Source organism: Argopecten irradians, chromosome 5, assembly GCF_041381155.1.
Source record: "Argopecten irradians isolate NY chromosome 5, Ai_NY, whole genome shotgun sequence".
NCBI lineage: Eukaryota > Metazoa > Mollusca > Bivalvia > Pectinida > Pectinidae > Argopecten > Argopecten irradians.
This window is the reverse complement of record NC_091138.1, coordinates 10,861,302-11,005,480: the sequence shown is the minus strand read 5'-3', so window position 1 is coordinate 11,005,480 and position 144,179 is coordinate 10,861,302. Positions and strand designations below refer to the sequence as shown.

Below are 144,179 nucleotides of genomic sequence, written 5' to 3'. Positions count from 1 at the left end.
TAGAGGACAGTGCACGAGTTGAGATATGATAAGGATATGTCTTCGGCCAATAGAGGACAGTGCACGAGTTGAGATATGATAAGGATATGTCTCCGGCCACTAGAGGACAGTACACGAGTTGAGATATGATAAGGATATGTCTCCGGCCACTAGAGGACAGTACACGAGTTGAGATATGATAAGGATATGTCTTCGGCCAATAGAGGACAGTGCACGAGTTGAGATATGATAAGGATATGTCTTCGGCCAATAGAGGACAGTGCACGAGTTGAGATATGATAAGGATATGTCTTCGGCCTATAGAGGACAGTGCACGAGTTGAGATATGATAAGGATATGTCTTCGGCCAATAGAGGACAGTGCACGAGTTGAGATATGATAAGGATGTGTCTCCGGCCAATAGAGGACAGTACACCAGTTGAGATATGATAACGATATGTCTTCGGACAATAGAGGACAGTGCACGAGTTGAGATATGATATGGATATGTCTTCGGCCTATAGAGGACAGTGCACGAGGTGAGATATGATAAGGATATGTCTCCGGTCACAAGAGGACAGTACACGAGTTGAGATATGATAAGGATATGTCTTCGGGCTATAGAGGACAGTACACGAGATGAGATATGCTAAGGATGTGTCTCCGGCCACAAAAGGACAGTGCACGAGTTGAGATATGATAAGGATATGTGTCCGGCCTACAAAGGACAGTGCGTGGATTGAGATATGATAACAATATGTCTTCGGCCTATAGAGGACAGTTCACGAGATGAGATATGGATAAGGATATGTCTTCGGCCAATAGAGGACAGTTCACGAGATGAGATATGATAAAATTGTGTCTTCGGCCACTAGAGGACAGTACGCGAGATGAGATATGATAAGGATATGTCTCCGGCCACAAGAGGACAGTTCACGAAATGAGATATCATAAGGATATGTCTCTGGCCAATAGAGAATAGTTAACGAGATGAAATATGTTAAGGATATGTCTCCGGCCACTAGAGGACAGCACACGAGATGAGATATGATAAGGATATGTTTCCGGCCACTAGAGGACAGTGCACGAGTTGAGATATGATAAGGATATGTCTTCGGCCAATAGAGGACAGTACACGAGTTGAGATATGATAAGGATATGTCTTCGGCCAATAGAGGACAGTGCACGAGTTGAGATATGATAAGGATATGTCTTCGGCCAATAGAGGACAGTGCACGAGTTGAGATATGATAAGGATATGTCTCCGGCCAATAGAGGACAGTACACGAGTTGAGATATGATAAGGATATGTCTTCGGCCAATAGAGGACAGTGCACGAGTTGAGATATGATAAGGATATGTCTTCGGCCTATATAGGACAGTACACGAGTTGAGATATGATAAGGATATGTCTTCGGCCAATAGAGGACAGTACACGAGTTGAGATATGATAAGGATATGTCTTCGGCCAATAGAGGACAGTGCACGAGTTGAGATATGATAAGGATGTGTCTCCGGCCAATAGAGGACAGTACACGAGTTGAGATATGATAAGGATATGTCTTCGGCCAATAGAGGACAGTACACGAGTTGAGATATGATAAGGATGTGCCTCCGGCCACTAGAGGACAGTGTACGAGTTGAGATATGATAAGGATATGTGTCCGGCCTACAAAGGACAGTGCGTGGATTGAGATATGATAACAATATGTCTTCGGCCTATAGAGGACAGTTCACGAGATGAGATATGATAAAATTGTGTCTTCGGCCACTAGAGGACAGTACGCGAGATGAGATATGATAAGGATATGTCTTCGGCCATGTCTTTATGATAAGGATATGTCTCCGGCCACAAGAGGACAGTTCACGAAATGAGATATCATAAGGATATGTCTCTGGCCAATAGAGAATAGTTAACGAGATGAAATATGTTAAGGATATGTCTCCGGCCACTAGAGGACAGCACAAGAGTTGAAATATAAGGTTATGTCTCCGGCCACTAGAGGACAGTACACGAGATGAGATATGATAAGGATATGTCTCCGGCCACTAGAGGACAGTTCACGAGTTGAGATATGATAAGGATATGTCTTCGGCCAATAGAGGACAGTGCACGAGTTGAGATATGATAAGGATATGTCTTCGGCCAATAGAGGACAGTACACGAGTTGAGATATGATAAGGATATGTCTTCGGCCTTTAGAGGACAGTGCACGAGTTGAGATATGATAAGGATATGTCTTCGGCCAATAGAGGACAGTGCACGAGTTGAGATATGATAAGGATATGTCTCCGGCCACTAGAGGACAGTACACGAGTTGAGATATGATAAGGATATGTCTTCGGCCTATAGAGGACAGTGCACGAGTTGAGATATGATAAGGATATGTCTTCGGCCAATAGAGGACAGTGCACGAGTTGAGATATGATAAGGATATGTCTTCGGCCAATAGAGGACAGTGCACGAGTTGAGATATGATAAGGATATGTCTTCGGCCAATAGAGGACAGTGCACGAGTTGAGATATGATAAGGATATGTCTTCGGCCAATAGAGGACAGTACACGAGTTGAGATATGATAAGGATATGTCTCCGGCCAATAGAGGACAGTACACGAGTTGAGATATGATAAGGATATGTCTTCGGCCAATAGAGGACAGTGCACGAGTTGAGATATGATAAGGATATGTCTTCGGCCAATAGAGGACAGTGCACGAGTTGAGATATGATAAGGATATGTCTCCGGCCACTAGAGGACAGTTCACGAGTTGAGATATTATAAGGATATGTCTTCGGCCACTATAGGACAGTGCACGAGTTGAGATATGATAAGGATATGTCTTCGGCCTATAGAGGATAGTACACGAGTTGAGATATGATAAGGATATGTCTCCGGCCACTAGAGGACAGTACACGAGTTGAGATATGATAAGGATATGTCTTCGGCCAATAGAGGACAGTACACGAGTTGAGATATGAAAAGGATATTCTCTGGCCACTATAGGACAGTGTACGAGTTGAGATATGATAAGGATATGTCTTCGGCCTATATAGGACAGTACAAGAGTAGAGATATGATAAGGATATGTCTTCGGCCAATGGAAGACAGTACACGAGTTGAGATATGATAAGGATATGTCTTCGGGCTATAGAGGACAGTACACGAGATGAGATATGCTAAGGATGTGTCTCCGGCCACTAAAGGACAGTGCACGAGTTGAGATATGATAAGGATGTGCCTCCGGCCACTAGAGGACAGTGTACGAGTTGAGATATGATAAGGATATGTGTCCGGCCTACAAAGGACAGTGCGTGGATTGAGATATGATAACAATATGTCTTCGGCCTATAGAGGACAGTTCACGAGATGAGATATGATAAAATTGTGTCTTCGGCCACTAGAGGACAGTACGCGAGATGAGATATGATAAGGATATGTCTTCGGCCACAAGAGGACAGTTCACGAAATGAGATATCATAAGGATATGTCTCTGGCCAATAGAGAATAGTTAACGAGATGAAATATGTTAAGGATATGTCTTCGGCCACTAGAGGACAGTGCACGAGTTGAGATATGATAAGGATATGTCTCCGGCCACTAGAGGACAGTACACGAGTTGAGATATGATAAGGATATGTCTTCGGCCAATAGAGGACAGTGCACGAGTTGAGATATGATAAGGATATGTCTTCGGCCAATAGAGGACAGTTCACGAGTTGAGATATGATAAGGATATGTCTCTGGCCAATAGAGAATAGTTAACGAGATGAAATATGATAAGGATATGTCTCCGGACACTAGAGGACAGCACAAGAGTTGAAATATAAGGTTATGTCTCCGGCCACTAGAGGACAGTACACGAGATGAGATGTGATAAGTATATGTCTGCGGTCACTAGAGGACAGTACACGAGTTGAGATATGATAAGGATATGTCTTCGGCCTTTAGAGGACAGTGCACGCGTTGAGATATGGTAAGGACATGTCTTCGGCCAATAGAGGACAGTGCACGAGTTGAGATATGATAAGGTTGTGTCTCCGGCCACTAGAGGACAGTACACGAGTTGAGATATGATAAGGATATGTCTTCGGCCTAAAGAGGACAGTGCACGAGGTGAGATATGATAAGGATATGTCTCCGGCCTATATAGGACAGTACAACAGTAGAGATATGATAAGGATATGTCTTTGGCCAATGGAGGACAGTACACGAATTGAGATATGATAAGGATATGTCTTTGGCCTATAGAGGACAGTGCACGAGGTGAGATATGATAAGGATTAAATTAAGTCTATAAAAGTGGTAGTTTCTGCTCCTGCTTAGCGTTCAGCATACAGGGAGTGGGACGACTGGTTGGCCCGTTGTCAGTATAATGTGACCGGGTGGGGTGTGTTGCTTGGTGTCTTCGGCGGCATGCTTCAGTGATATAGCACTATAAAAAGGGCAACAGTTCCACTATACAAGAAGACATATGATAAGGATGTGTCTCCGGTCACAAGAGGACAGTACACGAGTTGAGATATGATAAGGATATGTCTTCGGGCTATAGAGGACAGTACACGAGATGAGATATGCTAAGGATGTGTCTCCGGCCACTAGAGGACAGTGCACGAGTTGAGATATGATAAGGATATGTGTCCGGCCTACAAAGGACAGTGCGTGGATTGAGATATGATAACAATATGTCTTCGGCCAATAGAGGACAGTTCACGAGATGAGATATGATAAAATTGTGTCTTCGGCCACTAGAGGACAGTACGCGAGATGAGATATGATAAGGATATGTCTCCGGCCACAAGAGGACAGTTCACGAAATGAGATATCATAAGGATATGTCTCTGGCCAATAGAGAATAGTTAACGAGATGAAATATGTTAAGGATATGTCTCCGGCCACTAGAGGACAGCACAAGAGTTGAAATATAAGGTTATGTCTCCGGCCACTAGAGGACAGTACACGAGATGAGATATGATAAGGATATGTTTCCGGCCACTAGAGGACAGTACACGAGATGAGATATGATAAGGATATGTTTCCGGCCACTAGAGGACAGTTCACGAGATGAGATATAAGGAAATGTTCGGCCTATAGAGGACAGTGCACGAGTTGAGATATGATAAGGATATGTCTCCGGCCACTAGAGGACAGTACACGAGTGCACGAGTTGAGATATGATAAGGATATGTCTCCGGCCACTAGAGGACAGTACACGAGTAGAGATATGATAAGGATGTGTCTTCGGCCAATAGAGGACAGTACACGAGTTGAGATATGATAAGGATGTGTCTCCGGCCAATAGAGGACAGTACACGAGTTGAGATATGATAAGGATATGTCTTCGGCCAATAGAGGACAGTGCACGAGTTGAGATATGATAAGGATATGTCTTCGGCCAATAGAGGACAGTGCACGAGTTGAGATATGATAAGGATATGTCTCCGGCCAATAGAGGACAGTACACGAGTTGAGATATGATAAGGATATGTCTTCGGCCTAAAGAGGACAGTGCACGAGGTGAGATATGATAAGGACATGTCTCCGGCCACTAGAGGACAGTGCACGAGTAGAGATATCATAAGAATATGTATTCGGCCTATAGAGATAGTACACGATTAGGATATGTCTCCAGGTTTTTTGACATTTTATTTTTCTGACATATTTAATCCCTTTTTAAGCATTAAAATTTTTGTTATGGCCAATGTAGATGCCATACCTTTGCAGACATTTGTTAACGCATTGTTGATTAGTAATCTGCTGTTGCCCACAATGGATCGTGAAAGGCGACTAAATATGGGCAATTTTACGAGAATTTTATAGGTAACGTCTCTCTTGATATCATTGTTTGTTGGATTAATTAACGTCCTAATAATAGCCAAGGTCATTTAAGGAGCATACAACTGTACCAGGTATGCAGTGTGAAGCGTGTATGTAGTGCACAGTGCGTGTTTTGAGAAACTGCTATATAAACGTATTGTGTCTTCTTTTATAGTGAAACTCTTCCCTTTTATAGAAGACACCAACCAACCCACCCCACCCGGTCACATTATAAGCACAACGGACAAACCAGTCGTCCCACTCCCGGTATGCTAAGCAGGAGCAGAATATACCACTGTTATATATAGACTTTGACGTGTCTCGCCTATGGGGACAGAACGCAGAGCCTTCCTTACGGGAGTAGACTATGTTTGTCTCGCTCATGGGGACATAGCCCAGAGCCTTCCTCACAGGGGCGAGCTGTCAATTGTAGGCCAAAATTGACGCGGAGTCAAGGGAAACGTTAGGAAAAATAAAGTCACTAGGAAGAAAAAAAAAGATAATATTCTGAAATTAGTCGCCTTGTACAATTATGCATTAAGGGCAGCAGGTACAATTCTAACGCTCCTATCTACAGGACAGGGATTTAATCCACAAGATAAAACGGCCATTTTTACGTGATCATCTGACGTTACATTTTAAACGTTTTTTTGGTCACGTTTGTCGGGTCGCATGCTGGATGGGGTTAGGCGGGGGACAGGTGTTAATGCATTGTGTGGTCAGGTTGTTAAAGTACATGTGTTCTCATAATGTTTAGAGCGTGTGTTTTGGTAGACTACGGTACGTTTTTTTGTTGTCTCTCCTTCTAATAACGGGTAATTAAAGTCAATGTTTAAGATTCATAGGTCGCTGACACATGCCGCCAAAGACACCACATAGTACACGTTACCCTTTCACATTTAAAGGACAAACCAGTCGTTTCACTTAGACTTCAGAAAGAAAGAAAGTCATTTATAGTAAAATAGGTAAAAATACTGTCCAATTTATTCGCCATCACGTTCAATTGGCATGGTAGAGAGTAAGTGGTCTGGCTAGTGATCATAGCTGTTAAACAAAGAAAATATAGGAAAGGATGCGAAGCAATAAAAAGGTAACCAGCAAAGCAAACACAATGATAAGTAACAATCATTTATCAACCAATATCAGGGGAAATGGTGTGAACAACAAACACAACATAACAACGAGAAAAAACGAGAAAACTAGCGAAGACAAAAGGAATAACATTGAAAATTCATGGAAAAATAGAGTTAGCCACCAAAACAGTGAGTTTTAAATAAAATGGCGTATACAACAAAGAAATATTGGTAAACAACCACCGCAACAACAACAACAACAAAAACCCGGGAAAAGAAAAAAAATGAGTAGCCATCTTTGAATGAGCAGAAAGTGGCTACCGAACGATCGCCGATGAATAACGGTGACTGTTCGTTTTCTACTAACGCTTGACTCTGAACACGTGAACATGACTTATTAATCACATGCACATTTAGCTTTTAAGTTACAGCAAACAATATGTGCTCATCCCAGTAATCAGTCTCACCTTTCAAAGCATTGTCAATCATTTGACAAGAAATCGATAGATTACTCATATGCATAAAGCCATGGAATTGCGCAATTTAGTCCGACTGTTTCCTGTAATCAATATTCGGAAAATATTCATTAGTAATAATTAGCATTCAAATCTATTTTAAAAGTGGTCGTTATTCAAGTAAACGATTTTAGATATACGGTTTGATCCTAATGGCCAGTTCACAAGTGGGGATATGAACGTGGCACATATTTGGGAATATGGTATCGTTCAGACAAAGTTCACAATACGGTCTCCGCGGTTTGCATATAAAAAGCAGATTCCTGAGATATGCATATTTAATATCCACTTGAAGATGATAATCAGCTTTAACATATTGAGGAGATTTTAGTAGGATACACTTTTACTTCATCGAGTGAAAATAAAGAGTCTATGCAATAGACGATTTTTTACACGATTCAATTTTACCGCCTTATACGCCATATATCTGTTTAGGTAGCTACTGTTGTAGCGGAAAAGATATCACCTTCTGACTGACTTTTCCGCTACTGCAAGGTCCCTCTATAAAGGTGTGGGAAACCAAATCAGGTACGACCGACCATCAATTATGTCTTGTCAAAAAATATTCCGATCAAACACGGCTTTGACACATACCTGGGTGTTAGTAGGGGATGTTATTCTAGCTGTAGACGTCCAGTTTTTAACTTTTTAACCATTATTTAATCAGATAGATGCATTTGAATCCAATGTTGACAATTTCTCGGCTAAAATCGAGCGACATTTTGTAAACTACCGCCGCGCATGCGCCAGTCTCCGAGAACATTACTTGTGAGGCCCATTAGGGGTGATGATATTTCCATTATGTCTTGCAGGCCTACAAATGTTCATACAACACATACAATGGATAGACAAGCAATTTGATTATAAATATATATAAAAACATGAAAAAGAGGAAAAGAACTTTTTTTATTTTATTCTTTAAGTTAAAAAGATGTAAAAAAAAAAAAAAAAACATAGTTTGTTTGAAAAACTGTTCAATTCATCATCAGCATCTGTATTTTTTGGAAAGTTTTATTTTTTATTGTTTTTATTTTTAGAATGATTAATTATTATCTTTTATGTCAAACTTATTGAATTTATATTTATTTGGAAAGTGCATACATGTGTTTCCATTTTTTTTCAAAACTCAACTGCAGGATTTTTCTGTAGTTTGTTAACATGTACATGTAAGCCCTACAACATTAAACATAATAAACCAAGCTAATTATAAAGTTTAAACTTGATTTGAATTGTAGGTGATTTTCTTTGATGTCAAATTAAATTCTGATTGATTGGAAATGGAAGATATTCTTGATGTTTTCTTCATCAACACACATTAACATGGTAAAGTTATTTGGAAATGCAGAATATAATTTATATAAAATGTGGCTTGTGTATCGACAGAAGAAATGCACGTGTATGAAATTTTATTGATATTGATTATAAGTATATAAAGATTATATGTATTGACATATTCATTTATGAATTATAAAAAATATGAGAACAGAGAAAATCACGAATAGTTTCTGATGCTAGAATTTATAAGAATATTTCCACAAATTTCCATTCTAAAAGATAATGTCAAAGTCAAAATTGTATTACCCATGCGTTCTACTATTTATAAATATACATGTACTGTGTGCATTGTTAAAAAATGCAAAAAAAAAATCAATAAAAAATCATCATGGACAATATGTCAAGACATATTGGAATCAGACAAGATAAGAGTCATTTACTTAAGAAATATATCATTCATTATGAAAAGAAATCTGATACAAATCATTTATTTATTTTATATAGGCCTATATATATTTGTTTAATCTTAAATTAATTTCTTACTACCCATTTCATTTCTCAGAATGCTTAAAGAAACTTAAATATTGTGTATTCATTTTAGTGATTTTACTATTTGATTTCATTTTAAAAATGACATCGCCAAAATACCCGAATTTTTAAGACCTACTCCTTTCATATGACTCATATATGAGTGTCCCCCATGGGGCCTCACAAGTAATGTTCTCGGAGACTGGCGCATGCGCGGCGGTAGTTTACAAAATGTCACTCGATTTTAGCCGAGAAATTGTCAACATTGGATTCAAATGCATCTATCTGATTAAATAATGGTTAAAAAGTTAAAAACTGGACGTCTACAGCTAGAATAACATCCCCTACTAACACCCAGGTATGTGTCAAAGCCGTGTTTGATCGGAATAATTTTTGACAAGACATAATTGATGGTCGGTCGTACCTGATTTGGTTTCCCACACCTTTATAGAGGGACCTTGCAGTAGCGGAAAAGTCAGTCAGAAGGTGATATCTTTTCCGCTACAACAGTAGCTACTGTTTAGGCAGAGGTGTAAACCCTGGGTTGCTTTGTCGTGTACCCGTTATTCTGCCTTTGTGCCCGCGTTCATCATAACAACATTATAATTTTATTTGCCTAAGTGCCCGCGTACATTTAGTAGTTGTTTTGTTGTCATTATGGATTCAATATACTATCCTTATAATCTTAATTTTGTTTTGTTTATTTTTACATTAAGAGCTTCAATTTGTTACCCCTTTATTATTGGAATTTCTGATATAATTTTTATTGAATAATAACAGTTCTTTGACTATATATATAGAGAGAGATAATGTTACTTACAATACCAATTATTTATTTTAAGTAAAAAGGTCGCAGTTACATCATTAATTTCAATGTTTGTTTGCTTTGTTCTTAATAATTGGGAACTTACTCTGGAATTATCAAAGTTCAAGTCTACAATAGCGTCATGTTATTTTATGATACATATTTTGATTTAATTTTAACTAAGGAATTCTTGTGAACTTCATTATTGCTGGCCAAACTTATTTAATTCCAGATACACCATAATGCCTCCTTAGCGTCGAGCTGCCCTGCAAAACCAATATGGCAATGCTACAGTTTCAAAACGGAGTCGAATCAACCAGATGACAGCATCTACAGGCAACATCAGCTTCAAGGGCCGAGACTACTATTCCTGTCTCCAGTTCACCAAAGGTCACGATGTCCTCCTCACAATTACAGGGCCTCATCAGGGAAGCCTTTGAAGCCGACCGGTATGCATGAGGCTCGTGCACAAATTCATCCCCCATGCTAAGCCAATAGATGTGCCTGTGCCCTATGTTTCTGCTGTTCAAACAGCAACAACACCAACCCAGCACCCAGTTTACTGCAACAACTGTGGCTGCCAACATGTCAAGTGCCCCATCCACAACAATGGCCATTGGTGAGGGCATTTTTCCAGCCAACTCTCTCAGTTATTAGGATGACGTAGAGACAGACAATGACAATTCGAGGCATTTCGTAATCTTTACCCTTACATTTAATGGTTTCCGACATTGTTCGCCAAAAGATTTTGGCAAATAAATTTGTGGACATGAGCACGTTAACTGATAAAGAAACTGATGGGAACATGACTATGGTCATCAACACCAACGATGACAAACCATCCTTTCAGCTAGTCAGGAAATCTGGACCACCCAAGACTCTATCAATAGATGAATGGACAAATCATTTCAATATATTTATTGCTATGTTTTGTAGCATAGATGCTAACAAAGAGGTTTTTCTCCAACTGCTTATATACATGTCAATGGTCCGTCATCTGGCAGCAAAACATGCAGACTGGCGATATTATGACAAAACATTTAGAATGTTGATGGCCAACCCTGCATGTCATCTTCGTTGGGATGAATGCCAAATGGAATTGTGGCAGGAGGCCATGTCGCGTCGCGCAAACCTGTCTCAAAATACAAATGTATGTCATCGTTACGCGCGTGGTGAATATTGCAGTGGGTGCAAATTTCTGCACAAATGTGGAGTTTGTGGGGCGAAACATGCCAGCTCTAATTGCCCGGTTTTAGGCTATCAGGGCAACCAAGGGTCATCTACCCATGGCAAGTTTCGTCTCCCTCACTTTCGCTTCCGTGGGCCACGCTTCGGCCAACGATTCAACAATCCATCCAACTACCGCTTCCCCTATCGTGGAATGCCCGCGGGCATCAATGGCGCTTCGGACAATAAAGTAATCTCATCGGTTGATCCACTATTTCTTGCTCGTGCCCTTCAGGGTTATGACCAGGGAAAAGCCTCTTATTTAGTGAATGGTTTTACTGAAGGTTTTCAATTTCATTTTCAAGGTGAGCCATCTCATGAATTCTGCAATAATCTGGTATCGGCTAAAGATATGCCTGAAATTGTTGACGAAAAACTGGCTAAAGAAATACAAGCAGGTCGTATTGCAGGCCCATTTTCAAATCCACCATTTTCAACTTTTCAATTAAGCCCTTTAGGGGTTGTTCTTAAGAAAGAATCCAATAAATTCCGACTCATTCACCACCTTAGTTTTCCAGAGGGTTCTTCTATTAATGACGGTATTCATGAGGAGTTTACCTCGGTTCAGTATCAAACAATTCAGGACGCAATATCTTTCTTGAAACGTACTCCAACACCATTTATGGCCAAATCAGATATTGAATCAGCTTTCAGGATTATTCCAATTCACCCCAGTCAACACCATCTGCTTGGTTTTCATTGGAAATGTCAATTTTATTTCGATAAATGTCTTCACATGGGCCTTGCAGAAAGTTGCAGAATTTTCGAGATGTTTAGCTCTGCTATTGAATTGATCATGTATCAACGAGGTAGAACATCAGCCATTGTCAAAGTTTTGGATGATTTTTTGTTCATTGAACCTTCTTATGAGAAATGTCTTTCGAGTTTACGTGATTTCCAATTACTTTGTTCACAGTTAGGGGTTCCCTTGGCAACAGAAAAAAAACTTTTGGGCCGGATAAAATCCTCCCCTTTCTAGGAATCACTCTTGATGCTATTGTAATGGAATCTCGTCTCCCGCAAGACAAACTATCTAAATGTAAAGCTTTATGCCACGATTCAAATGTCACAAAAAGTCAACCTTAAGGAATTTCAATCTTTAATTGGGACATTACAATTTGCAACTAGTGTCGTGATACCAGGTCGGCCCTTCCTGCGTCGGATGACTTGACCAAGGGCATAAAGAAATCGGGTCATAAAATTAAACTTAACGCGGTTGGGAGAGCTGATATAGCATAATGGGCTAAATTTTTAGACAAATTTAATGGAAAAAACTTCTTCTTGTCAGATATATGGGAGACCTCAGAGACAATTCAGCTTTTTACTGATGCCTCAGCTTCTTTTGATTTTGGGGCTGTATTCAAGGATGAATGGTTGTATGGTGTTTGGGCACCCAACATTACAAAACCTCACATCAATGCCCTAGAGTTATATCCTATTGTCGCTGCTATATATACATGGGGTCATCAAGTAGAAAACACGGCTATCTGGCTATTTACTGATAACATGAGTCTTGTTTCGGTTTTAAAAGGGTGGCGGCAGCTTCATACATTGTGTTATAGGTTATATATATATGAAGCTTTGTGGCGATTCTAAAGCCGCACCTTCACTCATAGTTTTTTGTAAAACCTGATTTTATTGAAAACTTTAATTGAAAGATCATATAATAAAACTTATCGGCCATCTTTTATCATTAAGATGTGCCAAGTATTCGCCATATCCTTGTTGCGTTAATTCCTTGAGTGAACAGAGCTTGCTGCCAGTTAGTTGTGGTAGGAAGCACAAACTAGGGATGTTAGTGCCTACTATTTGAAGAAGTGGAAAAAAACCTTTACGTTTAACACATTTGCACACACTTACAACACACTAACAACACACTTACAACACACTAAAACACTATGCATGAGCACGTGCGTAAATATGGCCTTCGCCTGATACTATGGGAATATACCACGTACGCGACGTATAATGCACGTATATATCCTTCATATTATCGCTTTTTCTTTTCAGACGAACTATAGATCGCAGGTATGTAAAGAACACGTGCGGCAAAAACAAAAAAACGACATCTTGTGACCACGCGATAGCTTTCATATCAAATGATCTGTTACAGCAACCAATTAAGTTTGCCAGTGTAGTAACAACCATATTATACCGACTTCAGGCAAACCAGTACTAATCACAATCCACTCAGACACATTATACAGACTGCAGGAAACGTTAACCGGTACATACTTTAGCCCACACAACCACATAATACCGACTTCAGACAACCAGTACCATTCATGCATAGTCCACTCAGTTACATTATACCGGTCTCAGACAACCAGTACCAATTATTGCCCACTCAGTCATATTATACCGATCTCGGACAACCCGAACCAACCACAGGCCACTCAGTCACATTATACCGACCTCAGACAAACAGTAACAATCACTGCCCACTCAGTCACATTATACCGACCTCAGACAAACCAGTACCAATCACAGGCCACACAGTCACATTATACCGACCTCAGACAAACTAGTAGCAATCACTGCCCACTCTGTCACATTAAACCGACTTCAGACAACCAGTAACAATCACAGTCAACTCAGTTACATTATACCGACGTCAGACGAACCAGTACATACCATAGTTCACTCAGTCAAATTATACCGACTTCAGACAAAACAGTATTATTCACAGCCCACACAGTCATATTATACCGAAGTCGGACAAACCAGTTCCAATAACTTGCCCACTCAGTCACATTACACCGACCTCAAACAAACCAGTACCAATCAAAGTCAATTCAGTCACATTATACCGACCAGCTGCCCCCATTGCATGATCGTAAAAGGCGACTAAATTTAGGATCTTATCTTTTCTCTTCTTCCTAACTGACTTTATCTTTCCTAATGCCTCCCTTGGCACCGCCTCACTTTTGGCCTTGAGTTGAGCGTTCGCCCCTGTGAGGAAGGCTCTGGGCTCTGTCCCCTGGCCGAGACACACCAAAGTCTATAAAAGTGGTAGTTTCTGCTCCTGCTTAGCGTTCAGCATACAGGGAGTGGGACGACTGGTTCGCCCGTTGTCAGTATAATGTGACCGGGTGGGGGGTGTTGCTTGGTGTCTTCGGCGGCATGCTTCAGTGATGTAGCACTATAAAAAGGGCAACAGTTCCCCTATACAAGAAGACACAACACGAACATACCGCAGTCTCCCAGTACACTCACCCGCACAACATACACGCAACACACCGCATACATGGGAGGCCGTCCTTACATGACCTTAGCTGTTAATAGGACGTTAATAAATCAAACAAATTATACCGACGTCTGTCCGGCCACTCAGTCACATTATACCGATCGCAGACAACCAGTAACAATAACTGCCCATTCAGTCACATTATACCGACTTCAGACATCCAGTACCAATTATGGTCCACTCAATCACATTATACTGATCTCAGACAACCAGTACCAATCACAGGCCACTCAGTCACATTATACCTACATGTTGTATCACAGACAACCAGTACCAATCACAGGCCACTCAGTCACATTAAACCGATCTCAGACAACCAGTACCAATCACCGCCCACTTAGTCACATTACACCGACCTCAGACAAACCAGTACCAATCACTGCCCACTCAGTCACATAACACCGACCTCAGAAAAACCAGTACCAATCACTGCCCACTCAGTCACATTACACCGACCTCAGACAAACCAGTACCAATCACTGCCCACTCAGTCACATATTTTACACCGACCTCAGACAAACCAGTACCAATCACAGCCCACTCAGTCACATTATACCGACCTCAGACAAACCAGTACCAATCACAGTCCACTCAGTCACATCACACCGACCTCAGACAAACCAGTACCAATCACTGCCCACTCAGTCACATTACACCGACCTCAGACAAACCAGTACCAATCACAGCCCACTCAATCACAATTTACCGACCTCAGACAAACCAGTACCAATCACCGCCCACTCAGTCACATTACACCGACCTCAGACAAACTAGTACCAATCACTGCCCACTCAGTCACATTACACCGACGTCAGACAAACCAGTACCAATCACCGCCCACTCAGTCACATTACACCGACCTCAGACAAACCAGTACCAATCACTGCCCACTCAGTCACATAACACCGACCTCAGACAAACCAGTACCAATCACTGTCCACTCAGTCACATTATACCGACCTCAGACAAACCAGTACCAATCACAGTATTCTGAGTTACCTTATACCGACTTCAAACATCCAGTACCAATCATGGTCCACTCAGCCACATTATACCGACGTCAGACGAACCAGTACCAATCACTGCCCACTCAGTCACATAACACCGACCTCAGACAAACCAGTACCAATCACTGCCCACTCAGTCACATCATACCGACCTCAGACAAACCAGTACCAATCACAGTATTCTGAGTTACCTTATACCGACTTCAAACATCCAGTACCAATCATGGTCCACTCAGTCACATTATACCGACGTCAGACGAACCAGTACCAATCATGGTCCACTCAGTCACATTATACCGACGTCAGACGAACCAGTACCAATCACAGTATTCTGAGTTACCTTATACCGACTTCAAACATCCAGTACCAATCATGGTCCACTCAGCCACATTATACCGACGTCAGACGAACCAGTACCAATCACAGTATTCTGAGTTACCTTATACCGACTTCAAACATCCAGTACCAATCACAGGCCACTCAGCCACCTTATACCGACTTCAGATAGCCAGTGCCAATCAAAGTCAACTCAGTGACATATCAATCACAGTCCACTCAGTCACAATATACCGACCTCAGGCAAACCAATACCAATCACCGTCGACTCAGTCACATTAAACCGACCTCAGATAAACCAGTACCAATCACCGTCGACTCAGTCACATTAAACCGACCTCAGATAAACCAGTACCAATCACAGTCAACTCAGGCACAGGATACAGACGTCAGAAAACGTTTAACGGAACACATTTCAGCCCACACAGTCACCTTATACCGACTTCAGATAGCCAGCACCAATCACAGTCAACACCGTCATATAATACCTATCTCAGACAAACCAGTACCAATCACAGTCCACTCAGTCACATGATACCGACCTCATACAACGATAACCAGTACCAATCACTGCACACTCAGTCACATTATACCGACCTCAGACAACCCGTACCAATCACAGTTCACTCAGTCACATTACACCGACCTCAGACAAACCAGTACCAATCACAGTCCACTCAGTCACATTACACCGACCTCAGACAAACCAGTACCAATCACAGTCCACTCAGTCACATTACACCGACCTCAGACAAACCAGTACCAATCACAGTCCACTCAGTCACATTACACCGACCTCAGACAAACCAGTACCAATCACAGTTCACTCAGTCACATTACACCGACCTCAGACAAACCAGTACCAATCACAGTCCACTCAGTCACATTATACCGACCTCAGACAAACCAGTACCAATCACAGTTCACTCAGTCACATCACACCGACCTCAGACAAACCAGTACCAATCACTGCCCACTCAGTCACATAACACCGACCTCAGACAAACCAGTACCAATCACTGCCCACTCAGTCACATTATACCGACCTCAGACAAACCAGTACCAATCACAGTATTCTGAGTTACCTTATACCGACTTCAAACATCCAGTACCAATCATGGTCCACTCAGTCACATTATACCGACCTCAGACAAAACAGTACCAATCACAGTCAACTCAGTCACATCATACGTCTTCAGAAAACGTCAACCAGTACTGATTACAGTCCACTCAGTCACATTACACCGACCTCAGATAAACCAGTACCAATCACAGTCAACTCAGTACATATATATCTATAAATTGTAGATTGCATGGGTAATACAGTTTTTACCTTGATTGACATTATCATTTAGTAATGGATATTTGTTGCAAATATTCTTACAAATTCCAGCATTAGAAACTATTGGTGATTATCTCTGTTATTATATTTTTTTATAATTCGTAAATGAATATGTCATGTTGATATCTACAACAGTAGATAGCTACATCCCTAATCACACATAGATGTAGGATGTGATACGCTAAGATACGCTATGCCACGTTAGGCTGTGATAGATTACGGTACGTTGATGTACGCTAGGTCATGCTATGTTTTAGATTAATGTAAATTGATGGATGCAATTCCGTATAAAGCTAGGTTGAGGTATATTGTTATACGTCACAATTAATTTCGAAATAGTTCTCAAGGTTTTTGTTCTGAAGATTATAAGAAAGCACTTCGTACGATTTAAGAACCAGCTTTCAGTTCCCAATGAGCCATCATTCTGTTTAAAAAGAACGGATTTTTTTTTTATTTTGTTAATCTATTATCTTATTTTATTTAAAAAATTGTTTATACAATTGTGTTTCAAACAAATTAAACTCAACAAGAGTAAAAAAAATCTCTTTCTCTGAAGACAAAATACCGTTGTGTTAGATAATAAAGTTACCAAATAAATGCCATCTTACCAATTTATCATTTTGCTCAATAGCCTTTAATGAAGCTATTATTTCACTATTCAAGACGATTTTATTTCTTTCCTTTCCCGTATTACAAAAATAAAAACAAACTGAATGTAAAATTCTTGAAAGTTGCCTTCTCGTGCTGCCGCAAACAAATGTCGAGCGTATTGCAAGTGAATCCACGCAGACATACCTGTTCTGGTCTCAAAAATAAGGTACCGGAGCGTGCACTAGCGTACCACATCGTAGATCACTGACAATGTAACGTGTCACTGCGCGTTAAAGGGTACCTCAATGTACGTCTACCATTAACCTTACTGGAAAGCGTATTTCTACCTAGTAATACCCACATCATTACACCTATTTTAGTGTATTACAAGTCATTATGATGTATCACAATGTACATAGAAGTACCTCTACTCCCTCATATTTAAAATACGCTTACCGGGCCTTTACATTGCAAGGACCGTATGAACGGAAGTGTAGCGTATAATCATTATTTGCTATTTGTTTGTATCGTCGTCGCTTGTGAGTATCGAAGCGGAATGAATGAAAATTATACCGGTCGGTGAAACACCAAATATTGGCATTATTCGTAACTATAAATATGTTTCACATTATAGACGTCTTCATATCATTAACAAAGTTATGAACATGATTTTGAAAATAATGTTAGCATATACAAGAATCGAAGTGCAATCACTGAATTACGATCAAAACTGTGATGTGTTTTTGTGGAAATTGCGTTTCCCCTTGTTTTTCCTAAAATATATGTTATAATTGTAACCTATATGAGTAATTTGATTATTTATTTATTTACTGTTTCTTTATTCAACACCATTCTATATTAGAAAGCGACTAAACATATCTTAAAATATACATACACGAAATAGTTTTGTATAGTCGCTTGTTACTTTACTGTATAGTCACTTGTTTCAATTTTAAAAAAAATACTGTATAGTCACTTGCGTAAAAATCTCATTACACATCGCTCATATTTCTAATTTTCAGAAATTTTCAAGCAAAATGAACCTATATATATAATATCATTTAAGGCCACAGGATGTGTTCAGCATTGAGAAACATAACTAAAAGTGGAAAAATGCGGAAATCTAATTTTTTTAAGATTATAATCAAGCTCACTTTTTTATCACGTGATTCCCGGGCGACAACGATATTAAATATGTACATACCGATCAATACAGATCGATCAATACAGATAGATGCTCATCACTGATATTAATCAGCCTATATCCTTTGGACGGCCGTAACGTATTTATGCGTAATTCTTCATTTGCCTCATTTCATGCACCCTTCTGGAGCCCCACTGAGACCGTTGAAAACTAAATACGAGTTTTTTGAAAAGGAGATGTTCATCCCTATATTGCATGTCAATATCGATTCGGTCATTGCATTAGTGACGTTACAAATCACCTTTGAACATGCCCGAATATGTCAAAAATTGAGGTCTGAAATCCAGATTTTAGTGTGTGCCCGGAAACCTGTCGCTGTGAGATTAATTATCAAGATACAGACATGCAGATGGTCTTAAACAATAGAAGAGATATCACAGTAAGAGAAAATAGAGAGAGAGGGAAAATGAAGGGGAAAATAGCACTGATTTAAAAAAAAAAAAGTCCCACGCGCAGGTTTCTGCCTCCCATGACCCGTGCGTGGTGACCTTTAAGGGACTTCCGGTGACTGTTTTTGCTTGTTTGTAGTGTGTACTGTTTGTTATCATCGTGAAAATGGCATCAAACCGAAATCTGGATGCAAACTGCTTTCATAGATGGCATTTGTTATAACCTACTATCAAAATTGGGTCAAGTTCGAATCCTGCCGGCCGTCGAAAGGATATAAATTATTATCTAGAAACATATGTGAGTATGTGTGCATTTTGACAACGACGTCACTAACAGGAAATTCTGTTTGTTCTTTTTGTGTCTTGAAAATGGGACAGATCGCCTCAAAAATGGCATTATTTTTGTCCATACTAATGGAATTATTCTTTTCCCTATAAGATATATTTGAAACCAACATGTATTTACGCGTACGATTAGATTTGACTTATTTTGCTGGTGATGAGAAATTGTGAAAATCAATCGCCGCAACAATGGCATGACAGTAAAAACAAAAGTTGAAATCGCGAACTTGAATCCCCGTGGAATAACGTTAGACACGAAAATATGTAAATAATTTTGTAAGTGAACAGCCATTTCCAGCGTAAGAAATATGGAAATGACGTAAGTAATTTTCGTTTATGATTCTAGACGGATTTGTTTTCTCCGTAATTCTGACATTTTTTAAAGCAATGACTGGTCCATGGAAATCCAAGTTTTACCTGAAGTATCAACGTGGTGCATTCTTACATATTTGTTGTATTTACTCCATATTAATTGTAAATGACTACATATAATCTGTGCAAAGTTGACTAAACATTTAAATTGATAGTGTATTTGATATCTCTGTTAGACTGATTTGTTTAATTTGTCAGCTTCAGAGCCTTTTATCACTGAATATCTTTCCTTTTTATAACAAGCGACTGTACTAGTGTCCTCGCAAGCAACTATACATCGCCAGTTTCAAAACAATGCAAGTGACTATACAATTTTAACTGATCATCCTAAAACTTCAAAATACGATTAAGTAAGAGATATTGTGTCCATTAATATGTATGTATGTTTTTATATTGTTTGATTCATTTATAAACGTGTGATGGTGCTTGAAATAACGAAAGCCAGGCAGACTACCTTAAAATAGTGCAAAATATTAGGAGGGTGTCTCAAGTCTTCGATGATGAACAGCACATCAACTCACGAAAAGCGTCTGAAATGTTAATGTTGGTTAACTCTCAACATTTCATTAGTCATTGTTAGTTCAAATTGCTATCCATGACGTCGTTTATGACTGAAGATTACAACAAAAACGTTAAGAATAAATAGAATTGGCAAAAATCACCCACTATGCATTGTTTCATTTGTCTTAGCAAGTGATCGAGTACCGCTATATAGACTCGCAAGTATAAGAAATTAAAAAAAAATACTGCAAACTTCCGTTCATACACTGTTTAGACGAGCCATTACCAATCATGACCAACCCGCACAGTTACATTATATGGTGTATTCTTCATTGTTTTAGCACGATGTCATCGCCGCTACATGTTCCCTTTGTACGTAGTCAGGAAGTCTTTAGATTTCACCTTTTCATTTAATCACGCCGTGTTATAAATTATTGATTGATCTTACTTTTACACGCTAAACCTATTGGAATTTCGACGGAAATTAATAGATGCGATACAAATTGAAGAATCATACTTAAAGGACCTTTAATAACAGTTTATTTATTCATTATTTGAAACAGTATTTTGAACCTTTATTTCAATTTTTCCTTTCAATTTCCTTCTCTGAAGTCTTTTAAAATATACTAGTCAACAAGGGACCATTTCGAAAGTATAGTTTTAACTTGTGTGTGATTTTCATATGTCCAGCTAGCGGAACCCTAGACAAGCAAATATTTGCTCTCGTAGCAAAGGATTTCAATTTGTTCAGTGTGTTGACATTGTCTAGAATACCGTCGTAAGATGATCCGAAACTCCAGTCTTTTTATGACGTGATTTATCGACCAGAAGCTGGCAGGAATTAGCCGTAGATATGATGCTGGATCCGATTGTTTATAAAGTAGTTTTACAAAACTGGGTTTAACATAAAGAAAAGTTCTGGAAAGGAATCTATTGGAATGTAATTTACACTGTTATTTACAATATAAGAACCGAGCCAAACACAGTTTGCCCTTTTAGTGCTATATTACTAAAGCATGCTGCCAAAGACACCAAACAACATACCCACCCAATCACATTATACTGACAACGGGCGAACCAGTCGTCTCACTCCAAACAGGGATAGCAACTACCACTTCAATAGACTATGGCGAGTCTCTGCCAGGGAACACAGTCCAGAGCCTACCATATATATGGTGATTAGCGAATAGCTTTTAGTTTCCTTATGACAAGAGGACATCGCATATAAGTGTCAGTGCATTCTTGGGGGGGGGGGAGGGAGGGGTGTATCTGACTTCGTTGTACCGTCATATAGGCGGGTGCTCCGAAAAATCAACAGAGGAATTTACGTTGTTACACACATGGTAATACATACATATGGAAGGTGGGGTATCTAATTGGGCCATTTTACGGCCACTCACTGATCAGCAGAATATTCGCATGAAGATACTTCAGGGTCAGCTGCATATTCTATGCTGTTTAAAACATCTGATATTTTCGGGGTTCATGGTAATTTCAGAGGGTGAAAATTGTCGTTTTCATTGTTTAAGTCCAAATTAATTAAATATTAGAGTAAAAATTATGTTTTTGCCTGCAAATCATGGGTTTGTAAATTTCAGTTCATAAAACTGATGAAATAACTAATCGCAGACTAACTACATATATATATATATATGATTGGTGTACTAATATAAGCTAGCGAGCGTATGTAAGTAACATGAAGTGTTTTAGATTATATGATATTTATAAACAGTCCATCGCACTTCGATTTGTTGTTGGGTTTTTTAAGGTGGTTCGATACAGTTAAAAAATTCCTCTCGATTAATTTTCTTTAAAATTTGCTCATTGAAAGATTGGTTGATAAACTGTTTATTAAGGCTTTTATTTGAAATTTGACCGTGCGGTTTTGGAAATATTGTACTCTCAATAACCCTACTTTACCGTCTGTTTTTCTCAAAATACAATTTTACACACACATATTCATGAAATCAAATTGACGCAGGCATATTTTTAAACATATAAGTTATTAACTTGTTATTTATATCGAATTATCTGAATTGATAATAAAAGTTCAACTTTAAGTATTTAACGATGTAGATTCAGAAGCGTATAAAAGAATTTTCATGTTCATTTTAGAATTAATAGAACGTCTATTGATTACATTTATACATGGAATCCATAAGTTCTAATAGTTTTACCTGAATCGCAAATAGTGCCAATGATAATTAAGTGATACATACGGTAAACTTGTACATGTACTTCGATCACCAAAATGTCTCTAATCTGGTACAGTGTATAATTTCCCACTGATTCATTTTGATTAAACTTTTAAATTAGTAATCAATCAAGACATGCTTCTAGATACATGTAGTAATAATCTACAGTACAAGTATATCAGCAATTGTTTTTGCAACATTTTTCCCTCGTTGCTACTGACGATAACCGTGGTACAAGTATCTAGAGTGTCCATTATATTGCCGAGAAATGATGTTTCACCTGTAATTATTAAACTTAATGCAGATTACATTTTCAATGCGAAGTAAGTAACTTTGATCTCAAAATACCAGGAAGTTGCTAGAGAATTAAATGCGTAACATTCATAATTTGCTGGGGAGATGTAGATGTGTTCGGCCCCTTAGATTGTCACTGTTTGTGTCTGGGCATCAGTATACGTTTTAAGTAAAATCTCAATAAGAACTTTGATTGATAAGCTGATGATCTGAAGATAATAAAAAAAAATTCTAAGTTGATTTAAAGTGCTAAGTAAACTAGCAAAATAAATGTACACGAACGTTATGTCAACGCACTAAGCAAAGGGATCCTTATTTTTACATAAACATTTTCTTCCTTATTTGTGATTTTTATCATTTGTGCATTCTTCCGTTGTTCCAATAGTAATTACAATATACATTATTGTACATACAGTTGCATTACTTTATACATGCATGCATGTACAGTTATCAATCTGTAATAGGATAAATAATGTCTATTTTATTTCATTGAAAAAAGATGTTCCACGGTAGAAGTTTATCCTCCAATATGCGCTCTATAAAAATCGGGAAATTCCTACTAAAATTTGCAAATCGCACGATTATGCAACTTTGCTGTCATGTAATAGATTATTTATTGGATTTTACAAACTGCTTTTTCACAAATACATTGTAGATCATTTATGTATTAGATGTAAAGTATATAAACACATGTATTTAGAAACCTCATATTTGACATTTATTTTCAGTCTAACGTTACTTTGAAAATGGTTACCTCGAGCTCTATACTAAGACGAGACGGGCCGACATCGCGAGTCGAACAATACGTCTATATAATCAACATTTTCTGTTTTCATATTTCCTGTATGTAGTTCCTATACACTTTAACTTCCAAATATGCACGTAGCCGCCGTCTTTTTGTCTGCTATTCAATAGTTTTTGCTCGTAGTGCTCATGTACTGGAGACTAACGTTAGCTAAGTTTTAAATAAATCACCCCATCCCTTTAATTTTCAAATAATTACTGATTTGTGTTGTATTTGTGACGTTAATAATTCAAGAAATGAAATGTCATATCTCATTATTAAAGTTAAAAAGAATCGTATTTCATAGAAGTTAGCACTTCTTATAATATAGCCGCTTCGGTAACTTGTCCGGTTGTTCCGGTTGCCGCTTAGGTGTTTGCAAAGAAAATCGCTTACGTCATTGAGAACCGGCAAATCGCTGCATGTTAAAATATTGGTACAGAACAATGTCATGTACACATGTGTTCTCTAAATGTAATCATTTGCAAAATATCATATTATTAAAGCTGACGGGAGTTGGTGTATTCTATTATAATTGTGCGTATAGAGTGAAGTAAATCTATTTGCATTTTTGTAATTATCTACAATGCACGGGGAAATAAAACACATATTTGAAATGTACATATTCACTTATTAAAAATAATATTCAGTGTTTCTTTATCTGGATCAATACAATTGTTTAATCACATGTGATTAAAATGTGCCTAGAATCACTACCTGTGCTTTTGCGTCTGATTGGAGTTTTAAACAATATGCGTTTTTTTATTTATTTCTGAAAGAACTAGAAGGGCATTTTTTTGTATTTCATTCGTTGAATATTCTTTCATTTTAAGTATTTTGTTTTATACTCAGAGCTGGAGAATACGACTTTGGTGAGTCACTTCCTTACGTCCTTGTTTCTATCATTTTCCACTGTCTTTCTTTTACAACTTAAATTATCTTTTATATACATGCACACATACAATGTAATCAAATTACATATCCTGTCAAACACAGAAATTGTTTTAATACTATTTCGATAGTCAGAAATCCGGGTAAAGCCATCAAAATAATATCAAAACAAACGTAAACGACATTCAATAGTGAAACTCAATACTTGTAATTGTAGTTTTGATGGCTAGAAATACGTACAAGATGCCAAGCAGGCAGGCACCATTTCAACTATCACTGTCGTTATAAATGTATGCACTTCTGGACTGTGTCATAGCAGTACTGAAGACAGCTCAAGAGAACAAAACTGACCATTCACAGGACTACAGAAACGTAATTTGAAGAAAACAGAGACATAGCTCTACGTCAATCTTCAAGTTCATAATATTTCATTCTTTCGATCTACACCAAAGTAACAAACTGCCTGTCTCGTCTGGTGTCACAAGCAGAGCCTACAGTTGTGCTACCACATGTCTCGTCTGGTGTCTGATATTGACAACGGGTAAAGTCGTTGTCTTCTTCGGCATGTAAAAGTGAGATAACAATTTAAAAATGGCAAGAATTCCACTATATCGTAGCCTCTCAAAACATAGACAGTTACACATTGCTAGCCATTTCACACATTCTGTATTTGCTAGCCATTTACACATTATGTATTTGCAAATTACAGAATTATTTGTCCTTGCGATTAGGTATTGATTGCGACATCATGTACTTACAAGCGCACCGTCATTCTTTCAAGAGAAAATGACCAATCTCTCCCAGGGTGCATTGCGGTCCCCATAATTTCACCACTGTAAACGGCTAGACTGGTTCCCGCCTTAGTTAACTGAGTGGACGGAGCACAGCCCGGCGGAGAGTGGAGAACTAAGGGAAGGGAACCAGTCTATGTAAACGGCCCAGCGAAATTTCCAGATTCTTGAAAAACGTACTTCGGACGCATAGTTAATTCTTTAATATATATTGCAAGTTTTCTTTTGTATCCCTTTCCTGTAAACGACTGTCAGTCCTTAGATAATATAATTTGATCATTCAATAGCAAACCAAACAATAATGAATTATTTTGCGGATACACTAGATTAACTTGTAAGTAAACAGTCACGATTTGCATACGACGTCCGCCGTTTCAAAAACAATCATTTTGATGTCAGATATACTGAGCGCCGATGAAAACGCAACACTTTTTAATTGAATATTTTTCAATTAAATTTTTGTTCATATCAAACAAATTAATAATGTAAAACTTTGAGCACCTTACCTATGTATACAATAATGATTCGCATGACTGAACTTGCTCTCGGGCCGTGAAGCATTCGATTGTTGAAAAAGTTCCTATCTGCACATGCACTCGGTATCAATGCGCACTTTGTCTACCCATTACACGTGTACAGTCCTTGTGGATAGGAAGACGGTTTTCCACATTCAGATTTTGAAAAAGCCATTTAGTTTTGCCACGACTTACGGATACCGAGCGTCACGAAGTTAGGGGTATGTTGGCAGGCGGACTTCCGCGGCGTGAAATTGCGCGTAGAATGGGATGTTTGCCTTCTACTATTGTGAGACTTCATCAGCGGTACGTTCAAACGGATTATCTGAATGATAGACCGCGCCCTGGGAGGCAACGAGTGACGTCGGATCGACAGAACCGTTACATCCGGGATCCGGGTCACCCATCTCCGTGACCGCTTCCAAACTGCCTCCCAAACGGCCAGAACAACGATATGTATCAATGGAAGACGAATTTCTACTCTCCGCCGACGTTTGGGTAGCGCCGGTTTGAAACCCTATGATGATGAGTATCTTTTTGTGTATTTCGTGGATCGTAAGACGTAGATCCTTGTGGTGTTTGTATATGTAGATGTAGATGTAGAACTCCAACGCAAGTTGAATAGAAAGTACGTTTATTGGAGTCTTGGGAGTCGACTGACCTTACATAGTAACAACAGCTTTATATACAGCTAAATATTGGTTGTATAATTCATGTTGAATGATACATACATATGTTGTTATTTACAATGTTATTAAGGTACTCTTGACCATTCAGATAAGATGGGACACGGCAGACCCCATGTTATTTAAAATTACTCTTGACCAGTTTGATAAAGATATGACACAACAGACCACACCCAAGGCTAGCAGATACGATCGCTGTTCATAAAGTAATACACAAACATTCGACATCAATAATTCTGTAATAGTATGTAATACACTGTACATTTAACTAACACCACGATAAGCCACAGGCTGTATAGATTAACATGATCGCCGATAGACCCCCAATTATATTGTAAAATTTCTAACCTTCTGATGATAATGCTACAGTACAACCCTGTACACCCTTCCGTGGGAACATGTTGACACAATGTCGACGTCAAAATCGCCTGACGTGGACCCAAAGGCATCGACGTTGGCTCATGCGCCAATGGAGACGCGTACTGTTCACGGATGAATCCGGCTTCCATCTCCGTAATAGTGAAGGTAGAATTCGCGTGTGGAGACGACGGGGAGAGCGTTACGTCGATTCGTGCGTCCGCGAATGTGATCGTTGGGGTATTGGCAGTGTCATGGTGTGGGGAGGGATATTCTTCGACCGCAGGACGCCCCTTGTTATCGTGGACGGTAACCTGACGGCACGGCGTTACATCAACGAAGTCCTACAAACTACCGTTGTACCGTTCTTTCGTAATCATCTTGACGTCAACATTCTACAGCAAGACAATGCTCGTGCGCACTCAGCAAGGTTGACCAAAGACTTCCTTAATCAATAGAACAGTCAAACACTGCCCTGGCCTGTCTTCTCCCCTGACCTCAGTCCGATTGAACATTTGTGGGACCAGTTAGGTCAAGCTCTGACACGACATCAGCCACAACCGCAAAATCGACGTGAACTTGAAATTGCCGTTCAGGAGGAATGGAGGAACATTTAGCCAGTTAGAATTCAGCGTCTGGTTCGGTCCATGCCAAGTAGGTGCCGTGCTTGTATGGAGGCAAAGTGTGGCCACATCAGATATTGAAAGTGTGAAAATGAATTTGGGGGGTAGCGTTGAAACGTTTGTCTCATCCCCATTCACGGGCAATCTTAGACTAACTCACTGGTAGGAAACGACTCTCGAAATGTATACCTTTGTAATGAAATATTATAACAGTGTTGCGTTTTCATCGGCGCTCAGTATATAAAGGGGGCGCTATGTATTTAACAATCGTCATGATGTCATATTCTGAGACCCAAATCTGCACAAAACCATATAGACCAACACTAATTGTACCACAATGCACCAAAAATGGAAATTATTTTCCAACGTACAACAAATCATATTCAAATGGTAAACTTTGGTAACTCTAATACTTGAGAAAAGGTTTTCGTCCCAACTGTTAAGCTAAGATAAACCTATATCTAAGTTTTTATCCCTTTATTAGCATTTTGGAAGATTGTATCTTTGTTATATATATACACACACGCAAAACAAATAAGAAGCCATAAACAAGCATTGTCGTTTTGATTTGACAAATATTGACGTTAAAATACGAGTATCCTGGAAATTTGACGAAAGTTTGAATTTGTAAGCAGCAAAACTGACAAGGTATTTATTGCTTGTCATGACACACGAGGTGTAGTATAGAGAATGTCACGTGTTATATACTGGGTCTAAGCTTCAAAGCAGCATGCTTGATCGCATGCTCCAATATTATTATGGCAGGCATACTATATGCGATATCTGTCGTCGTTTCCGAACAGACATTGGGAAATTGTGGTGAGAGTCTCAACCGTGCTGAAACTATTACAACAAATCGATAAGTATATATGGATTTCATTTCCAACATTCGCAATGGAAAAACTGCTGGATTGTCAGACAAGATAATATTTTAAATCAGTGAAAGTAAATGTTTTAGTTATTATTATTAGTTTTAAACTATTATAACAAATCGATAAGTAAAATATGAATTTCATTTCCAACATTCGCAATGTAAACAATATACTATTCAAAATCAGTAAAAGTTAATGTTTTAGTTATGTTAAATTTCCTTTATCTATAGTTTGTATGTATTACGTAATCGGTAACTTATAAACATCCGCCGATAATGCTACATTGCCTTGTAATTCCGGGCAGTCATTTAAGGCGGAAACTTTTGGCAGACAGAGTACCTCGCGACATTTACATTTGCCCACGGTGCTCATTACTTCTAGACATACTTCTTCTATCTGCATGTCCTTTCCGTCATTAAGAGTTTTCAAAATGAGTGAAGCAGGTTGACCACTAATTCCAAGCTGGTTCACCAGTTCAACTGAACAGAAAGTCTTGTTGCTACCAGGATCCAATAATGCTTTGGTTCTTACAAAGTCACTTTGTTCTGTACCTCTAACAAGGACAGTTACAATAGGAAGTGACACTTTCGAGGTTCCATTTTTAGGCCCTCCGCATGCGCTCCTGTTAGCTTCTATCCTATTTTCAGAAGTCAGTGACGTGTTGACATTATGTTGGGATTGTGTTTTATACCTTTGTGACCCATCCTTTTTCACCAGAAATGATTTATGAAGCAACTTTGAATATCACATCTTTTAATTGTCTAAGTTACACTTGGATAGTTTATGTTCTTTCACAACGTGTAGCCGTTTTGCTGGTACCATGTCAAGCAACTTCTTACAGGTGTTCATCTGATGATTACCGCTGCATATAAAACAATAACATTACTTCGAGCCAGAATCAGTTGATTTGTCAGTGCTCTGCACACAAAACTTTTGACTTTGTGGCCTTACACTCTTTCTATTCAACAACTCCAAACACTGGATCAAAAAGCCCCTTAGCAAATGTTTCTAGAAAGGAGGTTAACTTGATGATGCGTGGATATTTCCTTGTAATCTACACCGTTCGCTAAATACATGTATGTCTTTACACGATGTATGAGGTACTTACATGTATGTCTTTACACGATGCCGTTTTTGTGAAGACTTACTAGAAATATGATTTTAGCCGCTAAAACTACGTGTAGGTGGACTAATTTTTGTTTGTTTCGGGATCTATCCATCCTTATCAATATATACCATGTAGATTTACAATTTTACCGTTTTTTATTTAAAGTCATAAAATGTCTAAAATGGCGTATGCATGGTACTTTGGTGGGTCCAAATTGTTGGATCGCTATCTACAAACAATGATTTCTGCGTTGACAGTGGATCAAGAGAATTATGATTTCATTTTAATGAGATGTGCCACTATTTTGTTTAGTCATATAATGAAAAATAAAATACTATTAAGAAGCAAATGCAAATTGAATTCTCGTTTTGTGTCCTGCAAATTCTATCATACCAACGGTCAGAAAAGGACAAACAACATAACATCAACAATATTCCTTTTTATATTGATATGAACCGTAAATAATCCCTAGATCTAGGTCCTTGTGTCGAAACAACGTCAGAACATCTCCCTTTCAATCAAAGGCGATGACGAAGCGATGTTCAGTTGACGAATCAATGCGGATTTACACGTGCTTTATAGACATAAAACTATGATTTTTTTACCAATATGTTTATTAAATTAAGTGCTTGCTGTTAGGATACGGATTTTTCAAAAAATATAAAAGAGTAGAAAATCTTCTTTAAAGCTATATGTGCCGTAATTTTAATACTCAAGTATCAAGGCTTTTGATATTTTTTTCACCATCAACATTTTGAAAATCACAAAACATACAATGCATAGGTTTTAATATAACAGGTATGAATAAAAACTAAAAATGATTTTTGGCAGTTCATGGTCAGGCCATGAAGCCAAGATGTGGTCTACAATTTCATTTATCATTTTTTACAAAGTAATAAGTAATTATAGAGTGATTACTGCAGGCAGAAACATGAATATGTTTCTGCTGAAGGTATGCATCCATTTACTAGTAAACATATTTATCTTCTGACTTGCAAATAATGTTTACAAGGCATCGTACTTGTTTGTCTAACAATTGGAATGATTATCACAATTTAAAAAACCTGATGGTTTTCGATAGATTACATCTAGAATAGCGTGTCAAGATGTTCGCCCAGTTACGGCACATATAACGTAACCAAAATCTCCATCAATATGTAAAATCGGGTAATTAATTAAACAAAACGTACAATATATATACGCAATAACTTTTCATTGTTCATGTTTTTCCCAGCCGCCATATATAATATATGCTATAGGTACATGTAAATACAAACAATGTATTATCCGAATAGCGCATATTGAACTTTGATTCCCAGGCGTGGCAACATTATAAGATTTTTTTATACCTAGATCTGCTATCCTGTTAAGATCAGCCGCTTGATTTTTATACTTTGAAACATCTTATTCTAAACTTGTTCCCAAACCAAACAAACAGCATTCATTGAATTCGGACCAGTTGAGAAGGTGATGGAATTGTTATGTGTAATGGTGGTAGACGTATAAAAGTGATGTCGATATGTGACCTGGGTGCCCACTTTGTACCTAAGGTCTAATACGCCGAAGTCTGTTTGTCTGAACTTCCGTTAGTTCGAAGGTCCGTATGTCTGAGCGTTCGTTAGTCCGAATACCCGTAAGTCTGAACGTCCGTTAGTCCGAAGATATTAAAGAGTACATGTACATACGTACACTGCAATCTTTTTAAAATATTTTTCTAGAGATTATCATTATGCAAACCATTTTCATCATTTAAAGGGAGATTAAACAAGTAAAAGAAAGGAAAAGGAAACACAAAGAAGTCGTTACATACATATTGTACAATATATTGATGTTTACACGTACATGTATACAGGCAAGTTTTCAGTAATATTTGGTCACATATATACATTTATACCATCCATTCGTGGAGCAATGCTATTCCTAATGCAATCAAATAAGAGTGGACATAAATTTTACATATGGACATCTTAAAGCCAACATGAATTTGTTTGTAATATAATTCATAGAATGCATATTTATGAGACATCTTATAAAACATCAAATGTAAGATATTTTCTTTCCTTTTATGATTTTGTTGGAATACTCATTGAAGAAACGAAAGCTTGTCGTCCAAAAAAATTGGCAGCTTAACAACTTTAAAGCATTGCCGAAAAATGTATTCATCAAATTCAACGAAAACATACCCAACTCTTAAAGTGTGAAGTATAACAACTATATAACTTATATATTTTCTAATTTTCGGATAACGGGCCTTCAGACTTACGGGCCTTCGGACTATAAGGCCTTCGGGATGTGTCATGTACAGTTCAAGTGACCTAACTATTAACAAATAAAGAGTTCTGCGTACTAATCAGATGGCAAGATCAAATCAATATTACACAAATATTAGATGATAAACAAATCATTGTTATTTCTAATTCAGAAAAAGCACACTTTGACAAATCTTAGTAACGAAATTGCTATCAAACATGTACATAGTTTTAGGACGGTAAAGTAAATCTGGCTACACACACTTTCATTAGCAATCCATCATGGCGAGTGTTATGTATTGCTTGCGCATGTGTAACAGGAAGACAACAAGTCGACAACTCGACAACACAACAGGTCGACAACTCGACAACACGACGAGTCGACATTTTTACCGCGACAACAAGAGATACTAGCTCTAATTAGCGTGTTTAAAATGTCGACTTGTCATGTTGTCGACTTGTCGTATTGCCGTGTTTCTTGTCGTGATGTCGACTTGTCGCGGTTCGAAAACGCGACAAGTCGACATTTTATCTGTTAAACCTCGGGTTGTCGTAGTTTGAGACCGCGACAACTCGACAAGGCGACAACACGGCAAGGCGACGATACGACAACACGAGATGGCCGTAATCATCCACCATAATGCAATGCTAAAAGCATTTAAACGTTCACTGTACCAAATTCACTTTCCAGGTAGAACATACCGCAGGCTGTCACCAATGCTTGGCCAATAACGACATAAATATTCAAATATAACGAGCCTACCTGTGCTTCTTCATTATTAGACGTTATATACAGTTTGTGTCTTATAGGTACAATAACCTGTGCACCAACAATCATGTAACTTGGTTAGGAAGCTGACCAAATCTCCACTTTACTCTTCTCAGTGTCCCATTGTTTTTTTGGCTATGCTGCCCATCCCATAATACTGCACTCGTCACTATCACCGATCGGGGGTACCTGAACGAAACTAGAATTTTACTAAATTACGAAAGATGCCGGAACCGCACCGGCGTTCCACTAAATTACAGTTACGGTAACAGCGATAGTGTACAAGAATCCACAAACAAATGATGATTTGTAAAATACTGCGGCAAACATCAGCTGTGTTTAAAAAAAATGCAGATTGGAGTATCTGATCCCAAATAAGCACCATGTCAGCCTGATAGCAGGATAAAAACCTTTAATGTACATATTGCTGTTATAATGAGCCTTATTAATTACACATAGAACTGGTAAGCCATCTTACATATCACAATCACACAATGTCTGTTCATATCACAGCACGACGAGATAAATAAAATACGTTTATATGACCTAAGATTCCACAAATCGGTATCACATGGTCTACAGACTGATAACATGCGTATTCAGCGATAAGCCTGATTGTGTGTATTGCATGGCGAGCACACGCCAGTCTAGCGCCAGATTCAAAGGGCCAGGAGCCATTCTGAAATTCTCCGCTCGCGGAGTCGTTTATCTAAATTTGTATCGATACCGTGACTTTGTAGAAAAGAGGTGAGTTGATTGGTTTTATCGTCCTGGGTATTATCCTCCTCCTCTTCATCGTCAGCCGTTGAAGGGACCGAAGGCTTCAACCAAGTGTCGCTTAAATATTTTTTTATTTCTTTCACATTGCATCTCCTTTCAACTTTTCCTTCTAATGTTTTACGGAAAAATCTCAGAATTCTTGGCGTGAATTTTCGCCATTGTGATGGTATTTTGGTACATTTTCGTTTTTGCCAAAGTAAAAATTCATTATAGTACATGTCGCTTATTTCTGCGTTTTCCCATGGAAAATTCCCTGTTAACATACAGAATAATAACACGCCGAACGCCCACACGTCACCCGTGGTAGCTACTGTTATACTCTCGTTCTTAACCGCCTCGCACACTTCCGGTGGTGTATACGGTATGCTTCCGTTCACTTTACGTAAAACTAATCCCTCTTTTCGAGTCATACCAAAGTCGGTAAGTTTGACTTTGCTAAAGTCTTGTTCAAAAATCAGAATATTTTCGGGTTTGATATCTCTGTGAACGAGGCCATTACTGTGCATGAAGTCAAGGGCTGACGACACTTGTCTGATGACATTTTTAACATCCTTTTCAACCATTCCTAGTTGTGGAGGGATTTTCTCAAATAAATCCCCATACGGAGCAAATTCTTGTGCAAACACAAATGCTGTTCTTGTCTCAAATGCTACGTTATAAGTATCGACGACATTAGTGTGAGGGGATAGAAAGTAACTAAAGCGAAATTCCTTCTCAAACTCGCGCAGTTTGGTGTTGCTTTTTGTTAATACTTTTAAAGCTACATTTTTTCCTGTCTCACGACACTTTGCGAAAAGCACCTGACCGTATGTCCCTCTTCCCAACTCTCTTGTGACTTCATAATGGTCCTTTAGAGTAAGATTAAGTAAGTTGTCGGCGGTGCTACAGCGCGGTGATCTAGGGATAACATGTATAGAATCCGTGTTTAGTTCGGTCATCATCTTGTCGACCATAAATTCTGTGCTTCACTACAAAACAGAAAAGAAACAAAAAATAAAAGCCAAGTAAAATGTAGTATAATATTTAGGATTACCTTACAAGTTATGAATACAGAAGAAATGTTCTCATTTGATTAGAAAGACTTAATAAGTTTCATAGCTGAAAGTTAATTACTTATTACTTATTTATTGTTATATTATGGTGACAGTCAGGACCATTAGTATTTTTAAGTTTACCTAAAATAAACGAAAACCATTTACCTTACCACACATTTGAACCGGAAGTTCTTGCGCATTACACTCTATAATCCTATTTTAATCATATTATATGCAATTTACTTAGCTAATCATTTAAATTCCAATAAAAAAACACAGAAAATTGTATTATAATTAACATTGTCATTCTGAACTTTAGATGTCCGAATAATTTTTTTTTGTCAAAATTACCGGATATTGTGTGCGCGAGATCATGTACCGCACACGATCGTGTTCCTTTCCTGTATACACAATCATAGTTGATAGCAATACTAAAACGTGTAAATCAATTTGTTTTTAAAAATACAATTTACACTAATACTACCATGAATGTTGGTTCTTTCTTTGCATACAAATGCGACATTTTTTCTGCAATTATGATAACGATTTCGATATATATAAGCTTTTCTATTTTGCATTGGCTATCACTTAAGTTACTGTACACAACAAAACAAGTAATATCGCCGGTGATAGGAAATAAAAGATTAGCTTTGTAATGAGAGAATACATACTCAAATGCGATTGGTAAAATAATAACAATTACCCATTTGTTCATGGTCAAATGGAAACCTTGTTCTAAATCCAACTTGACAATGATACTTTAAGATAACACAAAACAATACGGACCATCCCTGGACTATTTTCTGTTTGTAGTGTGATTGAGGTAAAGCAATCCGTTTAACACGACTTGACGTTTGCTATTTAAAGTTTTTTTTATATATTGTTTCTGAATTAGCTGGCCGTTTATATGGAACCTTGTATGTTCCGTCAATAAAACCCCATTATATTACTGTAGTTCTTCCATTAATAGTCAGCAAATCACATTACCTAGAAAATGAACAAGTGTTTTATTGCATTTACAGCTATTGTCGAGAAGCAATGTGCCTACTTTCTCTGTCCATCTAGAAACAAACTACGATAGAGTTACGAATCGGAATGTAAAATTTCATTTATGATTATCTGCATGATTTAGGATACTGTGGTATGTGTGTATCCTGTAGCTATCCGACATTGTGAGCCTTGTCTTTTTAATGCTATCGCGCTAAAAGTATACCACTAAGGTACCAAACACACTGCACGGTCACTTTAAACTGACAATGGGCGAACCAGTCGTCCCATTTTATTTATGCTGACCGCTAAGCAGAAGCACATACACTATATTATAGTGTTTTGTCGGCATCAACTAAAATCAGAAGTGCGGCGATGTAAAGGGAGACAGTATGAATTCTTCGGTCATGCAATGGGGACAGCAGGTGCAATCCTAATACCTGTACAGCAGGTTATAGTGTATGCGTGTTCTAGACATATGTTTATTACAATGGCGACATTGCACTGCTTTATATAATACTGGATCTTTCTGTCTTTCTCTAATCACTGTCTGCAACAATAAATATCTGGTACTTAAGGCTGACCAACGTTGAATCATCATGTTGATATTGAAAAAAACATAACACGTATTAACTATTGTGTCTGGGCCAGATAAGTTGGCACCACAAGTTGCAAATAAATGTAATATATACACATTACGCAAACCATTTGAAATATCCATGTTCCACTCTAAGAGATGATTGCAACACAGATAAACTTTTTGTTGGAATGTCAAACTAACATAAACGAAAAGTAGAATAGCAGGGAGCTGATCTCGTGACTGTCAAAGAGAACATTCTCAACAGCTAATTCTGTGCTGAGAAATACAGATAGGGTCACGCAACTGTCAGCAGCGAAGGCTATCAAGGAATGTGTGTGTGTACATTGTGCGAGAATAATTTCAAATTCGTGTAAATTGTACTACAAATACGAGTCGTGTGCCCGTGTGTGTGTTTTGTGAATATTGTATGAGATTCAAATCTGCATTGCTGTATCATGCTTAAGAGTCGCATATATAACGTTGATGAATCATACAACCATGTTTCAAAGTCATGTATTTGTTGGTAGATATGATTTAAAATTGTGTTTGTAATCTGCTGGATGTGGTTTCGGATTCGTGTTTTGTTAATCGTAATACTATATTCGTCTATGTGTTGGTAAATCATGTTTCGGATTCATACGACTATGTACTAATATTTACCTTGACATATTGTCCTTGCATCTTTCATTCAGAAATTTTATTTTAGATTAATGGTGCAGTTTTTTAGGAACACAAATTCTCATATATCATTAATAACTATTGCAGTTATTTTTGTATGAAATACTTTGCAGTCATATATCGGCTTTTGAAAATCAATTACATGTAAATGATAACAACAAAATCTAGTGATGTTTTGTCTAATAAAGGTAAAAAAATCAAAGTTAATTAAGGATTCCATTCTGGTTTTGCTATTACCGTTAATAGTTTTGAAGAGTTTATTGGTCGTGGTAATGGTGAGCGATTGATTAATTATTGTTAGCTCTTTAATGTGTGTTGTAATATCGGTATATCAAAGGCATGCACATCAATATCAAAGTTATAAAAAATACGATAAATAACTTTGATGAACACATCTCCTAGATTGCGCTAATAGGCATATTTTATCACTCAGAGCAGCAGATTATCACTTTACTTCTAATATAATTTGTATAGCTGATACTTTGTTTTATTCTCATTTTTTCATCACCGTGATTACTTTTCTTTTGATTTTTAATACTATATATCACATATCAATGACAAGGTTGTATTACATATTTTCTAAAAAATATCCTGCCTGAAGCATCCCTGTTTATGCAAAATCCTTATCGAATGTAAATATATAGTTACAGGCCAAATATCTGACAAAATGATTCAAAAGTTCACCTAATATGATATGATATTTAATTTAAGGTGTTTACGAGTTACGTCAAACTGAAATGTGTTAATTTATTTCACAATTTCCATGCATGCCTGCTAAAAGCAAAAGTCCACTGCACACAGTGCATGTAGCAGGCTACAAATATGACATAATTATACAAAATTTATTACAAAATTTTCCTTTAGATGCATGCCTGCTTACAAAAGTCCACTGCACATAGTACATGTAGCAGGCTGCACATATGACGTTATTATACAAAGTTTATTACAAAATTTCCCTTTAGATGCATGCCTGCTAACAAAAGCCCACAGCACATAGTACATGTAGCAGGCTACACATGTGACATACTTATTCAAATATTCATTACTAGGGTATATTATCACAAATTTGGGAAACAATATCAATAGTTACTACTGTTTTCTGTTTAGAATTGCAAAAAAAGTCAGAGCACATTTTTAAGTTGCTTCCTCAATTGTATTTTGTAGAGTCTGTATTTGGAAGTCTGTTGTTGTGTTTAATGTCATTTCTGCATTGCCATATTGTCCACTTCATGATACAAATAAAAGTGTTTATTAATAAAGCAAGACTACTTTTACCAGGATAACCAATAATCACAATTTCTTCTTTATCTAGTGTTCCTGAAATATATTCAGGTACAACGTTTTTCATAATGGTATCCACATAATCCAAAATAAGTTTTGTATAAGCACAACTGAATAATAAATGTTGTATATATTCGTTTTCGACTTTGCAGAAATGACATTTTCCTAATTTCATTATCTTATTTTCTGTATATAAAATTTGGTGGATACAATTCCATTGAAATTCTTTAATCTTAAGACATGTTAATATATTAAAACAAGTTAACCAGATATCTTTCCATTGAAATTGTATTTGATAAAGGTTCTCCCATTTTATTTCAACATCGGGTCTATTATTCCCGTTAGGTTTCATACTTACTGATTTGAGTTTTAGTTTTTTGTATTCGATTATTTCATTATTTCGGTCAATGATATTCAATTCAGAATCAACAAAAGTATTAGATTTTTCCTTATTTAAGATAACTTCCTCGCGTAATAATCGTTTATATTTCATTGGTATTGCAGACTTCAATCTTGATAACTCTGAAATGCAGTTTCTTTTATCTCTTAGATTCCCATAAATATCTTGATCACTTTTGAGCTGTTTCTGTGTGGAATCCCATACATCACCTATCGTATGTATTCCACTGCTTGAATAGGAATTAAAGAAAAGCGGTTTTCAAGAGCCTGATGATGCAATTGGCCAATATATAGTTTTTATATGTATTTGTTTCAATCTGTATCAAAACGTAGGGTGACCGTTTTAGGTCCATGACCTATTTTTATATATTTCATGTATATATCACGCCTTTCTTAAACATATACATCATTGTAAATTCTACTATAAATCTATTGTAGTTACATTTTGCTATGTATTATATTTCAAACAATAAATATCTTGTCTCGTTTTAATTTTGCGTGTCTATTGTCTTTGTATAATTTGTCGTGCTAAAAATCTTTTCACGTTTCCGGTTTCTGTCACGATATGTCCGGAATGTTAATTATATCTTTTTTGGATTGAAATTTATTCTTGATTAGAATGCCAGAGTAAACTAGTAATTGGTACATGTACATTCTACACATATAAGTTTGGAGTGTAGAACGGCATTACAAAAACTACGTGTATAATCTACAAATACAAATTGTGAGTGTAGAATGCCGGCTTATATGGGCCATCGTACTTACCCGAGGCTTGCCGACGGTTTTACAACATTTTGTGATCCCGAGGGTAGAATGTCCCTATCCTTCATATCCACTTATGAAAGAGTATTTGTCTTTCATACCTCGACGTTTTATTGTAATTTTACAACTATGATATCCCGCCATTTTGAAAAAAATTTGAAGAAATCCACGGCTGAAAGTCTATTTTTCATACGATTACGTGATATTTTCAACAAAATTCCGTTGTTTGCATCTTTTTATAGTAAAACCAGTCAAGTTTGTGAAAAAGATGTTAAAATTTTACCGAGGAAATAGAAATTTTGTTGACGCCGTGACGTCACGAGGCTTTATTGCATGGGTAGCCATGCAATACAGCCTCAGGTGGCATGAGTGCATTGCCCTAGACCAGCCAGTATTACACCCTACCTGTAGGTATTAAAACAAAATGTATTAGGACGCAAAACCCGGTAATAGAACTTGCAGACGGTCTGTGGTAGAGCAGATAACAATAATGTTCAGTTATAGTTATATTTCGCCACATTATGATTTATATCTTAAATAGGAATGTTGCCCTCGGACGCATTCACAGTCTCATCGCGTTAAGTTGTATAATTTAGTACGTAAAATCGCCCACAAAATATAAGGAAACTACGCTAAAGTCTTGTCAAGGCATCTCCTCCAAACTAGAGACGGACATTCAGCTGTAGGGGACAATGTCAACATTAAAACCAAAGTTACCAATAAAAATAGAAAGAGAAATGTCTGTGGTGTGAACATCCTGCCCAAGACATTGTACTATCATGTTTCAATGTATCGATCACATAAAAGCATTTTAGAGATAATGCTGCAAACCGAGACAAGCCAAATATGCTTATGAGAGGATAAAACCACATGCACGTTAGAAGATATGCATTCTATACGTTTTAATCTCAACATATGGCTAAGTACGTTTCTGAAAGAGATATCTGAGTATATTTGAAAACGGATCAGTTTAAAACACAAGCAGCATTAGTATTGGCGTGACGTAGTCGATCTTTTTGAGCTATGAAGGAGTGGTAGCAGATGTTTTTAATTACCGTTAAGTATCATGTCATAACCACATACCCAATATTTCAAGACACTCTTACACAAACATCGAAAAAATTGCAGTATGTTGATTTCTGTTTTTCATTATCATTTGTTCATATATTAATGTCTTCTATTTGAAATATATTTGATATCCATCAAAAAAATAACAACACCGAAATGTGTAAATTACTAAGTAGTATGTGTAATCATATAGCTTGCCTACAATGAAATGCGGCCATGCGCGTTCATTCTTGGCACATAGAGTCGCACAAAAAGTGACGATATCGTCTTGTAGTTCGTCCATGTTCACTTTGGAAAAAGAGCGAAATTAGGTTAATTGCATCTATAAAAATAGAGTCTGTTTATAACGTCTTGTAGTACATCGACCCCCTATGTTGTAGGAATGCAGCAATGTCTGTATTAATCACGGTAAGTTGGGGGGAAGGCGGCGCAAGGCAGGTTCCTATAGCAGAGGAATAGAACACGGTAACTATATAGTTAGACATTTCTATATAAATCATAACGCTATGACAAACATAGTAACTGGTATAGTAAGACATTTCTATATAAATCATAACGCTATGACAAACACAAAATAATTATATAGTAAGACATTTCTATATAAATCATAACGCTATGACAAGCACGTAATTACTTTATAGTAAGACATTTCTATATAAATCATAACGCTATGATAAACACAAAATAACTGTATAGTAAGACATTTCTATATAAATCATAACGCTATGACAAACACAAAATAACTGTATAGTAAGACATTTCTATATAAATCATAACGCTATGAAAAACACACAGTAACTGGTATAGTAAGAAATTTATGTATAAATCATAACACTATGACAAACACAAAGTAACTGTATAAATAGATATTTCTATATAAATCATAACGCTATCATGAACACGTAATAACTGTATGTTTACACATTCCCATATAAATCATAACACTAAGGCAAACTCATAATAACTGTATAATTAGACATTTCTGTATAAATCATTACGCTATGACAAACACAAAATAACTGTATAGTTAAACATTTCCATATAAATCATAACGTTATGACAAACACACAGTAACTGGTATAGATATACATTTCTCTATGAATTATAACGCTATCATGAACATATAACAACCGTATAGTTAAACATTTATATATAAATCATAACGCTATAACAAACACGTAATAACTATAGTTATACATTTCCATATAAATCATTACGCTATGACAAATACGCAATAACTGTATAGTAAGACATAGTCATCAAATTATAACGCTATGACAAAAACACAGTAACTGTATACTTAGACATATCTACATAAATAATCACTCCTTAAAAACACACAGTAACTGTATAGTTAGATATGTCCATGTAAATCATAACTATATGACAAATACACGATAACTGTATAGTTAGACATTTTCATATAAATTTTAACGCTATGACAAACACAATGTAAATGTATAGTTAGACATTTTCATATAAATTTTAACACTTTGACAAACACAATATTCCTTCTGTGTTACAACTTTCAGACAGATCTATGTCAGGATATTCTAGGATATTTATTTTGGAATTACGAAAGATAATCCTTGGGCTGGTGTCCTAAAAATGACCAGGATGTGTTATTATGGGTATTCATTTGCTCAAAAACGACTTACGTGATCATCTTATTCGCAATATCCACTTCTTATTTCCTGCAAAATAAGATGTTTTCGGTATGCAATTGATATTATAATTTACAGTGTGCCTAGCATTTGTTTATGTTCGAAATTATTTCTTTGTTATTTTAAATATTGAAGGTAAAAATGTGTTTAGCCTTAATCGTTGTTTGAAATACTAATCACAGACAAATATGCTGTTATTGCACGTTAAAAATATATAATAGATTTGTCCTTTCGAATCATTTATGTCAACCAACTATAAAACCAGAAGCACTGTAAGGATTGTTTGAGGAAAATAAACTATATTATCTTAAGGTACCTGATATCAGCTGGACAAGAAGATATACATATAAACCATCTTGCTATTTCACCAATCTTGTTTTTTATTTATTTATTAACGTCATATTAACAGCTATGGTCATATAAGGAGGGCCTCCCATGTATGCGGTGTGTTGCGTGTATGTTGTGCGAGGTGCGTGTTTTGGAAGACTGCGGTATATTCATGTTGTGTCTTCTTGTATAGTGGAACTGTTACCCTTTTTATAGTGCTATATCATTGAAGCATGCCGCCGAAGACACCACGAAACACATCCCACCCGGTCACATTATACTGACAACAACGGGCGAACCAGTCGTCCCGATCCATGTATGCTGAGCGCTAAGCAGAAAAAGAAACTACCACTTTTATAGACTTTGGTGTGTCTCGGCCAAGGGACAGAACCCAGAGCCTTCCTCACATGGGCGATCGCTCAACCCAAGGCCAAAAGTGAGGCGGTGCCAAGGGATGCATTAGGGGGGGGAGTCAGTTAGGAAGAAGAGAAAAGATAATATCCTAAATTTAGCCGCCTTTTACGATTATGCAATAGAGACAGCAGGTACAATTCTAACGCCCCACTTGCAGGGCGATTCACCAATCTATTTTGCTCATAGTATAACCTCAAAATGATTTCTTACATTATGTAATACCAGAACGATAGAAATAGCTTTCACAAAAGTTCGATTCAAAACATATTTGTAACTATGTATAGATTATTTTTCTAATATTAGCGTTTAGTTCAATCAGCAAAATAGGAAAATACAGCATGATAAGTTGTATTGACAATTGCTAACTTAATAGTTGAAATGAAATGAATAATGGACAATTATGAGAAGCAATATAATTGACTGAAGTAATTTACACCGTACATAACAAACAAATTATAGGGAAAAATAACGCATATCCATATCATTGTAGGACGGAGAAATGTTTATAAACAGATATGTCATTGATATACAGAGATGAATTGATACCGCAGGAATACATAGTTTAAAATATGATTTAACCTATACTAGTATAATTAGACTGTACAATAGTTTTGAGTATTTTAAGAAAAAGTTCGTTGACTCTTTTTATAAATACAAGAAATTTGTTTCTTAATATTTTTGTTGAAGTGTAATAAAGATACATATTCATACACACACACACACACACTCACTCACACACAGGATTTATATATATATATATATATCTTTTTATATAAAATAAAAAAAAATAAACAATTGACTTTCTATAGTGGTCTTTGCATTTTTCTTTTACTTTTAACCAAAGCATGTTTGATGATTTCAGTGTAAAAAATTGATATCTTCAACTCAAGATAGTAATACACGGTATGTAGATTAAGATATATTCGCATTATGTCAATTATATTATGAAGTATTATAAAAAATTGAAGACAAATCGAAATACAAAACAAATTCCAACCACTGGAGCCCTCATATATTTGTGCCTGCTACTCTAATTAAGTATTATTCTGAATAGACAAAGCTAATTCTAATGACTAAGAGAGTACCTGTAGATGTGATCTTCTTATATATGAAATATATCTGTTAACACAATGTTTATTAGTTAGGACTGAAATCTGACACATATAGTCTAACATAATAAAAAAGACAATAAAGAAAATGCTTTATCAACGCTAATCACAGTTCATATTTTTATAAAACGTAAAGATAAAATCGAAATATTAAAAATTAAAGATGCTCCACCGCCGACAGAGCATAAATGGCATTCATCATTTGAATAATAATTGGCGTGTAATCGTGTATATATCTCTCTATAATCCATTTTGCCTTTGGTGCATGCGCAATCACTATTTCATTCCATATAGGATATATTGACACGGAATTTTTTCGGGATGCAATTAATTATTTTTTTTATGTTTTTAACTTAATGTAAAATTAGGAGCTCAAACTTTTCAATGATGGTAATGGTGTAAAGTGAGTAACTTTTGTAACTGAAGAAAAATACTAAATCGTCTGCTCCTGTTTTTGATAGTGAAAAAAATACTACATTTTGTCAGCGGTGGAGCATCTTTAAATAATGATAAATATTATAGACGTACAGAAACAATTTAACAATACAGACGTTTTAGTGAACTATTATGTAGAGATCGGTCATAGCTAAAATAACTTGAAAACATAATACTGTAACTCTCTTTTGTTTATACAAATGGCGCACTTTGTTTATCACTTCTCTAGAATTACAAGAACAAACAATCCATACTATAATATAATTGTGGCATTCAACGTAATCATGCAGATTAGTGCTATGACATTTAACAAGAGGGATTAGGATAGATAGAATAAATTTCGTCTAAAGCGGTGTGTTTACTTATACAAACAGGAGGGAAACAGCAGGGAACATTATTTACGCAAAATATTTCCTCATACGAAAAGGAAATATTTTGCGTAAATAATGTACCCTGCTAAATGTGTAAATCTGGTGTATAAAACGACAAACATACATCTAACAACTAGATAAAATAGCATTTGAACTTAAGTGTTCATTTTAAAATGCATATGCCGATAAAACAAGATTTCTTAATGAGTGTCCTTACGCCACCAAAACCACAGGTCTGAAAGATATATAGATGTTTAGCTTGTATAGAGGGAGTAGAGACACTAAACAGTAATCATGTCTTTTTCTTCGTAAATTTTTTTTCTATAAATGTTTATTATATATTTTAAATAAATTTAAATCTAAATGAAAAGATAAATGTATTCATTATTATGAAAAAAACTAGAATTCCAAATGAAATGCTTTAATAAAAATATAGAACCGAATGTCAAATAAATTTCCCTTTAGTGGATAAAAGAGTGAATAACAAATATATATTTGTATAATATTTAATTTCTATTTATTATCACTAACTGTTAATGTTTGCAATACTATCAATGTTTGATTGGCATGGATACGTATTTTATAAGGAAAAAACACGGATGTACGAATGTAGGTAAAAGTAGAAGAGTCAATATAAAAAAAAACTAACCCTGATCAATTTCACAGAGCAAACATATTTTGTACGGGTTTTCAGGGTTATACTTGTAATCAAATATATAGTATATTAAGTTTGCTGTTGATGAAAGTATATTACTTTCCATAGCTGACATATTTCATTATAATATATAGAAACATTTCTTTTGTTATCAAATTGTCTGCTACATTATTTTCGTTTTCACAGGATATTTAAATAATCATTATCTTTAACAGATTACGTAAATGTGGCATGCGTAAAACGTGACATCTGTCTGAATGTTGTAACACAGAAGGAAAATCTTAAAACTTAATAAACTTTGATTTATATATTCTGAAAACAAATGAATTTCTATTTGTTTTCTTAAAACTTATTCTAGGATTTCTGTTCATTCTGCAAATAAAACTGTAAAACAAATTTGAAAATTTGTGGATTCCTTTATTAACTCACCTACTGTCACTCCCTAAACTATTCAAGATACTAATTACATGTCAATTTCCAAAATTACGATTCTCTTGATTTTCCAATGGATTATTTTTCCAAATCAATACGAAACGTCGACGCCTCTATTATGACGTCATGTAACGTGGGGTTTTTCGCGGAAGTTTTTCTTCATACCATATGAAGAAAAACAATCTGCCAATCAGAAAGTCAGATGTCGTATGGAAACAAATGAAAATTAGTTATAATGCTGTAACAAAAACTCATTTCCCATTCAACGATTTCAAACATCTACAAATACGCAATTCTATACTTCAAGTAAAACTGACAATGTATATTTTTATTGTATATGAAAATAGAACAAAGGAATGTGTTATAAAAACATATTTATGTAAAGATTTGGATTTCTGAACATTGACCCTAGTAGAGTGTCTAGAGTATTGATGAAATTGTGAAAATGGAAAATATTCCGGAAAAGCCACAGTTTTAACAATTTCTATACACACATTGAAGGTCAATTGAAATAAGCTAGAATGTCTATTACAGAGCAAACACATAAGCTAGAACTTGTCGTTATTACGTACAAATATGTGTCAATTCTAAATTGGTTTTTATACAAAACCTTAACTCAATATTATTTTGAATGATGTATGAAGATTATTATGTGAATATTGTCAGAATCTTCGTAGTGGAGCACTAAAACATTCCAGGCCATTGTTTCCATAATCTGATAAAATTAAACGATGCCAGATGTGTACTGTATTTAACTTCAGTTTTGATTTAGGATATTGATAAGTTCACTTCGTCGGTTGCGAATCTTGAAGTTCATATCAAACGACACAATTGAGTTCAATGGGTTACTAATTAATACTTCCCTCGCCCTTGTGCATTTTCAGCAGACAACAGTAATATTTCATATTCGGTTTTTTTGTAAATTTTTTACTGTAACAATAACCTGCTTAATTGCTTGTGTTTATCAGTTATATTTTTAACGTTGATCACATTGATCAACTCGCAGTTGTCAAATTTATGACCAAAGTAACCGCTGGAGAAAAACATTCATTTAGATCATCAGCTGCCAGACCGACTTGTTAAGTGAATGGTTGTATTCCTCATATCATACATATAGTGTATTCCTGATTTCAAGTTACCGACGTTCCGTAGATATATTCGTCTGCAAAATACCAAACGATAGTACACTTGATATTCCATGTACGTCGATTCTTTACCTGTCACCAAAATTGTATTCCTATACATTGACCTTGCACTAACGTTTGATAACCATAGAGAGTCTCTACTAGTTTAAACCTATTTTATTTGTATCAAATATATAGTAGTATCTTTATTCACATAATGTTAATCTTCAGTCCGATTTAATAATAAACCCCACATAAGATTAAACACATTAAGTTTGCCATTGCACAGGTAGGAGAATCTTTCAGAATTATAATACTTTGTAATTCTTAATAAATTTCTTAACACTTTCAATAAACAACACACTGTCTTTTACACGCTAAATGTAGTACTTAACGATCAGTATTACAGTGTTTTGTGCTTGGTATTGTTTACCGCGCTGTGCAACTTATTTAAAAGCCATCTCCCAATATAATTTAATAAAAGTGCAATAGCAAACAGAAATAAGATGACAATATATTTACATATGTATAATTTGAAGAGGGAGAGATAGATGGAGAAGGAAGGATGAAGTGGACAACAGGAACGGTAAGACATACAGATGGGAGGGGGGAGAGAGAGTTTCCTTTACATTTTGTAAAATTTGATTTACTAATGACAATATTCTCCGATGCTGAAACAGAAGATTTAAAAGTATTTACTTACATTTAAAAGGGAGGAATGATTGTGTCGTCCAAATAACACTACTGCTGATCACAATTAGTTATATGTCTATATCAAATAATATATATTATATCATCAGTCAATACCTTGTCATCCTTTGTTAAATTGTGTTTCTTTGATATGTTATGTTATATTATTATACATAAGTTCGATCCAGAAAGCATCCCACAAAATGGTGTAGTTCTATCTGTCATCATCAATACATGTAGCATTCGCATGATTGTTTTTTAACTAGATAAATTTTAATGTTTGCTGTAATAGCATTATTCTGCTTTGACATGCTGCCATGTTTATTAATGTATGTGTATTAGAGTCACTAGGATGGGCTTTATTATATGCACCACGATTTATCTGATACAACAACATACAACGCACAAAATGTTTTATTATGAATGCAACTCTTGTGGTCTGACTGTAAGTGTTTTACTCACGTTAAAGTTTAGTGACTGCAAATTCATTAAAATATCTTCCTTCCAATCGCAAATTATCGGCTACATGGTATATTTTACTGTTAATATTTCATCTATTACATTTACTTAGCCTAGTTATGTTAGATTGTTAACTCAAAAGCAGGAAGCTTGGGACATAGAAACAAAGCTTAAAAATATTTTTTTTTAAATAACGATGATAAAACAAATCATTTTAGCCTATTAAACAAGAGCTTCATTGCATGCAACCACTCTCTAATCTCGACAAACGCGAAAACTGAAAACATTTGATATTGTTCACGGAGATATTGTTATTTTTGAACATATTCCATTTCTGATGTGTAAAATATTAAATATAAAATATTCAAATCATTAAGACAATATATATATATATATATATATGTATTATCGTTGTGCATCGTTTGCCTGCGACCTAAAAGAGAAAGAAATTCAATGACGAGAAAGGTCAAAGCCGATGTAGGAATACAGCGCCGCACCCATGTACTAGCTGCTGTTATCATCTGTACTTTCGTAATACGTATTTCATCAGATAAAGGGATATCACGTCAAGAACAATTATCGTCCTAGCACACACAGAGATGTCTTATGGTCCATCGGCCAAGCTGTTCTAATTATGCACCAGAAAACGTAACAATTATAATGGGATAAATCCTTACAGTCCTGTGTGTTATATATAAACTACGTTTAGCTGCCGAATATCGGTCTAATTATTCTGTCTCTAGGCCCAGATAAAATGTTACTATAATCGGTATGTTTCTTCCTCTTCCTAGATCAATAGATGTGTTAACATAAAGCTGTACCGCGCTTTCACACCTCGTAACCGGCTGGAATAAAAACTCTTTTATCAATCCAGCCTTAATGTATCTCGGTTATCAAGCAATATTGCTATTAATAGTGAATTGCACAGCGACCAGAAGACGGCTTCACCAGCCCCAGCTAACAAGAAAAATAGCCTACGTCGCAGTGTTTATGTCTCTGTCGTTTTATCGGCCTTTTATTCATCGCCAACGGAAAAATGTTAATTTTTACCGATATTCTAATTTTTGTCTCTACATCGGTAGTACACTTTATCCAGTGATTAGACAAATAACATGCCATCTTTAAATGTTTATTATGACGTCCTGTTATATAAAGGTTATTCACATTCCACTCTATACATTATTAACACTGTCTAGAAATCGAACGCGTGCTTGTTTATCTGTGGTGAACATGAGTGTTGTGATGATATTCCAAGATGTTGAGCCATATTTCCCTGTTACGCTCATGTTAGTGCTGATAAATACAAGACCAGACTCTTAATTACCTTAAATTTCGTGTTAAACATAAAACAAATTGAAATGTTACATGGAATCTACTTCTTGCTTTCTATTGTAAAGAGATATAGGACACGAATCTACATTATCCATAGCGTTCTATCCACACATCATCTATGTTATGGCTCTCAGGTGTAAAGTATATTGATATTAGCATCTGTCAAGTTCTGTTTGATCTCTTAGACGCCAGTCTAAGAAAACCTTTACATTGATTGACCTGTCATTTCTTCCTAGTCAAACACGCAGTTTGTTGTCCCAATGACCAATATACCATTAACAACGTTTTCAGCGATTACTTTCTTTGTCCTTTCAACAGTTTCTATATCCAATTAATGGGCAAGGAAAAGGTTGGAGGTCTTCGTGATCTGTAAGCATTAACAGCTAATTATTTATATGTGATGATATAAGTGACCTGTGGGTATTATCACAACACTATTGTGTCACATTCCAGGTAACAAGCCAAACAGAAAAGTCCTTAGTTCATGGAAAAAACGTGAAAAAAGCTTCATTGTTTTACATAATCATAATACATAAATACTTTAACTTCATGGAACGAAACGAGACCCAATTTTTGAATACATGTACATGTAATCTATAATAGGTTCACAAACTATCCGTTGTCATTGAATGGAACTTTTGGTACGTGATTAAATCAATCCAAGGATTAAGAATACATTGTTATGCTATGATATTTTACACCAAATATGAGTGTAAGATGATCATCAATCGCTTAGAAACAAGACTGAACTATATTATTTGTTTAAATATTCGTTATCATCATTACTACAAATGATCATATTATTTTCGTCTGTTTAAGCAAGGATATGTCATGTACTAGCGAAGACAACACCCTTCGGTTAATAGCTGCTCAAGTGATCTTGTATACTTAAAAACCTCAAAATTTACAATTCATAAGCCAAATATAGCTGAATATTGATGGATTTTAAAAGTCTAATTTAAAAATGTCTGTACTTTGTGCTAATATGCGAAAATTTAATAAACAGATCGGAACCTTTCAACAATTGCCTTAGTCCATAGTCGTGATCAACAAATTGCCCATGTTGTGAGACGCTTATCTTTTCTTTTCGACAAACGTAATTGCTAAAATGTTGATAATATTGATAATCGAACAGCACATGGTTTGATGTTAACGATTTCTTACAATGAATTATATTTCAGCCAACAAGATTCGATAATATGTTTGAATACGTCATAAGGTAAACTATTTAACGCATTACATTCATCAACTTTTATGTATATTTTTTAATATAATATGAAAAATAATAATTAAAATAAATAATATACTTTTGATGCTAAAAATTGTTAAAGAAGTTAGTGTTCAATGCATCGAAATATTTCATATTTGGTTTTAAATTGTCTAAGGTTATCTTCAGCTACGGCAAAACTCCCATTCTCTTTACATCGTCTTTATTGTTCAATTATTTTGAGATATCGCTGATGAACCTTGCATTAGAAATACAATGTAGTTCCAAAGATAACGCTATGTTATAATTTCTAAACCAATGGATTAGGTTAGGTGATGAATACTTGAAATCACATTAGACACGACAGTGTCGAACTTTTTTTGCTTACATAAATAAAAGACATTGTCCTCATGGAGCTATCTCTTCGGGTTGACTCACAGATGTGATAAACTTCTAGGATGTCACAACAAGGATATGATCTGGTAAGTCAACAGATAATTCGAGATTACCAGAATTGACAGAATCCACACGATAAGCCTAATAATGACAACATATATTCTTGAGAACTCACATCTTTCAGACACAATAATTAAAGTTTAAAATAGAAAATAGAGGTTACGCAAAGCTCGTGTCTTTTGTAATTTTAAAAAATAACTTACGAGTGAGTGTGGAATAAATTCCATATTCAACAAGCACGAGTATCGTGACCTGTTTCTACCACAATCATATTCCTTTTAGCCGATAGGAATACGGTAACGTGTGTTTAACGAAATATGCAAATAAGGTGTAGTAATATTTTCATCAGCAGAAAGACACTAATAAGTATTCAAAAATCAAGGCTTGATAAAGAAGCAATTGATATCTAATTCTTTTAATTCGGAGCATCTTTAGGGTTAAATGATACCCATTTAACGTCTTATTGAGTTCAAATCTTCATAATTGCTTCCAGAAAATAAAATTCAACGTCAGACTGCATGTATACATGTAAAAGCATTCGCACGACACGGCGAATTCTATTTCCCGCCAGATAATCATCAAGCCATCTACAATCAAGATCAAGTCCGTTTCAGACTCGCTAAATCAACGATGCTCACCAGTTAAATTATTGTCCGTCATTTTGTAGTAAGTAAGTTCAATTTTGCACCATGCATGAAAACATCATGTATTTTGATAAAAGGACCACGACGCATACGGTTTCCAACAGCAGTTTTGTACGTCAAGCGGCGATCACAACATAGCATGACGTCATTTGATTATCTATGACGTTGACAAATAATGACGTGACATCATGGAAAGAGAAGTTCGGTCAAAGTTCACCGTATCATCCAATCAGAATGCGTACAGAGTTTATACCACGTGTGTTAAAAATTGTTAATCACCAGCTGCATCGTTTATTTGAGACCGTGAGAGTTGAATAACACCGCCTATTGTGGTAGAAACATGGTTATATTTCGTCTTATATCGCTTTTATCTACCAATAACTTTCGGAAGGACGCTATTTTTGTATGATTGAAATAATTCCTATCCGAAACATATGATTTGGCAAATATAGCAATGACTCTGTAAATCCTATAAAGATACATGTATGTATGAACATTTATGCTTGATTAGTCACTGCAAACGCTTTGCCTGAACTAATCATAAATAAGACTGTCATAAGTTTCATTATTTACGATGAGTATATAGGTGTATGTTGTACGTACCTTGTTATTTGTATACAAAAAGCCATGTCGGTAAGAGATAGGATGTCGAGACGAATCACCGTTGTATGCATAGCGTCTACACGTGTAATGCTCGCTAGTATACGTACAGAAATACATATATTTAGTACCAGTGTAAGGGTCCGGGATAGTCGACTCACTATAGTATGCGAGGTATTAACTTAGTAATGTTATGTTAAAACAGCATCATCTTTGCCACGCTGTGCCTTTCCGGCTGCTTTTAAATCCCTGGAAAGAAGAAATCGATGATCACATGATGTCATAGGACTTGTGTAGCCATTCCACAGTATAGGCATTGGTTAGCCATTGAGTACCGTCTCATTGGATGGGTAGGGAGCGATGTCACAATCTCAGACTTGTGTCTAGTCTTTAATTCTATGACCAATTAAAATTCTGCCATCACGACATTATTGATCACAAGTAACGATCATTACACCACAATCATAATCCCTGCAGTGTCCTCTCTTCTACCAACATCTCAATACAAACATCCATGGTAATTAGAATCACTGTCCTCCAGTTGTTTACATATACATTGTATATAGCATATCTTGTTACACTATAACTGAAACTGTAACTGAAGCTTGAGACTATTTTACCGCATTCTGTGTTATAGAGGATCTTGCTACATAATAGATCTAACACTGCCCTATGGTTCACGAATCGATACAAGCTATATTGACACGGTATGACACTATGCACCAACGTCGGACGACTGGCTGTTTCTTCTGCCCGGTGGAATCACTTTGTGTGCACCTTTTGTGTTTTATAATTAGAATGTAGATGCCTTTTAGACAGACAAGTGTAACGCTTTGTAGACATAAGGTAACAGACATGGATTGTTTGTCCACAAAGATAGACAAAACACGTTATCACGATGCCTGTGTTGTTCATTAGCTTAAATGGTTATATGGTACATGTAGATAGTGGTTTTGTATGCAACAAGTTTGAAGATCAAAACGTGAGTAGGCCGGATGTTCTATCGTCCATCACTAGCATACTCCAGTTTTACATTCTTCGTATACTTCCTGTCATAACAACCATTATGGAGCAATCTTTCATTCCTTTTGATATGTTGGTCAATATCCAGATTGATGAAGACGTTTGATTATGAGGAACTCTTGTCGGAGATGGGAAAGTTTCAGTTATAGGATCATCAGAAAGTGAGACGAATCGTTCATGTGGTACATATCATGAACATCACGTCTTATATCATTACAAATAACAAGCGAAATTCTTATCCCGTTTCCTGTTAAAGTAAAATTGCTGAGTGAATTTGCGATCCGAATTTTGGTCCTATTGTTGCTGCAAATTTTGCTGAATATCTTTTAATCATGTATAATGAGAAGATATTCAGTACAATTTCCAATAAAAATAGGACCCAAATGCGGCTCGCAAATTCACTCCGCAAAATATGCTTTGCCAGGATAATTTACTTTGACAAAATAATGTGTTATAAGCATTTAATCCATTTCCTTCCTCATTTTCATTTTTTTTTTTACTTTTTACTAAAATATATCTTCTCTGAGATTTTCATTGACAACAGACCTGGCAACATTTGTTGTTGCAAGACGCACAAACATCAGAGACAAAATTATTCAATCAAACACAAATACGAACAAACACATGATACTATCCTGGATAACATTATTTTCGTTCTATATAGTATATAGAGTATTTAGAGAATTTATCAAGATGGACAATTTAGCATCTATGCATTCCCTATTCTTCACATATCGCTGTTGCTGCATCGGCCATTGTGCCGAGTGTCCCTACCATTTGCGTACAGATAAGTTGGTAACTGATTTATTGAAATATTTCTATCGATTTCTTTGGGACACTGTGCCTACCTGATATATTGTGGGATATTTCTGACTGTTTATATACTGGAACATTAATGTCCATCTAAACTATCCTAGGGCATTACAGAATCAAAATGTTATTCACTATCTCAGAAAAGCAATCCTTAATTATTGGTGAATATATGTATTTGTACGGGTTGCATTCCGTTGACTTTTATGCATGCTTATGCACTTTAAGTAGTCTTTCGGGGTTTGTTGGTGGTTTTTTTGTAAGTCCACACATACGAATTGGAACATGTGGGCATATCTTAGAGACCTATAGGGAAGCTCTGCTTTGGAACATAAGTGTCTGTCGAAATTCTGGAACACATTAGGAAATTGGTTTATTGGTCTCAGTCTTCTAGGCTCACTGGGTGTAATTCGTACGTCAGGGTTAGAGGCTTTGAACCACAATTCTATTAATCCAGTCGATATAAACGACTGGGCGATTCTAAATAGAAATTAACTAGGAAACAATCCGAAGACGGGGCAAAAAACCATCGGACAAAACCAGACACATCAATACGATGTCGGATGGGAAGGCATTTCTAAAGGGTTGGCAATTTGTCTAGCTGTCTAGCTATGTATCCTGGGCCAGTAACTACATGAAGGCCAGCATTGGCACTGGAGCCAAGGATCAAAACATGTAGATGTAATATAACAGATTTGCGTTACGAGCAGAAATTCGATTACCTATATGTTTTGTTAGGTAAATCAGGTATCTAGCTGCATCATGTAATTCATGTCTGGCTTACAACTGGCTGACACATGCACGTTCTGCTAGTACTTATTGGTGGATGGCTACCGTATTTATACTGTAAATACTCATTGTGTATCTGCATATTGTATTGTCATTATAAGCACTAATTGTTAATTAACTTAACATATACTTTACTACATGGAATTGTATCAGTAATTGTGTTTCTTCAGCTTTTATATATGTACAATAATATATATGTAAAGCTTTTCATTGATCACTCATTTGTGATTTTTTGTGGTTGTTTTTATAATGTTAATATGAAAATTCGAAAAACTAACTTAAAGATAACAGACATGTCTTCAATTTGATGTGGCCAAGTGGTTTTGGAGTCCATCTATTGGTTGGTTTTATATTAAGATTTAAATTTCAACCTCTACTCGAGATCTCAAATTTGTAACGGGTATTCGTCCCTAGCCATCTACCCCTTGGTATGGATCTAAATCCAACTACATGAAGGACATGCTATGAATACATGCATGTTTATAATCAAACATCTCTCAAATATTATCCATAACCTGATAGCCCCAATTTAAAAAAAAAAAAAATTTTTGATTTTTATTTTTCACAGGTTTTCAATATGTAAAAGTTACATCAGACATCAGCACACAAATCATTCATCATCTTCATTCACTCATTCATCATCATAATCATCATCATCATACAAATACTCACTCAATATACAACGTCATTCAGTAATCATCATATCCCACAGTAGCAAATTATATTTGATTACCATTATCACACTCAATAAACAGCATCACTATAATTACAGCTTTGCACACTAACATCATCATTACCATGATCATCATCATTGTCAAAAATATCCTCAATACATGTATTTTAATATCATGATCAATAACTATTATATTTTGATATCATAATCAATGTCATCACATATCCTCTCATTATCAAACATAACATTATATATGATATCATCACCAACATCGACATCATCCATAAAAAGGATAATTGAACAAGGTTATCACTGTACATTTTACATGTAAGCATCCAAATTGATCTGAATGCGTTATATTTTTAAAAACATTTTTAATTGATTTGTGTACAAACAGAAGAAACATATCATTTACTAAAGAGAGACAGACAGACAGAGACAGATAGAAAGACATGTAGACAGACAGACAGTACTGTTAATTCATAATAACAACACTTTATATCATATGTATATGATATTATGTCCATGTATTAGTTGATACCAATGGGACAGCACTTATATAGGCTATGCCATATGTTAAATCCTTTTTCCTATTCTTTTTTAAAAATACAAGTTATTGATATTGAAATTGAACTAGATGAATGACGGTTTCCTGATACCGATATAATTCAATTTCTTTCATACCTACGGGTACACTAATGCCGCCTGAGGCTGTATTGCATGGCTATGCATGCAATAAAGCCTCGTAACATCACGGCGTCAACAAAATTTATATTTAATCGGTAAAAATTTTACAAACTTGACTGGTTTTACTATAAAAGATGCAAACAACGGAATTTTTGTTGAAAATATACGTAATTTTTCATGTGTGAAAAATTGACTTTCAGTCGTGGATTTCAGCGAATTTATTTTAACATGGCGGGATATTATAGTGGTAAAATTGCGATAAAACGTCGAGGTATGAAAGAAAAGTACTCTTTCATAAGTGGATATGAAGGATAGGGATATTCTACCCTCGGGATCACAAAATGTTGCAAAACCCTCGACAAGCCTCGGGTTTTACTACATTTTGTGACAATCGGGTAGAGTATCTCTATCCTTCATATCCACATATGAAAGAGTCTTATAATGTTGCTCCACCCCCTTTGTGTCGTAGGTTCGGTTGAAGTACCGTAACATTGGTTCGGTGTACCATTTTGTAACTGCTTGTGTGAAGTAATATTGGGTAATAAACATGGCGGACCACTGAACTGTTGTTGTCTGATGTGTAGGAACACAATACGTCCACACTGACAGTAGAACACTAAACATGGTGTCAGAATGGTTTTCGATGGTAAGGTGAGTGACACTACTATCGTAAAAATCGATCGTGAGCCCAGGAAGATAATCGACATGGAGGCGCGGAGCGTTGTAAACATGAGTTGCCCAGGCCATGCAGTTCCCGCCAAATTTCATCGAGGACTATGAGGCCGGACAACGTGTATAAACTTTGAATCTATATAAACTTTTTGTGAAAACAAACTTGTTTTAAGATGTCAATGGTTAATCAAAACGTTGGTGGAAGCGCCGGGGCTCCACAAGGTACTGAAGGTGGTGCAAGTTAAGTCCAATCGTCGTTAATTCATGTCCCGTCAACCTTACTTTTCCAACAAAACTAGAAATGAAGGGTAATTTATCTGTGAACTGGAAGAATTTTCAGCAACTATGAAGTTGCCACAGGACTCATAAACAAATCAAAGAAGCTACATTATTAACATGTATAGGTGCTGAAGCACTCCAAGTCTATGATGGTCTAACATTTGAATCCGCAGAAGATAAAGATGACATTGAAAAGGTGTTAAAGAAATTTGAAGACATCTGTGTTGGTCAAACAAATGACATCTATGAAAGATACATGTTCAACAAAAGGGAGCAAGGTAAACATGAGTCTATTGATGAATATGTCGCCGCACTCTGATCCCTTGCTAAAACCTGCAAGTACGATACGCTTGAGGTTGAAATGATACGAGACTGAATCGTAATAGGTCTTGAAAACAACGGTACTAGAAAGAAACTACTCCAAGAGAGAAAACTGCACCTAAAAAAGTGTATTGACATTTGCCGGACTAATGAAAAGATTACTGTCCAAATGAAAGAAATTAACGAGGAAGTCCATTATATGAAGCGTAAAAACAACTCCACATAAATCTGAACAGAAATATGACCGATCCAGCGACGCGACGTGTAATTCGTGTGGTCCAAAACACGACAGAAAGAAGTAAAGTCGCCCTGCATATGGACGTAAATGCCGAAAATGTGGTGATAAGGGACATTTTGAGGTAAAATGTAAAGGCGAGCGTAAGCCTGAACGTCCAAGAAAACACAGCTAATGTCCTACCAGCCCGCGTGTATGCACGTGCATGTCATGATCGTCAATTTAAGAAATTGAAAAGCTATAACAGAAAGCTATAGATGTTCAATAAAACCACAACTAAACCAGTTGGAATGAGAACATTGGAAACCATCAATCCGAGAACAAGAGAGAAATATATGGTTGAATATGTGATCGTACAGGGAGATGTTCACCCTATCCTAGGGTCAGCTGACACACAGGAAATGGATTTGATCAGAATTCAATCCCAAAACATACAAGAGAGAAATGTGGGTGATGATGTCGTAAACCTGGTCGATACGAAGGAAATAAGTATCAGTGACATTGATAAAACAGGTGTTTGAAGGTGAAGGTTGTTTGCCAGGAGAACTTCATTTAGAAATTGATGAAACTGTTAAACCGTCGAAAATACCGGTGAGAAAACTGCCTGTAGCAACAAAACCAAAGGTCAAGGACGAATTAGACCGTTTGGTGAAAAAGGACGTGCTCAAACGTGTCACAGTTCCGACAGATTGGATTTTGTCGTTAGTCGTTGTTACAAAACCGTCAGGAAAAATCAGATTGTGTATAGACCCTTAACCGTTAAACAATGCGCTCAAACGAAATGACTACTCGATGCAAGTATTGGATGATGTGTTGCCAGACTTAGCTAACGCCAAGGTATTCACTGTTGCAGATGCAAAAAAAACGGCTTCTGGCATGTTAAACTCGATGAAGCGAGTAGTTTGTTAACAACGTTTGGGACCCCTTTCGGAAGATTTCGTTGCAACAAAATGCCCTTTGGCATATCGGTGGCACGCGAGGAATTCCAGCGAAGAATCGATGAGTGTTTGGAAGGTTTGACTGGTGTCACGGCCATACAATATAAATTATTGATATACGGTTCAGGAGAGATGGATGAAGACGCGTTGACAGATCATGAGATCAACTTGAAAGCGTTCATCCAAAGGTGTAACGAGCAGAATCTTAAGCTCAACAGAGACAAACTGGAGTTAAGACTATCGCGAGTAGCGTATATGGGACACATAATCTCGAGAGAAGGTTTACAAATCGACCCCGAAAAAACGCGAGCGATTAAAGAAATGCCCAAACCAGCAAACAAAGGGGATGTGCAAAGATTGCTGGGAATGACGAACTATGTCCAGAAATTCACTCCAAACATGTCCGAAATCACAACACCTCTACGACAATTAATCAGAAATGATACCGAGTTTGTATGGGATTGTGAACATGACACAGCATTCGAAAAAGTGAAAAACGCACTAACAGCAGCTCCAGTGTTAAAATTCTTTGATCCGTCAAAGGATACCGTCTTACAATGCGACGCGTCTCAGACAGTGTTAGGTGCATGTCTAATGCAGGATGGACACCCGATATGTTATGCTTCGAGGTCCTTGACCAAGACGGAAGAGCGGTATGCTCAAATCGAGAAGGAACTGTTGGCTGTGGTGTTCGGAGTAGAGAGGTTTGAGACATATATCTATGGACGTAAAGTGTCAGTAGAATCGGACCATAAGCCGCTCCAGAGAATGTTACTTCGGTTGCAGAAATTCAACATTGAAATTCAGTACAGACCGGGTCCGACAATGTTCATGACCGACGCGCTCAGTAGAGCATATCTCAAGGAAAACAATGAAAATCGGTCTGAAACCGAGCGCGAGACTGAATACATCAATGTGATACTACCGATTACAGAGTCGAGATACGACAGGCTGCAAGCCGCTACAGAATCCAACGAGGTACTCAGGCAACTCAAAACGGTAATTCCTCAAGGATGGCCGGACACTAAAGATACCCTCAATAACAAGCTTCATGTCTGCTTTACATTCCGCGATGAACTTGCCGTTCAGAATGGTCTAGTTTTCAAAGGTGACCGAGTAGTTGTGCCGGAGATTGAAAGAGAAAATATCATTGAGGCAGCACACTCGCACTTAGGAATACAGGGATGCATTCGGAGAATGAGAGAATCTTTGTATTGGCCAGAAATGTATAAAGACGAGGAGAACTTTGTCAGTACCGAAAGAACCGTTAATAAGCCATTAGGTACCTGACAGACCTTGGTCAAAGATACGTTGTGATCTCTTTGACCTAAATCAGAAAGCCTACTTAGTGACAGTAGACTATTTTTCCGATTACTTCGAGATAGACAGGTTGTTCGACAGAACTTGTAAAGAGGTAATTGGAAAATTATAGGCGCACTTCGCGAGACATAGGATACCAGATGTTATCTTTTCCGACAACGGACCGCCGTTCCAGAGTCATGAATTTGACAAATTTGCTGGAAGCTACGATTTTTAGCAAGTTACTAGCTCACCGAGAACCCACAGTCAAACAGAAAAGTTTAAAATGCGGTAAAAACGTCTAAAAGAATCATGGAGAAATCTATCCGTGACGCATTTCTAGCTCTGCTAGACTGGAGAAATACGCCACGCGAAGGAGTGAACTATTCACCGTCACAACGTCTATTCGGTCGAAGGACAAAAACTTTGTTACCAACATCAACGAAATTGTTAGAACCACAGTCGTTGAATTCAAAGGACGTAGAAGACAAAATAACACAAAGGAAAGAAAAACAACAGAATAACTACAATCATGGTGTGAAAGAACTAGGTATTCTGAAAGGAGGAGATGTGGTTAGGATAAAACCAGTGGGTAAATCTAAGCTATGGACAAAAGCCGTAGTTACAGACCAAACCGACATAAGGTCATATAACGTAAGAACAGAGGATGGAAGGGAATACAGACGTAATCGTCGCCACTGGAGAAAGACGCAGGAAAAATGGAAGCCTGTTGGTACACCAGTTATTCTAGGTTCAGATACTGATAGTTCAAAACCAGTTGTTGAAACTCCATAAGAAAGTGTAAATGCCACACCAGAAAACAAATGGAACTGGTTACACGAGAGACACGAGACACTTCTCTAAAACCATCACAAATCCCTGTGAGAGTTCCTAGTCCGACCCCAAGTACACCGGTGACGACGAGTTGGAAGAGAAACAGAAACATCTGCGAGATTTCGTGTGCCAGTTCAGTGTGCATTAATTTATATGTGCTTTTAGTCATGTTTGACAAGTTCGAAGGGTTTTCGAGTTAAATCAGTTAATTGATATTAGTTAAAAGTGTTTACAGACTTTAAAGTGGACATGGCCAATTGAGAACTGAAATATTATTTGAGAAATAATAATGTTAACGTTTAAATATGTAATTGCTTAGAAATTTATTCGAACAATAATAAATACATTTAGTTTCATCCATAGTGAAGAAAGTTAAGCACACATGGACTTAATTACATATTGATAAAGTTTATTTTATTCCCCATATCATATCTATGGATAGCTAAATATAATATCTAAAGAAAGGGGGATGTGTCGTAGGTTCGTTTGAAGCACCGTAACATTGGTTCGGTTTACCGTTTTGAAGCTGCTTGTGTGAAGTAATATTGGGTAATAAATATGGTGAACTACTGAACTGTTATTGTCTGATGTGTAGGAACACAATACGTCCACACTGACAGTAGAACACGAAACACGCTCTTCAATGACTTCATCTGGTCCATCCGCCTTAAATCCCTGACATGAAAACCTTTTAATGTAACCTTCCAAAGACATGAAAAGCCTCAATTTGTCAAACTTACAATCTTCAGATTTTCTCTCCGTTACAATATTTCCCCAACAACATAAACGTCTCAAATATTCTAAAATAAATGTTAAGTTAAACCTTATACTGATAACTCTTTTTACGCCAGCTTGGCAATCAATTGTATTTCAATGCATTAATTCTAAAAGCCTTTCGTAAGCCCATCTCAAATGCGGCTTTGCAATTCCTTGACTGTGTGAATCCGATTGTCAACAGGAAATACTACTTAGCCAGCAGATTATGCATAAATTGATATGCATATAAATACGTCTTCTGTTTAGGGTGTATGTCACCTATCATAAAAGTTTATGACTGTAAATGGCACTATTAGCATGAAGCAGAATATTTATTTAGGCTAATCACACACCAGAAAGGTCCATCGACATACATTTGCAGATAAAAGAGTTAAGTATTTTACAAGCGTGACATAACTTCACTGATATGTGTTGTATAATGTTGTTATAGTTATTTCATTGTATGTTTTGAAAATTTTGCAATTTCGATTAATCAGTGGATCATTCTGGTACTGTTATTAATTAAATCTGTACATATCTGGTATCCATTTTAGTTAGAAATTAATAGTAATTTTGATAATATTGTATTTGACATAAATGTTGTAATTTCAATAGGCCTATCCCAGAATTCTTCAATTTCATTTTGAAATTTATTTTCCATAATAATCTAACATTTCATTTGTTATATCACATATATGTATTACTATTGATTCTCAATGATATAACAAGGACATAGTCATTCATATCCCCCGCCAATGGAGATATCAAAGCTGAAGTAAGTTTGATTGTGGAGACTTATGTGTATGAAAAAAAAACAGGAAAAGGAAGTTGAGCTAAAGAAAGATGGAGTATAATTTAAGTAGAGCGGGGCTGCAATTGTTGAATCAGGTATACAACCTTGACATTTATATTAAACTACATACACAAAGATGGGTGGAGTTTTGCAAAGTAACATTTACCAATTACCATGATATTTTCAGCAATGTTTCCATGGTAACGGAAAAAGTACAAAAAATGAAAACCTAAAAATAGCAAAAGGTACTACTAGACCATAAGACCAATGTGTCTATGAAGTTTCGTGGAAATATCTCTTCTGGTTTTAGAGTTATGCTCCGGAAACCATTCGTACGGACGGACGGACAGACGGACGGACGGAGGGACGGACGGACGGAACCCATTTGTATATCCCCGCCAACTTCGTTGGGCGGGGGATAACAAGAAGGATTAAGTTAAGTGACCCCACAACATTGTGCATGGCAGTCTGATGTAACAGTGATCTACACACAAACATATCAATAATTTGATGATAATGCGGGCAAATCATGTATTTCTATCTTGTCTACTCAGAAAAGAACTTAAAGATCATGATATTTCAATAACATAGTTACAGTTACTTTTTAAAAGTAGGTTAAATATGGTAGAAATATTCAAGTCAATTTATTTTTCTCTATTTGTTTCATTTCCTATTCTTTGATGTTTTGGTACTAAAATATCATTAAGTATTTGGTATTAACGTTTCCTTCTACTTCTTTATCCAATACCTACCCAGAGTTTGGAGATTGAGCAGCAGGAAGATAAATATTCTCAAAGAAGTGTGTTGAAGCTTTGTCCCATAGTCGCTGCGTAAAGGCATCTTCCCTGTGATCAACATACAAATAATATTTTATCATTCGTGACATCCGCATATTGACACACTGATAATTATTCTATATAATCAATTGTAGTGTTAAGGGACAATTTGTTGTAAACACACAGTTGGTTTGCTGCAAAATGAAAAAAAAGAAAAATTGAATTGATTGAAATGAAGAATTCATGGGTGAAAGTATCAGAATTATTTTTTTTATTACAGAAATAGCTGTGGCTAAATATTCACAAATATTAAATTTGGTATCAATAATGAATACTTGATAAATAAATGCAAATATAAAGTCTAATATCATATCAATCTCAATTTTATATGTCATACTATTTATCAACTGCACGACTTAATGACAGTTTATTTTTCTCCCCAATAAAGTCCCTTTAAAATTCAGGTGAAAAATTCATAAACAAACGAGGCAAACTGGATATTAAGAAATCATCATGTGATTTAATATCTTATTATGATGTCCCTATGAAATAATGAACACTCCTTGTAAGTATAATACACGTACCATTCCTTTGGTGTGACTTGACTGAGGTTGATAATTTCATCTAGGATTTCACCTCGTGCTTTATCAAACAGTTCATCCTGTAGGTAATAAGTATATCAACATTACAAAAATTTGTAACAAGGACATAGTCATTCAGATCCATCGCCAATGGAGATATCAAAGCTGAAGTAAGTTTGATTGTGGAGACTTATGTGTATGAAAAAAAAAACCAGGAAAAAGGAAGTTGAGCTAAAGAAAGATGGAGTATAATTCAAGTAGAGCGGGGCTGCAATTGTTGAATCAGGTATACAGCCTTGACATTTATATTAGACTATATACACAAAGATGGGTGCAGTTTTGCAAAGTAACATTTACCAATTACCATGATATTTTCAGCAATGTTTCCATGGTAACGGAAAAAGTGCAAAAAATGAAAACCTAAAAATAGCAAAAGGTACTACTAGACCATAAAAAGAATGTGTCTATGAAGTTTCGTGGAAATATCTCTGCTGGTTTTAGAGTTATGCTCCGGAAATGAACCTGCTACAAAAATATGATATTTTCAGCAATGTTTCCATGGTTACGGAAAAAGTGCAAAAAATGAAAACCTAAAAATAGCAAAAGGCACTACTAGACCATAAGAACAATGTGTCTATGAAGTTTCATGGAAATATCTCTGCTGGTTTTAGAGTTATGCTCCGGAAACGATTCTTACACAAAAATCTGCCATTTTCAGCAATGTTTCCATGGTTACAGAAAAAAGTACAAAAAGTGAAAACCTTAAAATAGCAAAAGGCACTACTAGACCATAAGACCAATGTGTCTATGAAGTTTCGTGGAAATATCTCTTCTGGTTTTAGAGTTATGCTCCGGAAACGAACCTGGTACAAAAAAATGATATTTTCAGCAATGTTTCCATGGTTACGGAAAAATGCAAAAAATGAAAACCTAAAAATAGCAAAAGGCACTACTAGACCATAAGACCAATGTGTGTATGAAGTTTCGTGGAAATATCTCAACTGGTTTTAGAGTTATGCTCCGAAAACCATTCGTACGGACGGACAGACGGACGGACGGACGGACGGAACCCATTTGTATATCCCCCGCCAACTTCGTTGGGCGGGGGATAATTAATACACTAGGTTTTCAGTAATAAGATAATTACTTATTTTAGTATTTGAATTTGTAAATTTCCTGTTTTGGACTCATACTTATAAATGAATAGACATTTTGCTGGAGTGCTCATTGCGGACTCAAGAGGAAATAATTTCGATAAATTCAAGACCCCTGCAGATAAATTCCGATTGAAATGTATTATTCAACGAGGCGGTAAAATAGAAGACTTAAGAGCATTATCAATTCCAATTTTACGGACATTCGAGCCACAAAAAACACTAATTATCAAAATCGCAGCCGGTATCAACGACTCATTAGTTCTTAAACGTGACTCATTAGGAAAGACAATTATACCATCAGAAAAATCAGCAGATGATTTGGTAAAAGAATTTACAAATTTTAAGGACAGAATTAAGGAGATACGACCAACTTCTAACATCAGTTTTGTGACAATTCCTCTTGCATCATTAAAGGATTTTCAAACAACTTACAGCAAGACACAAGTGTGTACCGAACATCTTGGACCTCTACAGGAACAACATAACAGTGTGATATTGGAGGTGAATTCAAGACTTCACCTGTTAAACCAGCAAAACGTGCCAGCTAGTTGGACAGTCAAGTGGGCCGACATTGTGATTAAAAAGCACAAAAAACGACGCGGTAGAGCACGGACACTTGTCGTTGCCTATAATTTCAACTACGAACACTTTTATGATGGTTTGCACGCCAAGTCAGAGACGAAGAAAGTGTTATTTAACCAGATAATTACTGGAATATCTGCGGACATTTCAAAGTTGGAGAGTTCCATATAGGAAAATTTGAAAGCTTACTTATTTGTGTTTGCGTGGTTGGTGATCTGTTGTCGCCTGATCCCCATGCACATATAAGTTTGAACTAAAGCAATATTTTGTGTTTGTGTGGTTGGTGATCTGTTGTCGCCTCTTCCCCTTTCACAAAATGATTCGCATAAACTTTGCCAATAAGGATTCCTTAAAGGAAATTCCAGGTATTGGGAATCGCTTAGCAGAAAAGATTCTACAGCTCAGAGAGATGTTAGGGGACATTAATAGAGAAGTTTTTCTTTAAATACCCTACCTCAAACCAACAGACGCAATGATGAATTGTGTGGATTTTTCGCCAAGCTACGAAAAAAGGATTGACCAATTTTCAATGAGTGCAGCAACAAGCTTGAGTGAAACAGCCAGTAGCCATCCAGAAGAGGTTAGTTCCCCAAAGGATAAATCTCAAACGGCTAGATCCTCTCACTTTGATGGAGGCCCCCAGTTTGCTCAAGAACATCCTTCATATCAGCAAGAACCTTCATCAACCTATAGATTCTCTAATTATGAGGGAGGCGCTCAGTATGGATATGTTCAACAACAACCGTCATATCAGCATGAGCCGTTGCCATATAATCAAGTTCATCATTTTCAAAGGAATCCATATGGACCCCCAGACTACAGGTATACGCCAAACGGCAGAGGTCGAGATCCATACCAACAACATAATGAGCCAGTTCATAATTATAATTATCAACCTCACAGACGTCGGGTGATGATTCCGAAGACTCTAAAGTACGACGGAAACTCGGACTGGAAAGCCTTTGTAACAAAGTTTACTAAGTTTGCAGAGTCTGAAAACTTGACAGCAAGGGAATGTAAGGATAATCTCTGCTGGGTATTGGAAGGAAAGGCAAGCGAATATTTTACGTTACTGTTGGAACGCGAACCCCAAATTGAATACTTTGATATCATGTCAAAGATGGACAGACGATTCGGATTTAAAGAACTGCCCGAAACGACACAAGCGCGATTGCGAAGTGCTCAGCAATACCAAGGAGAAAAGATAGCAGATTGGGCAGACAGAGTGGTGTCATTAGCGACCAAAGCTTACCAAGACATTCCAGAGGAATTTATGTACCGACAAGCTATTGCAATAATCTGTCAGGGAGCATTGGATAAGGAAGCCGGTCAACATGTACTAAACCAGAGAGTGGGTACTACTGAGGAAGTGATTGACCAAATTCGCCTGTTCCAACATACCAGAAAAGCAATCTATGGCCGGGAAAGACCGAAATATCAGAACAATAAGGAGGCATGTCATGAGGATGATCCAGAACAACCTAACGTAAGCCGGACGTTTACTCAAAGGGTAATGAATAATCCAAGCCAGCGGACTTCATCCACCGCTGATCATGATTTTCAGGCGGTAACCAAACAACTTTCTTTAGTGGAAAGGAGAGTCAACGAGTTGCAAGATTCTATGCGGCAGGTGCTAGCAGCTATATCAAATCCTAAAAAGGATGTCATGTGTTATGGTTGTGGTATGAAGGGGCATATTAAGCCAAACTGCCCTTCAAGGACAGAAGAGAAGAATGTAGTTCAGACTCTTGACGTCTCCACCCCTTCAGAGCTGGAGCCGGCTAATGAATCAGAAGAGTACGAGGTCAAGGAGGAGTTAAACGAGTAGAGGTCGGACAGCAGGGCCAAACCCCGACCTTGGATACTGAAACGGACCCTATTTCTGATGATGTCATAATTGATACATGTGTTGGTGAAACTGCTACAGATGTTAAACTGAAACCCAAGGCTAATTGTAGTGGTATCAAAAGTGTTTCTAATGGAGAAATGAAAAGAACAGAAGTGCGACCTAACAGCGTAGCGCGAGTGTCTTGCCGAATTGGTGGCAGCGTGGAAATGCCCAGCAAAGTAGTAGATTCGACTTTGCAAAATGGTTTACCTTACAATGTGCAAAAGTTTGTGAAGGGGTGCATTGTCTGCAATACTAGAAAGAAACTAAATTGGAATGTGCTTGCCCGAAAACATTTGGCAACAACACAACAAAGAAGCAGAACAAATGGAACGGTACTGTTGCCGTTCATGTGAACCTTCCACGAGTAGGTGAAAGTTCAGCCAATTAAATTGTTGAAATTACCTTAATATGGCTGTTACATGATATGCTTCAGTTTAGAAAAGAGGGAGGAGTGTGGTATTGACATAGTATGCATGTGTGTGGAAAGGGAGATAACTCCAATACGCACGTAAGTGAGAGGCTGAGCATGCGCAATGAGAGATGTAAGATATAAGACCAGAAATAAAAGCAGACGTGAAATCCAGACAAGAAGTGTTTGAGTATTTTCCTACCGGTCATCGACCAGAACATACAACAACAGTGTCGTATCCAAGGAAGTGGCAGCCATTTTTATTTTTGCTCTGCTTAGTTACCTTCACTGGCCAACCCCCTATATAAAGCACGAGACTAGACACACGTGCGTCATTTCAAACATAACTTGTCTTGTATACACATGCCCCGATATTGCAAATAACAATGTCAAACTGAAAATAAACACTGCACTCACCTGACAAAGTTTCATTGAAATAATACATGAATGTGTTGTCAGCTAAATCCCAAATAATATCCCAAACGAGCTAATGAAACACTTCAATATACACTAGGTTTTACACGTACACCGACACGTGTGTGTCCTTGGTACAGTAGTTGTCGCTTGTTCGGGACAGGTAGTCAAGTGCACATGGCCAGTCGACGATAATGTACGTGGAGATATGTTGACGGTTAATCATTTGGATTTCTATTCATTTGTGTGAAAATTTTATTTTGACAAACATGTAAATTACAGCTTAGAGGACTTGATGTATTTTGTTGCCAAACAAGCCCATATACCTTTATAGGTAAGTGTTTTGTTTACGTAATAGTAGGTGATACACAGTGGACAACTGCCAGGTGTGTATGTACGTGTATAGACTGAGCGCACGTGTGTCGATTCACGCGCTTTATATAGGGGTCGGTGAGAGCACCGGATACAGACAGAGCGAAAAACAAAAATGGCTGGCCTCGATAGAAGGTTGTCTCATAAACGATTCTTGAAATACAAGTGTGCTTAATATTTTTTTAATCTCAATTTAAAACTGTTTAACTTGCATTGTCAGCTTTAATATCAGAGAACCTTCGAATATGAAGTCAAATTTACCCCTATACTACAATGATCTACAGGGACACAGAAGATACAGAAACAGGGGAAATTGTTTTCAAAATAACAAACTTCATATCAGCTTTATAAAGTAATTCAGAATCAACTTTGTTTTCATAACTTACGGTATTGAAGAAAACAATGATTCCCAGCTGGAATATCTTGTAAACCTGAATAATACTTGTGAACATTTAAATTTCTTTTCCTAAAAAATATATCTACCTTTACAACTGACCACGGATCAACTTCTGTTGTTCAAACCATTGAACTTTTATACCATCTTTGTACGAACAATAGTACTAGCTCTCCTTGCCCGAGCTGTCCTATCTGTAACCTGGTCTGAAACCTCCTCTTTACTGTATCATCGCATCACAATTTCTATGTCTCAATACATCTGGGTACTGTTGCATCTGCTGTGAGGATGCATCATTTGATCCACACTCAGAGGACATCAATAGGTATAACTCTCTACATCTATAGATCAGTAATATATTGCTATCGTCCCCAATATGGGGCTATCAGAGTCAGCGTCACATCCTTGTCTGGCTTTCTGGAACTCTTTGAGAGATATTGGTAGGCATATGCGAATTAGCCGGTCCAACTCTGGGCTAGAGCATATGTAGCCTCTTATAAACGTATCCACATAACTTTTTTTGAGTTATCGCCCTTTGTAAAGCGATAGTGGCGCCCGGAGTAAAGCAACTTCCGGTTTACATGGACAGAGCATTGTATGGTAGTAAACGTCAGCCGATCTTTCACGTAAAACTAGTTAATTACGAAAAGTTAGAGGTATATGTGAGTTACGTTTGGATATTGAACTGTTGCTTAAACATTATGAAAGAATATTGTTAACTGTCAAGTTAAATTTAGTGCAAAAACTACCGACTCTAAGTCGCCGGTGACGTGATAATGGCGGTATGATGATATGAAGATTTATATAGACTTAGCCTGTTACCTAATCCATTTACAGTATGTGTGTTTTCATGCATAATAAAATTTGCGGAAATTAAAAATCATAACCTGTAAACTTGCCCCACTTAAAAGTCTAGTATGTACCGTACCTGTAGCCTGAAGCTGTCATCTAATAAACCACATCTGACAACATGAAATCTATCTTCCTCTAGAGTCTAAATTATTTGGCTATTGTACTTGCCTAAAGCCAGGTCACACTGATTTGAGAGCTATAAAATCTTTAAACCAAGGACACAGACACTTATAAATCCTTGCTTGAAACTAACCTCAATATAATAACCCATTCTGGAAGCATTGGTAGGGTAACTGAGTATAAAAGATCATATGAACTTAATATTTTCATGTATTCCTGTCAGAAAGAGGGCATAAAAGAATCAATTTTCAGAATTTTCTATGTCCCACCATCCATATTCCATTTACAAAAATAAATAAATATGTCTTCAAACCTACCTACAATTACCATTATCTATGATGTGACTTAATATATATAAGCAACATAGTGTAAAATTGTTTCACAGTTTCCCTATGGGTTATTGTCATGGCCATTTCCCATAAAGGGAAAATTCAATGAGGCTAGTGAAGACTACAAGATATCTGTCATCTTGGAAATGCCAAGATTTGAAGATATTGTTTTCTTTTGTTTTGGGCAGTATACTTAGCTTCTGTAACTTCACAAGAGAATTACAATTATTGTATTGATTTACATGTATATATACATAATGTATATTAAATATGTACAATACATGTAGATAGGCCAGGTTTTCTTTCCAGTTTTGATATACATGTACATGTATATATATAGGATCCCTGATTCTATGTTTCTTAAGTTTGAAGGTACCATACTGGCTAAAATGAGACTAATGTATTTCTAGAATAGTTACTGCATTCTTAAAAGACTTTATGCATCATACATTATCATAGTGCATTTGTATCACTACATGGTTTGATGTATGTACTTGCATTATTTGTACTATATAGTAATCATCAATCTATAAATAATTTGTTTGATTGTTGACAATTTATGTTTCACTTAAAAAATATTAACACAAAAATGGAAGAGGTAACAGGTTTAACTTCTTCATGAAGGCGGTGGAGTACAATTCACATAAATATACACACACAAAAAAACAAGTACATACTGTACATGTACATTCATTCAGCTTCCTCTTCATTTAGACAGCAACAAATACCTGTACCTATTGTTGTCATCTGCTTTTAGGATTAGATCATTTCATATTTGTTTATTTTTTTATTTGAAACCATGTCCACTTTCGGGATATATGTATCTAATAAATCGCCAACATATTGCTATGAAGTATGTGTAAAGAGTGTGCATTTCATTTTGAAAAGAAATATTCAAATATATCTATCTACATAAAGGTAGGCCTACATATCATGATTGGTATTAAAAATCTGATTAGAATGAATTGACTATCATCGTTTACAAAGTCTTTCAGAAAGCAAACCTTTCAAGGTACAAGTCAATCCATGTAAGATTTGGCTTCACATAAATAATTTATTTAAACTATTACAAGTTGGATAAACATAAGCAATACATTTGGTGATGGTAAGCTGCATATAACAGTTTTATTTCCAGGCCTTGGGTGCAGAAAGAACACATGGAAGATATTACAACATATGCAAAAAAAACTATATATGCACAAATGTCATTATTGTATTTTAGACTTTGGGTTGGAAGGGTGCTGTTTATATGAGAAAAAAAATCATACATACATTGTATTTCTATTTCAAATGACAAGAGTCCTATATTTTAATAGACACCACATATGAGAGGTAAACACGGTGCGTGAACTACATGTAGTGGTTTTCATCACCAATTTGGATGATGTACAATGTACTTGTAAATTACTTTCAAAGGTACAATTGTAGGTCAAAAACAGTCTCACTCTGCAGACGAACATCTTGATTTTCTAGTTTGGAATTTAGGCATGATATGCCAGTGAATGTACCCAGTTCTTTTAAAAACTTCGATATGTACACACAAACATACACACATATATACATGTAAGATGTATATACAAAAACCTGTATACATTGCATGTTTCTGGTACATATATATGATGGTTTTAGTGAGAAAATGTCGGAATAAACGCATACATTATCGTAATAAGTGGATAAATTACCACATGCTATTTTCACCATGCTTTAATACATTCTCGGGGAAGATGGAAGACACAAGATCGGACTTACAAAGTTGAATGAACCCTCCACTGAAACTTTAATATCGGCCACGCCCACTCAAAAAATGAACGAAAATGTTGGGAAACTATCCAATATTTACGATAAAAAAACCACCTACATATATGGAAATATGTAATTCAAATAAAATTAGCAGCAACACAGCAAAGAAACGTGTAACAAATCGGGAAAATTCGTTTCAAAGGTAGTAAGCTGTTACTATATTACAGTGTACGTAACGAAAACCGGAAGTGTCTTTACTCCGATCAAGGGGAGGATAACTCTAAAATTTCAAGATGGCGGATTGATGTGGATAGGTCTATAGATTCAATGGGATTGTCGGGAAGGAGTTTAAAGAGGTAGTGTAATGTGGAAGCAAACCTTAAATAAAATCATTGATTAACCATAAAAAAATACTATAACACGAAGCAAAAAAATTTCCGGTGCGTCATTTCACATATAAAAGGCGTAAAAGTAATCTCCGTTCAAAAACATACCTTTAGAATTTTCAACTTTAGGGAATTCCCCTTTTTACCGGAAGTGACGTACTGTGAGCAACAGATTCCGTCTGTGTTGTAACAACACGATGGCTTCGTGCTCGATGCGTATCTATTTGAAAACATTGCATTATAACTCATCGCCTCTTTATATTTTAATTTATCTTTTTACGTACGTATACAGTTTTTGTATGCCTAAGCTTAAGTTTTTTTCCTGTAAATGTGATAAAAATGGCAAGTTTTCGGCACAAAGGATAACGGTGCATTGTTGCCGCAGGCTGCAGCGGTATCGAGACATCTCGCACTTGGAGACCTCGGCACTTCGGTGTTTTTTTCACCTCGACATTTTTCCGATATCTCGGCACTTGTCGGTATCTTTGTCGGTATAATGATATAAAGATACATCATTCGCCTAATCATTAATGCCTCAATTATAAATCCTTGTTATATGAAATCTAAATCTTATGTCATAAACACACGTGTTCCGTGGTACAATAATGATGTACATTGTAGTTCAGACTTCCGAATGTGTCAATTTACGATATATTTATACATATAAATATTCATTAACAACCTTAATGCATGTTATCATTTTTCTTTCAAGTCGGTTAAAGATGCTCCACCGCCGACAGAGCATAAATGATTTTCATTATTTGAACAATAATTGACGTTTTATCGTGTATATAAATATATGTCTAATTAACACAAAAAATGATATAAAATAACTCATTTTGCCTTTGATGCATGCGCAATCAGTACTTCATTCCATATAGGATATAGTGCCACGGATTTTTTTATGTCCTATATGCAATGAAGTACTGATTACGTATGCACCAAAATCAAATTAATTTATTATTTGTGTTTATTAGATACATGTATATACATACGCGATTAAACACCAATTATAGTTCAAATGGTGAGTATCATTTATACTCTGTCGGCGGTGGAGCATCGATCTTTAATAAATTGACTGTAATTTATTTTCTGATATTCACAACTGGAATATTTGCAACATATTGATCATCATATCGCTATAAGTCTATAACAACATGATTAAAAGACATTTGATTGACTGATTGATTGATTGATGGGGCTTAACGTCCTTGTTCCGGTTATAACCGAGCCTAGGACACAAAGTGGGGAGGGGGTTTAATGGGGGATATTAAGGGAGGCAATTTCGCACTTTACTGTATATCATAAAGGTTCTAAATACCAAAACAACAACATTACATCATTCACATCACCCCACGATAGGAAATAATGTGTATTATGTAGCTTCATCTCTTTGACGAGAGCCTGTAGTCCATGTTGATCTACAATAATCACATTATAAACATACCAAAACAACAACATCACATCATTAATAGCATCTCCCACGATAGGAAATAACGTGTAGCTTCACCACTTTGACGAGAGCATGTAGTCCATGTTGATATACACCAAACAACAAAACAAACTTCATATATGACCCCTCCCCCCCAAACACCCCATATCCCGACCCCAATCCCTACCATCTTCTATCATACTATTCTACCTTTACTACTATATATCCAACGTGATTTATATAAAAAAAACATCTGCTTTAGTAGGACAGACTTGTGGATGATTTTACACAGTAATCAACAGTCTCCCGAGAAAACATTGGTTGTAATATATAAAGACATTTGACACGAACACATGCATTTTTATGCAATAAATCTTGTACCGAAGTACATGTTTTGCGGGAGGTCGCCGTAGATCTAGAGGCCCCGCCCCCGCCATAGCATTGGCTACAAGCCTCGATGTTCACGTGTCATTGATTGACGAGGCGTGTTCCATTGGTTACTGAATCTGTGCTCCAGACGAATACGCTCAGATTTATTTCTGCAACCAAACCGAAGCATGTGATATGCAATGTGTCGCTATATAGAAATCTTCAAGTATATGTTGCAAAAAACGTTAATTTACGTTCCGGGACTTGTATTTTGGCATAACCAGAACAAAATACCTATCACTGTAAAATCTACTAAATTTGATGTATACGTCGTAAATTTCTTATGAACGGAGTAAATAATGAACAGCGAACTTTAAGTTGATTGCTGTAAAATCTTGCGATATTGGAAATTAAAGCTCAGATACATTTGTATGTCAATGTCTGAGGCACGTTCTTGTCTTCTCAGTAACAACTTACAAATGTACCTAGCTTTAGTTAACATTTTATGCAGAGACTAGAGAACGTGCTAAATTTTCTTGTACATATATGTTTGTGGTTAAAAAAAACCCTGAAAAAGTTACGTGTATTGGGCCTTTGACATTGTCGAAATCAATTCTTTACGTTTGCAAATTGCAATTAATTGTAAAATCAGATGTCCTGGTATTGTATATTTTTTTTTATATATATTTCATGCATTTTGACATATTTCTAGTTGATTGTCACAGTTTCGTTATTTAACCAAAGTTTATTAAATTCCATATGATCAGAGATAAAAATTTGCAGATTCCATTATAAAGGTATAATTTTCCGTGGTCTATTTAATATTTAGACATGCATTTTTATGCAATAAATCTTGTACCGAAGTACATGTACATGTTTTGCGGGAGGTCGCCGTAGATCTAGAGGCCCCGCCCCCGCCATAGCATTGGCTACAAGCCTCGATGTTCACGTGTCATTGATTGACGAGGCGTGTTCCATTGGTTACTGAATCTGTGCTCCAGACGAATACGCTCAGATTTATTTCTGCAACCAAACCGAAGCATGTGATATGCAATGTGTCGCTATATAGAAATCTTCAAGTATATGTTGCAAAAAACGTTAATTTACGTTCCGGGACTTGTATTTTGGCATAACCAGAACAAAATACCTATCACTGTAAAATCTACTAAATTTGATGTATACGTCGTAAATTTCCTATGAACGGAGTAAATAATGAACAGCGAACTTTAAGTTGATTGCTGTAAAATCTTGCGATATTGGAAATTAAAGCTCAGATACATTTGTATGTCAATGTCTGAGGCACGTTCTTGTCTTCTCAGTAACAACTTACAAATGTACCTAGCTTTAGTTAACATTTTATGCAGAGAGAACGTGCTAAATTTTCTTGTACATATATGTTTGTGGTTAAAAAAACCCTGAAAAGTTACGTGTATTGGGCCTTTGACATTGTCGAAATCAATTCTTTACGTTTGCAAATTGCAATTAATTGTAAAATCAGATGTCCTGGTATTGTATATTTTTTTTTTATATATATTTCATGCATTTTGATATATTTCTAGTTGATTGTCACAGTTTCGTTATTTAACCAAAGTTTATTAAATTCCATATGATCAGAGATAAAAATTTGCAGATTCCATTATAAAGGTATAATTTTCCGTGGTCTATTTAATTTATATTTACATAGTAATGTTACATGCATTTTTATCGCCAGCAGAACATGATATTGACGTCAATTTTTTGTTAAAGGATTTGTGCAGCCAATTTTTTTTTTTTTTTTTTTTTTTGATAATACGTCAGGATATTGCTTTTGATTAATGAATAAATTAAGTCCCACACAACGAATCGCCTAGCGTTTAGCGCTATCGGTTGGTTTTGGTCGTGATTTACGGGTAGCGTCGACTACGGTTCAGAGATAATGAGCTAGGTGGTCACGTGGTCTTGTGATGTCAGAGAAGTCCGCGGCTACACAAGGTAAACCTAGTACATACATGTCTATAGCACATATACGTATACGTTAGATCTACAATTTGAGTTTTTCGAGTAAATGGTTATTCTAGCTTTATGATGTAGATATTTTCAGTTTCAAAACATTCCATTTACAACACTTAAAAAATTCAGACAAGCATATATCTAACTTTAGATTAGATAATCAGTCCAATTTGATAGCGATATCAAAAAGATGTTCGAATCAGTATGGACTTAGATTTAGATAGCATTGGATGTAAATTTCAGTGTAATAAAAAACAGTATAATGTAACACTATCTTTTTACGAGTAAAATCCCAAAAATTTAGCATGAATATATCTAGAATCCGTGTTTTTATTTCAAACTTCTGCTATAACGATGCAAACACGGCACAGTTTTTGAGTAAAAATAAAATGTGGTTATCAGTTATGTGATATTGGAGTAACAGTACCGAACTTATACCGAAAATAATATGTATATCTATATTGTTGCTTTTGAAACTTTATCCCTAACGTTAACTAAAAAGCAGAAATACATCAATGGTATTTCTGATATATGTTCCTAAATCAGTTTAAGTGTAGATTTAAATTCATTATTTCAAAATTATACTAAATCCTTAAAATAGTATATTCATTGTCGACCGTTTTGTATATCATACCGTGATTTAATAGTATGATATATGAACATTTATCGTATAATCCAAAAAGTAACCACATATAGTGTTCAAATGAAAATTGAAATTACTTGTATACAGGCATTATAAAAAGATATAATATCTTGTACCTTTCTAAAAATATACTAAGTGATATTTAAATAAGCATATTTATTGTGATAATGTTGTAACCTTCTTGTATGACTATACATGTACATTTAGATTCGAAACGGTGAAAATCCATGCTTAGAATTTTTACTAATACCTTAGAAATTACGGAAGATTGGTATATGCCACGATTCCGTAATTACAGTACTAGACTGGAATAATTTTTAAGGTTAAACCTTTAGTTGAAATAGTTCTTAGAACCATTTTTGTTTCTGAATAAGTCCATTTTTGTTTTACCTGTGTACGACATATATATATGTGTTTGTAATATATATTCCTAGGTATGATCAGGTATATTTCACTTCCATTTGCTTTTACATCTTCATTTTAAAAATGGAGGTGACAATAAAAAACCTAGAACATAGATGTACGGGGTTTCCATAATTCAAATCACAATCCAATTAACGGATGTCCTAACCTGATTGACAGTTAGACAATAGCAAATACCCGATATAGTCCACTTAATAGCAAATTGCCAGCGGCCAGGTAATTACAGGTGAGTTCGATGAATGGCGTTGTGTACAGGTAAACAACATCCTGGTCAAGGTATTACATAACCATCAAACCAAAGGCATGGCTAATTATATATCTATAATATCGGTGTATCTACTCGTATATCGATTAAAAATTGAAAGCGACCGCACGGTCTGAAAAATAGTTCGTTTTGCTTAATATCTCAATTATTTGATCTTTTATAATATCAAAAGTAAATTCTTTCTACCACACATGTTGAAACGTTTTACGGTATTGTAATAAATGTATCTCGATTTATTCGGTTAGCAACACACAACACAATGTTTGTAATGATCAAATGACAATCATCGATGTGTACGTATGTCAAGCATCATATCATTGATGCTTTAATCAAGGATTTCTTAAATTGTTACGTAAAATTTCATTTTACAGTCACAAACTTTGCAATTAACATTGTATCAAAGATACAGCATACAGGAAAATATTATCTAATTTAAGCTTATTCGTTGCTGAACTCCTCGACAAAAAATCTGAAACTTTTATTTCTGTGTGGATTTTCTTTCATAATTACACGAAGATACCTGCTATTAGAGCATAAATTAGTGTATTTGAAACATCGAATTTCACTCTTTTAGTTATTTATATTCGAGCCAAAGTTATTGTACGATTAACTTCACTCAAAAGTAATCATAAAAAATCTTTCTGTGACCGTCGATGTAAGTGATAGCACATCAGTTATAGTACAGCTATAAGCCACGGACTATTGTGACGTCACACGGTTTAGAGCTAGAAAATTTGACCTCGATATCGGCGGTTTACAGGTTATTCCGGTCGCGCGCGGCACGGAGAGATTTCTACATGGTCTAATAAAGCCATTTCCAGCATAAACTGAAATTATCATTTTTGACTGCACAAATCCTTTAAGCACTAACAACAGAATTTATGGAAAATTCGTTGAAAAACGAACGTGAAATTCGACTGAAAATTAGTCAAATGCATTAAGTATAATATATAAGAAAAGTATCAATAATATACTAAAACGAACATTCTTAAAAGTGTGCAATATAGCGATTCCCCCTCATAAAAAGCTATTTCTTCGTTCGCGGTACCGCCAGGTGGTCGCTCTCACTGCCTTGAATGTTGCTCATATGACGTCACAATGCTTCGAAGCCAAACCAGAAGTTGTGTTTATTGTTTTTCAAACAGGTGCAAATGGGCAAATTCGATCTTGAATATCTCGAAGATTTCTGGATCGATTTTCATAATCATTTTTTTTTTGATTAAAATCTTCTTTCTGAATAAATGAAGGAACATTTCCATTACACTACCTTTTAAATGTATAAAGAACTCGGGGCTGCAAATAGTTGTATTTGTAGTTATCCTCTTCCTCTGACACAATCCGCTACGAGATTTAAAATCCTGGCTCTAAAGTACATCTCTAAGATTGCCCAGGGAAGTGTGCGAATTTGCGGACAACAAGCTATTTTGCTTGTTCAGATATCACTATTGTAGAGATGTCCGATTGGATTAGTACTTATCTATTCTTTACTAATACTTTTAGCTGAGACCTGATGGTATTCCGACTGGAAGTGCTTGGAGCCGGTAAAACTTTCCACGCACAGCAAATCGCAGAAATATTCGACTGTCCTTGTGAATTAGAATGTAAATTTGTAAGGTCGACAAAAGCTACTCTTTGTTGAGTGCCAACATCTCAGATTTGCTATTTTGAAGTGTTGATACTTTACCTGATGTACCTGTTTAAAAGACTAAAATTTAAAATGGGTCTTATTCTCATTTTTCTTGGTAACAGCGTAAAGATTGAATTAAATTTTAAATATTATTCTCAATATTTTCAGGGATTATGAAGTCATAGACATGCGTCTATGAAGAATGTCCTTCCGTTTTTTGTCTATGACTTCATAACCCCAAAAGATATTGAGAATAATGCTTCACTTAATCTTTATACGGATTATTTCTGCAGGACGGAAATGACTGAGTATGCTGACATCACGTGAAAAGAATGTTGAATAGAAAAGTATGCAAGAATTCCACGAAAGTGGACGTGTCGCCTGCACAGCATCACAAAAAATAGTTATTTACAGTTGAAAATATTGTAATAATTAGGTGAAGTTATCTAATCCCGTAACTGTTGCAAATAATGATAGATTTTGACCAGTATCGAACCCATCTTCGATCTCATTGATATAAAGCAAATATAAAGCAATACACCAAATTTGGTTGAAATCGGACAATAAATACTACAGTGTGCGAAAACCATATTTTGACGATTTTAAAGTCCCGTAACTCTTGCAAATATTGACGTATTTTGACCAGTATCGAACCCATCTAAGATCTCATTGATATAAAGCAATATCCCAAATTTGGTTGAAATTGGACAATAAATACTTAAGTTATTGAGCGGAAACCATGGATTTATCTGTTTTGACCATTTTAAAGTCACGTAACTCTTGCAAATATTGAAGTATTTCGATCGTTATTCAAATCATCCAAATCTCATTGATAAAGCAACTTATAAAATTTTGTTGAAATTGGACAATAAATACTTAAGTTATTGAGCGGAAACCATGGATTTATCTGTTTTGACCATTTTAAAGTCCCGTAACTCTTGCAAATATTGACGGATTTCGATCACTATTAAAGTGAATAGTCGGGCAAAGAAAACCAGTCTAAATGCCTTCATTGGCCTTCCAAAAGTTCTCACATATTAATACGATGGTCAAGTTCTGCTTAGTAAAGAAAAGTTGAAAGCATTGAAAGCGAGGCTGCGTGGAAATGTAACCACGGAATAGTGAGCCGGGAGGACGTTTTAGAATTTTCATACTTTAAATTAATTTCTTCGCACGCAGACAGATTTTGACGAGATTTTATTTTTCCATTTCATAAGAAATTATACTGGATACATTCACACCATTTTTACCGACTTTAGCCATCCTTGCCCGACTGTTCACTTTAAACTCATCCGAGATCTCATTGATATAAAGCAGTGTACTAAATTTGGTTGAAATCGGACAATAAATAATTAAGTTATCGCACGGAAACTGTTTCCCGGACGCCGACGCAGTGATACCTAAGTGTCGCCCTTGCGTTGCACGCGACACAGAAACGTCCGTAAGACAACAATATCAATCAAATTATACAATACAGCATTTAAAAACAATAATCCACCATGTCACCTAGAAATGGGCGAGCCACCAGTCATAAGTCAAGGTAACAATTATTAATTTCCATCTTAGGCACTACATGAATCTCTTTGTGAAAATATCCCCTTAATCTTTTGTACTCTGACATTTCCAATCAGTGAAAATACCCCTTCAATATTTTGTACTCTGATATTTCCAATCAAACATTATAAGGCTTTCCTCTTATCAAACATTCGTTTGATGACAGGAGGATCAGAGTTAAGTATTTCATATTCAATGTTTCATCAGCAGCGAAAAAACAGGAACAAAAACAGTGGTGATAGGATAATTTATTTTTGTACAATCCTTATATCACATAAATGTGGATATCGGAGTTCCCATATACAAAGCACTTGTCAGGACTTATATCACCATCAAAGCATTCGTAACTGGGCAATCAAAGCACTGACCAACTCAACAACCCTTATACTAGGACACAGATTAGCTAAGGTTTTGAATATCCAATAATCACTCCAAAAACAGTTTCTTGCTGTAAAAAGGATGGTTTTAATTAAAGTAGATAGAGTCTGGAGTTAGTTCTGTTGATCAGACATTTGAACCCTGTTTACAGCATGCTGTTGGTTCACATACTATATGGAATAAATATGTAAAACGAAATTTAAAAATGCACGACTTAAAAATAATACATATCAGTCATTTAAGAAATTCACAAACATAAAATCTCCTTTTGTTTTCTTAAATAAAAGATGTTAAAATTATCTTTTTTTAAATCTATATCTTTAGAACTCAATTAATTACACAACCTCAGTAGCATATTCTCTATTTAAAACATTTTGTGATGAACTAAGCAGATCATGGGAACATGGCAGTGATTTCGGGCCAATGTTACATAGAACATTTATTAGCGTCGTTCCCTTTGTAGCAGGTAAGGTTACAAATTCAGTTATAACACATGTTCTGAGAATTCCCAAATTTATTTTGCATAAAAATGTAGACTAACTCAATATTTGCTAAAAAAATTATAAAAACTATGCGGAAAACATTTCTTTTTTTAAATCATCACGTAACTTTTACAATAATTTTGTCAGCAAGAGATCGAAATTGTTTCAAAGTTTAGAAGACAAAATATAACACAATTCACATTTCTGTATTTTGTATATCAATAAAAATTAATATTTCCTAGATATCAGAAGAGATAAGTTATGTTTATATTGAAGTTTTTCTTGACAACCTTACTTCATAACATATCAAGCAAACGTTGTTAAAATATAAACCACATTATTAGTATAATGGTACAATAAAATAAGGGTGGCACTTACAAAATATTTGAAAGGCAAAGAAAAAATGATCGAAAGCAGAGAGAGTAAAAGAATTCACTGTCACAAGAAAGGCTTAACATATGCAACCCTTTTTTCAAAGCATTATATTTACATTGCATTTAGACGGGACTGTCAGAGAATGGGAAAAAAACCACTATTGAAGTTGTAGAATGAAAAGATATGGGCCTTATACAGTGACCTGATCATAAGTTCTGATACAGAATGAAATAAACACACATAAAAACTACATATTGGCCCATTATATTGCACCCATCTGTAAGTGATTTTATCAATTTGACCTTTTAATATATTAAGAGTATTTGATTCCACCACATCTATAAATTCAGAAGAAGTTTTTTTGTTGAAATTTTAGTCATTTTAACCCAATTACTCTGGCCTCTGGGGGTCAGCTATGACTAATATGGATATGATGTTAAAATGCTTTCTTAGAATAATAATTTATCCAAGTTTTACTTGTTTCCTATGGAAATTGAGCAAATAATGCTCATAAATGTGTTTTCGCTATTTAAACTCTAGTATTTGACCCCATCCCTAAGGGAAAATCTTACAATTTTATTTCTGTACCAAGCATGCATTACTTTCAATAATAGAATGGACCAAAAATATAAGGAATTCTTCTATTTTTCCCCTGATAAAAATGTACTAAAGATGATATTAAGTCATGAAGAGAAGAAAGAAAAATCATAGGGATAAGCAAATCATATACAGGTTTATAACTGAATACATCTCAAAAATCGCAAATTGCTGTCTAAAATTTTAATTAGAAACATGATCTGCTTGTAATGATTTTTGTCATACTTAAATATAATGCAAAATATTACCACAAATATTACTAGATTTAAATAATTGTTCATAGTGAAAGACTCCATGCACATGTCAATAAAAGTATATATATATGAGTTCACATAAATAGCTGACAAACTCAAAACAATGTACAACTTACTAATATACATACTAGTCCCAGTGTTGGCACACCTGTAGCAGATCCACACTATACCAGGACATACCACACTGCCTAAAGACATACCATATCACAATTTACGCCTATAACTTGCCATCATTTTAGCACCTGCCCTCTCAGCACTCCATGGACCTTGGCCATTGTTTCCGTATGAACACCAAGGCTACGTCCTGAAAGCAAGATAATAGTTAAAATATCTTATAAAAAAACCAACAGATTTCAGAGGGAACTTGGCACCCACCAAAGAATGATCTATGTCTGACAATTGAAAGAGAGATTTTTTCTCTGCTTTTCAAACTTTTGACTACATCCGACATATAAAATTTGAGACAAATCATTTCAGTTCTTTCTGAGAAATAACTGAAAGAAACTTCAATTATCAAAATAAGCTGGCGGCCTGTTGGCCATCTTGTTCACTGATAGGTCCCAAAATGCAATATGCACAACTAGGGCTTTTATGTGACACAAATCCTCTGTTTAAAGTACTATGCTTACAATGTTTTAGGATACCTCAAATAAAATGGCCAATGCATCTTAAAACAGTGTAGGAACTATTTATTTCTAAATAGTTAATACTGAAAGCTGTGGAAAATGAATAAAGGACAAACAAATATTGTCAGGTGGAAAGAATGATTATATAGCCTCATTATGAATTTTAAGGATTTAGTATTTTAAAAGCTTGCCCTTTTTAGTTTCAAATAAGGCAACATAATCACCCCTTGTAATTGACAATATATTTTTTGCTTCATTCATTTCCCACAACATTTAGTATTAATGTGGTAACTGTAAATACGCATTTTAATTCATTTCCATTATTTATTTTGAATTGAGCTCTACTTTTTTACATTCAAAACCAGTAATATCCCTATAACCTTTACAAACATAAAAAGAGCACTCAATAATTTGTTATGCTTAACAAAGTCTTGCATTTTCATTTTAAACTTGAATAACACATGTTCATTACTTGTAATCAGCCTATTAGTAGTAACAAGTAATCATGCAAGTTAATGTCTTTGTGGAGTACTGTCCCATTGTACAGAGAAATTGTTTCAACCAGTCGACCATGTTACTGGCACCATTAACACCAGGATCCAGTTTCATTAACAAGTCTTAGATTTAAGGGATGAACAAGAGGCCCATGGGCCTTAACGGTCATCTGACTATTGGCACAATACAGCACCTTAAAGAATATAGTAGTGCCAAACCATTAAGGCAAGACAATCTTTTGATAAAAGAAGTTCAAAATCTGATATATTTGATGAATTAGACCATGAATAAAGGTCCCTTGATTCTCACCATGCCGCAAGTCCAATATCCATTCTCTAGGCCTCTCAGTTATTTACAAGAAGTTGTTTAAAGATTTTAGCCTATTGGCCTAATATCAGGTCTGTAGGCCTCTTAGTTATTCACAAGTCATTCAAAGATTTTAGCATATTTGACCCCTGTGGCCTTGAATATTTAAGATCAAGGTCATTCATTTGAACAAACTTGGTAGCACTTCATCTAGCATACCGCTGGCCAAAGCCTTTCGGTTCTTCAGAAGAAGTTGATTAAAGATTTTAGCCTATTTGATCTCTGTGACGTTAAATGTAGGTCAAGGTCATTCATTTGGACAAACATTGTAGCCCTTCATCCCAGCATGCTGTAGGCCAAATATCAGTACCAGTACCCTAGGCCTTTCGGTTATTGAGAAGAAGTTGTTTGAATGAAAAGTTTGCGGAGGGTGTACGAAGACAGACAAAGCATGATGAGTGGCGTAGCTACCATTGAGGCCAAAACGCAACTGCGTGCACGTCAATCAATTCTCAAAAAAAAAAAAAACACAATTCAACTTGCATTGGGACCAACAAAAACACAAAGATTCTCGCGCCTTCGGCGACATTTACCACAGAATTTCTAAATATAGGTAATTTTCAATCTGCAATATGAATTAATCCGTTTCAGTGTTATTTTTTCTTCGCAAAATTACTATGTTAAAGCTGATAATGCAAGTTAAAATTATTAAAATGATTTTTTTTATTAAAATAAGTATACTCGTTTTTTCAAGAATCGTTTATGAGATATTCCCTGGTTGAGGACAGCCATTTTTGTTTTAAATTCCGACGACTCGCCGACCCCTATATAAAGCGCGTGAATCGACACATGTGCACTCATTCATGTACTTATACACCTAGCAGTCCACAGGTTATATCACCTACAAATAGGTAAACAAAACCCTCACCTGTAAAACTATATGGGACTTTTTTTAGCAAGAAAACATGTCAACTTTTCTAAGTTGTCATTTAGATGTTTCTCAAAATAAAATTCCAACGCAAGTGAATAGAAATCCAAACAATAATCGGTCCACAAATTTCCACGTATATCATCATACATGATGCACTCAACTGACCATACACACGTGACTACGTACCTGACCAGAACGAGCGACAACTATCAAGGACACGCACGTGTCGTTGTACATGTATGTGTAAAACTTAGTGTATATTGAAGTGTTTTATTAGTTCGTATTAGACATATGTTGGGATATAGCTGACAACACATTCATCTATTACTTCAATGAAATATTGTCAGGTGAGTGCAGTGTTTATCTTCAATTTGACATTGTTATTTGCAATATCCGGGCATGTGTATCTGAGACAAGACATGTTTAGAATGATACACGTGTGTCAAGTGTCCCGTGCTTTATATAGGGGGTTGGCCAGTGAAGGTTACTAAGCAGAGCAAAAGAAAAATGGCTGCCACTTCCTTAGATACCACACTGTCATAACTAGGGGATGTCTCAGAAACAATTTTTGAAAAAGAAATAAAATATTTCGTTAATATATTTTTATTTTTATTTCAACTGCATGTTTTTAACTTGCATTGTCAGCTTTAAGAACGCTTTAAAATCATACAAATACATCGTAAAACTCATCTCTGTCATTCTAAATCGTTTTTTTTTTTTTGTCAGGGGCTGGTTGAGAACCCCCAAGCAACGATTTACTCGTGCCTTCATCACTTGGACTACACTCTGCGTGCACTTTAATTTGCTGCTAGCGACGCCACTGGATGACAATAGGTCATCCTGACATCCTGACCCTTTGGGTCAGGCAACCTAAAAACTGTAAATTCCTCATAGAAAAGCATTAAAGGAATTTAGGAAATACATTTAATTAGTTAAATTAGGAGCTTCTCTTAACCTTTTCAATGCTTTTCTGTGGAGAATTTCAAGCTAAGGAATTCCTTAGAGTTAATAATTTTGATGAAAATGGAACAAAATCTTCTGTAAACATGCCTACTATTTGAGGAATAACAGAAGTCTCAAGGGTTGTTTGACAATTTTTTTTAATTAAACTTACTACATGAAATAAAAGATTTTAAAATTATAAAGAAAAAAAAAAAGTCAAAATGAGCTTTTATCCTATACTCTTGTTTCTTATGTTGCACATACATTTATTTTGGTAAAATCATGCACACATGAGGGCAGCCTTATAAATTATATTGCCTTTACCTCAGATCTGTTTTAACGATCATGTAAAACATTATTTAAAGGTACACAGAAAGAACATCTGATTAGTTTACTTTATAACTCTCAGGTCAGTAAGCCTTAGATAGTAAGTCCAATTTGAATTATAATCAACAGAGAATTTGTAAGTTGGACAGAGGAGTCACCAGCAGGCAACAGTCAGGGAGAACTGGTATAATTATATAAGGTACAGTTGACCTAGCACTGGGTATTATATAACACTCTGTGTATTCTATACACACTCTATTCTATACACACTCTGTGTATTCTATCTATCAGAAGACAGTCTTCCCATAACTACTGATTGGTCTAAAGGAATATTATTCAATGAATAGAGAATTTATGAATTGAAGTTTATAAATGAAATGGTTCAAGAGGTCACTACTAGATCTCATTGTAGGGCAAGTCATTAGTCCTACAAATCAATAGTATACCAGCGTTGTATTAAAAAAGGGCCATAACTCCAGCCATCCATAATGTTAAAAAGACTGACTGAACATTGTAAAATCCTCAAAGTAGCCTTGTTACCACTTGCTTCAGGAACAGACAAATCAGATGTTTCTAGTCAAAGGCCAAAACTACACTATATTGTTTGCTGAAAAAGCGCCTTTAATACTAGTGGGGCAACACCTTAAGGGGTGTTGCGGATGAAATGAGAGACGTAAAGGACCATGATAATTCGTGGTAATTCTCCAAAAGAAGTGTGAGTATGCGCATATGCATACAAATGTATATACAGTGCATGTACGTGTATGAAAATTGAATGAATAATAGGGCCTAACGCACAAAGGACAATGTTACATGTCTATTTTGTCAACTTCTATAGTGGGCGACACCTGTCCGAAGGAGTGTCACTAACGGAATTTACTTGCTGTTACTCTTACAGCCTGTAAACGAGAGAGCGGTTTCATTAGCTATGGAAACAATATCCCACGATTAAAGTACTTTTACGATTTTAGTCTATTTGACCCTTGTGACTGTGACCTTGAATGAAGGTCAAGGTCATTCATTTTTTTTTTTTTTAAAAACAAACAATTAGCAGCTGTTCATTCCAGCATGCTACAAACGTAATAAATGTACCATGCACATGGCTACAGGCCTGTCAATTATTGATAGAGGAGCCATTTAAAGATTTTAACCAATTCGACACTGTGACCTTGAATTAAGGTCAAATCCATTTTTTGAAAAAACTCTGTAGCCTTCCATTTCAGCATGTTACAGACCCAACACCGAGTACCAGGAATACCAAAATCAGGTCTGCATGACTATTAACAAGAATTTATTGCAGGTGGAATAAAACTAGCACTCCCAATTCAAAATGGCAGTTTGATTCTTCTAAAACTTATCCTAAACGTCTGAAGGTAGTTCGAATCTTTTCCAACTTATCTTAATCTTCGGAATGTAGTCCTATTCTTTTACTTCTCAACCTAATCTTTGGAAGTATATTTTAATTGCATAACAAAAAGCCCCTGAATGTACACATTAACACACCTTTATGGTAAACAAAGTTTCTCCAATGAAATGAAGCAAAAAATCCCAATGTCATGATTACATAATATTTCAATTTGACCCGGACATATGATTGACTTCATATTCACTCAAAAGTGACAATTCTGAATATGCAATATGTATTAAAAGTTGCTTTTATTTATATTGGAATAAACCGGTTCTTATATATGAAAGTAAAGTAGTAATTGGTGTCACTGTGACCTGCTTACAGATATGGACTGTGTATTGATCAGTGTTTGTAATACAAAGAATAGCTTGCTCTCCAGAATTATAATTGGTAGGCCGAACCTGAACCCAACCACATCAGTGGAGAAATGTCCAGAACTACTCAAATCACTATAACAATAGCGTTTATTATACAGAAAATCTGCTATTCCATTTATTAATAATATTACTTAAATCCATGATGAGTACCAGTAGGGGTGCAGGTGTGTTAAGAACTTCCGTGTTAAAGTATATACGCTTCATCCATCATTGTTGTACAATCATAAGGGGAAATAGCTCTGTGAAAGATGAGCGGTTACCATGGGGACATGCGTCTCAGTGAAATATGTTTCATCCCCGCCTTAATGTTTTTAGCCATGTGATATATTTAAACTAATCACAGGCACATATAAGTGACATCACAAGTTTTGTATTCTTACATGTGCCCTGAATATATGCATGTTTATGAATAATCATGTAAAAGACTCTGCTACCACCATTTTATCGAAAAGAAATTGTTTTACCTCATATAAGTAAGAAATTGGTAATAAGGCCAAAAAAATATGTTTGTTTAGGGTTACATTGGCAAAAAAAATAGGGTCGGTCGGTTGGGAGGATTTTTTTTAAGTGTCTTTTACTCTAAAATAATGGCCAGAACTGGAGTCTGAGATCGAAATCCAAACTTTTAATTTTTTTTTCAAAGAAAAATGGGAAAAAAATTAGGGTCGCGGGTAAAAAATCAGGGTCGGTAGGGTAACCCTAAAGAGACATATTATTTGTTGGCGTAAGAGACACTATCGTCCTTGTCGAACACTCAATACCTTAAAAATACATACATTTTAGAGAACAAGAAAGTTAAACCGACTGTGTTTTTACATAGAAAGTCACAAAATAATACTATAAAGCTACAAGTTTCCATGGATACCGCGCAATTAATTAAGTTAAAATAACAAGAATTAATGTAATATGGATTGTATGACACCCAACAAGTTATTATGAGGTGAAAGTGAACAAATAAGCTAATTACTTCCCCTTTCCCATCCCAGGTTAAAATCCTGTTTCCTATTTGCAATTTTAAGCCAAACACAATGTTTGCATAATATTTGTCCCTGCAAAATGACTTCATAATCACCCTAATTTCAAGTTTATGATTAATTTTGTTTTCTGTCCTTTCACCAGTATTATTTAGAAGGTGAAAAAGATATAGAGCAGCTTGTTTGGGCCTGTGGTTGCCGAGTGGTTAAGATGCCTCAACATATTTACCACAAGCCCTCTACCTTTTGGTTACGAATTTGAATCCCATGTGGCGTAGATTCCAGGTACTGACTGCTAGTCAGTGGTTTTTCTCCGGGTACTCAGACTTTCCTCTAGAGTCTAGACATCTCCTATAAATGACCCTGTAATAAACACTGATTCTGATATTTAATTTAAATAATGGCATGACATCAACGATTTTGAAATGCCTTGGAATAATTATCAGGTAAAAAGTCAGGGCCGCAGTGGTCAAGCAGTTAAGATGTCCCGACATATTACCACAAGCCTAGCTCCACCTCTGGGTTTAGAGTTTGAACCCCATTTCAGGCAGTAACCAGGTATTGACCGCTAGTTGTTGGTTTTTCTCAGAGTATTCCAGCTTTCCTCCACCAACAAACTTCACATCCTGACACGACCCTGGCTGTTAATAGGACATTAAACTAATACTCGAGCTAATGTAAAAGTTTCCGCTGTTCCCATTTTATCAAAAGAAACTTTTTTTCTAATATAATAAGAAAATGGTAATAATAGACAATATCGGTCTGGCTAAACAAGAAATCTGTTACAATTAGAGACATTCCAATAATTTGGCTAAATTCTTTTAATTGTATTTAGCATTATGCTAGAAAATGAACAAATAGGCAAATTACCTCCCTTTATTCAATCCCAGTGAAAACTTTTTATGTGACATGTAAAGAATATTATTCAATTGAAAGCAAACCCTTTGAAAGTCAGATGCCATTCAAAGTGATTTCTATAAGTTGTATAACTTGTTTCGCAATCAATGTAAAATAAATAAAAGCTTTTTTTTTTGTTTTCTCCTCTCGGACATGACATTCACAAGACCATTTCCAAGCACTGACTGTTGGTTAGTGTTTTTTTCTATAGGAACTCTATTGTACATCCAAATTCGAAAGACATAATTTATATTATTGTAAATCCTTGGATTACCTTATACAGCTTGGGAAATAGGATATATGAAAATCAATTAACAAAATTCTTGGTTCATAAGAAATAGAAAATAACTATTTTGATGTACTTTTTTTTATCATTATTATTGTTATTATTTAGCCTTGACATGTATGAATAGATTTAAAGCCAACATATTTGATATTGATGAAGATAACTAGTTTTCAAAATAACTACAGTAGCTGTCCAAGTGCTATTTGTTACAGAAGAAAATAAGTGTCAAATAGTGGTACAATCAAAAAAAAAGTTTTAAAATGTGAATGTATAATGAGAAAGACATATGATTTTTTTAGATCTATTTCCAAAAGCTATTAGTTTAGTAAAATATTGTTTGTTCCGAAATCGACCACACAACTGAGTAATTTGGGTACTCAAACAATATTTTTAGACAAATTACTATTAGATCTACTATATAACGTTAGAACATTTTTTAGGATAAATTTTTAACATAAAAAAAAATCAATTAAATTTTTGATGGTTTCTAAATTGCTTGAAACTGAAGAGGCTGACATTGAGTGTTTGACATTCAGTGCAATTAATTTATAAAAACTTGTTGTTAACTATGCCCCCACCCCCTCCCGGCCCCTATAAATGTACAGTAACTTACTAGGCCATGTACATTGTGTACGGTACAGTGCGTGTCATGTAAAACTGCAGTGTATATCTAATATTGTTGATCATTTCCATTTTCAAGCTACCAGATTGTTCAAGTCTGTCTTCTTTAGTTGTCAGTACTTGTCACTTAGATTTGGTTTATAGTTATCCCTTGCCTGACATTGTCGCATGCCTTTGATCATCGGTGCTATTTTTAGACTGCAGCTGATCAACAAAACATGTGTCATCTGATAACGGGTATGGTTTAAATGCTTAATCATACAATAAAGTAATATATTAGGAGGACATATTAAAACGGCATCTGTCTCAGAATCTGTACAATAGACTGTCAGATAACGAGTTGTTTTTAATCCATGCAGTGTACAGTAGCCTACATTAGCCTAACGCTTGATTCAGTCGCTGTCATGATCAGACTTGGTACTGCAGTAGGCATACGATAAACAATCATAATAAACAACAGCAACCCCAAATATCAGATAGCGAATAATACTAACACCCGCCGATATTGAAAGGTTTGACAACTTAAATACATAACTATTCTCACTTACCGTTATTGCTGATTGTAACTTGAAAAGCAAAGCGGCTTTCAACATTAATCTGAACCGGTTAAAACCGGATACACAAGTGACACAACGTTACCATGCACATTCCTTCTACCAGGTGGTGCTGTTGTATTGCATTCCTTTGTGCGGTTGAACGCCCCAAACAGCACACATTTCCACAATACACGCAAATCCCAAAAATTATTTGGATATCATTGCAAGATTTATAAAACTTTTTATAAATTCAAGTAATTATATAATGAAATCAACAGGTTTTTTCATAAATACGACCCATTTGTGAATGGTCCACTCATCGATCCAGTCGGTCAGAAAAGCTTCGAAGAAAGGAGGCCCAAATCCCGAAATCTCGTCTGCCGTGGAAATTTACTGAGAACCTGCGTAATACCATCAATTTCCAAGACCGTCTTGTGGTCATTCTTTTTATTATTTCCAAAAACCAAAAATACCGTTTTGTTCAGAATTACTTTTTGCTAATAATATGTAGAATCTCAATTTGTCAACTATGAGCGTTTGTTCGCTAGGACGAATTAAACAGAAACTAGCGATGAAAATGTCGATTTTTGCCTGTTTGACTCAAAATATCTTACTTGTACAGTCAACATCTATATCATGATCAGTTGATAAATCACGCCAGGATTTACTTAACCCTTTACCACATGTAATCGCCTTTGGACGCCTTTACCCCTTGCCCCATGTAAGCGACTTTGAACGCCCCCGCACCATCTCAATGTAAGCGCCTCTGGACACCCCTACATGATCTCATTGCAAGCGACTCTGGACGCCATTTTGACTATCAATGTTTTGCTAGCTTCGTATCACGTGATAAAAGCGCCACCTGTGTTCAGACTTTACAATCTAAGTCCTCATATCGAATAATATGTAGAAATGATAGCATCACTGTGTAGTTTCATTCATTTTGAAGCAACTTTATTACCAAAACATTTCTCAAAAATAAACATGAAAGTAAATAAATCCAACTTTAAAAACGTATTATCAATCCAGACTGAAAACTTCAAAAAGTGCCATTGAGATGGTGCATACACTTGACAGATGTTGCAACTATGTTCATGTTGAACATTGTATACTTTCCTCATGGAAGCCTGGTGATGCAGTCTACTAGTTTGCATGTGGTAAAGGGTTAACTGTAAAATATCGTTTAAAAGTATCTGTCAGTTTCCTTATTACTCAACTTGCGGTTATAAGCGTGTTGATAGGTAAAAGTTGTCGTGTTAACATTCGTTCCGAAGGAACGATAACTCTGTTATCGCACCTTACGTCTCTCATTTCATATTTTAACTCTTTTTATCAACTTATCAAGTACAAAGAAAAACTTTTTATTTTTCATTACATTCACATACCTGTCAACTTTTAGGAATTGCAATGCGGGAGAAAGAGCGTTAACAAAATTTTCAACAGTCCAACCGAGGCACTATGCGTCGCTTATCATTATTACTTGCGAAGTTTTAGCATAAACCCTGTTTATCTTTGGAAAATAACATACATATGTGTAGGATGAAAATATTTCAATATTTAATGAATAAATATACAAATTTTTATGTCCTATAAGCTAAAAACTTGTATCTATAACATCAAAGGTTTTTATAATGAAAAAACAACATTTGTGTTAGTAATCAAGAGTAGAAAGAGAAGAAGAAAAGGTTCTGATGATATATTCTAAACTTCTGTTAATATTGTTACAAAATAAGAAAACAAGTTAGTTGCACAAACACCAAGTGTGACAGATAGAATACTTACAGTCTTGTTGAAGCCAGTATATCTTCACATAGTTTCTTGTAGTGCCAAGTGTCACCCTTGACTCTCTTACGACAAACTCCAATATATGGCATCTTCGGAATGGCACACACTTCCATGTCGAATGCAAGCTTGACTTTCCCCCAATCATCAGTGACAGTACATCGCAGCGTATAGCTAAAACCGATAACATTGACATCATAGAAAGGTATAGCTAAACTAATAAAATTAACATCATGGCAGGGTATAGATAAAACCGATATCATTGACATCAAAGAAAGGTATACCTAAACTAATAACATTAACATCATGGCAGGGTATATAGCTAAAACCGATAACATTAACATCATGGCAGGGTATATAGCTAAAACCGATAACATTAGTATCATAGAAAGGTATAGCTAAAACCGATAACATTAGTATCATAGAAAGGTATAGCTAAAACCGATAACATTAACATCATGGCAGGGTAAATAGCTAAAACCGATAACATTAGTATCATAGAAAGGTATAGCTAAAACCGATAACATTAACATCATGGCAGGGTATATAGCTAAAACCGATAACATTAGTATCATCGAAAGAAATGTATAGCTAAACTAATAACATTAACATCATGGCAGGGTATAGATAAAACCGATATCATTGACATCAAAGAAAGGTATACCTAAACTAATAACATTAACATCATGGCAGGGTATAGCTAAAACCGATAACATTAACATCATGGCAGGGTATATAGCTAAAACCGATAACATTAGTATCATAGAAAGGTATAGCTAAAACCGATAACATTAGTATCATAGAAAGGTATAGCTAAAACCGATAACATTAGTATCATAGAAAGGTATAGCTAAAACCGATAACATTAACATCATGGCAGGGTATAGCTAAAACCGATAACATTAACATCATAGAAGGGTATAGCTAAAACCGATAACATTAACATCATGGCAGGGTATAGATAAAACCGATATCATTGACATCAAAGAAAGGTATACCTAAACTAATAACATTAACGTCATGGCAGGGTATAGAGCTAAAACCGATAACATTAACATCATGGCAGGGTATATAGCTAAAACCGATAACATTAGTATCATAGAAGGGTATAGCTAAAACCGATAACATTAACATCATGGCAGGGTATATACATATGTAGCTAAAACCGATAACATTAGTATCGTAGAAGGGTATAGCTAAAACCGATAACATTAACATCATGGCAGGTTAAATAGCTAAAACCGATAACATTAGTATCATAGAAATGTATAGCTAAAATTGGTAACATTAGTATCATAGAAAGGTATAGCTAAAACCGATAACATTAGTATCATAGAAAGGTATAGCTAAAACCGATAACATTAACATCATGGCAGGGTATATAGCTAAAACCGATAACATTAGTATCATAGAAGGGTATAGCTAAAACCGATAACATTAACATCATGGCAGGGTATAGATAAAACCGATATCATTGACATCAAAGAAAGGTATACCTAAACTAATAACATTAACATCATGGCAGGGTATATAGCTAAAACCGATAACATTAGTATCATGGCAGGGTATATAGCTAAAACCGATAACATTAGTATCATAGAAAGGTATAGCTAAAACCGATAACATTAGTATCATAGAAAGGTATAGCTAAAACCGATAACATTAGTATCATAGAAAGGTATAGCTAAAACCGATAACATTAACATCATGGCAGGGTATATACATATAAAGCTAAAACTGATAACATTAGTATCATAGAAAGGTATAGCTAAAACCGATAACATTAACATCATGGCAGGTTAAATAGCTAAAACCGATAACATTAGTATCATAAGAAGGGTATAGCTAAAACCGATAACATTAGTATCATAGAAAGGTATAGCTAAAACCGATAACATTAACATCATGGCAGGGTATATAGCTAAAACCGATAACATTAACATCATAGAAGGGTATAGCTAAAACCGATAACATTAACATCATGGCAGGGTATATAGCTAAAACCGATAACATTAGTATCATAGAAAGGTATAGCTAAAACCGATAACATTAGTATCATAGAAGGGTATAGCTAAAACCGATAACATTAACATCATGGCAGGGTATATAGCTAAAACCGATAACATTAGTATCATAGAAAGGTATAGCTAAAACCGATAACATTAGTATCATAGAAAGGTATAGCTAAAACCGATAACATTAACATCATGGCAGGGTATATAGCTAAAACCGATAACATTAGTATCATAGAAAGGTATAGCTAAAACCGATAACATTAGTATCATAGAAAGGTATAGCTAAAACCGATAACATTAACATCATGGCAGGGTATATAGCTAAAACCGATAACATTAGCATCATAGAAGGGTATAGCTAAAACAAATGACATTAACATCGTAGAAGGGTATAGATAGAACCGATGACATTAGCATCATAGAAGGGTATAGATAGAACCAATGACATTAGCATCATAGAAGGGTATAGATAGAACCGATGACATTAGCATCATAGAAGGGTATAGATAGAACCGATGACATTAGCATCATAGAAGGGTATAGATAGAACCAATGACATTAACATCGTAGAAGGGTATAGATAGAACCGATGACATTAGCATCATAGAAGGGTATAGATAGAACCAATGACATTAGCATCATAGAAGGGTATAGATAGAACCGATGACATTAGCATCATAGAAGGGTATAGATAGAACCGATAACATTAACATCATAGAAGGGTATAGGCTCGCTATAAAGTGAATTTACGAGAAGGTTTTTGGTAGTTTTAAGTCACTTTGGCCAATTTTGGTCTCACCCCTCAGGCCTCTGGAGGTCAACCAGGACCATTATTTGAATATCATGTTAAAATTCTATCTCTGGCTATTAATTCTAACCAAGATTGACTCATTGCCAAGGAAATTGAATAAGTAAAGCTCAAAAATGTTTTCACAATATAAACCATGGTAAATTTGACCCCCTTCCCAGAGGATAGCAGGGGTTTCATTATCTTTCAGGAAAGGCGGTACAATTGCAATTTCAGGGGGTACTTTTCTATACCATCTGTATGCTATCTAATGTAATTTAGCCCAAATCAGGCGGTACCACAGCCAGGTTCAACCGGCAAAAAGTACCGGGTACCGCCTGATATTGAAACCCCTGGGATAGTCAGAGACTCCAGGGCCATGAACTTCACATTAGTTTGTAGCAGGCCTAAAGACCTTTAAATTTATAAAGAGTATTTGAATCCATCACTTTTGCTAGAACGAATATACGTACCCGGCCTACTATACCTTTCGGCCGGGTACGAATTGGTCCCTATGTGTCTTAGTGGAGCATTGCCTCAGAAAATCACTCGTGCATAGTTTTTCATACTTTTTTGTAGGCTTCCGCTTATTTTATGGGTATACATGCATTTACATATTATTTTTGTCCAAAACAAACATAACAACCATTCTTAATATCTACCGTACAGCTCACAAGACGTCAAATTCACAATTTGTGGACTTGCCGTATCAATTCCCTTCAGAAAGACCTTCATATGTAATATGTAAAAAAATAATGCCTCAAGGAAAATTAGATATTTTATGTGGTTCAGTTTTATTGCCTAGTAGGTAAGCGATATCAAACAAGTACGATAAAATGCAAGCAAATGTTTTATAATGTTTGCATAATCATTAATTTGCTCCATTAGCAGTAATAGGCACCAATTGTAGACGACACCATTTTCTGTCTAAAAATATAATATAAACTTTATTTCTTTTACATCGATTACGAAACAAGTTATACAACTTATGCAAATCACTCTCGATGGCCCGGATGTACGCGCGCGAGGGGTCTTAGTGTGGGAGGAAACCGGAGTGCCCGGAGAAAACCCACGTGATCGGGCAGGTGACCCCTAACCTTTTCACGTCCGTGCCGGGGATCGAACCCCGGCCGGCTAGGTGAAAGGCGAGCGGCTTAACCACTACACCATCCGACCACCCTAAAAGTCGTTTGAGCTACAATATTGCAGCTACACTTTTGCAAGTTGAGAAGAAGATTGTGAAAGTTTTAGTCTTTACCATTTTTGGTCCCTCACAAAACCGTCCAGGGGTGGGAGATAATATAATTCACAATTTTGATTGGCCTTTGTCTTAGAAGTGCTTCAGTAATTCTGGAGAAGTCAAAAATGTAAATGAACATGCTTATGGGCACACTACGCACGACGACAAAAGGTCACTTAAGACTTGGGTACCCTAAATATTGATGGGCTAAGAAGGGATCAAACCATATTGAGTCCTCTACAATTGTTCAGACAATTTGTATGTAAAACTTACTCGCTCTGTTTGTATGGTATAAATTTCTTTTCAATGACGCCCTTCAGTCGTGACAACACCAGGTCTGGACTGAATTCACTTGTTCTGTACACGTTGTGTAGTGCCTGTAACACAAAAGAATCTCTATTGAGATCAAGTTTATTATCAATAAGATATAACTACCCATTATTGTCAATTTTTTCCAAGTAATTCCTCATTGGATGATGAAGTGATAAAATTGAGCAAACAAAAGGGCAACGGGCCTTAACGGTCATCTGACTACCTTGGCAATAGTCAAATAAGTCATATATGGTGTCTTCTCCAACAATGTTAGAGGTTAACACGACGAGATACTTTTCAACATTGCGTCGTGTGACCTCTAACGAGCATGGCCACTGATTCATGTTGCTGGGCCACAGCTGATCAAAATGATGTAAAATGTATCAAAAGTCTCATCTTTTATGTTGTCACCTACCTTTTTGGATTTATATATCACAAATACAGATATTTGCAAGACATTTCCGACAAATTAGTCCAAGAAGCTATGATAAATGCATTTCTTATAACTTTCATCGTATTTTCACTTGAATTGGCCGCCATTCTTAATTTGAATAGGAATATTGAGGTTTTATGAAATTCAGGAGTTGTCTAAATGTGTACGCAAAACAAGCGGAAGGAAGTAAGCCTCATTTCCATTATGCGTTTCGCTAAATTTAAATTTTGTGTTTTGTTTTAACCATAGCAGCCATAATGTTTTAGTGACAGTAGAATTGAGCACATCGACTTGCATACGATTTAACATGGATTTAACAATATATGGGTAATGTAATACAAATATTTTTGCAGGAATGGATTAATATATAATCAGCAAGTAAGTAAATCAGTAATCGTTTATATATCTTGCAATTTAAATTGTCTTAGATACGTTTAAACCCAGCAACAAAAAACAGGGCACTGCCAGCAACATGGTGGACATACGGATCTTGTATGAGGTCGCATATCCACCCAATGTAATCAGGTGGAATAAGACCTCATACACTTGTAGGAGTAATATGGTGTCATGATAGGCACCTTCGATTTGTGATCACACTAAATCGCACTGGTAGAACTTGAGAAGAAGTTCAAAATGTATTTTCAAGATGGCGACTGTGGCAGTCATCTTGGATTTCAGATTGACCCATAAAATAACAACACTTTGTCAGGACCATGTCAGGATCATTTTATGCAAGTTTCAGCTAAATCACAATTTGGTAGAACTTCAGAAGTTCAAAATGTGAAAAGTTAACGCACAATGGCTGAAAAATGGTGACTATAGATCAGATGACCTAAAACCTATTATTGATATTCCACTTCCAATAATATGCACCAGTATTTTATGTTACAAAATAAACTTCATTATACCGCCTACTTAAACAGTGGTGTCTACGGATATCTATCGAGTGATTCAGAAACATAACATTGTATTTATATATACAGTATGTAATGTACATTTGTATTGTATTTCAGCTGAAACGTATCAGGTGACGGGGAACTAAACCACTGTACATACATTCCCCAAGTCTGTAAGACATAAATGCCCCCACCTCCACTATTACTCCACATTATATCAAAGAATGATAGGACGAGACAAATTAGCAGTAATTATTTCTCCTATACTTCATAAGATAATTATGCTGTTGCTAGAAAAAATATCATCTCTTACAAAGGGAGGGTAAAACAGCGAGCTCACACACACTAGACAATTATGTGACAACAGAAATACATGCGGCATAACTGCAGTGTGCATTGTCTATGACATCATCAATTTTGACGTTTCTTACCTGTAATAGTGTGACAAAAAAACTTGAAAGCGACTGAAATTTCATCATTTTTCTTTCACGTTTTGGGGAAAAAATACTCAAATCTGGCTCATGGGCTTGTCAGTGGACAGGGATATCTCAATCTTCGTGTAAGATTTTGGCTTGCCAGCACTTAGCAAAGCCTTACACTCGGGAGATACTTTTACAGCTCTCATAGATTATACACTATACAGACAAATTTCCCTGCACTTAATTTACAGAACTGTGAGCTGAATTAAATACATGTACAACACATCCCCAAAGTGTCATTCTAACAGGCAACTCAGTAATAAGCTGCAAAGCGTTCCTATTACCACCATGCTCAATAAACACAGTTATCTACCTTGACTTTCCTTGGCCCTTCGCCTGTGGATCCTCTCTGTTTCTTTGGAGTCAGCATGTTGAACACTCGCTCCAGACTACCAAACACAGAACCCTTCCTGGTCTTGTTGGCGGAGCCAGGCGTGTCCGGTTCCATGCCTCGCTGTAATCCCTCATCCACGGATGAAGCCCTGTTATAGTTATCCACATGTCTAAAATATCACAATCAACATCTTACAATTCCTCAGTAACGCCCTGATTGGATCCTTTACACGTAAAGCAAAAGCCAAGCAGTGCGCTCTGATTGTAGTTGTTTGTGTATATTACAAATAATATGAATAGCTAATATTTTCTACTACATGTACTTTTGTATACCCATTTTTAAAAACTAATGAGTATGAAAACAGATATAAAGCAGCAACAGTTGAACTTTGTTAACTCAGAACTGTATTCCATCTTTGCATATTACAGAGTTACCTGCCCTTGCAGGTTGATATTGATTGTCATGTGTTTCAGAGGGTAACATCATACTTTTCAGAGAAAATGACATGAGTTGTGCTCACAAAAGAATAACATCACAATGTATACCTACCCAAAAGGGAGATAACTCTGTAATATGTAAAGATGGAATAACTTGACTACCTTTTTATTTCAAAGTGTTGTGTTTACTTCAAATAGTATACTTTGAATAAGTTAACAAGTCTTGACTGTTACATAAATACTTGTATATGCACAACTCACTATATAAGAGTATACTGTACAATAGATGTTCATGGAGGCATTGCAAAAAAGTAATTAGCTATAAAACTTCAAAAGTTATGACAAAAGGACCCAGTTTCAGAAACATTACTGAACTTTATGAAATTCTTTTAGCTTAAAGATGCTCCACCGCTGACAAATGGTATTTTTTCACTATCAAAAACAGGAGCAAACGATTTAGTATTTTTCTTCAGTTACAAAATTTATTTACTTTACACCATTACCACCATTGAAAAGTTTTAGCTTCTAATTTTAATTCAAGTTTAAAATATAAAAAATAATAAATTGCATCCCGAAAAAATTCCCTGGCACTATATCCTATGTGGAATGAAGTACTGATCGCGCATGCACCAAAAGCAAAACAAAATATTTTATATTATTTTTGTGTTTATTAGACATACATATACACGATTAAACACCAGGTATTGTTCAAATAATGAATATCATTTATGCTCGTTCGGCGGTGGAGCATCTTTAAATTCCCTATAGAAAAGCATCATAGAAGTTAAGGAATAAAATTTATCTTGAGGAGCATTCCCTAACATCTGTATTGTATGGAGAATTTTAAGTGAATTCATTAAAAGTTAAAGAATGCTTGTGAAACAGGACCCATAATGTGTTGATAGCAACTAAAACTACTCCACTGTTTACAGTAAGCTCTATATACTACACCAACAACACCCATCTATTGTTGTCTTATCTTAAAGTATCGAAATATCAAATGTATGCATGTTTGTTTTTAAGTACCTATAAATACATAAGGTTACATAGAAAAACGATCACCATATTTGAATTTGTTAAGGGCTGTTCCAGCAAAACATATATGGCACCCAGGGAAGGCACTTTAAAAAATAGTGTGTGCCATGGTGGGTTCAAAATAATATCACTTCTGTGCCAGGGTGGCTTTTCAATAAAATCACATATGTGGATGGGTCTATCTGAAGCAATTTTTAAGATAAAATACAAAATTTGTATTTTATAATTTTGCTGTCAGTCATCCTGACTACCAAATTAACTGTTGAGAACAATTTTAATTTCTGACAATATTAATGTGTTGTTCATATCTTCAATAAACAAGAGGCCCATGGGCCTTAACGGTCATCTGACTATTAGTACAATACAAAGATTAAAGATTAAAGATTTTAGCCTATTTGACCCCTATGACCTTGAATGAAGATCAAGGTCATTCATTTGAACAAACTTGGTAGCCCTTCATCCCAGCATGTGACAGGCCTAATATCAGGTCTCTAGGCCTCTTACTTATTCAAAAGAAGTTGTTTAAAGGATTTTAGCCTATTCGACCCCTGTGAGCTTGAATGAAGGTCAAGGTCATATATTTGAACAAACTTGGTATCCCTTCATCCCAGCATCCTACAGGCCCAATATCAGTACCCTAGGCCTTATGGTTCTTGAGAAGAAGTCGTTTAAAATTTTTAGCCTTTTTGACCTTGAATGATGGTCAAGGTCATTCATTTGAACAAACTTGGTAGCCCTTCATCCCAGCATGTCACAGGCCCAATACCAGTACCCTGGGCCTTCTGGTTCTTGAGAAGAAGTCGTTTAAAGATTTTAGCCTATTTGACCCCTATGACCTTGAATGAAGGTCAAGGTCATTTATTTGAACAAACTTGGTAGCCCTTCATCCCAGCATGCTACAGGCCTAATATCATGTCTCTAGGCCTCTTAGTTATTCACAAGAAGTTGTTTAAAGGATTTTAGCCTATTTGACCCCTGTGACCTTGAATGAAGGTCAAGGTCATTTATTTGAACAAACTTGGTAGCCCTTCATCCCAGCATCCTACAGGCCCAATATCAGTACCCTGAGCCTTCTGGTTTTTGAGAAGACGTCGTTTAAAGATTTTAGCCTATTTGTCCCCTATGACCTTGAATGAAGGTCAAGGTCATTTATTTGAACAAACTTGGTAGCCCTTCATCCCAGCATCCTACATGCCTAATATCATGTCTCTAGGCCTCTTAGTTATTTACAAGAAGTTGTTTAAAGGATTTTAGCCTATTTGACCCCTTTGACCTTGAATGAAGGTCAAGGTCATATATTTGAACAAACTTGGTAGCCCTTCATCCCAGCATGTCACAGGCCCAATATCAGTACCCTGGGCCTTCTGGTCTGGAGAAGAAGTCGTTTAAATATTTAAGCCTTTTTGACCCCTTTAACCTTGAATGAAGGTTAAGGTCATTCATTTGAACAAACTTGGTAGCCCTTCATCCCAGCATGCCACATCAGGGGTGTAAAAATCCACTAGCCCGACGCCCGGGGCTACCAAATTTTCAACTTGGGCTAGTGGAAATTTTAGCCATACTAGCCCGGGGCTAGTGACTTTTTTCAAAGATATTTCAAAACGAAAAACATCAATATTAAGTCATAATAACACTTTAAAACATCTTAATCTGGAATCATGTTGTCTAATTTGTTGACGACTGTAGACCTCCCGATCACCACAATGTATATAGTGATGCATAGCATTTCATGTGAAAGTTACGTAATTTGCAACTCAAGTTCTAGACAAACAATATACAAACCATCAAATAAGTCATCTCAGCTATCAGATCAGTAAATTTTAATAGTTACAAAAACGATGTTAAAGAACTGGAATCTATTCCTCAAAAAGTCGGCAGCAAAGCCATTCCTGCAGCAGGCAGCCATATTTGTTATGGTTATTCTAATATCCGGGTCAAAGGTCGGGAATCCAGATTCCGGTTTCAGGATTTAAAAAAAATCTAAAAATTATGTTCTAGAAATATCACAGATCAAAGATTTTCTTGATGTTTATTTTAGTTATTCACAAGAAGTTGTTTAAAGGATTTTAACCTATTTGACCCCTTTGACCATGAATGAAGGTCAAGGTCATTCATTTGAACAAACTTGGTGGCCCTTCATCCCAGCATCCTACAGGCCCAATATCAGTACCCTGGGCCTTCTGGTTCTTGAGAAGAAGTCGTTTTAAAGATTTTAGCCTTTTTGACCCCTTTGACCTTGAATGAAGGTCAAGGTAATTCATTTGAACGAACTTGGTAGCCCTCCATCCCAGCATATCACAGGCCAAATATGAGTACCCTGGGCCTTCCGGTTATCGAGAAGAAGTCGTTTGAATGAAAAGTTTACGGACGGCGCACGACGACGGACGGTGCATGATGACAATAGGTCATCCTGACCCTTTGGGTCAGATGACCTGAAAAGCAATTATTTATTTTCTGGATGTTTTGATATAATAATGACAGAATATTGATCCGAAACAAATTATAATAATTGAAACTTGTCAATGGTACAGAGAAACAATTGATTAGTTTTGGCAAAATACTGTTGTCATCAACTGGTCTTTATTTAAATTCACTGGTACTACTACTAAGTCGAGGAAAAAGTTGCAGTTCACAAGCTTAATTGTGAATGTACAGATGTCTACTCTTGCATTACCCATGTGAAACACTTTGGTATCTTTAGTAGAATTTCCACTGGTTCTACGAGGATTTTACCTTTATACAAATTAAGAAAAGATGCAGCACATCCAACAATAGTGCACTGCACCATATACAGTACAATTTTGTCAGGGGACTCTTCAGGGATGCTAGAAATCAAAGTATGTAAATCCAAAAAGATATTGGAGCTAAATAAAAAAAAAATGCTTCTATGTCATGGTCTCTTTCACAAAAAAATAGATATGTGAAGGGGTCAACAAAATTGAAAATCACTTCTATTTGTGAGTCTCCCAATTTCAAAGTGCCTCCCCCCCCAACCATATATGTTTTGGTGGAACAGCCCTAACAAAGTTCAAGATATCTTGGCCTTGTTATAGTTGTTTGTTGTCTGTCTGACAGTTACAGGTTTTCACTAATATTCAATGCAGTTATCAGGTAATTGTGTAGGCTCAATAGGCATGTTTATTTTCTCTGACATTTCCAGGTATTGTCCTTATCATAATATGTGATCAACATTCAATGTTTCAAAGTGAATAAAGTAGTTTCAGGACTTAAGTTGTTACATGAGCAGTTATATATTTATAAGTATAGCAGATAGTTATATAGTGGTTCAGAGAGTTTTATCTTTATAGTATAGACAGACTATAGGCAGTATTGGTTGTAGATTATATTCCAGTGTAACTTATACCACAATATGTGTACATAACACCATCAAGATAATCAGCAAAAAGGGCCGTGAAGCTTTAAATATACTCATGTGTTATTTACACACCGGGAATTATGGTATGTTTATCTTGCTGTTAATTGACAAGTGAGAAGATAGCCCTACAAAGTGAAATTTCTTTCGCCAAATAAGATTTTCTGGAGCCAAATTAAAAGAAATGTAAATTTGATTTTTAAAATGAAGAATTATCTCCCTTTCTAATAAATATTAGTTTAGGTAAGTATTGAAATGTATTGATTAAACAAACACGAATGAAAGGTTTATTTTTCAAGATGTATCATTTAGTAAAATATTTCTAAGCATTTTTTTGTTCTTTTTAAAAAAAATCAACATTAATTTACTGAATTTCATATACACATTACAGATTTTCTAAAATTAATCCCCAAATAATTATATCTGAAAAATCAAAATAAGTAAAACAGGTGAGTAATTATAAAATTAAAAGCGAAATTTTATTGTTTTGATTTATTTGAAATCATTCTGATTTTTTTGGCTGTAAAAAAGCATGTGCACTTAAAAATGTTTTGTTTTTTTCCCAAATCCTTATATCTTCATCTGTATTATTTAATTAATGGATAAATCATATCTCTTAAAATCGTAATTTGTGGGCCTTTGGAACTCGAAGAAGAAAACTATGTGTTAATTTTCATTTACTTGGTGTTTAATGTTGAAATATATGTACGAAAATCCGAAATTTATTGACTTCCGGTTCAGATATTAGTGTTGACTTCTACCCAAAACAAACCAAAATGGCGACTGAGCCATGTGCTCAATCGATCTTGTCTGCTTTACATTCAAAGGCACAGTATAGATAAAATGGTTTTGAATGACATATATGACAATAATTTTCACATCTTGTTTTGTTCTTTGTGATGATTTTATTGTCAACTTAGCTTACCAAGCTGTAACAAGCTTCCAGGCACAAGAGTTTGACGTTCTGTCAATAAGATATGGTATCAATATATAAAAAATACCCCTATATACTATATAAAAACACCAGGAATGAAATGCATCGCTGATTCGCTGGCCAAATTTTTCACCACTTTGCATTTCATTCCTGGTGTTTTTATATACAGTGGAACTCGGTTAATACGAACTCGAAGAGACTGAGATAAAACTTTGAGTAATCCGAGAGTTCGAATTAAGCGAGTTCTCATATCTACTGACAATCTCTTTACTAGGTAAATACAAATTGTATAGACTAGTTCCATGTCGTAAAATGATGTGAACAAGAGAGATGTCAAAATCGCCGATGATAGTTGCAAAATTATAACAATAAAACCTAGATATATTTTGAAATGCTGTTCTACAGCAGATTTATGAAAAAGAAAATCGGCATTTTCGGCGAACTTGTTGTCCAAAAAATCTTATTTTGAGTTATATGAACATTTTTTGTATAATTTTTATCATTTGAACTCATTTCTGTCGCCAAAAAAAATCGCCAAAGTCATAATTTTATCGCCAATGAAATAAAAAGTCTAGCAATAGACAACTTTTTTCACAAGCGCAGATACTGGATTTAAATTTCCCGGCTTTATTTATCAGAATGCGATTTCATTGGCTAAGCGACATCACGTGATCGATGACCCCTTTTTTTTGAGTGTAAACCCCATAGGGGTCAAATTTTCAGCTGACCGCCATCTTTAATTCCTCCAGCCGTTTCAGAAAACTTCTACATATAGATCACAGAAAACATTTTCAATACTCCCACCTCAACCCATATACTGTAATTTCATGCAACTGATTTCCTGAGATGTGGATTATGCAAACTGTTGATATTTAATTTTGTTTGCCATATAATATTCACAGAAAATACAAGTTAAAAGTGTTAAATAACCTTAAAATAACTTTTAATAAATATTCGGCCATCCAAAGATGAGCATGAGCCATTTTCCGCCAATCCCTTGTTGTGTCATTTTCTCTGAGTAAACAGAGCTTGCTGTCATTTAATTATGTAGAGATGTTAGGGTTGAACACGCAGATAAGTGAAAAAACATTTTTTACGCATAATTCGACATTGGCGACTGCTGGCGTGAACTCAGCGCTTGTTTATTTTATTCAAATGTCAATTGTTACTTAATTAAGCAAGCATACAAAACATGTAGGATGATACATTAGTTAAGTGATTGATAGTTATTCTTTATAGTATTAATGTTCACTACCCAATATGTTGTGTACACATGTATATAGGTAAGGGGAGGTAATAAGGGACAGTGACTTTCAAAATGATATTATCAAAAGAAGATGTTCTTCTGAAGAAGTTCATTCCTGACTATTGGAACCAAACATACTAAATATTACATTGTATACTCTAGTTTAAGTTGAATACTCTACTTATAACTGTCATCTTTGACCTTTTAAAGATTTATTTGAGATATAAAAATACAGAAAGTTAATCCAACACACTTACTTTTTGCTGGCATTGAGTGGCTCGTCCTTGGGCAGGTTATTGAGCTGTGAATCATACGAGCGAGATGGAGAAAGTGTTGAGTTCAGATAGGACATATCAGATTTTTTCCCAGGAGTACATACTGAAAAGAAATCAAACACCAGCCAGAAATTAAAATGTGAAATAAAACATCAGATATAATTCTTCCATTATAGTAATTATAAGAAATAGTTGCAACACACCATTTTTTTGGCATTTGTTGCAGATCACTAGGAAACCTAATTGTCTGTAGGTATACTATTCAATCGGTTTACACCTTATAACACACACACTTAGGCTGGTTCCCCAATATATAACAAAGAACAATACTGAAAATGCTAGATTGGCTATCTAAATACAGTGCCCTAAATTAATGTTACTTGGTATCAAATTTCGTTCAAAATACTAATACAATAATAATGTAGGATATTTCCCCAAGCTTAACTCCACTTTTATGAAATAAGCTGTGTTCAAAATAATATGAAAATGATAAGCAATTAATGCCATTATCTTTATTTGTCATTATGAATAGCTTGTTAAATTATATGTTTACTGAGGCAGATAAATGGCATAGTGGTATTGGGCATATAGGAAGGAAAATGAAACCTATTAAACCTTTTGGGTAAAATTAAGTAATATATAATATATATAAACAAGATTTACTAGAATCATCTATTGTTGTTGGGAGTTGTTTGGCCATGAGTGGTGACCTCGGCTTTGGTGGGGGTTCAAGGACCATCTCCTTCGGAGTCTTTATCACAGACTTAGGCTTGGGTGTTCTGTAGCTTGGTGTTTGAGGGATTAGAAAGTCTTTTTTATTGTCCATTGGTGAATTCTCCTTGTCTTCGTCCTTGGCACCAAACTTCAGTCGTTCTCTAGCTCGTGGCCGTCCCCTCTCTTCACAACCATACGGTGTTGGCCTTGGGCCTAGATCACAGTTTTGTTGTTGAGATTGGCGCTCTTTTGGAGTCAGAGCCATCCTTGGTGAAGCCTCTATGTGTCCAGTAGGGTCGGCACTCAGACTTCTCGCCTGTAGAAGTAGAAGTACTTATAAAAGCAATCATGATGCACTGGTTGGATTTGATATGGTACCACCTGAAGGGAACTATTACCATAGTAATGTCTTGATAAGTTGGCTTACAGTATACAATAATACCCCATGGGTATATATATAAATAATGCCTAAATTAACGGTCTGCCAGAAAGGCACGCTAATATCCAGGTAATTGGTACTGGGAAAGTTTATATCCAGGTAATGAGCTTTGTCTTATTTCCTATTTACAGGAGAACTGACCCTATTCTTTCCAGGTGTGTCCTCATGTGACTGTGATCTGTTTTTCTGGAAGAGGCGGACTGGTCGGCCCTTTAACTTTTTCTCAAACAACAGGAAGTAGGTAGCTGTCAGGTAGTCATACTTCCACTGGAAATAATCAGAATATTAATTTAAGTAAAGGCATTGAAAAACAAATGATATCTGTTTCCTAACATCATTTTCAAAAATGAATGTCTTTCTTTTCTTCTCATCATTCATAAAATTAGTTAATATGTATGTGTTAAACATGAAAAACACAAAACAAAGGTAAGCTTTATCTGTCAACTGTTTTCTTCTCGATTGATTTGATACCTTTAATTTACCTCTCATAATAAAACATTTAATTGTTTATTTATGTATTTATATATTTTCCATTAGCATTCTCTATGCTAAATTCCAGCAGTAATTTTACCTAGAAGGCCCACTAATTAACACACTATGATAAATCCTCCAATAGAAGTATCATTTACCTCTGATACAGTACTTTCCATGTCTTTCTTTGTTTTACCATAGTGGACTGCTAGTTCTGTTATACAGTCATCATCTAATAATTTTCTCTGAAACATAAGAAGTTACATGTACGCATACACATTAAGAATGTACTCCTCGGAGAAGTCAAAATTTTCTTGTATTAAACTTTTTTTCCTCATATAGTTTTTCGGAAAAAGGAGTTCATACCATAAAAGAAAATGAAAGAAAAACATATGTCCGTGTGCTCGTTGTTGAGCTACTGTCACTCAAAGATACCTAGTTGACAAAATATTGGATTTTATGGGAATTTTGCCGTTTTGACCAATTTCCTAATGAGGTGTTTGATATGTATGGATAATTGTACAATTTATTTTCCAGTAGTCTTTTAAAATATACTAGTTTTGATGAATAAGACTTATATTTTTTCTCAGAATAATAATGTCGGCTACCCCTGTTAAAGGCCCGCTACCTTTCCAAAACAAAAAATGAAAGTTTCTAAAAAACAATAATAACACAAGAAAATATATATCAATGGCCTATATATATAGCTAAGATGCAGTAAAACACCACACAAATGCAAGATTTCCTGTGTAGTCTATGTTAACAGTAAAGAGTCATTTCACTGTGTTGACGTCAGGCATAGTGATAGTCAACCGACAACTGTGACTTTACAAAATTATCAATATAATTTTACATTCCCATTTTAAAGACCAAAAGCCATTTCGGAAATGCAGTGTGCCTTTAATACCTAATTATCAGTGTAGATGTGATAAAATCAATGATCACACATTTATAACTCAATTTTTGAGACTAGATGTACATGTACAATTTGTATCTATTGTAAAGGAACTCCTTGTTCTTAAATCTTTACGTTAATAGAGTTAATTTCAAATACTACTGCAGCAACAGTTACAGGCAATTTCACTGTAAATATATTTTTATTCAAATACGAAGAATTTAAAGGGACAAGTCAGTTTAAGAGAACATTAAAATTTGAAGATACATCGGAAAAAACCCGTTATAATGGAAATTAGATCAGCCGGTTTTACTGTGATATGCCAGAAAAGCCCATGATGGCTTGTGAAATGTTAAAACTCGCTCGCTGGCTACCATTACACATTGTGGTCGAACATCTTGTATGCCGAACCCTGCCCCTTGCTTGTAGAGTAATGCTACTTTTGTCTAAAACTGCCCAAATCGCTCTGACAGCAGTGTGTTTACCTTATTAGGTGATTTGTCTTGCCTAAAAAATCATTTTATCACCTTCACAGTGGTTATGTAGTTCATTTGTTTAACGTGCGTGACATTGACTTGGATAAGGGTACAGCGTACATATTGTACCTGCTTAATCGTATTGATCAACAATTTATAATTACAACGGCATCAATTAAATACTTTACAGTTATGAGAAATTTGTCAATATTTTTTGTTATATGGTAGAACAATACATTTATGCCATATTTTGCTTCTTGGTTATGTAAAAGAATTAGCCTGAGTGACATGTCCCTTTTATATGTTAGGGTTATTTCAGAACTTAACTGTTACTTACACATTCATTTGTACACTCACATAAAATGACAAACTGAAAGCCTACCTGTGAGAACTACATTGATAGAATAATGAGAAAGGAATCATGAATACTCATAAAAAGGCTCACTTTAAGAGCTAAGTTGTGAGAGCTTGTCTGAGGCCTTACTTTGTATTTACTCTGCCACTCCACAGGGATGTTGAAGCTCTTTGTGAGCCAGGGGTGATTTATGAGCTGTTGTATTGTGATCCTCCTCTTTGGGTCCACCTTTAACATTAATGCTATCAGGTCCTTGCTCTCATCTGACAGCCAGGACGGTGAGTCGTACTTCCCACTCTACAACAAAAATGGTACTAATAATAGAATACAGTCTCTCTTGAAACAGACATACAGTGAAACCTGTGTAATGAGACACCCCAAGGCAGGGTTCTCGTTAAAAGCTGGTTTCCGGCAAAAACAGCCATCTATTTCCGTGTTTACAAACGGCTATTTTTGTCAGAAATAAGTATTGGCCACCACGGAGGCCTATGGCCCCCAACCACCTATTATTAATTTTCAACCATCTTTTAAAAAACTTAGTGAAAACCCTGCAAGGGACGGACAAAAATGTGTCTTATTAGACAGGTGTCTTATATACAGGATACCGAAGGATCGTGACACCATATTATGTATAACATATACTATGAAATATTGGAAAAAATACTGCATTAATTAGAGCTTAATTAAATTAGATTTAGATGTTTGACAATTATGAATGTACTTTTCATCACAACAGAAGCACTTACAAATTACTAAAATATTCTTAATCTGTTACAGTAGTAGTCAAAATGTATTTTAGAGAGAGAAAACAAAAGTAAATTTTTTTGAAATTTGATTTATTTAAAGGAGGTGTTGCATATAGACTGAAAATCCGCCCACGATAATTTTTTGATTTTTGAATTTAAATTAATTAATTGCATTAATACACATATGTCTATAATACTTAAACCCAATTGGACCATTATTAGGACTACAGCGCCCCCTACATTAACACTGGTAAATCTAAAGCCTCTTGGGCCTTTTACCTGGCATAAGTCATAGTAAAAACACTTAAATCACGTTTTTCTTATGATTAAAAATACCACATAAAATTGCCTTTTTAACGACATATCACACTTGGCTGTATCCAATTCATTTTATCACAAATGGAACGTAAATATCAAATTTGACAAAAAATACGACTTTTTGAAGTTTTCAATTTTTCGTTTGAGCAACAGAATAAGTAAGGCACTGCTCGAGTACCCTAAAATTTTGATGTTTAAAATTATATTCAGGTTATCATCGTTTCACCATAAACAGCTCAAATGGATGAATCACTGGATATGCCACGTTTTTTTAGGTTTATTTCGTCTACCCCCTGTATTTTCCATAATATCAAAGTACTGAGAGTACACTGTCAAATATTACCGACTTTACTGTAAGAGTAGAATGTGATGATGAGTTGCGTATTTCAACAAAACCTGGAAATTATCATCATAAACTCATGTTTATAATATTTTTTAGAAATTCTACTTATCCGTTTTGAAACAGTGGGACATATAATACTGACAGTTATGATTTAACATATATAAAATGCCATGTTGCATTCCAGAAACTGTATAAGCATTAAGGTAATAAATATGACAGTATATGTCCTTTGCCCATTGTTAACGGAAACCATCAATGTTGCCATCGACTCAGGTAGGATGTTAGAATTGCACCTGCTATACCCATTGCATGATCGTAAAAGGCGACTAAATTTGGTACCTTTTTTGCTAGCGTCAGTCAGACATCAGACGAGGCGCTATGTCTCATTTCACCTTTAGTATCGCGAAATAATACCATCAAAAAGTTTACCAGGTACTGATTACAAGTTAAAAGTTTTTCCTCATCAAACATCCTTCATGAAAGTGCATGCTTGCTAGATTATCTAATGAAAGTTCTAGAAACGCTCTAAAAAGTTCTAAAACAGTTTTACAACTGTTCTAGAACAATACTACAACTGTTCCAGTAAGGTTCTACAATGTTAAATGAGACTTTTTCAGAAATGTTCTGAAAATATTCTAGAAATGTTCTAGAACTGCTCCAGTTTCTTAATTCCAGAATAGTTCTAGAATTGTTCTAGAACATTACTCTAGAACAATCTAGAACACTGTTCTAGAACAGTTCTAGAGCATCGTTCTAGAAAACTTTGTAGAACGATTCTATAATTCCTTTAGAATAATTCTAGAACACTTCTAGAACTCTTTCCGGAACCATTCTGGAGCAGTTCTAGAACTGTTCTAGAAATCCTTGCAGGGGTATAAGCAACACATTCCCACTCAGTCACATTATACTGACAACATGCGAACCAGTCGTCCTATTCCCTTAATGCTGAGTGCTAAGCAGGGTGAAACGTGTGTCTCGGCCAGGTGACAGAACCCAGAGCCTACCTCACAGGGGCGAGCTCTCAACCGAAGGCCAAATGTGAGGCGGTGTCAAGGAAGACGTTAGGAAATATAAATTAAGTTAGGAAGAAGAGATGCTATGATACGATCCTAAATTTAGTCGCCTTTTACGATCATGCACTAGGGGCAGTAGGTACAATTTTAACGTCCTACCTGCGGGACCGCGTTTTCATCTAAGTTCATTTTAATGTCATAAGTTCATATAACCCTAAGGGTCAGGATGACCTATAGTCACCATGCTTTGTCCATTGTCTTGCGCTGTTCGCGTTTCCTCGTTCGTATAAACTTTTCATTGAAACAACTTCTTCTCAATATCCGAAAGGCCCAAGAAACTGATATTAGGCATGTAGAATGCTGGAATGATTGACCACCAAGTTTGCAGAAATAAATTACCTTGACCTTCATTACCTTGACCTTCATTCAAGGTCACATAATTCAAAAAGACTAAATCTTTAAACGATTTCTTGTGAATAACTAAGATACCTAGATACCTGATATAAGGGGTGTAGTATGCTGGCACGAAAGACTACCACATTCATTTAAGGTTGCAAGGGTCAAATAGGCTAAAACCTTTAAATGACTTATTGTGAATAACTAAGAGGCATTGGAATCTGATATTGGGATTGTAGAATGATAGCTTAAACGACTACTTCTTGTGAATAACTAAGAGGACTAGAGACCTGATATTGTACATGTAGCATGTTGGGGTGAAGGGCAAATGTTCCTAAATCATCTTGCCCGATAGGTCAGGGTGACCTATAGTGATCGTACTTCGTGCGCCGTCGTTCATAAACTTTTCATTCAAACAACTTCTTCTCAATAACTGAAAGGCATTGATACATAATGTTAGACCTAACATATTCTCAAATAAAGGACTACAAAGATATTTGTCAAATGAATGACCTTGACGTTAATTGAAGACCACAGGGTTGAAATTGCCAAACATAAACGACTTCTTGACAAAAACTAAGACGCCTTGCAGTATGCTGGAATAAAGGGCTTCAGACAGGTCAAATGTATGAAAATCTTCAAACAGCTTTTCAATATATGAAAGGCCTAAATAACTCAGATAGTGGGTCTGTAAAATTCTGCATGATTTGTTTACTTGACCTACTTTCATAGTAACATTTTTTAACTATATCAGACACCAAGAACGTCAATTGAAGAGTTCCTAGCGTGCAATATCTTATTTGGTGCCCCAAAAAAGTTGAGCAATTTTAGTCCACTGGATTCTTTTTTCATTACTGTATAGTTTGACCATGTTTTATTGTGTGAATAATAGTCAGACATGGGCTGTTTGACTCACGAATGAAATCCTAGTTATCCATGACATGCTTATGACATCAGAACAGCAGTATATCCTTTTGAGAAATATCTAAGGTCAACATATAAGTTACATCGATATACGTTTCGCTAAATGGAACATTTGCTTAGTAGTAAGTAAATAAACCCATGAAGACAGATATAGGAAATACTTCTGACGATTGGTGTAGGAAATGTAAGTCATATTGACCTTATTTTGCTTTATGACACAACGTATTGTCTAGTTCAATATATGACCCTAAAATTAACATTTTGTGATATGTAGGCAAAACAAGTTTTTATTTAGATGTAGATCAAATGTCAATATACATGTCAGTTTGACCGAACTATGGTACACCATCTTACAGGGGATACGTTTTACTCAACTATGACGTCGCTAATGCGGCTTTTGATACATGATAGAGCCGAGAGAAGGACAGCTTTCGTTTAACATTTTTAACACTCAGTACTCTCAGTACTTTGATATTGGGTAAGAAATAAAGGGGGTAGACGTACAAAAGTGCAAAAAAGTCGGCATATCCAGTGATTCATCGACACAATATTTTCATGAGTCAATAAATGATATATGAAGATATTTTTGATTGCTAAAATTTTAGGGTACTCGGGGTTTGTCATTGTTATCTAAGGAATTAATTAAAAACTAATGAAATGAAATTGCTCTATTTTCATGAAAAATTAAGAGCACAACTGGAAATTGCAAGGAAACCCCAACAGATGTGATGAAGTATTGTATATCGTTAAAAAGATAATACGAAATGCTATGTTATTACACCAAAATAATTTATCTTATGGTTTTGTATGCCTTAATATGATACATTAAAGGCGGACAAGTAGGAATCGGACGTAAAACTTACAAAAGGTGGCGCTGTAGTCGCATGATTAATCTATTCATGGAATAAGTACTGTTCCGATATGTATCATGTGCCGATTGATGTATACGCACCAAAAAATTCAAAATCGATCGTGGGCGGCCATGCAACACCTCCTTTTGAATTAATTATAATTTACTATCAAAAATATTAAAATCTAATTATTTATAACTAGTATCTTTTATTTAGATTTTTCATTTTAAATTCACACCAAAAATCAACAATTAATGCCATTGAACACTTTTCTCCATATGTATTTTTAGAATGATTTACGTCAAAATTAATGTAGTCAATACGAAGGTAAAATGTAATCTTTATGGTTATCACTTGCCTTTCTTTCATGATTTTCACGACAATATTCATGCATATTTGGCCTTTTTAAGCTTTGTGTGTGTGGTACTGTTATATAAACATCTTTTGAGCGAAAAGAGGAAAACTAGAGTTATTGCACGGGGCAATATTTACCGTAACACTTGATTTCAGGTATTTTCTCAAATTTATTACTGTATCACCATTAAAATATGATGATCAGGGAATAATTATAGCAACAGCTACCAGTAAAAGAAAATTTCCAAAGTGAATTAAAACGGAAGCATTATTATGAAAAAGTGTGCCATATTGGGTAGCATGCCAATTTGGGTAACATGACGTTACACACATGATATTGACACTGCCAAGCCAAATTAGAAAATACAGCCCCGGTCTGCTAATTAATTAGGATTAGTAGGATGCCGATCAAGGAGTGTTCTCTTCCCTTTTGTTTGTTTAATAATTAAGCCAGTACCCGCCTGGTATGTAGGCAAGACTAGGATCGGCAATTTAGTGACGCAGTATACAGGTCTTGTAAGAAACATGTACAAAAAATGGGTGACATGTTAGACAGGTTGACGCATTAAAAAGGTGAAATATAGAAAATCTCGCGGGAGGACTTTGGATGTGACGCATTAGACAGGGTGACTTAATATACAGGGTGACGCATAGGCAGGTTTGACTGTACACAATTAGAATCACACAAATTCATCACAATTTTGAGTTTTCCGATCCAAAAGTACCAGAAACAGGTATTATAAAAACATTCTCCTCAATCTGTGTCCATAGTGTTCTGATGGATACAAAGGTAAATCTTCACAAAGAACAATTTCAGAAAATTTCACATTGCTTTTAAACGTTTACACCAATATTCTCAAAAACCACTTAAATTAAGAGTTTTTAGCCTATTACCAGAAGCACTCTAGATTTATATAGTCCAGGGGTGTAGAGATCGTAAGTGATCGGAAGCCCTGGAGTATCGAGGATGCACAAAGAACAATTTCAGAAAATTTCACATTGCTTTTAATGTTTACACCAATATCTTCAAAACCACTAAAATTAAGAGTTTTTAGCCCTATATACACCAGAACCACTCTAATTTTTTTCTTATTTCCATCTATGTATCCTTACAGATGCAAAGAACATGACCAAGTTTTAATTCAATTGGAAGTGTCAAAAGTTGAATTAAGTTGTATTGAATTGAAATGGGATTTGAGCTAACAATGACATCTGCATATGGCTACAATTTTAAGGAAAGGGCAATGAAAATTGAATTGAAATGGGATTTGAGCTAACAATGACATCTGCATATGGCTACAATTTTAAGGAAAGGGCAATGAAAATAGCTCCTAATTCACTTACTGTCTTAACTTTCAACCACTGTAAACTGAGCCTTTACAGAATTTTATATCTAGACTTCCATAGTTCTTCTTTATTTGTATTTGAAACATCTACAGTAACTATTTGTTTTAATGCTGTTGTGTATTAAATTGTGTTTTTTGTTTTCAATTCTGACATGACAAGTTATCAGAAAATCGTTAATACCAGTAACATACCGACTATAAACTATTAACTCAAGATTGAATTAGGGCTGTGGATTGTCTAACATGTGGCAATCTGATCCAATCCACGATTCAGAGTTGAACATTCACAGATCGGACCATGAATCACCAGCTAGATACATGCAAAAGATTCAATTGCAGTAGAAGTGTTTTTATTGATAAATCAATAATGGTTTTATTTATTGATAAATGTGTGATTGATAATAAAACCATTTTTAGCAGTTTTACATTCCTTATCATTAAGCAATAGAGTTACATATTGTGAAGTACACCAGCCATAAATCATCATAACAACACATTTTCATTGTTACTGTTATTTTGGTCAACTACAAAAAAACATTGAGATTAACAGAAAAAAATATTTAAAATCTATAAGAGTAGTTACAATTTCATTTGGTTCAAGGCCTATAGTTTTTATTTCTAATCAGGTGATTTATGATTTTGGTCATAATTAGCATACCTTTCACTTTTGACATGGGGTCAATACCATGGTGTCTTTTCATGTGATTTGACAGTGCCGCCAGTATAGGCCAGTTGACTGTCACACGTTTTGCAAATTGCCTTTTTCTCATCATTTTTGGCGATTCCAAAGTACTTCCATACCTTGGATGTAAATTTTGCTGGCAGATTTTTATATCACTCGGCCATCGTAGCAAATGGCTGGATACTAGGACAAGTCTAGCAGACGATGATTACACGTGCGTTTACATCTACAATACTCAGTAGCCTAATATAATATATTAGTATTTTTACATATTTCCGAACCGTAATGAAAGCGATATCGATAATAATCTTTTACATCTCTAGAATTCAATAATTATGTTTTATCATAATTATTTTATGTAGAATTTGCAACATTGCATCGAAGCATGGAACGAAAATAACATGTTGCTGGCTTTACTTCACGCAGCTCTTGTGTACTTCCGGTCTACTTCACAGTGAAAACATCGATGATATTCAGACTTAGTGTATATTCCTTCACATTTTTGAGCTATAACAGCATTAAAGAAGGTGTTATTTTTTGCTTTTGAAAGATCGCGATCCACAAATATCTTTCTCAATAATTCGTGAATACTCGAGTACTCGGATACTCTTTACAGCCCTAATTGAAATATCTAAAATAATATTTTAATGGCCAAATTAATCTTTTGTGTTTCATACCTGTATTTTCCTGTATAGCTGTGGTATTTTTTCATCGTCAAAGGGGAGATAACCACATAGTAGGGCATAAAGCAAGATTCCCATGCTCCATAAATCTGCCTGTAATAAATGATGAAAAAATACAAAATAAAATTGATATTCTTAATTGAAAAGAATAAACTAAAATGGATTTGCTTCAATTGATTACCCATATATGCTACATATCAATAAAATCAAGAAACGGTCTTAAAATGATTTTTGAAAGATTATCAATTATCCTAATGATCATTAACATTAGGTACTAACCTTTAGTTCTAGTTACATCTGATAGGATATACTTGTCTAAAATCCAATCCTTGTTCTCTATCATACTAATAAGTTAGTAACTACTTACTCACCTCTGACCCTACATACTGACCTCTGACTCTATGTACTCACCTCTGAATCTTCATATTCACCTCTGACCCTACTCTCAAGCACTACATACCCACCTCTGACCCTACATACTCACCTCTGGTCCTACATACCAACCTCTGACTCTATATACTCACCTCTGTACTACACCTCTGACCCTACATACTCACCTCTGACCCTACTCTGAAGCACTACATACATCTGATCCTACATACCAACCTCTGACCCTTCATACTCACCTCTGACCCTACATACTCACCTCTGACCCTACATACTCACCTCTGATCCTACTCTGCGGCCCTGCATACTCACCTCTGATCCTAAGTACTCCTTGCCAGATACCAGCTCTGGAGCTGCGTAAGCTGGACTCCCACAGCAAGTATATAAATGGTTCTCCATACCACCCTGTACACATAACAAGCAAGTATACAAATTGGATATTAACATCATATACACAAAGAGAATATACAAAGCATATATTATCTTAGTATGGAGGTCAAAATACAAATCGTATAAGTGTATAATTTTTATTTTTGTGTGGAGAAAATTTCACAATTTCCTTTTTTGTTGCTTAATTATTAGCAGGAAAAAACAATTGCACAATAGTTTATTCTAAACAGTAATAAGCTAATTCGAATCTTTGATTATCATTGGTTCTGAAATATTCTCTCAAAATTGATGATAATTACTGTTCATAATATCCATCCGCTTTCTTCTCATTTGAGCATATGTAGCTATGAGTTATTTCAGTGCCTTCTAATATACAGAGCATTAAATTAACTCTTAGTTTTAACACAACCTCGGCCTAAATATGAATTCAAGATTAAAATATAAAATGATACCTTTGGCTTCGCACACAAACCAAAATCAATCAATTTCAGGTTTTGATCTTCATCCAAAAGTAAGTTTTCCTGAAAAGAAAATAATAATAAATAAATGCAAACTGTTGCTTATCTCCTTCTCACATTGTTCCTTATTAGTCATAACTGACGCCACCTAAAAACTGATATGTAATATATATATTGTTCTCTCAAACCTACACGTGTAATACTGGCTGGTCCAGGGCAATACACTCATGTCGCCTGAAACTGTATTGTATGGCTACACATGCAATAAAGCCGTGTTGACGACACAGCGTCAACACAATTACTATTTTCTCGGTGCAAAGTAGGCTGGATTTACTTTAAAAGATAAAAATATTCGGGTTTGTGTTGAAAATATCACGAAATTTTCATGAATGGAGAATTGACTTGCAGTAGCGTTTTTCTCGAAAATTTATTTCCAAATGGTAGGAAATCATAGTAGAGCGTGTTCGAGTATATTCGGTCCCCTTACAGAAATATCGTTTTCTCAGAATTTTCTGATCCCAATTAAGGAAACCGTGTGAACGCAGGATACCGATACGTTTATGTGTGTTTGTTTACAAAGAAACCGAAGGTCAAGGCCGCCTGTGTTGTTGGTGATTTCCGACTTTTATAACGTGATGCTGTCTGCCGATTTCGGCCCCCTTCTGGAGTTTTCGCCCATCAAGTCTGAAGTTTTCGGCCACCTTCAATATTTGGAAATATTTCAATTCCTAGTAAAAAAATTGATCTCATCAAATAATTTAGGCACGCTAAACGAAAATATTTTTTATTTGTAACTAATGCATTTTAAATATTTTCTGTCTCTTATTAGACTGATCGGACGTTAGAATATGCTTAGTCAATTTCACTGGTAATTGGCGCCAATTAATTAATCATTATAAGAGTGTGCATGCTTTTATGAACATAATACCAATACAGTATATATTGAATCGATGTTTAAAAGTTACCATGCCGATTCCTTTTTTTATGAAATATTTAATTAACTGCAGCTTCTGAATATTTGTTATTAAATTTTAAAAAAAAGCCAGAAAACAAACATTAATTAATTCAAACTCTGAAGTAATTATTAATAATCAAATACATTGAAGCCATATGTAAAATATTTCCAGGAGCAACAAAGAAATCAGATCTTATTTCAAAGGTAACACTGCCAATTAATATCATCAGCGATTAAACATCAACACCAATCTCTGCTTTGATATAAAATTTTATTTGATTTTATTCCTACCTTTCATATCAGTTGCTATATAAATTATGTATCGTTACTTTGCTAGTCATCGTAAGTGGTATTCTTCTGTATAAAGCTGGTGACACTGATTTTTAAAAATGCCCCTTTCGGGGACCCAAGCAGGTGTTATAGGTCACATGAGGTTATTGTAAATTCCCCAAACTTTCAGAACTCTATCAGAAGAAAATAAAACTCGGTGATGTCGCTGATTTAGGGTTTTACTATCAAAAATACAGGAAAACACCTATCAGGAGGCTGAAAACTCCAGACAATTAACAAAATTGTCAGTAAAATTTTGGCCCCATCGTCCCATTCGCAGCTGGAGTGTTGCCGCCTGGAAGCATTTTGATCCAGAGGCCTTCCATCGAGTATTGCCTAAAAACATTGATCTTTTTGCAATTTTCATTGATACGATAAATATATAACTTTATTGACAACTTCATCAAATATTGCATATTGCGTAATAATTGCTGACTATGACCAGGTAAAAAATAATTTCGTTTTTGTTTGTGGTAAATAACAGTTTAAATTCACTACCATTGGTCTGAAAAAATAATAACACGAGATGTCAGTAAATCATAACATATTTTATTGACGCCCGATATTCGGTCAAAAATATTATTTTTATATTAGGGGGCCGAAAATGGCAGACGGCCGAAAATACCCGAAGGCGCTCTAGTAAAATTCCAATAAAACGTTGAGGCATGAGAGAAAAATACTCTTTCATACGTGGATATGAAGGATAGGGATATTCTACCCTCGGGATCACAAAATGTTGCACAGCCCTCGGACCTCGGAAACCTCAGGTTTAACAACATTTTTTGACCCTCGGAGTAGAATATCCTTATCCTTCATATCCACATATGAAAAGAGTCTTATATTGATTATTCCTCATCATGCTAGAATAGAAAATAAAGGTAGTCCTGATACACCATGACCAACAATACATTTGAAAAATATTAGTGCCAATTGCAAGATGGTCTAGGTTGAATTGTAATGGTGTCACACCTAAAAGTCAATAGTACTACTGAGGGTTTTACATGGTTAAGGTTGCTGTAAAACTTTACATTAAAACATGTCTTTTTGTAACAAAAATAAATTCTATGAAGAAATGAAAATTATTTTCAAATAAATAGGGTTTTTTTCCCACACTGAGTTTGAACATCATTAGGTAATCAAGTTTATGCTTAATTAAATCAATGACCACCACTTACACAACAGTTTAATTGGTTTTTATTAGTTTAATGTCTTATTAACAGCCAGTGTCAGAAGGAAAGCTGGAATACCCGTAGAAAAACCACTGACCAGCGGTCAGTACCTGGCAACTTACACCAAATATGAAACATAAATTGTGAACTATTTATATATATTAATGCTTACTGGTTTCAGGTCCCTGTGAGCATAGCCTTGGCTGTGAATGTAACCAACAGCTGACACAATCTGACGGAAAAATATACGGGCCTCATCTTCTTCTAGACGGTCTTTAGACACAATGTAGTCGAAAAGTTCTCCTTCTGGGCAGTACTGCAACAGAAATTGGTGTACAAAAATACTGATACATTTATGAAAGTAGATTATCCCTAAATATAAACTATCAATGCATCAAGAGATTGGCTAATCAGTTGCAATAAGTCAAATGACCAACTAAACTCTTATACAATGTAGATGCACGGGTTTCATTATCTTTCAGAAGAGGCGGTACAATTGCAATTTCAGGGGGTACTTGGGTACTTTAATTTTCTATAACATCTGCATGCTATCTAATGTAATTTAGCCCAAATCAGGCAGTACACAGCCAGGTTCAACCGGCAAAAAGTACCGGGTACCCCCTGATATTGAAACCCCTGTAGATCTATACACTTGTATGTATCTAGTTTATATGCATTCTGGTATTGTTGTCATCCTCCAATGCCAACTAGAGTAACACTAGGAGGAAAATTAAGATGTTCTGCTTCAGTTTGATACATTAACACATTTAGCTCAGTAACCTAAACCAACTTTTTGTTTTTGTGACTTGGGTGATAACAAATTGGAAAAGTAGGCTAAAGTTTACCTCTTAACCGGATCGGATTAACCGAACCGTAACCGGATAACCGTACAATTTTGTAGCTGTTTAAGTAAGTAACATTTCAGTCGTACATCGATGCCATGAATTAGTCATACTTCGTCTGGATTCCATAACAATTGTTTATATCTTTCAGGAAACACTCATTTAACACAAAGAATTATTACTTTGAATTAGATTTATTTTGTTTGCTTTTAATAAAACCATGACGGTGAATGGAAATCGGTGTAAACACTTACAATGTCAAAGTAGGCCTACTTCCTGCACATGGTTTCTTTTGCACACGGCACTTGCGCACATCACGCTCACTGGAACGTTTGCATAGAAGCCAAGTGACACCTATAAGCGTTTTAGTGACGACCCAGTTTCCGATAACAACACTGTTGTCGTAACACTTTTAATTTGATTACAAAATTGTGCTTCTGAAAGCATGTATACTTTATACTATTGGTGAAGACGATTGTTAGTACAGGAATTTCATTACTTTGGGGAGTATTTTTGCCGTACGAAATGTATATGGCGGTTATCGGATAGCTTAAATGCTAACCGGATACAAGCTGGAACCGAACCGTGAACCGGTTATCCGGTTACCCGTTCTAGCACTAGGGTGATAACAAATTGGAAAAGTAGGCTAAAGTTTACCTCTAAGACCATGAAGAACTTTGTGTCTGTTTCGATGACTTGAAAGAGTTTACATATGTGTTGGTGACACAGGACTTTCATTGCTTCGATCTCCGTTTTCACGCGGGGCAAGTCTTCCTGCAAATAATATATCAACTTTCAGCTATTACATGTATGTGCAATGTATTATCTCATGGGTTCTTATGGTGGGAATTGATTTTTATCTTCCTCAAACAAGTTTTAGTAATCTCTCATTTGGTAAGATTGTAATTGTAAACCTGTACTAAATATTAAACTAAATAACCAACATAGGATATATATTAGTCAAGGTTCATTTAATATGATACTGATACTGCAGGATCACAGATAGCTTGACTGATTTATTGTAGTACGATCAGAATTTATATCAAACTGCATAATTATCAATTGCAATGATTTTAACATTTTTTCAACAGATATTAAAAATGATGTTAACTTCAGGTTGTATAGATCTATACTGAAAAAAAAGTTTGAGTTGTAAGTAACGTACCTGTTATCTACCTTGTACATAGATAGTGTTGATGTATTTACTAATAATGGTGATGGCAGTTTGTTTAGTAAACTTTTAATGCATCATAACGCCAAATTCTATAAGAATACTTACACCAAGGGACTTTTTGTCCATGATCTTGATGGCCACTTTTTCTCCTGTCAGAGCATGATAGGCTAGTTTCACTTTGGCAAATCCGCCTATTCCACCAACCCAATATTAAGAGGAAAACAATATAGCCCTTTTATAATTAGACATTATACACATTTAAAGAAAAGATGTGTCAAATGAAGGCATATCGCTTTTTACTTTGAGTGCTTTGATTCATAAACAGTTTGTAAAATGTTTCATATGTAAAATGATTGAGCTGCAAATAATCAAAATTTCAAATGTTATTACTTTATAAAACAATTAAAGATGCTCCACCACTGACACAGCATAAACATTATATATTCATCATTTGAATAATAATTTGTGTTTTAATTGTGTATATATATTTCTTATATCAATGCATTTTTCAAAAAAACAATTTTAGCTTTTGGTGCATGTACATTCAGTACTTCATTTTATAGGACATATATAGTGCCACATTTTTTTCCGGGATGCAATTAATTATTTTCAAAATTTTATCTTAAAGAAAAATTGGATGCTCAAACTTTTCAATGGTGATAATGGTGTAAATTAACTTTTGTAACTGATTCTTCTGCTCCTATTTTTGATACAGAAAAATACCATTTGTCAGCGGTGGAGCATCTTTAAACATAATGGCAGAGCTATATCATGTATTAAAGTCCCAATAAACGTATCTGTCTCTGATTTAGAAGAGTGTTGAAAAAAAATCCTGTTGTAAATCATTCACTTATTATTTTCAACAGCCCATGCCTTTTCAATTGGGAAAATAACTCGGAATTTGGAAGAAATTGGGAAAAATTTCAGGGGTGTAAAAATTTTTCAAAACTACTTGGCCCCAGGCAAGTAGGGCCCAACTATTACCTTGCAATTGCCCAAAATTGAATTCCATTGCCCCCAAAAAATACCATATTTTTTTCGCAGTTCTGTACTTACTAGAAAATTGAAAATCAAAAACTTGAGAATTATCTAATAAAAATTTCTAATGCTATTTCACAGGATATTTTACTTCTATAATTAGAAGAAAAATAAAACAATTAATTTTCAGCACTTTTTGCATTTTTAAAACGTTTTTTTTCGTTTCACTTTTACATTTTTTCTAAATTCCTGAATTCCGGAAACCGGATTCCGGCTCCATTATTAGATCCCAAGTGCTACTTCCTACCTTGAACAGAGATCGTTTTACACAGAAAAACTCCTTGGTTATGTCGAAAAAATTATAATTATACGACTAAAAATGTAAGTTAACCTTAGAAACATTGTAATATAACTTAAAAGCAGTTAACTATTGTTTTTATCAGCTTGAAAGTCTGTAAAACGTCTCTGAACTGAAGGTGCACCTTGCGACCTAGTTTATGCTCATTTCGATTTTGTTTTCATTTTGTGAAATAAAAATTGTTTCTAATCCCAAATTATTTGTTTAAGTAATGAAGACTATATTTCCACATTTTAGGAATGAAAATCTATTACAAATTATTAACACAAAAGTCACTGAATTTGATCAGTTTTTATTGGGAAATTTGATTTCAAAATTGGGAAAATAAGGCATTTTTTGGCTAGGGGAAACAGCCGAAGTTCGGCTGTAGATTCGACCAAAAAAAACCACTGTTGTAAATCATGCAGAGACAGGACTAAATAGAAGTGCAGATAAGCGATAATATTCAGAAATTTTTGATAAAAATCAAATGAATATTGAACATCGGTAGGTGGGTTCCATTTAGTCAAACCAACCGAAGTTAACAGACATTGTAACGTCGTTGTCGAGAACGTCAAGTGACTACCGTAACTACATAACGTCTCAAGTGTTTTTCCTGGGTATTTTGGGAAATTGCCACCTGGTGAAAATTGGGAAATTTTGTGTGATAAAAGTAAAATTTTAACGGGGTTAATGGAAATTTTGGAAAAGGTAGAAATTAACAATTATCCTTCTCTAAGAATCAAGTGTAAGAATGTATACTAAAATACGACGTTCAGACATAGGATTTCCGGATTTTTTTGTGTTTCGTAACACAAAATAGGCGTCAACTCACTGATTTGGGAAATTTAGACATAGATTTAGGGAAAAATAACAAGAAAAATACAATTGGGAATGGGGCCTTATTTCGGCCCCAAATATATAGGCAGGAAAAACACTGCGTCTGTCCGAACTCATCCGAGAACAGGTCATGAACTTTCCAACTTCTGTTCGGCAATAATCGAAACTTCTATGGCGACCAGTTTAAAATGAATGCTTTTTTACAAGTATCGTTTTTTCAACAACTGCTGCACAAAAGCTAATAAGAAATCATTATAAATATTATTTGATATAACTTAATTTTAACTACATCTACAAATATGAACAATATCAAGGTTGAATCTAATTTGACTTTTTGTTGATAGTTACGTATAGTGGCTTTAAGTTATCGCATTAGACAATGGTTCCAACAGTATGTTTGTACATGCCAGTGCTCACTGTTCTATCAGAAGAATGAATGTATGTACCAGATTGTACAACATATATTTTGCATTGATCTTTTTTATTATACATAGGTGATTTACCTGAGCCAATGGTTTCTCTGAGGTGATATAAACCTCGCAGCTCAGAATATGAAGACGTCATGATGGAACTGACAGGCTTGGTCCTTAATCTGTCTTAATTGTCTGTCAACAAAAAAGTACTAAAATTATACATATCACTATATCCCGATTTGCATTGAAACACATAAAAAAAAATCAACCAGACCAAATCTTCAGAAGTGACACAAACATCCATCCAACATTTAAAGTACCATCTCCTTTATCATCTCTGCATTCTCACTAGGATAATCACTTGAAAGTTATGCCGATAAATTGATTGTAGAGTGAGGATTAGATACGAACCCCCTCCATTTGTTTATAATCAGTCTACAAAATGCTTGAATTTTTGTGTTTGACTTTCACCGCGTCATCATCTCTTTCAAACTGACGTAGGGGAATTTGAAGCAACTTGTATTTGAAAAATGCATTTCATTTAATTTGAAGAATTAAAACGATTTAAGCTAATTTTACACAAAAAAATAACAAGTAATATATACTTTTAAAGTAATGAAATGGTATATTTAGTTGAAGAGAATCAATGTGTTAAAATTTTTAAGAGAGGGCAAGAGCCGCCATATTGCACCATAATACAATTTACTAAATATATAACCCCCTATAAAGTAAAGTGTAAGGGGGTCACTATGTGACGGCTTTCTGCCAATATTATTTGGGTACATTTCTGTCCAAGGTACGATAAAATTTGATAGCATTATGGATTAAAACACTGTCATTACTGTAAATTGAGCAAATTGTCTAAATTGGTAAGAATAATTTTACTTAACAAAAAATTCAATTAGTCACTAAAGAAATTGAATATTAATTAAATAACAGATAGTCATCTGTATATTGTTTAATTTAGTTATTGTTTTAGCTGTTTTGAACAGACAGGTATGCTTACATTATACTACTCCAACAATATGTTAGAGGTATAGCACGACAAGACACTTTTGAAACATTACGTCGTGTAGAAAGTCAGCAAAGTAAAGTCCGATGAAAAAGCTGCTAACCAGTGGGAGTAACATTATGTATACATACATTAACAAATATATGGATTTAAATTGGATCAACAAACCACAATTTAAATTCAAGTATTCGTACCTCAATACATTACTAGTATATAGTGTGAATAAATCATTATTGAGTCTCGATCGCACACCCGATGCAGACGAATCAATATTGACCGGATAACACTTGAAGTGAGATACAATATCTTGAAATCTATCATCGATAAACAGGTAAATATGCCTAGGGGCAGATTATCAGCACAGATTTCCCGCCCACCACAATTCGACAATCAACGTGGACCTACCCTAAAGAGCCCTGCTAGATAGAGCTGGATACAATGTTCACAGCATTACCATAGTACAAAAATGCTATCTTTATAACGAAAATTATCTACATAGCGCTAAAATATTGTGACTGAAGCCTTTGGTGAAGGCAAACCAACACACTAAATTAAGAGATTTTCAAATCCGAAACCCACGTTTACTGTACATTTGGTGGGCATTCTTCCAGTGTTGAAAACCAACCTTGCATGGAGATTCGGTCTTACTTTGGATGTTAAGACGTTAAATATGCACCAGGACATGAATGTTACTGGCACAATCTCCTTATTGACATAATATAACGGGATATATTATGATCTTGTTAACCGGAAGTCTTCATTCGAGCACCTGTATATTTGTTTGAAACTCGCACACTTTCCACAATGAACCAATCAAAATCGTTCTTTTGCTGTGAGATAGAGTTATCGTTCCTCGTTCTATTTTCTCGCCCGCTCAGCGAGCCCCTGCTACTGTACCCGCATGGTATTTGATGGATATTAATGTTGCTTTAATAATGATATCATTAAATTTTGAAACATGCAATTCTCATAATAATTTTGGAAGCTAAAGATAAAAAAATATTACTTCAAAAGACTGTTGGGTATTTTTGCTGACTTTTTAACCTTTATTTCATAAGATGGTTAAGCTAACAGTGCTTGATGAGTTTTGCTGATAAGCTTGAATATAGATCTACGTGTAAGATTTCAGAAAATATATGTTTGTAGGACGGTTTGTGATTTGCTGTTATGCTATATGTTAGATGGTATTAACGTACGTGTAACTTTACTGAAATGCTTTCGAAATTTTTGGGATAATTTTCAAGGTTACAAAGTAGAGTCTACTATCTAGTCCGCTAAACTTAAAAAAAAATTTATATAATTAGACAAAAAAGGGCCTGATAATAAAGGCAGGTTTAGCGAACTAAAAAAGTACATCATCACTTTCATTTTCGATCATGCAATATTCTATAAATTTTGTAAATGAAATGTAAAATTAGCCCAGCCTGATTTATTAAATGTGTTAATTGCTGCTATATTTGATTTCCTTCTTCTTAATGTAGACTAAATATGTGTACACTTTGTATATGTATTAATTAACAATTTAAGACGATATTGAATGAATCCATTGATATTATATATATATGTACAGAAGGAGTCGTATATTAATCTAGATCTCTGATCATTACCGTAGACAAAATGGAGCAAAAACATGACAAGTTTCTTCCCTTCACTGACTTCAAAGATACAGTACAGCAGTTACACAGGGAAAAACAACTTAGGTTTCGACTTAAATCTGCATTTTGTTTCGAGAAATCGGATTGCATGTGCAGTATAGTAATGAATTACATGTACATGTCACATAGGCGTAATTAATGGTGTTTGTATTACGGTGGTGGCGCTTAAATATCATATAAATAGATATAAATAAAACTTTGTTGTTCATGTACAAATTGGTACATTTGTATCTGTCTTTCAATATCACAATAGCCGCAGTATATAGCTTAGTGTACACGTGAAGAAATTAAAATATACTATACTGCTCCGATTTAGGCCATTATAGTCCAAATAAATGATTGCATCTATAAAAACGGTTATGACATAGCATATTATGGCACCTTTGACGTTCGCATCTCATAAAAGATATTTTCCTTAAAAAGAAGAACGCCTTGTGTAATTTCTGCCAAGTCATAAGAAGATCAACTCCCCCTGTAAGTAGGCATACTCATAAGATATATACATTAGTTTATGAAACTTTCAATACGCCACGATAAATAAAAGTTTCGAATAATCGATAAATTATGCTTGATAATAAAAATATAGATAAATGCATTGGTTTTTTTGTGTGTATTTCCTGCATCCAATCAGAAGTTAACGATATAGTGGTGACGTGACTTCAATACTGTTAAACAAACACACGTACTACTAAAGTCATACATTAGACCTAGATAGATCCATGCTATTATTGAAACTTGAAGAGACCTCGGATTTAATAAGTGTATCCAATTAATCAAGTCAGTTAAAATTATATTAAAAAATGTAACACGCACAAAATAACAAATGCATACAAAATATGTTTCCAAATTTACTAGTTTGTTTTTTAGGAGTGCAAAAATTGAATGTTGAAACTACATTTTTAAAGGAAATTCTCAGGGTGGTGATACGGACCTAGCCTATATAGTGCGAGGTAACTGTGAGTAGTTGGGATTACATTCTTACCCCTACTGACAATTCGCCTACCACTTTGTTTTTGTGTGGAATGGAATTCAAATATTTAATTTCTAATCGACGAGATACAGAATTAAAAGTAACATTTTATTGATGATTTATTTACATATTTTTATAGATTTACATCAGGTCCCTTTCTTATCCTTTCCTGAAACCATTGATACTACTTTCAAGTAAACACTTCCTTTCTCGTTTTTAACAATAGAAGACAAAATGTTAAATTGCAATCATGTATCGCACATGTTAAAAAATGGGGACTTTCTTTGTCCAGAATGAAACTCTATCGGCAAATATGTGTTCGTTGACAGCTGTTGTATTATCTAAGTTAAGGTACATCCGATTGATACTGTCATAATATGGCCAAATGACTGCGCCAGGGTCAGCCGACGGTTTTCTGAAAATATAAATTACAGATTGTTGTATTTAGATGACTTGTTGATATTACTCAATATAACAAAAATATTAAATTTTGATATGTTATGGTTAGTGTGGTAGTTATTGCAAAATTGATTTAAATTAGCCTTGTTCATAAGTTATGCTGTAAACTATTTCATTTGCTCTTAAAGATTCATACCGCTGACAAATGGTGTTTTTTCACTATCTTTTTAGTAATTTTCTCGGTTACTCGTGTTCTAATTTTAAAAAACATATGTTTCACAAAAAAATCCGTGGCACTATTATATGAACGAAGTTGGGCTAGACTAAATTATTTTATATTATTTTCTGTGTTAATTAGAATACACAAGATTAAACACCAGTTATGTTCAAATTTTTATGAGCATTCTCGTGTTCAAAAATCTGTTTCACAATTATTGAACGATTTGGGCTAGACTTTAAAGTTGATTTGACGGTGGTTATATATACGGTAGTATCATACTGAATGCAATATGTTCATATATACTGTAAACTTATACATTTCTAATTGTGTCATACAAACATACAGTGTAGTAAACTTTTGTCACATGATTATTGTTTTCACAAATGTCGGCATTTAATAATATTACTTTGATAATTGAGCATTTTAGAAATTAACGGAAATTGATTTAAAAAATCAAAATGCAGATAAACCAGGGGCATTATTCAGAGAATTTCTAAAGTCTAGAATGGGGATCTTCAATTTGATTTATGTGTAGTTCTTTATATGATAGGTATAATGGATTTAATGGATTTTACCAAGCGTCTTCGTGCTCTGTGGCGGTAAGGCAGTTAATGTAAATCTTACCCATATTTTGCGAAATTTGCCCAATATTGTTGCATATGTGCTGATAAGGATAAATCTCCTTCAGAGACGTGGATCCGCTGCGCCAGTTGCTGAAGACCAAAGAGAAATATATTTTCTGAAGCGTGTGGTGCTCCCTCGAACCAATGTGGATAAGGACCGTTCCCCTTCATTGATGGATTACGTCGGTTGAAGATGTACTGGAAAGTGTTAGTTTTGTTATTTCTATTAGAGTGTACATCAAGAGCTATTACAGATGGCACAACGAAGAACGCGTCTCCAAATAGATCAGCCATTTTATTTCCTTCCTCCTCGAGATTGTCGTCTTTATATTTGTCGCATATTTCAGTCTGAATTGTTTTATTTTTGACAATGCTTTTAAAGAAGGCGCTAACGGCAGCTGGAGCCAAAACATCACATACAATTTCATTAGGAACGCCATTTTCCTGGTCGAAATGGAAAATTTGCGAGAAATTATGAAGATATTTTTGTATCAGAATGGACCCTTCTCTGTTGACGTTTCCCGCCATGAAGTCAAGTGAACGGAAGAATTCGTATGATTCTGATGACGTGTTCTTCAACAGAGCCGAGGGAACATCTGGTAGCAAATCTTTGTCAACAACAGGAGAAATCATTGGTCCAAACGTAAATGGTGTTACGGTGACTGGGGTTGAAGCTTTGATTTGAACTTTGAGCAATTCTTCAGTTGATTTGCCTTTTATACATGCTAGAAATGTTGGCGAATATCCTGGAACAAAGCGACATCCTACCCGATTCCCAAATGAGCCTGTAAATATCAAAGGTTGATGCACGATGCTCACAAACGACGGCGATGCACCACTTTGCGCAATAGCTCTGTGGAATAAACCTTTGTTTAGGAATAATTGATTGAAGCCCAACGCTAAACCCACCGGCAGATTCACCGAATATTGTTATTGATTCAGGATTGCCTGCGAACGCCTTTATATTAGCGTTTATCCACTTCAGTGCTAATTGCTGGTCCCGGAGGCCATTATTACCGGGTAATATAGAGTCGCTAGTACTGAGAAAGCCGAACACACCCAAACGGTAGTTTATAGTAACAACCAGCACGTCACCACGTAAAGCAAGATATGAGCCATCAAACATAGCGGAACCCCCTTTAATGTATCCTCCGCCATGGATCCAAACCATGACTGTCTTGCTACTTGTAAAATTGGCTGGGGCGTACACATTCAGTGAGAGACAATCTTCGGAAATGCTAAGATTTTTACTGCTTGGAACATCTTGAACACATGCCGGACCGAAAGTTGTTGCATCACGGATTCCGGTCCAAGAACCGTATTTCACCGGCTTTGAGAACCGAAGTTCGCCGACTGGCGGCTTTGCGTATGGGATATTTCTGAATTGATATATGATTGAGCCATTTATTGACGTCACAAGACCCTGAAGTTGTCCGGAGGGGGTATTGATGACTTTCGTGCTTTGTCCAGTATTTCCAGTCACGAGCAGTGTAAACACTACGGCTAGGTATATGACAACTTTCCACATCATAATCTGAAAACAACAAAAAGAAGTTTCTGTTACTTATGTTTTCCATGCCTATGATCATAACTTTAGGGATTTGGGGTAGGAAGAGGAGGTGGTTGATTACATGTTGCATTTACACAACACTATGCATGACTTTTTCACATAGTTCCATAATAATGATTGTTATCTGCTTAAGTGACCACCTCTGTGTAAGGACCACCTGCTTAATAATACCACTTTTCTAGGGTCTCCGTCTGTCCATTTGGTGGTCTTCATGAGTTTCATAGTATTCGAAAATTCTAGTTCATTTAACTGATGACAATAATCATATAGATATAACATCGGTATACTTAGTATGCCTTAGGAGCAGAATTCTAGTGGAGAAGAACATTTGCATCTCTTGTTGCATTAGATATGCCTACGCGGGCAATAGGCAGTGAAGATCGTTCGTCTTCCATGAAAAACGTGCAAATTGGAAACCCAAAGCTGTGATCGTAATATGATAGCTTCTTTAAAATGATTTTGGCACTGCAACGCGTACAATTAGAATTCCTTCAGTTGAGTAAGGTTGTGGTTAGATATTTCCTGGGATTTCAGAGTTTAAGCGGTTAACCCGATGTCAACATAATGCCAAGCATTTTGGATGTCTTTGATGGATTCGTAAATACCGGTACTTACGTATACGGTATATCATTAAACAAAGACACACATACCATGGTATCTTTATAGAAATGGTGTCACATCCATAAACATACCTAAAAGTCGTCCAAAAACACACATCAACCAACTTACAAATATATTACAATTACATGGAAGCAGCGAACACATATATTACGATACCAGTGAGTAGTCTTTGAAACACACACATACACACCAAACAAACACCACAGGATCATACCACTGTTCAAAGCACAGCTTAGCGGTATAGAAGACAATTCAGTACAACAAAAGTTTCATTTTATTTATTCAAAGTCGTAAAGATTTCAAGACAATATTATACAAAATTGGTTTTCAAAGCTATACATGACAACGAATGGACTTATAACAACAGCACCGAATACTAAGAGCAAATGTAAACAATACCACGTACATATATATATATATATAGCTAATAGCACAACAGGTGGTGCGGACGGTGAGCTGAAAATGATCACGAATATGTATACAAACTCTGTGTTAGAGCAAGTAAGGTTAAAGCTGCTCGCTAATATATAGCAAATGGTCGAACGAAATGGCCGCTTACACTGAACTAGGATTTGGGCTTTGTAACAATAATACATAGTGTTTATTTATTATAAATGTATAGATATTCGAAGGATTATAAGTATGTAAATTGAAATTGTCACTAAATATCGGATTTCCCGTTTAGAGAATGTTTTCATAAAAGGTAGCAGATATTGTGGAATGCTCAGAGAGCAACCTAGATTCACTGCGCTGCTCTGACATAACCACAGTTCACGTTAAACATCAGTCCACCATTTGAATACCGAACATTAGATGATTTGTTTGATTCCACATTCGTCACCATTGTTTAAAATGATCAAAGAAGGAGTGACTATACTTCTTACCTAGTAAATATATCCAGTGTCCATGTTACGTGGTTCTTATCTGTTCTACTTCATGTCTACACCAGAACAATACACATACGGCCCTCAACTGTCGCATTGTGGATTAATATCACCGTCGATGTGGGAAAATGTCTCGTTGTATACTTAGAGCAAACAATCTATACTTAACAGAATTGCGACGAAAACTCGTATAACAAATGAAAATAAATGGATGACTCATAAAATTTCCACTTTGTTTAAGCACCAAAGCCTTCATTCGTCTACCACGACTAATCCTGTCTGCATCTAAGAAAATAAATATCTGAGCCCAATCTGGACGGTGTGTTATTAAAAAAATGTTGGATTACGATCAAAGATAGGTTACGTTTGTATTAAATTTTAAAACAATTTAATTTTTGAATCATACATACAAAGTTCAGCATAATGGTATTGCATGACATGCATTCATTATATCATATACTTTACATAAATGTCACATATGTACATGTATAGTGTATTAGCTGAAATTTCGTTTACTGTCATTATATTTTTTAATTGTATTGCAGGATATAAGTGTCGTTTGAAATACTTTGAAAATTATACATGTAATGATAGCTGTATTATCTGACCTACATTTACGACCGACGTAGGACTACTGTATAATGGTACAATTTTGAATCAATATCTCCACGCTTTAGACACGACATCCCTATAATTCCAGGTGTCCACACGATGTCGTGATGATTTCGGGCACATCTAACATCCAGAAGGAAACTCTATCCATGAACAAATTTGTCGATAAGGATAACACGGAGCTTATGTTATAGAAGGGTCTATCCAAGTCGTTAAATGGTTCCCATTTGGGCGATGATCTGTCGTTTGGATTTCTGGAACGTAACAGACAATTTTAAATGAATTACACGCCACATTAAATGATAAAAGTGTGGAATATATGCAAATCTAGCAGTTTCCGCACAGATAAACGGCAAGGAACCTTCATTAAGCAGATTCGATAGAGAATGGAATGCACTTTTGTAAAGATTCCGGCTTATTTTAAGCACTATGGTATTCATCATTGTAATAACTATGATATTCAACATTGTAAGCAATATTATATTCACAGTTGCAATCACAATGATATTCCTCAAACTTACCCATATTTTGCAAAGTTCGTCCATAACCCCATGATCTTATGTGATAACTCTAAATCTTTTGAATCATTACTATGGACTCCACGGAAGAGGAACGTTTTTTCGGCAGTGTGAGGAGTACCAACGAACCACGGAGGTAGTGTTGGGTCGTCCTGGGCATTGCTGTGACGTGAAAATAGGTATTGATAGCTGGATGTCATTGAGTTATCTTGAGAGTGTAGTCTGAGCCATTTTATAACAGGAAGAACGAAAAATGCATCACCGTATAAGTCAAGCGTTTTATTTGCTCTTGAAACATCATCAATTCCGAAATATTTATCACAAATCGCCTGCTCTAGAACTCGTTGATTTAAACATTGTGGGAAAAGGTCTTTTACTAAGCCTGGAATTAAAAACCCACATACAGCATCGGTTGGAAAGCCGTCTGCGGGGTTAAAATTAAATTTTTCCGATAACATGTCACCGAAGATATGGTAAAACATTGATCCTTCCTTATCTGTCATGCCTGCGAGGAGATATACAGATCTGAAAAACTGAAAGGAGGCAGACGTTTTGTGATTAAGTAGCTTATCTGGATAGTCTTTAAACAAATTTCCATCAACAACAGCTCCGAACATAAGCTCGTATCTTGCTCGGTCACCTCTGTGCCACGACATATTCTGTTGAGCTGACAAAATATTGTCTGCTGACGTTTCATTAATGCAACGGACTAATGACTTTGTATCTGCACCATGCAGACATCCCAAAAAGTTACCAAGTGAGTCTTCATAATATAACGGATCATGCACAAAGGCAAGGAATGAGTTCGCAATTCCACTCTGCGCGATGACCCTATGAAAAAGGTTCTCGTTTTGAGGAATAAGAGAATGTAATGACACACTAGCCCCACCACAGGATGTTCCGAATAAAGTGATAGAATTAGGATCGCCTCCGTATGATGCTATGTTGCTTTTAACCCATTTTAATGCAAGGTGTTGATCCCAGAGTCCCAGGTTTCCCGGCAGATCGTCATTACCCGTACTCAGGAAACCGAACACCCCTAGGCGGTAGTTGATTGTCACAACGATTACATTACCATGTAAGGCAATATAGGCTCCATTGTACATAGACCCTCTACCACTGTAAAAACCTCCCCCATGAATCCACACCATAACGCTTTTTCGTACTGCATATGATATTTCCCTCGGAACATAGATGTTTAATGTCAAACAGTCCTCCGATATCTCCTCATATGGCATCTGTTTGGCAGAAATCTTGATGTAACCACTGTAAGATAAATATTAATACTTTTATATATAAACACTGTATTCTTTACCTTTACAAAGTCTGTACACATGTCCATTAACTTGTTGACACTGTCATGGCATCAACGAAGGATTAAGATAATGTACAGTATACGTGACACCCCAATGTCTGATGTGAGATCAAGTTTATCGCAATATACATGGTCCCTTCCCACCAACGGAATACTTACCAGTTGTTCTCAGAGAGTGAATGGGGCTAGAGAAACTAATAAGGTAGGATTCATCCGGTATAATGTAATTATTTGCCTTTTTAATCGATTGGATGTATGTCTAGGAATCCTTTATCAAATTAAAAACCTCAACAGTACATAGAAAATAATACCAGTAGTCATCATAGTCAATTGGTATCCTCTCCTCATTACATATTTGTGTATTATGTATGTACTATATACTCTCTTCGAATTTGATACTCTATATTTTAATGATGTAACATACTTTTTGTCTAATATTTATTTATAATTGAATGATTTAACTATATGCATATCAGAACAATAAATATTGGATAACTCCAATTATTTTACACAATTTCATTCAATCGCCCCTTTTTAACCAATAATAGATGAAAATGCTTAATGCTTAGTTGTTGACATACTCTCTAGAATGCATAGGGATGGGTCAGTGTGCATAAACACATGCCTTTTTTGAATGTATGTAATCTAAATCAGTCTGTCAATAAATGCGCATGATTTTAATCTCTCATTGAAAACCATAACCATTTGGAATAAGAATGCTAAATGATTTTATTTAAAGATGCTAGAACGCAGACAAATCATAATTTTTCTCTATCAAAAAGAGCAGACGAATTAGTATTTTTCTTCAGTTTTCTTACTTGACATTATTACCACCATTAAAAGGTTTTAGCGTATCATTTTACATCAATATAAAAATATTAAAATTTATTAATTGTATCCCAAAACAATGCCGTGGCACTCTGCCCTATATGGGATGAAGTACTGAATGGCCTTGCATCTAAAGCAATATAAATAATCTTTTATCGTTTTTGGTGCTAATTAGATATAACAATATACACGATTAAACACTAATTATTGCTAAAATGATGAGTATCGTTTATGCTAAGTCGGCGGTGGAGCATCTTGCAATCAATCCATTTTCTATCAAAAATAAAATTGGAGGTATAACTATTACATATTGTTAACTTACATTATATATAATAATAATAATAAAAATACTGTAAGAGGTATCTTCATAATTCCAATTGTTCTGAAATCAGAACGATTTTTTAAGTGTTCCAGCAAAATTAATGTAGTGTAACTTACTTACTTTTGGAGAAAATCGTCTTTTTGTGTTCCTATTTCCCTGATGCAAATTTTCACTTGGAAGGTCTTTATCACTACGGTGTTTATTCACGTTGAAAACAAGCGTTCTGACGCCCTTCGCGGGTTAAGTTCATTTTACGAATTAAAAGTCAACAGAAGAAGCGGAATAATATCAAGAAACAATGCATTTTCAGCTCTGATATCGACATTAGTCGGGCACAAAACCCAATATCGGATAATAAGAATTTCCTGTAATAGTAGCAATAGGAAAATATTACGATGTCAGTAAATAGATGTTTAATTTCTTTCGTTTGATTCAATTTCTAAAGTTGTTGACTTGATCCCGAACATTCCAGTGACGTCACTTTTAGTAGGAATGAATGAAACGGCAGTCAATCCCGCCAAACAGTGACGTCACAATCACCGGAATGAACATTCTGTGTAAATAACAGGCAATTTGCTTTCGTTTTGATTACCATCTTCTGTATGTATAATGAAAAAGTTGCAGGATAAACAGAATACCCGGTCGCTATCTTACAATACAAGTTTTATTTTGGTGTCGACAGGGAAAACAGAGATGACTCTGCAAAACCTCCTCATCTCATCTCATCGCACAAACGATAGCAGCAGCGATATTAATTATAGCAAAAGAAAAATGTCCAACGTTGGAAATATTGCAAGTACATTCATTATTTACATAAACCAATAATTAGAATAATCATTTATTTCATCTAGACTAAATAATTTGCGAGTCCCGTACACCGCCTGCAAGGAGACGACCTTGGCATATCGCTACCCACGATGCTCTCGATCGTGGTCTTATATTATGTAACTTTTCCTGGGATATTAATTCTAGATATATCTGTTTTCGACAGTTAAATTTCTTTGAACATGTGTAAAACAAGCAGTCTCAACTGCTATTCCGAGACCGTAAAATTCAATCTTGATCACCTCAGCCAAGACACAAGGGCACGCAAATTATGACAGAAACGTTTACTAGTAATTTGATACCTATGTCATTTGAAAGTATTGGAGACCTTTTGATATGCACGTGTATATCATGATGTTTCAATTGGATGCCCGTATGAAAAATTAATTATATATATTATATACATGTTATAAAATTCGGTTAGCTTTTTTATTGTCATTATTGTTATATACACTGTATATGATATTTAAACGAAAACACATATTTTACCTAAGAAGCCGATCACATATATAATGTAAGTATCGGTTAGCTTGTAATAATTTAATAATTTTAATAATTTTAATGAATGCAGAAAATATGAGAAAGGACTTAAATAGGAGTAGCCTGATGTCCAATCCATTTAATGTTGATAATATCAATGAAATCTTGTTTCAGTAACATGACGACCGTGATGTCAATGTTGCTGTTGGTGCTAGCGGTGCTTGTGAGTGTATCGAATGGTATAAATTATAAGACGGTACGTGCGCCAGCTGGACCTATCAGGGGTATTGCTATTCAGAACAGGGACAGATCAGTGTATCAGTACCGAAATATTCCTTATGCCAAACCACCAATCGGAGATCTAAGATTCCGGAAACCTGTTCCATATGGTAGTTGGACAGACGTGTTAGATGCAACATCTTTCGGACCGTCATGCATTCAGGATCCAAAGTATATTTCCAAGCTACTCGAAAACACACAAATGTCTGAAGATTGTCTTCAGCTAAATGTGTACACTCCCTACAATGCTTCACCTGCAAATAGGAAAAGTGTCATGATCTGGATACATGGAGGAGGGTATCTTGCAGGACAAGGACCTCGTTATAATGCGTCAAATCTGGCTTATGTTGGGGATGTTATTGTTGTGACCGTAAATTACCGACTAGGTCTTCTCGGCTTCCTCAGTACAATGGACAACGCTTCGCTCGGCAATTATGGTCTATGGGATCAGCGACTTGCAATCCAATGGGTCAAGCAAAACATCCCAGCCTTCGGTGGTATTCCGAACTCTATAACAATATTCGGAGAATCGGCGGGTTCTATGAGTGTAGCTCTGCATGCGCTTATTCCAGAGAATCAAGGACTATTCCAACGTGTTATTGGTGAAAGTGGACCTGCCAACTCTCCTATAGCAATGACGCAAGAGGCAAGAAATATCTCTAGAGGGTATGGTATATTCCTTAACTGCATCAATGTGCTAGACGTCAATGTGGATTCAGCACTACTTGTTCAGTGTTTGAGAGGAAAATCTGCTGCAGAACTTTTAAGTGCGCAAATGAATTTGGACGAAGGAAAATACAGAAACAATCGTATAGCTATTCGAGATGCGCCTGTAGTGGATGGTGATCTTATCAAATCTTCCCCCTCCGATGCATTATCCAATATATCCTCAGCAGGTTCCAGCTTTTTCCGATCTCTAGATGCAATGTTTGGCAATACAGATGCCGAGGGCTCTCTTCTGCTGGACACTATCATTGATGATTTAGGACAACAATACAGCTTTAACTATACGATCGGCATACCAACAAGGGTGCTCTGTGATGCTCTTTCCCATGAATATGCAAAAGATGTCTATAATGGGAACAAAGCTGTGGCTGACGCCATTTGTCAAAAGTATAGAAAGGAAAACGATGTGGAGCAAAGTAGAAGTATCATCAACATGTATACTGATGGTATAATGGTGGCACCTACTGTTACTACCCTCGATTGTCACTCATCACCAGGACTGACAATGGGCAGAAATACATTTCAATATATGTTTACAAGGGAACAAAGGGAAACGAATATTCGGCCTCATTGGTTTTCCGGGGCAAGTCATGCGGCCGAACTTCCGTATTTGTTCACGATAGGAAACTACAAGGCGGAAGACTCGTTGCTGTCCATAATAATGATGACCTATTGGACAAATTTTGCCAAAAACGGGTATGCTATGATTTTTTTTTTTTTTTTTTGGTTATGATGTTTTCCAGATGTCGCCTATTTTCACTATTTGTGGTTTTCTAATAATGCTGTATCAAAAACACGAGTTTTGTGTTTGATACAAAGTTGTTTATAACATACACTAGTGATACTTTCAAATATAAACCCAAAATATATTACGCTTAGAAAATATTCAAGTGAACAGCTTTAAGTTAGAAAATATTCAAGTGAACATCCAACCGCAACATGTTTTTGTCGTTAGGATACCAGATATATTTATAAAATCATCATAGAAGATTTCAGAAAAGATGGCGATGACGTCACACAAAGGTACATCCGGGCACTTAAAGGTACAACTCCGTATATCTGAACACATTAACATGGTGGGAACACAGCCGCTTGTGATGTTTGTTTACATTTTATTGTAATACATCGTACGGCAATCCGAGAACTGTTTTATTTGGATTTCAAAAAAGTGTAAATGAAAATATGTAACAATAATATATAGATATAAACATATGGTATTAATATGATTAATTATGTTTATACTCCATTTTCGACTGCCACGAGAAAAAAACACGGTCGCCATTACGTATAAATATTGACAGAATATTGCAAATATAAGCTTCAAATTACAAATTAAAATCAAAGTTCCTCAAAATATCATACTGACATTTGAATAAGCGATTACTGTTTTCTAAGTCTTACTTGGTAAACATCCTTGTGATGTGTGACTATGACTAGATTAAATCTTGCTTTCGCAGATTACTCCAAGCGCACGACAGCCATTACGTACTGTACTGCCGCAATCCCGAATTTCGTCCTTTTTCAGAATCACAAAATTACGTGTTCTGGATAACGTTTTCGTTAGAAATTTTGGAATTTAGTTTATGACATACAAATGAGTTAGTTTAAAGGCATTTTTATCATATTTCAAAACAAAAATTTTCGGATTCTCGAAGCAGTGCGCAATGTGTCCTGATCGGCATTTGCAGTACTACGATCTGTATTCATCAATCTAAATGTGGTCTATCCAACATGAATTCAAATTATTTAAAAGTAATATCACTTCAAATTGAGACTTCACATAGCAACCCATGGAATACAAGTGAATGAAAATTAAAAAAATATATATATTCTACCGCATGGAAACTGAACGATTTCACCTTTTTATTTTTTGAGATACCAGCAGCCATAGGTGTACGTACACATGTACGTGTAACACAGTGGTTTATAGCATTCCTTTAAAACAAAAAGAACGAAATATACATCTTTTACAAGTACTTATTGAGATATGTGTTGGAAATCAATATTATTAATTTTCCTAACTATGGGCTGTGGCCTTAGGTGATCAACCAGCGAAGCCATGCACGAGCGGCCGTGGTCTGGTCCGGTGGTTCACATTTCGTTACACTAAATAGTGTTGTGAACAGCTTTTTCATGTATATCAGAAACATGACACAATAAAATCAATAATCTATACATAACTTTTTCACAACATGGATATCTACGTGTGAACAAAAAACGGGTTCGTGAAACGGCCCGGTATCGCTTCGCAAGCTGGCTTCAACTCTAAATCTATACAAATATATTTAGCAATAAACAACTGTAAATATAAAAATGTAAATGTCTGTAACGTCTGAAACAATAAGAAACCATTTTAAAATCAGAATTTTATAGAATTTGCAAGTATGAAAGTGTATAGTTTTGTCAAAGTATCGATTGTGTAAGAGAGATGAGCGTATCTGTTATTGTATCTTTAGTCGCCATACTGTGGTTGTACCTTTGTGTGCTTTCTCACGGGGTATAATTGATACCCGTATTAACGTACACTGTCCAAATCGTAATTAACATAGCCTAAATTATAATTTTTATTGTGCAATGGTATGCGGCCATTTGATAAGGATACGTTCTGTTTTCACCAAGGCACTGAGAATGTCAACAGGCCTCGCATAGTTGTTATTTTGGCCCCACCTTACCTATTTTGCATTTATTTGGGGCTTTTCATAAAAAACCCATCCATTACCATCTCACTTGATTTTATTTTTTTCTTATTAACAGCAGGGTTTTATTTTTTCAAACTTCTTCTAAATAATTACAAGTAAAAAGTAAAAACAAATCAGCCCAAAATTCATATTATGCCTTTCATAACTTTCATATCTAAATAATTACAAGTAAAAAGTAAAAACAAATCAGCCCAAAATTCATATTATGCCTTTCATAACTTTCATATCTAAATAATTACAAGTAAAAAGTAAAAACAAATCAGCCCAAAATTCATATTATGCCTTTCATAACTTTCATATCTAAATGATTACAAGTAAAAAGTAAAAACAAAATCAGCCCCAAATCCATATAATGCCTTCATAACTTTCATATTAGTCTATCATTAAATAAATAAACCGTTATGTTCTTTTTTCTCAGATCCCCGAATGGTCCGGGCCTTCCTCACTGGCCGAGATACGACAAGATTGCTGGACTGTATCAAAGATTTGATAGCAACATATCACCGCAGTATCACGTGACACCGGACAGGGTCAAGTTCTGGAACAAGTACCTCCCTTCAGTGGCAACGGCTTCTCCCAGCGCGCTATTAGGATAGTATCAAAACAGCCGCGTTATGATCGATTTTTACCTTATAACAATTGAAACATGACCGTTTTGACATTCAAGAATCCGTTTGATTATTTTTTAGACATGAATTCATACGTGGATACAGTACGATCTAGTTAATATTTATTCCCTATAGAATATCACAATTTCGTGTTGGCTTTTTCTTACGTAAAGAATTATAAAGGAACGATAAAGTTTTCGAGTTTTTGTTAGTTGATATTACATAAACAAAGCCACAGTCCCGTTGACATGGCAAACGTTTCTATGTTTATCATATGTCGCTATTGAACACATGAGAATAAATATTCCTTTGCAATTCAATATCAAATATTGTTCATTTCTTTTTAAAATGTCATCAAAGATTTATTGCTTAAGGTATTTAGTATCCATATAGGTAGAGAACTGATTATTGGTTATGAACATGAAAAATAGTAGGTTATTGTCTGGTCAACATGAACTTACGAAGGAGAAGAATTAATCATTTACCAGTCTGGGGTTTTATGGTAAACCATACCTTTATAAAAGATATGGTAAACCATCACTTATATCATATAGGTTAAGTTGTGGTTTATCACTACAATGTACTTTCTTTTAACATACACACATACTCGGGGAACAGTTATTGTTTACATTTTTTATTAAAGTTATGGTTTTTTCATAACTTATTTTATTAACAAAGTTATTGTATTCCATCCCTTTCATACAGAAGTTTTGGTCTTACAAAACAAAACCATTGATGACATATAAATACGTTCGGTCCC

General features: G+C 35.6%; 6 protein-coding genes and 1 pseudogene across 13 annotated transcripts in view; 3 read left to right on the top strand and 4 right to left on the bottom strand.

Moving 5' to 3' along the window:
• The window catches only part of LOC138322841 (uncharacterized), an 18,534-nt gene extending 5,501 nt beyond the window's left edge, over positions 1-13,033 (top strand). The window contains exon 2 of the mRNA XM_069266982.1: positions 10,223-13,033. Coding sequence (XP_069123083.1) covers positions 10,709-12,196 — 1,488 coding nt within the window. The 5' untranslated portion in view covers positions 10,223-10,708 and the 3' untranslated portion in view covers positions 12,197-13,033. The remainder of the gene's footprint in view (positions 1-10,222) is intronic.
• Positions 13,034-16,338: 3,305 nt separating this feature from the next.
• Positions 16,339-16,887, top strand: LOC138324261 (uncharacterized). Its single transcript, XM_069269341.1, has one exon. The coding sequence runs from the start codon at positions 16,339-16,341 to the stop codon at positions 16,885-16,887; it is 549 nt and encodes a 182-aa protein (XP_069125442.1).
• A 14,584-nt stretch (positions 16,888-31,471) lies between these two features.
• Positions 31,472-69,350, bottom strand: LOC138322840 (serine/threonine-protein kinase SBK1-like). 5 transcript variants are annotated; one of them, XM_069266977.1, is made up of 4 exons: positions 68,945-69,350; positions 63,640-63,716; positions 63,032-63,124; positions 31,472-34,430 (listed from the first exon to the last, which is right to left on the bottom strand). In XM_069266977.1, exon 4 carries the CDS (start codon positions 34,413-34,415, stop codon positions 33,342-33,344), a length of 1,074 nt encoding a protein of 357 aa, XP_069123078.1. In that variant the 5' UTR covers positions 34,416-34,430; positions 63,032-63,124; positions 63,640-63,716; positions 68,945-69,350; the 3' UTR covers positions 31,472-33,341. The 5 variants fall into 5 exon arrangements, with proteins under 5 accessions (XP_069123078.1, XP_069123079.1, XP_069123080.1 ...); XM_069266978.1 differs by lacking the exon at positions 68,945-69,350 and adding an exon at positions 68,093-68,204; XM_069266979.1 differs by lacking the exons at positions 63,032-63,124; positions 63,640-63,716; positions 68,945-69,350 and adding exons at positions 50,859-50,949; positions 52,174-52,940.
• Positions 69,351-80,817: 11,467 nt separating this feature from the next.
• LOC138322829 (maternal embryonic leucine zipper kinase-like) lies at positions 80,818-128,365 on the bottom strand. 3 transcript variants are annotated; one of them, XM_069266959.1, is made up of 17 exons: positions 127,914-128,365; positions 126,344-126,445; positions 123,791-123,876; positions 123,169-123,285; positions 121,842-121,985; positions 119,210-119,278; positions 118,680-118,772; positions 117,975-118,073; positions 110,454-110,621; positions 108,757-108,843; positions 108,269-108,394; positions 107,638-108,004; positions 106,957-107,077; positions 99,654-99,843; positions 97,494-97,597; positions 93,179-93,352; positions 80,818-82,974 (listed from the first exon to the last, which is right to left on the bottom strand). In XM_069266959.1, exons 2-17 carry the CDS (start codon positions 126,402-126,404, stop codon positions 82,968-82,970), a joined length of 2,013 nt encoding a protein of 670 aa, XP_069123060.1. In that variant the 5' UTR covers positions 126,405-126,445; positions 127,914-128,365; the 3' UTR covers positions 80,818-82,967. The 3 variants fall into 3 exon arrangements, with proteins under 3 accessions (XP_069123060.1, XP_069123059.1, XP_069123061.1); XM_069266958.1 differs by having other exon boundaries at positions 127,891-128,364; XM_069266960.1 differs by having other exon boundaries at positions 99,654-99,822; positions 127,891-128,362.
• A 1,619-nt stretch (positions 128,366-129,984) lies between these two features.
• Positions 129,985-134,296, bottom strand: LOC138322832 (neuroligin-4, Y-linked-like; annotated as a pseudogene).
• Positions 134,297-134,887: 591 nt separating this feature from the next.
• On the bottom strand, positions 134,888-136,587 carry LOC138322836 (liver carboxylesterase-like). Its single transcript, XM_069266968.1, has 2 exons — positions 135,341-136,587; positions 134,888-135,073 (listed from the first exon to the last, which is right to left on the bottom strand). The coding sequence occupies exons 1-2, from the start codon at positions 136,573-136,575 to the stop codon at positions 134,896-134,898; spliced, it is 1,413 nt and encodes a 470-aa protein (XP_069123069.1). The 5' UTR covers positions 136,576-136,587; the 3' UTR covers positions 134,888-134,895.
• Positions 136,588-136,694: 107 nt separating this feature from the next.
• On the top strand, positions 136,695-143,526 carry LOC138322830 (fatty acyl-CoA hydrolase precursor, medium chain-like). 2 transcript variants are annotated; one of them, XM_069266962.1, is made up of 3 exons: positions 136,695-136,854; positions 139,282-140,808; positions 143,230-143,526. In XM_069266962.1, the coding sequence occupies exons 1-3, from the start codon at positions 136,832-136,834 to the stop codon at positions 143,405-143,407; spliced, it is 1,728 nt and encodes a 575-aa protein (XP_069123063.1). In that variant the 5' UTR covers positions 136,695-136,831; the 3' UTR covers positions 143,408-143,526. The 2 variants fall into 2 exon arrangements, with proteins under 2 accessions (XP_069123063.1, XP_069123062.1); XM_069266961.1 differs by lacking the exon at positions 136,695-136,854 and having other exon boundaries at positions 138,978-140,808.
• Positions 143,527-144,179: the final 653 nt, after the last annotated feature.

Excerpts from the sequence above, each read along its gene's own strand:
- LOC138324261 (XM_069269341.1), top strand. The coding sequence starts at position 16,339 with ATGATACCGACCTCATACAACGATAACCAGTACCAATCACTGCACACT.
- LOC138322840 (XM_069266977.1), bottom strand. The coding sequence starts at position 34,415 with ATGGTCGACAAGATGATGACCGAACTAAACACGGATTCTATACATGTT.
- LOC138322829 (XM_069266959.1), bottom strand. The coding sequence starts at position 126,404 with ATGACGTCTTCATATTCTGAGCTGCGAGGTTTATATCACCTCAGAGAA. Across the intron at positions 107,078-107,637 it reads AACAACAATAGATGATTCTA|TATGTACTCCTGGGAAAAAA; the intron begins GTAAATCTTGTT and ends ATTTCTTTTCAG. Across the intron at positions 99,844-106,956 it reads CCACTCAATGCCAGCAAAAA|ACATGTGGATAACTATAACA; the intron begins GTAAGTGTGTTG and ends GTGATATTTTAG.
- LOC138322836 (XM_069266968.1), bottom strand. The coding sequence starts at position 136,575 with ATGCCATATGAGGAGATATCGGAGGACTGTTTGACATTAAACATCTAT. Across the intron at positions 135,074-135,340 it reads ACGAACTTTGCAAAATATGG|AAATCCAAACGACAGATCAT; the intron begins GTAAGTTTGAGG and ends GTTACGTTCCAG.
- LOC138322830 (XM_069266961.1), top strand. The coding sequence starts at position 139,250 with ATGTTGATAATATCAATGAAATCTTGTTTCAGTAACATGACGACCGTG. Across the intron at positions 140,809-143,229 it reads ACAAATTTTGCCAAAAACGG|ATCCCCGAATGGTCCGGGCC; the intron begins GTATGCTATGAT and ends CTTTTTTCTCAG.